This window comes from Hemitrygon akajei, chromosome 1, assembly GCF_048418815.1.
Source record: "Hemitrygon akajei chromosome 1, sHemAka1.3, whole genome shotgun sequence".
In the NCBI taxonomy this organism is placed as follows: domain Eukaryota; kingdom Metazoa; phylum Chordata; class Chondrichthyes; order Myliobatiformes; family Dasyatidae; genus Hemitrygon; species Hemitrygon akajei.
Window position 1 is genome coordinate 4,508,309 of NC_133124.1, and position 121,896 is coordinate 4,630,204.

Here is a 121,896-nt window from a genome sequence, read left to right on the forward strand (position 1 = left end):
GTTCACTGGCCATTGTAAATTGCCCTGTGATTAGGGTAGGGTTAAATCAGGGTTGTCAGGCATTGCTGGGGCTCAACAGGTTGAAAGGGCCGACTCTGTGATTATCTCATTAAGTAAATAATGAATAAAAAAGAGATGAAGTTTCAATTCTTCTTTACATTGGTGTGAAGATATTCTAGGGAAAGTTCGATGGATTGAGACATGGACCCATCAGAGTTGCATTTATTTTGCCTGTAGGAGATGAGTGTGATATGTGAAAAGAAAGCTGATGCATGGATTCTGGTTGATTATATAGGTGAGAAATTTCATTCTGAACACAAGAACTGGTGGATACGACCCAATCCATCATAGGTAAAGCCCTCCCAACCATTAAGCACATCTATACAATGTCACAGGAAAGTGGCATCTGTTATCAGGCACCCCCACAACCAAGATCATGCTTGCTTCTGACTGCTGCCATCAGGAAGAAGGTTCAGGAGTCTCAGAAGCCTCACCACCAGGTTCAAAAACACCTCAATCATCAGGCTCTTGAACCGGCGGGGATAATTTCACTCAGTTTCACTCGTCCTATCACTGAACTGTTCCCACAGCCTATAGACTCACTTTCAAGGACTCTTCATCTCATATTCTCAATATTTGTTACTTATTTATTTATTGCTATTATTTCCTTTTTGTCTTTCATATCTGTACAGGCTGATGAAGAGCATTAAGTGCATTTTCCAAGCATTGAATGGGCTCGCCCAACATGGTCTGTGATGTCAGCCTCTCCCTCCCAAATGACCTCCCCCAACTTCCCCTTACGTGCCACCAACTGAATTATGGGAGCGAACAAACTCTACAAATTGAACAGTATTTTTCATCCATTTCAACACGTGTATGACTGGGTGAGGGACCCTTTCTCTGAAACTTCTGCTCAGCTTGAGAACTTGAATTTGAGAGAAGAGGAAGAACTTTGTGAGCTGCAGCCTGATCGTGCACTCAAGATGAGATTTACTCACCTGCCCCTGGACAAGTTCTGGATTTCCGTGAAAGAAGAGTATCCTGTCATTCATAGGAAAGCAATGAACATTTTGCTGCAGTTTTCAACTTCTTACATGCGTGAGCAAGCTTTCTCTTGTTTAACAATCATCAATAACAAGTATAGAAATCAACTCATTTCAGTTGAAGGTGAAATCTATGTCTGAACTTTGACCCAGAATTGAGTATTTGTGCAGCAAAAAGCAAGCACAGGTTTCGCATGCGAGGCCTGTATTCGAGATTGATCATATCACTTAGTAAGAAAATGTTTTTCAAAGTCCTGTATAAAACTGTGTCTTAGGCTATATTTTTATTCCTACTGATTGGCTTATGGTTTTTAGTAACTTTACTATTCAACATTGTCAGTAAATGTTGTAAATGGCATTAATTAAAATCAATTTACAACCTTTATTTGAATTAAATCTACCAAGCCTACCTTTAGAAAAATTAAATCCTATTTTGGCTTAAGCCAGTTATTTAACAGAAATTTATTATGTTTTTCTTATGAGTTTTTAAAATTTATGAAAGGGAAAGAAAGATTAATTTCAAGAAAGGTAAGCTAAGTTTAACTACCTGTTTTCTTCAAGAGAAGTTGGCTAAAAATTCATTCTCTACTCAAAAGAGCATTAACAATTATTTTGGCTTATTATATCTATAACTTACTGATCATGCTAATGTACTGTGAGCTGTAGATATAATAGTTTTAGGCAGGGTTCCTTGTGACGTAAAAATTATTTCAAGGGTTCCTCCAGAGCAAAAAGGTTGAGAAAGGCTGCTTGAAAAGAACACGTTTTCTCAGATTTTGACATGAAGGAGCGTGAGGTAATGTTGCAGCTCTGTAAAACCCTGGTCAGATCACACTTGGAATATTGTGTTCAGTTCTAGTCACCTCATTATAGGAAGGATGTGGAAACTTTAGAGAGACTACAGAGGAGATTTACTAGGATGCTGCCTGGAGTCAAGAGCACGTCTTACGAGGACAGGTTGAACGAACTAGGGCTTTCTCTTTGGAACAGAGGAGAATGGGAAGTGCAAGATGAAAAGAGGCACAGATCAAATGGACAGTCAGAGACTTTTTCCCAGGGTGGACATGGCTAAAAGCAGGGAAGCAATATAGTAGCATAGTGGTTAGCACAATGCTTTACCTTTCAGGCGACATGGGTTCAATTCCTGACGCTGCCCATAAATAGTCTGTACATTCTCTCCAAGCCCATGTGGATTTACTCCGGGTGCTCTGGCTTCCTCGCACAGTCCAAAGATGTACCGATTGGTAGGTTAATTGGTCATTGTGAATTTCCCGTGATTAGGCTGGGTGGTGTGGCTCAAAGGGCCAGAAGGGAGTATTAGACCACAAGACCGTAATACAGCGTATTCCGCACTGTATCTCAATAAATAAAAAATAATTTTAAGGTGATTGGAGGGAAGTATAGGATATGTCAGAGGTAGGTTTTTAGGTCAGTAGAGCGTGGTGGGTACATGGAACATGCTGCCAGCGGTGGTGCCAGAGGCAGATACATTAGAGACATTTCGGAGTCTCTTAGATGCATGAAAGAAAAATGGAGGGCTATGTGGGAGCAAGGGTTAAAAGGTTATCGCAACCTACTGACTCACGTTCAAGGACTCTACAACTCACGTACTCAGTATGATTTATTTATTTGTATTTCCACAGTTTGTCTTCTTTTGCACATTGGTTAATTGTCATTTGTCAGTCTTTGTTTACATGCAGTTTTTTGTAAATCCTGTTATATTTCTTTATTTCCCTATAAATGCCTGCAAGAAAATTAATATGGTGAGATATACACACTTGGATAATAAATTTACTTTGATTTTTGACTGGTTCAATTACTCACTCAGAGCCCAACAGGGCCTGCCACACTCCGCAATGCTTGAGGAGATTATTATCCCAGGAACACTTTCACCTCTTTCACTTCCTAGAATATAACTTCTTTTTATCTAATAAGCAATTCTTCCCACTTGAGGCCCTCCGCTGGTCAAGGCTGACCATAGATGTTGCATTCCAGTTATACACAAACCAGGTCAGTATGATCTGGAGAATGAGCCGTTGCCCACACAGCAGGCTCCCCTCTCCATGCAGCTGACGAATCCAAAAGAACAGCAGAGACCGATACAGTTTGACACTAACAGTGTTGCAGGAGTTGCCAATCAGCATTAAACTCAATGCAGGACTGCTTCAGCTCCAGATTCTTCCTCAGGGTTTACTCCCGAAGCCTTCCCCTTGAGTGAGTATAGCCTCGAGGCAGCAGGGGTTTGAGATAAGAGTTCTCCTTCTCATAGACGAGCTGCAAACCGTGGCTGATGAGCCCCATCTGCTCAGAGCAACTGGTTTTAAGGCGCCAGTAACCTGCCTTTGCCCCTTCTGTCAGTAGGAATAGTTCTGCCGGGCTGAGTAGCTCAGCCACACGTGAAGGCCAGGAGCTGGACTTGGTTGGCAGAAGCTACTTGAGATGCACCCTATTGGGAGCACTTAATAGGTAGTGGGAGCTCATCCCCACTACACCCCTCCCCCACCTATGACAACCTTGAGGAACCAATATAAAACAAGAAAAATTCTTAGCATACCAATAACATACATGTTTTAATCAATTAATCATGTAAATTTGGACTTGGCTTTGATATAGGAACTTAGTCAATGAAGTAGCAAGTTTTGGGTCATCACCTAGATCTGACGAAGAGGAAGTTTCCATCATGTGAATCTTCACATGAGTAATCCAGTTGTGTACTCTTCATCTCCCTCAGTTTGCTGTATGGGCACAGGTTGGAGGTTCTGCTTGGGATTTTATTCATTTATTGATTGAGATACAGTGCAGAACAGGCCCTCCCTGCCCATTGAACCACACCACCCTGCAACCCACCTATTTAACCCAAACCTCGTCACCGGCCAGCGGTGTAGTGGCATCTGCATCAGACTACGAGATGAGTGGTCCCAGGTTCGAACCTGGCCAGCTCCATGCATGCTTTCCATCTGTGTTGGGTTGAGTGTCAAGCTAGCAATTCAGCCTCATATAAGACAGACAAGCACTGAAGAAACAGCAAGGTTGCCGCCTGATGCTCCACGAGGCTCAGAGATGATCAACACTGATCACAGGGCAATTTACAATGACCAATTAGCCTATTGAACTGTGGGTGGAAACGGGAGCACCCGGAGGAAACCCACACGTTTATGGGGAGAACGTACAATCTCCATACAGACAGTGGCAGGAAAACATAAGCACTGAACAGCCCCTTCTGACCCAAAGAACTGTACTGTCCAGCAGCCTTAACCCCAGTCTAATCACAGGACCAATTAACCTACTAAACAGTACGTCTTTGGACTGTGGGAGGAAACCAGAGCTCCCGGAGGAAACCCACGTGTTCATGGGGAAAACGCACAAACTCCGTATGGATGGTGTTGGACATGAGCTGCAAACTGTAACGCCCTACTGTAATAGCATCGCACAAGCTGCCACCTTACTACGGAGATAGCCCTTCATCGGTAGAAGGTGTTGAAATAAAATATTGTAAAGTAGATGCAGTTTCTAGTTTCCTGAATGAGGAAATGCCTTCATTCATCAGGAACCCACACTGACTTGATTCTTTTCTGTGACTTTTTTGACATTATGTCTCACTGCTGCCATCGGGTGCCACACCACCAGCGTCAGGAACAGTTATTGCCCCTCACCCATCAGGTCCCACACCACCAGGGTCAGGAACAGTTATTGCCCCTCACCCATCAGGTCCCACACCACCAGGGTCAGGAACAGTTATTGCCCCTCAACCATCAGGCTCCTGAACCAGTGTGGATAACCCCAACACTGAACTGATTCCACAATCTGCAGACTTTTACAGACTCAACAACTCATGTTCTCAATGTTATTTGTTTGCTTTTATTCACACAATTCATCTCCTTTTGCGGTTAACACAATCCTGAGATGATTACCTACATGTTGAAATACCACATGTTTTTCTTTGGAACAGGGAGAATTGCATTCAAGTTTTTAAAAAAGTGCAGAACCTGTTTCTTCAGAAGGGGAGAGAGATTGTCGAGTTACAAAAAAATCAGAAATGAACAAAATAGACGGGTTCACAAACAATGAGCACTGGGTGACAATAATAAATAAATAAATAAAAAGCAGAAATGGGGGCTACCTTGGAAAGATAGACACATTCAACCGCATAACAGATAAGTGGACTGAACAAAATGAGCAGTATTTTGAATGAAATGAAATAGCCAATGAAAAGCAAGTGCCTGTGTTACTGAGTGTGATTGGTTGAAGAGCATACAACTTGCTTAGAAGTTTGACCAACCCAGCTGGAAAGAGCTTTGCAGATATCATGAATGTCATGCAGGGACATTTAGAACTGAAACTATTGCTGATTGTAGAACGATTTAGAGTTCACCAGTGGAATTGAAAGCAACAGGAACTATTTCACTTCCCACAGCTGAATTGAAGAAATTGCCCGAGGATTGTTAGTTTAGTGATGGGCTTACTGAAGGATCATTTAGTTTGTGGAATCTTATGTAACTTGCTGTAACGTTTCATTGCTACTGTAACGGCCTCACTGTAAGGTTTCACGATTAATGCAATGGCCTCGCTGTGATGTTTCACTGCTGATGTAATGGTTTCTCTGTAGCAGCAATGTTTGGGTTCTGACTAGAGATAGTGGGGGCTCTGGAATGTGTGCCATTCAATGAGAGGTGTGTTGTTTCTTTCTTGTGGTTCTGAGAGAAGGTATTCGCGGTCTTTTGTTGGTGAGAGATGAAGAGAGGAGACATGAGGGGAGAGAGTTGGTACACCACCAGACGGTGTGGGCATGGACCGAGGGTCTGACGGTCAGCCATACTCGGAAGAGGTCGATAGGAAACGACTGAATGAATCCGTGAGCTCCAACATGCACGTTTGATTAAAATGGACCTTTTTCTTTTTATTTTCTTTACTAACCCCTTAGTAAATCAAGAATTATAAAGCTCAATCATTTCATGGCATATTGTGCACTGTTTGTTATTTCATGATCTTGATTTGTAACAGGAGACACATCAGTCAGCATCCACCCAAACAAGATTTCTCAAGCTTGGTTGGGCCAGGGGCTGTCTCCCGCTAGATTAAGCCTCTAGCCAAACCGAAAGTTACACTTACAAGAAAGCATTGCTAAATGGCTCCTAACGGAAGCACAACTCACATTTAAAAGAACAGTTGAAATTGCTGTTAGGCAGCCAAAAATAAATGATCTGTATAGCGAAGAGAAAAAGCTAAAAATTCAAGATGCAGTTTCAAAAAGAGCACTGGCAAATTAATTACGATGGAATTGGACACAGGCTCAGCTGCTCCTGTCATTCTCCAAATTAGTTTGAACGTTATTTCAAAGATACTGATCTGAAGCCTAAAAATATTTAAGATGCGCTCAGACTGATGGTTTGAGATGTGTCTATTTTAATGCAAGGAGTATCATGAACAAAGCGAATGAGCTTAAAACGTGGATCAGTACTTGGAAATATGATGTGGTGGTCATTACAGAGACTTGGATGGTGCAGGGGCAGGAATGGCTACTTCGAGTGCCAGGCTTTAGATGTTTCAGAAAGGACAGGGAGGGAGACAAAAGAGGTGGGGGTGTAGCACTGTTGATCAGAGATAGTGTCACGGCTGCAGAAAAGGAGGAAGTTATGGAAGGGTTGTCTACAGAGTCTCTGTGGGTGGAAATTAGGAACAGGAAGGGGTCAATGACTCTACTGGGTGTTTTTTTATAGACCACCCAATAGTAACAGGGACATCGAGGAGCAGATAGGGAGACAGATTCTGGAAAGGAATAACAATAACAGGGTTGTTGTGGTGGGAGAATTCAATTTCCCAAATATTGAGTGGCATCGCCCTAGAGTGAGGGGTTTAGATGGGGTGGAGTGTGTTAGGTGTGAGCCTGATTGAAGTTTTTGAGGATGTGACTAAGACAGACAGACATACTTTATTGATCCCAAGGGAAACTGGGCTTTCGTTACAGTCACACCAACCAAGAATAGTGTAGTAAAATAGCAATATAAAACCATAAATAATTAAATAAAAAGTTAATTATGCCAAGTGGAAATAAGTCCAGGACCAGCCTATTGGCTCAGGGTGTCTGACACTCCGAGGGAGGAGTTGTAAAGTTTGATGGCCACAGGCAGGAATGACTTCCTATGTCGCTCAGTGTTACATCTCGGTGAAATGAGTCTCTGGCTGAATGTACTCCTGTGCCTAACCAGTATATTATGGAGTGGATGGGAGTCATTGTCCAAGATGGCATGCAACTTGGACAGCATCCTCTTTTCAGACACCACCGTCAGAGAGTCCAGTTCCACTCCCACAACATCACTGGCCTTACGAATGAGTTTGTTGATTCTGTTGGTGTCTGCTATCCTCAGCCTGCTGCCCCAGCACACAACAGCAAACATGATAGCACTGGCCTATTGATAAACACATTGATGATGGTAGAGCAGTAGATGTAGTGTGTATGGATTTCAGCAAGGCATTTGATAAGGTATCCCATGCAAGGCTTATTGAGAAAGTAAGGAGGCATGGGATCCAAGGGGACATTGCTTTGTGGATCCAGAACTGACTTGCCCACAGAAGGGTGCTGTGTCTCACCGTGGCCGATGTGAGAAGAACCCTGTGCAGGGTCAACCCACGGAAGGCTGCTGGACCAGACAACATCCCTGGTAGAGTGCTCAGAGGATGTGCAGACCAGCTAGCAGATGTTCTCACTGACATCTTCAACATCTCCCTGAGCAGCGCCACTGTTCCAACGTGCTTCAAGGCCGCCACCATCATCCCCGTACCGAAGAAGTCTTCAGTGCCCTGCCTAAATGACTACCGTCCCGTTGCACTCACATCCATCATCATAAAGAGTTTCGAGAGGCTCATCATGAGGCATATCAAGACCCTGCTGCCCCCCTCACTGGACCCCCTGCAGTTTGCGTACCGTCCCAACCACTCAACAGATAACGCCATTGCCACCACCCTCCACCTGGCCCTAACCCACCTGGACAAACAAGACACATACGTTCGGATGCTGTTCATAGACTTCAGTTCAGCATTCAACATAATCATCCCTCAGAAACTGATTGGAAAGCTGAGCCTACTGGGCCTGAACACCTCCCTCTGCAACTGGATCCTAGACTTCCTGACTGGGAGACCTCAGTCAGTCCAGATCGGGAGCAGCATCTCCAACACCATCACACTGAGCACGGGGGTCCCCTAGGGTTGCGTGCTCAGTCCACTGCTGTTCACTCTGCTGACCCACGACTGTGCTGCAAACACACAGCTCGAACCATATCATCAAGTTCGCCAATGACACAACCATGGTGGGTCTCATCAGCAAGAACGACGAGTCAGCTTACAGAGAGGAGGTGCAGCGGCTAACAGACTGGTGCAGAGCCAACAACCTGTCTCTGAATGTGAACAAAACAAAAGAGATGGTTGTTGACTTCAGGAGGGAACGGAGCGACCACTCCCCGCTGAACATCAACGGCTCCTCGGTAGAGATTGTTAAGAGCACCAAATTTCTTGGTGTTCACCTGGCAGAGAATCTCACCTGGTCCCTCAACACCAGCTCCATAGCAAAGAAAGCCCAGCAGTGGCTCTACTTTCTGCGAAGGTTGAGGAAAGTCCATCTCCCACCCCCCATCCTCATCACATTCTACAGGGGTTGTACTGAGAGCATCCTGAGCAGCTGCATCACTGCCTGGTTCGGAAATTGCATCATCTCGGATCGCAGGACCCTGCAGCAGATAGTGAGGTCAGCTGAGAAGATCATCGGGGTCTCTCTTCCTGCCATCACGGACATTTACACTACACCCTGCATCCGCAAAGGAAACAGTATTATGAAGGACCCCATGCACCCCTCATACAAACTCTTCTCCCTCCTGCCGTCTGGGAAAAGGCTCCAAAGTATTCGGGCTCTCACGACCAGACTATGTAACAGTTTCTTCTCCCAAGCTATCAGACTCCTCAATACCCAGAGCCTGGACTGACACCTTACTGCCCTATTGTCTTGTTTATTATTTATTGTAATGCCTGCACAGTTTTGTGCATTTTATGCAATCCTGTGTAGGTTTGTAGACTAGTGTTTTTTTCTGTGTTGTTTTTTTACGTAGTTCAGTCTAGTTTTTGTACTGTGTTATGTAACACCATGGTCCTGAAAAACGTTGTCTCATTTTTACTGTGTACTGTACCAGCAGTTATGGTCGAAATGACAATAAAAGTGACTTGACTTGACTTGACCTGACTTGACGGGTCATACTCTGCGTGGCATGCCTCAGTGATTGGTTCTGGGTCTCCTACCCTTCATGATTTTTATAAATGTCCTGGATGAGGAAGTGGAGGGATGGGTTAGTAAGTTTGCTGATGACACAAAGGTTGGAGATGTTGTGAATAGTGTGGAGGGCTGTCAGAGGTTACAGCGGGACATTGATAGGATGCAAAACTGAGCTGAGAAGTGGCAGATGGAGTTCAACCCAGAGAAGTGTGAAGTGGTTAATTTTGGTAGGTCAAATATGATGGCAGAATATAGTATTAATGGTAAGACTCTTGGCAGTGTGGAGGATCAGAGGAACCTTGGGGTCTGAGTCCATAGGACACTCAAATCTATTGCGCAGGTTGACTCTGTGGTTAAGAAGGCATACGATTCATTGGCCTTCATCAACTGTGGGATTGAGTTTAAGAACTGAGAGGTAACATTACAGCTATATAGGACTCTGGTCAGACCCCACTTGGACAACTGTGCTCAGTTCTGGTCACCTCACTACAGGAAGGATGTGGAAACTATAGAAAGGATGCAGAGGAGATTTACAAGGATGTTGCCTGGATTGGGGAGCATGTCTTATGAGAATAGGTTGAGTGAACTCAGCCTTTTCTCCTTGGAGCGACGGAGGATGAGAGGTGACCTAATAGAGGTATACAATATGATGAGAGGCATTGATAGTGTGGATAGTCAGAGGCTTTTTCCAGGGCTGAAATGGCTGGTATGAGAGGGAACAGTGTTAAGGTGCTTGAAAGTAGGTAGAGGGGAATGTCAGGGATAAGTTTTTTACTCAGAGGGTGGTGAGCGCATGGAATGGGCTGCCAGTGACGTTGGTGGAGGCAGATACAATAGGGTCTTTTAAGAGACTCCTGGACAGATATATGGAGCTCATAAAAATAGAGGGCTATGGGTAACCCTAGGTAATTTCTAAAGTACATGTTCGGCACAGCTTTGTGGGCCGAGGTGTCTGTATTGTGCTGTAGGTTTTCTGTGGTTCTAAGATGGCACAAATGAAGCAAGAAATTTGACTAAATACTCTATTAATAACACTTTTGTGTGGAAAATTGTGGCAAACAATCACAAACAACGAAGAGACGAGCAAAGGCAAGGCTGATCTAAGGGTCGAGGCATGTGGGTGCGCGATGTGGTCGAGGCGCATTCGAGACGAAGTCAGAGTCGGAGACTATGTTGGATAGAACAGAGCTGAGAAGAGTTGGAGCAGGGTTGAAAAGGCAGGGTGGTGGGACTGGAGAAGGCCGGGAAGTGGGGCTGAGGAGGGGAAGAAAGGATCAGCCATGATTGAATGGCGGAGCAGACTCGGTGGGTCAGTGGCCTCATTCAGCTCCTGTGTCTTATGGCCTTATGAGGATTGAGCCAGTGCTGCTCCGGGATGTTTACTCTGCTCTCCTCCACGCTGATGCTGAGGCTGTGTCCGGCTCCAGTTTTAGCGTCTGTGATTTGCCCTGCTGCGTGCTGAACTAGACTGAGGCTCCAGCAGCTCCAGGCTCCGGGGTTCTGCACTCGGTTTGGCTCCGAGTGCTGATACTTGCTCGAGTTGGGTCTTTCTCTCTCTCTCTGCGCTTTGGGGGCTGGTCTTATTTAATTGGGCTCTTTTGGGTTTCTCGTTTTGTTGCTGCCTGTAAGCAGAAGAATCTCAACATTCTACAACTTATACATCCTTCGATAATCAATATACTTTGAATATTTGAACCTTGAAATATCCAACTAAGAACTTATAGCAGAGGAAAGCTAACTCCAGAGGGAATGACATTTAAACTGTGAAATACAACAACCAGCAAACCACATTGGGCTTGTATCTGATAAAAACAGGAGGGTCAGCATTGTGGGGAGTGAGTGGCTGAGACAGCTCGATTGGAGATCCTTCCACTATTTGCATGCCACATCCTCTGCAAGAGTCAGCTGAAAGCAAATTGCCACAAACAATATTCAAGGTTGACAATGGAAAACTCAAACATATTGAGGGTAAAAAATGTTAAATGAAAATGCCACACCCAAGAGTTACAAAGCCAATCCAGCTCCTTAAAGTACTCCCTACTTCAGTATTCACTATGGAAAAGGATCTTGGTGATTGTAGTGACGACTTGCAGCAGACTGAAAAGCTTGAGCATGTAGATATTAAGAAAGAGGATGTGCTAGAGCTTTTGGAAAGCATCAAGTTGGATAAGTCGCCGGGACCGGATGAGATGTACCCCAGGCTACTGTGTGAGGTGAGGGAGAAGTTTGCTGAGCCTCTGGCGATGATCTTTGCATCATCAATGGGGACGGGAGAGGTTCCAGAGGATTGGAGGGTTGCGGATGTTGTTCCCTTATTCAAGAAAGGGAGTAGAGATAGCCCAGGAAATTATAGACCAGTGAGTCTTACCTCAATGGTTGGTAAGTTGATGGAGAAGATCCTGAGAGGCAGGATTTATGAACATTTGGAGAGGCATAATATGATTAGGAATAGTCAGCATGGCTTTGTCAAGGGTAGGTCGTGCCTTACGAGCCTGATTGGATTTTTTAAGGATGTGACTAAACATATTGATGAAGGAAGAGCAATAGATGTAGTGTGTATGGATTTCAGCAAGGCATTTGATAAGGTACCCCATGCAAGGCTTATTGAGAAAGTAAGGAGGCATGGGATCCAAGGGCACATTGCTTTGTGGATCCAAAACTGGCTTGCCCACAGAAGGCAAAGAGTGGTTGTAGGTTACAACAGGACATTGATAGGATGCAGAACTGGGCTGAGAAGTGGCAGATGGAATTCAACCTAGATAAGTGTGAAGTGGTTCATTTTGGTAGGTCAAATATGATGGCAGAATATAGTATTAATGGTAAGACTCTTGGCAGTGTGGAGGATCAGAGGGATCTTGGGGTCCGAGTCCATAGGACGCTCAAAGCAGCTGTGCAGGTTGACTCTGTGGTTAAGAAGGCGTACGGTGTATTGGTCTTCATCAATCATGGGATTGAGTTTAGGAGCCGAGAGGTAATGTTGCAGCTATATAGGACCCTGGTCAGACCCCACGGAGTACTGTGCTCAGTTTTAGAATATTTTTTTTCAACAAAAAGAAACCTTGTCTCTCATTATTGACATGTATGACATGCAAATAAATCTGTCCGCCACAACTTGAAACTTCACTCAATCACAGTAACTCTTCAAATTAGCCTGACAATGAAGATGTTCATTCACATTTGCACTTGCAATTGTTCATTTTGATAAGTTGTTTCAAAGGTGTGTCATCAGATAGCATCAATGTGGGAGCTGGACAAGGCACATTCTTCAAAGGACAAAAGGAGTGATAAAAACATTCCTATATCATTAGATATTCATCAAATTTGTACAGTCCTCATTATTACAACAATGTTGGAAATGAGGAAAGACTCTTCATAGGGCAAATTTCTGACTTGCGTCCCAAATTGTTTAACAAACCTTTAGAATGAGACGTAATAATCAGGTACAACTGTAATTATTTTTTACACAAATGTACCTACTCTCTACCTCACTTCTCTGCACTCAAGAATCTGAAAATTCATTATACACTTTTATCTTACAGCCTAGATGTAAATGAATTAATTCAGTAATACAATTTTTTTTTTTGAATTACATTATCTAGTCATTGCTTTTCTTCGTATCAACATTTTTGGTTTGGCTTCCACTATTTATGCTCCAATATGATCACTTGCAACTCATCAAAATCTACAAAATATTCCATTCAATCCACTCTTATTCAGGGAGTAAATATATTTGCAAAATAGATGAGAAGCTGAATGACTGGATTCTGGTTCCCTTGTTTAAGAGTGATAATTTGATGCCATACATCTTCCACTGATTGGAAGTTCATACAATACACAGAAATGAGTAAGCACACATCTTGTATGCCCTTTCTCTAATAGAATTTACATTAATGTAAAGGTAAATCTAGTTGCCAATGTTCAGTGTACATTATCTATTACAACAAAAGAGTTCATTACATTCAGTGAATGAAAGGTTCTTCAGTATTGTACACAATTGCTTAGCTGCAGAATGAATTTACAATATATTTAAAGAAATAGTTAACTTCTATGAATAAAAACATTGTTACAATAAATTACCATGTAAAACCTTTGGTCGCCTCACTACAGGAAGGATGTGGAAACCATAGAAAGAGTGCAGAGGAGATTTACAAGGATGTTGCCTGGATTGGGGAGCATGCCTTATGAAAATAGGTTGAGTGAACTCGGCCTTTTCTCCTTGGAGCGATGAGAGGTGACCTGATAGAGGTGTACAGGATGTTTAGAGGCATTGATCATGTGGATCGTCAGAGGCTTTTTCCCAGGGCTGAAATGGTTTAAGATGTGGGGGAGTAGGTACAGAGGAGATGTCAGTGGTAAGTTCTTTACTCAGAGAGTGGTGAGTACATGGAATGGGCTGCCAGCAATGGTGGTGGAGATGGATACGATAGGGTCATTTAAGAGACTTTTAGATAGATACATGGAGCTTAGTAAAATAGAGGGCTATATGTAAGCCTAGTCATTTCTAAGGTAGGGACATTTTTGGCACAACCTTGTGGGCCAAAGGGCCTGTATTGTGCTGTAGGATGTCTATAGAACCATAGAACACTACAGCACAGTACAGGCCCTTCAACCCTCCATGTTGTGCCGACCCATATAATCCTTAAAAAGTACTAAACCCACACTACCCCATAACCCTCCATTTTCATTTCATCCATGTGCCTGTCCAAGAGACTCTTAAATACCCCTAATGTTTTAGCCTCCACCACCATCCCTGGCAAGTCATTCCAGGCACTCACAACCCTCTGTGTAAAAACCTTACCCCTGATGTTTCCCCTAAACTTCCCTCCCTTAATTTTGAACATATGCCCTCTGATGTTTGCTATTAGTGCCCTGGGAAACAGGTACTGACTATCCACCCTATCTATGCCTCTCATAATCTTGTAGATTATCTTCTAGGTTTTCTATGTTTCTATAAACCATCCGTAATAAAGTAGCAATGAGTTAGATGGCATGGAGGCTGAAGGAATTCTTTCCATGGTTGAGTGGAGCCCCTGGGCAATGCCAGTGGTGCCAGTTGCCAAGAAGAATGGCTCTGTCAGGATCTGTGGTGATTTTAAGGTCACCATCAACCCAGTACTTCTGGGTTGTCCGAACCTTAATTCCATTGCAAACCTTTCTGGAGGAAAATGCTTCAGTCAAGTGGACTTAGCAGAGGCTGACCACAGATGGAGATGGAAGAAGAACCCAAATTATTTCTCACCATAAACACAAAAGGTTTAAACACTATAATAGGCTTATTTTGTACCTGTACTCTGGCAGAAAACTATGGACCAGGCGCTGCAAGGCTGCCCAGGCACTCAGTGTTACCGGGATGACATCATCGTTACCGATGAGGATCTCCAAAATCTCCAGACACTGTTAAAAAGATTACAGTAGAAGATTATGGGCTTCGAACACAAGGCAACCAGTGTGAATCCCTTAAACAAACCATGACTCACTGTGGTCACACATTAGATACACAAGTGTGCAGAGAAGATTCAAGCAGTGGTGGATGCCCCAAGGCTAAAGGATGTATCTCAGCTGTGCTCCTTTTTCTCTCCTGGACAAGTAGTCTTGGTGAGGTTCTACAGTGGGTACTCGGAAAGAATAAGGACCGAAATGGAGACTGCATGTGATATCATCCAGACACAACACATCGATCAGTTGAGGAGAGTTAGCAACTGTTAGAGAAGAAAGATGACCAGAGCTGTCAGAACGAGTTCCTGCAGTCCCAGAGTCACTCCTACAACCACGATGGAGGAGGCCCCAGAACGCGAGACTGTTTCGCAGCCACAAGCCTCACCTGCAGGCAGAGCGATCCCCCCTTGTCAGGAAAGACGTCATCCCACAAGAGTAGGAAATCCTCCACAGCAATTAAATCTTTAGGCTTGAGTGGGAAATTCACATACACACACATGCACACACATACATATATATATATACACGCGTGCACACACACACGTACATATATATACATGCATGCACACACACACACGCACGCACACATACGCATATACATATGTATATATGTGCACACACACACACACACACACGCACAAATATATGAAAGACTTTCTGTACATCATTACACTATCATGACATATGGAAACATAGAAAACCTACAGCACAATACAGGCCCTTCGGCCCACAAAGCTGTGCCGAACATGTCCTTACCTTAGAAATACCTACGGTTACCCATAGCCCTCTCATTTTCTAAGTTCCATGTACCTGTCCAGGAGTCTCTTAAAAGATATGTGCATGCCTCACTAAAAAAATGAAATTAAAAAGGCTTCTGTACATCTTACCTGATGGTAACAGTGAGAAAAGGGCATGCCCTGGGTGCTGAAGGTCCTTAATAATGGATGCTGCCTTCCTCAGACACCACTCCTTGAAGATGTCCTGGGTACTTTGTAGGCTAGTACCCAAGATGGAGCTGACTAGATTTACAACCTTCTGCAGCTTCTTTCGGTCCTGTGCAGTAGCCCCTCCATACCAGACAGTGATGCAGCCCGTCAGAATGCTCTCCACAGTACAACTATAGAAGTTTATGAGTGTATTTGTTGACATGCCAAATCTCTTCAAACTCCTAATGAAGTATAGCCACTGTCTTGCCTTCTTTATAACTACATCAATATGTTGGGACCAGGTTAGATCTTCAGAGATCTTGACACCCAGGAACTTGAAGCTGCTCACTCTCTCCACTTCTGATCCCTCTATGAAGATTGGCATGTGTTCCTTCGTCTTACCCTTCCTGAAGTCCACAATCAGCTCTTTCGTCTTACTGACGTTGAGTGCCAGGTTGTTGCTGCGGCACCACTCCACAAGTTGGCATATCTCACTCCTGTATGCCCTCTCATCACCACCTGAGATTTTACCAACAATGGTTGTATCAGCAGCAAATTTATAGATGGTATTTGAGCTATGCCTAGCCACACAGTCATGGGTATAGAGAGAGTAGAGCAGTGGGCTAAGCACATACCCCTGTGGTGCACCAGTGTTGATCGTCAGCGAGGAGGAGATGTTATCAACAATCCACACAGACTGTGGTCTGCCGGTTAGGAAGTCGAGGATCCAATTACAGAGGGAGCTACAGAGGCTCAGGTTCTGCAACTTCTCAATCAGGATTGTGGGAATGATGGCATTAAATGCTGAGCTATAGTCGATGAACAGCATCCTGACGTGGGTATTTGTGTTGTCCAGGTGGTCTAAAGCTGTGTGGAGAGCCAGAGATTGCATCTGCCCTTGACCTATTGTGTTGATAGGCAAGTTACAGTGGGTTCGGATCCTTGCTGAGGCAGGAGTTCAGTCTAGTCATGACCAATCTCTCAAAGCATTCCATCACTGTTGATGTGAGTGCTACCAGGCGATAGTCATTAAGACAGCTCACATTATCCTTCTTAGGCACTGGTATAACTCTTGCCTTTTGGAGCAAGTGGGAACTTCCACCCGTTCCAGCACTGAGAGGTTGAAAATGTCCTTGAATACTCCCGCCAGTTGGTTGGCACAGGTTTTCAGAGCCTTACCAGGTACTCCATCGGGTCCATGAAATCCAGCCAGACAGAATATAACCTACCGTTTAATCAGTTCATCATACTGAACAAAGGTTTCTATAAAAATGACAAATAAAGAAATAGAAATAAAGATGCAAAAATGAACATTTATTCCATTTCCCAGTGTAGTCAATGTAGAATTTGAAAATGAAAACCCACAAAATATATTTTCGTAACTGGAAACTCACAGATTATATATTTCTTTGGAGATACTGAGCTGAATGGGACCTTCCAGCCCTTGAAACAACCCACCCAGCAACCCGCTGATTTAAACCCACTTAATCACTGAACCAATTAACCTACTAACCAGGACATCTTAGGACTGTGGGAGGAAACTGCAGCACCCAGAGGAAACACACAAACACACACTCTCTCTCACACACACACACACACACCCTCTCTCTCTCTCAAACACACACACACACACACACACACACACACACACACACACACACACACACACACACACACACACACACACACACACACACACACACACACACACACACACACACACACACACACACACACACACACACTTCATACAGAGGATGCCAGAATTGAACTTCAAACTCCAATGCTCTCTAAATCAAGCAATGAATTTTGAACTCCGGCAACTACATCAAACTTCTCTGATTTTATTGCAAGATGAGAATTCATTTGTTATGCAAAGAGCTGCCCACAGAAACCACACTAAGTAACACAACAGAAAACACTTCCCTAGACCAACAGCAGAAGCAGATTTGAATCATTTGTACACCTGTGTCCTGTAACATTAAAAATAACTGAATACAAAAATAACCATTTTAATAACGAGATAACGATCCAAATGTACAGTATCTTAGAGGAAGTTTCCTGTTTAAATTCAGTATGTGAAAATGAGTCTGTGAAATGATTATCAAACATCTTGTCCTCCTTGCCCTCCCCACCATCCCATTGTGACTACTTCTCCTTCTGTTGCAGTGCTGATCAAAGATGATTCTCACTGCTGTCTGTGAGGAGTTTGCACGTTCTCCCTGTGAGTGTGTGGGTTTCCTCCGGGCGCTCCGGTTCCCCCACAGTCGTAGCAGTCAGTGGATTAATTGATCACATGGGTGAGCTGGACTGAATCACTGTGGCCATGCTGAACTAAAACTCAGATTATTTATTTACCACACATACATCAAAAACTACAGTGAAATGTGTCGATTGTATTAACAACTAACACAACCTAGTGATGTGCAGGGGCAACCACACATTCCAGTGCCAAATATCATGCTGACAATTCACTGCAGAACAATACAAGTAACAACAGGAAAACAAACCCCTTTCTACCCACTCACTCACTCACTCCCTATACACCCACTCACTCACTCACGATACACCCTCTCACTCACTCCCTATGCACCCACTCACTCACTCACGATACACCCTCTCACTCACTCCCTATGCACCCACTCACTCACTCCCTGTATACCCACTCACTCTTTCACTCCCGATACACCCACCCACTCACACACTCACCCACTCACTCCCTACCCACTCACTCCCAATACACCCACCCACTCACACAGTAATATCCATGTAAATCTTCAGAAAGCCACAATGCTAAACACCACTAGAATAGTCTAAAAGTTGCTAGCAATTGAGAAATGAGTGTGCTTGGCTATGCCTGTACCTCAGGTTTTACCAGCTGAGAAAAATAGTGAATAAATAACAATAAATAACCAATAAGTATTGAGAACATGAGATGAAGAATCCTTGAAAGTGCGTCCAGAGGTTGTGGGAACAGTTCAGTGATGGGGCAAGTGAAGTTATCCCCTTTGGTTCAAGAGCCTGATGGTTGAGGATAATAACTGTTCCTGAACCTGGTGGTGTGGGACCTGAGGCTCCTGACGGCAGCAGTGAGAGGAGAGCACAGCCTGGGTGGTGGGGGTCCCTGATGGTTGAGGGGTAATAACTGTTCCTGAACCTGGTGGTGTGGGACCTGAGGCTCCTGACGGCAGCAGTGAGAGGAGATTACAGCCTGGGCGGTGGGGGTCCCTGATGATGGATGCTGCTTTCCTACGACAGCACTTCCTATCAATATACTCCTAGAGAAACTTAAAGAAATATTTAAAATAACAAGGGGCACGGACAAAGTGGATGGTAACAGTCTTTTTCCCAGGAGTGGGGGCGAGACTAAAATGAAGAGGTGTTGGTTTAGGGCGAGAGGGGAATGATTTTGGAGGATCCTGAGGGGCAACGTTTTCACACAGAGGCTGCCGAGTAAGTGGAAGTGGTTCAGGCAGGTGTAATAGCATCATTAATAATTACACGGAGGGGTGAGTCTGAGAGGGAAACAGGACAAACACAGGAAACTGGGACTAGCTGGGTGGTCAGCATGGGCCAGTTGGGCCGAAGGGCCTGTATGTGCTCAGTGACTCTGATAGGCACCAGTGAGATACACTGCGGACATAGAACTTTGGTGCCACAGTAGCAAGCAGTTAGCGCGGCACTATTACAGCTCGGGGCGGCTGAGCTCACAGTTCAATTCCAGCACCGACTGTAGGTCCTCCCAGTCAAATGCCTGGGTTTCCTCCCACGGTCCAAGAGGTACCAGTTAGTAGGTTAATTGGTCATTGTAAATTGCCCTGCACTTAGGCTGGTTTTAAATAGATGGGTCACTGGGCACTGTGGCTCGAAGGGCCAGAGAGGCCTGTTCCACGCTGTATCTCAATAAAGAAATAAATCCAATATTGCATAACTCATTGTCACGTACTACCCGAAAATGACCGCTCCATTTATAAACACTTTGTGACATCAGTCAGTGTCCCTTTTCAACGTCCGTATTTAACTGAGTACCACAATGGGACCACTGGAACAATGTTCATATGACTCAGCAAGGCAAACGGAGGCGAGGTATCCAAAGGACACGCAGAGAAAACCCAAACCAATGGCCGTGAAGGAGAAGAGGATGTGATGAAATTACATTCCTAATGAGCAAAGGAAAATGAAAAACTGTATTGCAACTTCAGAGAGTAAAAGAGAAAAATGAGTCAGTAGTGTAGTGCAAAGGAGGGGAGGGAAGGGAGAGTGATCACAGATTTTAGCTCATTCAACAATCAAAGTCAAAAACAATTTATTATCTAAGTATGTATACATTATATTAAGAGGTTGTTCAGAAAGGACGTGCTGGTGTTGGAGAGCGTCCAGAGGAAGCTGATTACAAAGATTTCAGAAATGAAAGGGTTATCACATCAGCAGCAGTTGATGGCTCTGGATGACCGATGAGCAGGAACTTCTTTAGCTAGAGGGTGGTGAATATGCAGAATTATTTGCCACAGATGGCCGTAGAAGCCATGTTATTGGGTATATTTAAAGCAAAGGTTGACGAGTATTCAGATGAGTCAGGGTATCAAAGATCTTAGCACAGAAACAGGCCGTTCAGCCTATCCAGTCCGAACCGAGTTAACAGACAGACAGACAGACTTTATTGATCCCAAGGGAAATTGAGTTTCATTACAGTTGCACCAACCAAGAACAGTGAAGAAATATAGCAATATAAAACCATAAATATTAATAAGTTAATCATGCCAAGTGGAAATAAGTCCAGGACCAGCCTATTGGCTCAGGGTGTCTGACACTCCGAGGGAGGAGTTGTAAAGTTTGATGGCCACAGGTAGGAATGACTTCCTATGACGCTCAGTGTTGCATCTCAGTGGAATGAGTCTCTGGCTGAATGTACTCCTGTGCCTAACCAGTACATTATGGAGTGGATGGGAGTCATTGTCCAAGATGGCATGCAACTTGGACAGCATCCTCTTTTCAAACACCACCATCAGAGAGTCCAGTTCCACCCCCACAACATCACTGGCCTTACGAATGAGTTTGTTGATTCTGTTGGTGTCTGCTACCCTCAGCCTGCTGCCCCAGCACACAACAGCAAACATGATAGCACTAGCCACCACAGACTCCTAGAATATCCTCAGCATCGTCCGGCAGATGTTAAAGGACCTCAGTCTCCTCGGAAATAGAGACGGCTCTGACCTTTCTTGTAGACAGCCTCAGTGTTCTTTGACCAGTCCAGTTTATTGTCAATTCGTATCCCCAGGTATTTGTAATCCTCCACCATGTCCACACTGACCCCTTGGATGGAAACAGGGGTCACCGGTGCCTTAGCCCTCCTCAGGTCCACCACCAGCTCCTTAGTCTTTTTCACATTAAGCTGCAGATGATTCTGCTCGCACCATGTGACAAAGTTTCCCACCGTAGCCCTGTACTCAGCCTCATCTCCCTTGCTGATGCATCCAACTATGGCAGAGTCATCAGAAAACTTCTGAAGATGGCAAGACTCTGTGCAGTGTAGATGGTGAAGAGAAAGGGAGACAGGAATTAAGAGGTGAGTCCTGATCATAAGACCATAAAAAACAGGAGCAGAATTAGGCCTTTTGGCCCATCGAGTCTGCTCTGCCAGTTCATCATGGCTGATCCAGTTTTCCTCTCAGCCCCAATCTCTTGCCCTCTCACCATATCCCTTCATGCCCTGACAATCAAGAATTTCTTAACCTCTGCTTTAAATATACATTAAGACTTGGCCTCCACAGCTGCCTTTCGCAAAGAATACCTCAGATTCACCACACTCTGGCTAAAGAAATTCCTCCTCATGTCCATTCTAAAAGGGCACCCCTCTATTCTCAGGCTCTGACTCTGGTCTTAGACTCCCCCATCATAGGAAACATCCTCTCCACACCCATTCTGTCAAGGCCTTTCACCATTCAACAGGTTTCAATGAGGTCAGCTCTCATTCTTCTGAATTCCAGTGAATACAGGCCCAGAGCCATCAAACGCTCTTCATATCACAAGCCATTCAATCCTCGATGAAGGGTCTCAGCCCAAAACATCAACTGTTTACTCTTTTCCATAGATGCTGCCTGACCTGCTGAGTTCCTCCAACATTTTGCATGTGCTGCTTGGATTTCCAGCATCTGCAGATCTTCTCATCGAAATGCTTATCTGCCTAGTCCCAGCGACCTGCTTGGCTGACTGGTGGGAGACAAAGAGCAGGAATAAATGGAGCCTTTTCTGTTGAACACCAGTCACTAGTGGTGTTGCATGGTGGCCTGTGTTGGGTCCTGCTTCTTCTTACGTTATATGTCAAAGACTTGGATGACAGAATTGATGGCTTTGTGGCCAAGTTTATAGACAATACAAAGGTAGGTGGAGAGGCAGATAGGTGTTCAGGTAGCAGGAAACCGCAGAGGAGTTCAACACCTCTTTTTCCCTTATTAGGGAGAGAGAGAGCCTGTGGTATGTCGAACACAAGATGAACGAGTAGTTTTTGGGGTACTGCAAGTCTGTGTCTTTATTGATGCTTTGCTGCACGCTTGAGTGCTCGGTGGGGGACACCGTTGCTTTCTTTTTACTGGTGGGAGGGGGGTTCATTGCTTTGCTGCTGCTTATGCACGGGAGAGAGGGGAGCTTGGGGGGGAAGTGTACGGTCATACACTTCGGCAGAAGAAATAAAGGTGTGGACTATTTTCTAAATGGGGAGAAAATTAGAAAATCTTAAGTGTAAAGGATTTGGGAGTCCTTGTGCAGGGTTCCCTAAAGCTTATCTGGAAGGCTGAGTCTGTGGTGAGGAAGGCAAATGCAATATTAGCATTAATTTTGAGAGGACTAAAATATAAAAGCAAAGATGTAATGCTGAGGTTTTAGAAAGAACAGGTGAGGCCTCAATTGAAGTATTCGAAGCAGTTTTGGGCCCCTTATCTAAGAAAAGATAGAAACATAGAAAACCTGCAGCACAATACAGGCCCTTCAGCCCACAAAGCTGTGCCGAACATATCCCTACCTTAGAACTACCTAGGCTTTACTCATAGTTGTCTATTTTTCTAAGCTCCATGTATCCATCCAGGAGTCTCTTAAAAGACCGTTTCATTTCGGCCTCCACCGCTGCCACTGGCAGCCCATTCCATGCCCTCACCACTCTCTTCATAAAAAAACTTAACCCGACATCTCCTCTGCACCTACCTCCAAGCACCTTAAACCTGTGTCCTCTCGTGCTAGCCATTTCAGCCCTGGGAAAAAGCCTCTGACTATCCACACAATCAATGCCTCTCATTATCTTATACACCTCTATCAAGTCATCTCTCATCCTCCGTCGCTCCAAGGAGAAAAGGCCGAGTTCACTCAACCTATTCTCATAAGGCATGCTCCCCAATCCAGGCAACATCCTTATAAATCTCCCCTGCACCCTTTCTATGGTTTCCAAGTCCTTCCTGTGGTGAGGTGACCAGAACTGAGCACAGTACTCCAAGTGGGGTCTGACCAGGGTCCTATATAGATGCAACATTACCTCTGGGCTCTTAAACTCAATCCCACAATTGATGAAGGCCAATGGCATATGCCTTCTTAACCACAGAGTCAACATGCGTAGCAGCTTTGAGTATCCTATGGACTTGGACCCCAAGATCCCTCTGATCCTCCACACTGCCAAGAGTCTTGCCATTAATGCTATATTCTGTCATCATATTTGACCTACCAAAATGAACTACCTCACACTTATCTGTGTTGAACTCCATCTGCCACTTCTCAGCCTAGTTTTGCATCCTATCAATGTCCCGCTGTAAACTCTGACAGCCCTCCACACTATGCACAACACCTCTAACCTTTGTGTCATCAGCAAATTTACTGACCCATCCCTCCACTTCCTCATTCAGGACATTTATAAAAGTCACTATGAGAACGGGTCCCAGAACAGATCCCTGAGGCACACCACTGGTCACCGGCCTCCACGCAGAATATGACCTGTTTATAGTCACTCTTTGCCTCCTGTGAGCAAGCCAGTTCTGGATCCTCAAAGCAATGTCCCCTTGGGTCCCATGCCTCCTTACTTTCTCAATAAGCCTTGCATGGGGTACCTTATCAAATGTCTTGCTAAAATCCATATACACTACATCTACGGCTTTACTTTCATCTATGTTTTCAGTCACATCCTCTAAAAATTCAATCAGCCTCGTAAGGCATGATCTGCCTTTGACAAAGCCATGCTGACTATTCTTAATCATATTTTGCCTCTCCAAATGTTCATAAATCCTGCCTCTCAGGATCTTCTCCATCAACTTACCAAACACTGAAGTAAGACTCACTGGTCTATAATTTCCTAGGCTATCCCTACTCCCTTTCTTCAATAACAACATTCGCAACCCTCCAATCCTCCGGAACCTCTCCCGTCCCCATTGATGATGCAAAGATCATCGCCAGAGGCTCAGCAATCTCCTCCCTCACCTCCCACAGTAGCCTGGGGTACATCTCATCCAGTCCCGGCAACTTATCCAACTTGATGCTTTCCAAAAGCTCCAGCACATCCTCTTTCTTAATATCTACATGCTCAAGCTTTTCAGTCCGCTGTAAGTCATCACTACAATCACCAAGATCCTTTTCCATAGTGAATACTGAAGTAAAGTATTCATTAAGTAGTTCTGCTATTTCCTCCGGTTCCATACACACTTCACCACTGTCACACTTGATAGGTCCTATTCTTTCACATCTTATTCTCTTGTTCTTCACATACTTGTAGAAGACCTTAGGGTTTTCCTTAATCCTGTCCGCCAAGGCCTTCTCATGGCCCCTTCTGGCTCTTCTGATTTCCTTCATAAACTCCTTCCTGTTAGCCTTATAATCTTCTAGATCTCTAACATTACCTAGTTCTCTGAACCTTTTGTAAGCTTTTCTTTTCTTCTTGACTAGATTTATTACAGCCTTTGTACACCACAGTTCCTGTACCCTACCATAACTTCCCTGTCTCATTGGAACGTACCTATGCAGAACTCCACACAAATATACCCTGAACATTTGCCACATTTTTTCTGTACGTTTCCCTGAGAACATCTGTTCCCAATTTAAGCTTCCAAGTTCCTGCCTGATAGCCTCATAATTCCCCTTACTCCAATTAAACGCTTTTCTAACTTGTCTGTTCCTATCCCTCTCCAATGCTCTGGTAAAGGAGATAGAATTGTGATCACTATCTCTAAAATGCTCTCCCACTGAGAGATCTGACAGCTGACCAGGTTCATTTTCCAATATCAAATAAAGTACAGCCTCTCCTCTTGTAGGCTTATCTACATATTGTTTCAAGAAACATTCCTGAACACACCTAACAAACTCCACCCCATCAAAACCCCTCGCTCTAGGGAGATGCCAATCGATATTTGGGAAATTAAAATCTCCCATCACGACAACTCTGTTATTATTACACCTTTCCAGGATCTGTTTCCTTATCTGCTCCTCGATATCCCTGTTACTATTGGGCGGCCTATAAAAACCACCCAGTAAAGTTATTGACCCCTTCCTGTTCCTAACCTCCACCCACAGAGACTCCGTAGACAATCCCTCCATGACTTCCTCCTTTTCTGCAGCCATGACACTATCTCTGATCAACAGTGCCGTGCCCCCACCTCTTTTGCCTCTCTCCCTGTCCTTTCTGAAACATCTAAAACCTGGCAATTGAAGTAACCATTCCTGTCCCTGAGCCATCTAAGTCTCTGTAATGGCCACAACATTATAGCTCCAAGTACTGATCCACACTCTAAGCTCATCCGCTTTGTTCACAACACTCCTTGCGTTAAAATAGACACATCTCAAACCTTTGGTCTGAGCGCGTCCCTTCTCTATCACCTGCCTATCCTCCCTCTCACACATTGTCTACAAACTTTCTCTATTTGTGAGCCAACTGCCTCTTCCTCCATCTTCAGTTTGGTTCCCACCCCCCAACAATTCTAGTTTAAACTCTCCCCAGTATCCTTAGCAAACCTCCCCGCCAGGATATTGGCCCCCCAGGGATTCAAATGCAACTTGTCCTTTTTTTTTACAGGTCACTCCTGCCCCAGAAGAGGTCCCAATGATCCAGAAATCTGAATTCCAGCCCCCTGCTCCAATCCCTCAGCCACGCATTTATCCTCCACCTCATCCCGTTCCTATTCTCACTGTCACGTGGCACAGGCAGCAATCCCGAGATTACTACCTTTGAGGTCCTGCTTCTTAACTTCCTTTCTAACTCTCTGTAGTCTGTTTTCAGGACCTCTTCCCCAAAGTACGTGGTTGTACTTTGATAACAAATTTACTTTGAACTACATTGAACCATAGAGTGAAATGCACCTTCTGCACCAACAACCAAAGCATCCGAAGATGTGCGGGGTGCAAACCGTTCGGCCAGTGTCCAGATAACATGCCCGCGATGTTTGGCAGAATAACACAGACCAAGGTACAATAAGACCGTAAGATACAGGAGCACAATTATGCCATCTGGCCCATTGAGTCCACTCCACCATTTCATCATGGCTGATCCTTCTCTCCCCTCCTCAGCCCCACTCCCCGGCCTTTTCCCCACAACCTTTGATGCCATGTCCAGTCCAGAACTGATCAAGCTCTGCCTTAAATACACCCATTAACCTGGTTTCCACAGCTGTCTGAGGTAATAAATCCCACAAATTCACCACCCTCTGGCTAAAGAAATTTCTCTGCATTTCTGTTTTAAATGGATGACCCTCTGTCTTGAGGCTGTGCACCCTTGTCCTGGACTCCCCCACCATGGGAAACATCCTTTCCACATCTACTCTGTCTAGGCCTTTCAATGTTCAAAAGGTTTCACTGAGATTCCTCCCATCCTTCTGAATTCCAGTGAGTACAGACCCAGAGCCATCAAACTTCAAACCACACTGAGCAGTTTTGGGCCTCTTATCTAAGAAAATATGTGCTAGCATTGGAGAACATCAAGAGAAGGTTCACGAGAGTGATTCCCAGAATGAGAGAGTGAGATGCGGTTGAAGGCTCTGGGTCTGTACTCACTGGAGTTTAGAAGAATGAAGGGGGTTTCATTGAAACCTGTCAAATATTGAAAGGCCTAGATAGAGTGGATGTGGAGAGGACGTTTCCTAGAGTGGCGAAATCTAAGACCAGAGGTCAAGCCTCAGACATCTATTTGGAACACAGATGAGGAGACATTTCTTTAGACCATAAGACCATGAGATATAGGGGCAGAATTAGGCCATTTGGCCCATTGAGTCTGCTCCACCATTCTATCATAGCTGATCACGGATCCCACTCAACCCCATACACCTGCCTTCTGACCATAACCTTTGACACCCTGACTAATCAAGAATTTATCAACCTCCACTTTAAATGACTTGGCCTAATCAGCCATCTGTGTCAAAGAATTTCACAAATTCTATGGAAGGTTCTTGATCGGTCAGGGCATCAAAGGTTACAGTGAGAAGGCAGGAGAATGGGGTTGAGAGGCATAATAAATCAGTCATGATGGAATGGCAGAGCAGACTCGATGGGCCGAATGGCCTAATTGTGCTCCAATGTTTTATGGTTTTATTTATTCTATTTATTTAGAGATACAGAGTGGAGTGTGCCCTTCCACTCTTTGAGCCACCCCCCCCGCCCCCACACCCCCAGCAAATGACCCTAACCTAATCACAAAACAATTTACGACAACTAGTTGAAATAGCCGGTACTTTTTTGAACAGTGGGAGGAAACCGGAGCACCTGGAGAAAACCCCATACATTCCAAGGGGAGGACGTACAGAGGCTCCTAACAGAGTGGCTCTGTGGTGGGATAATTCAAGGCAGTTTCCAGACTCGGTTATGTGGTCAGCACAACATTGCGGGCCGAAGGGCCTGTAATGTGCTGTAGATTTCTCTGTTCTAATGGCGCCAGATGTGAACTCTGAACTCCATAACACCCTGACCTTCAGTAGCATTACACTGACCACTACACTACCTGGCGCTCTTATCAGCAAAGAGCAAAACGATAAAAATAACAAGCATGAAATGTTTCATAAAATGAACTGTTAGAATGGTTGAAGGAAATATGGACAACGTTGTTTCAATGAAGAACCCAAGGTCAAGGGCTGAGATTCTCTCATTGCATTCTAGTTTTTCACTCCTGTTTTCACAACATCAGAATGTGGACACCAGAGAGGGTTTGTGTTTATATTTCATCTCCTTGGCCGCATTTCATGTACAAAAACTACAGCGAACCGTCAGGTCAGCAGGAAAGGTCATTTGCTGCAGCTTACCATTGCTGTAAGAGTTTTTTTAATTTAGGGATTCAGCACAGTTACAGGCTTTTCTGGCCCAATTACACCCCTGTGACCAATTAACCTACCAACCCGTACACCTTGGGGGTGGATTTGGGGGAGTGTCGGCGGTAGAAGTTGTGATTACTAAAGAGAAGGTGCTTGGGAAACTGAAAGGTCTGGAGGCCGATCATTCGCCTGGACCAGATGGACTGCACCCCAGGGCTCTGAAAGAGGTGGCTGAAGAGATAGTGGAGGCATTAGTAATGATCTGTCAAGAGTCAATGGATTCTGGCATGATTCTGGAAGACTGAAAAATTGGAAGTGTCACTCCACTCTTCAAGAAGTGCGGGCGGGGTGGGGGTAGGAGGCAGAAGAAAGGAAATGCTACACCGACAAACTCCAGCTTGCCCCCGTGGTGCTCCAACCCAGGACGTCCTCCACCTGGTCCAAACACACCCTCTCTCCAAGGTCCGAGAAGGCTTTACATGGTCAATCAAAGCGCCAGTGAAGGAGGATGGCTTGACGAAAACCAGTTAAAAGTGTGAAGAGAAAAACTCCTGCCACACAAAACAACAACAACTGGTTGGGAAGATGCTGGAGTCGATTATTAAGGATGAAGTTTTGGGGTAATTGGAGGCTCATGATAAAATAGGCCAAATTTAGCATGGTTTCCTTAAGAGAAAATCTTGCCTAACAAATCTGTTTGAATTCTTTGAAGAAATAACAAGCAGGATAGATAAAGGAGAATCGGTAGATGTTGTGTTTGGATTTTCGGAAGGCCTTTGACAAGGTGCCACACGTGAGGCTATTTAGCAAGCATCGAGCCCATGGTATTACAGGAAAGATACGAACTTGGATAGAAAATAGTCTGACTGGTAGGAGGCAAAGAGTGGGAATAAAGGGGGCCTTTTCTGTTTGGCTGCCAGTAACTAGTGGTGTTCCGCAGCAGTCAGTGTTGGGACCACTACTTTTCATGTTATACGTTAATGATTTGGATGTTGGAATTGATGGCTTTGTTGCAAAGTTTGCAGGCAATGCGAAGATAGATGAAGGGGAAGATAGTTCTGAGGAAGCAGGGAGTCTACAAAAGGAGAAGTGGCAGGTGGAATACAGTGCCTGGAAGTGTTTGGTCATGCACTACGTAGAAGTGATGTAAACCATTTTCTAAACGGAGAAAATTCAAAAATCAGAGGTGCATTGGTTTGTATGTTCTCCCTGTGACCCCATGGATTTCCTCTGGGTGTTCGAGTTTCCTCCCACATTTCAAAAGTTAACAAGATGAGGGCATGTTATGTTGGTACCGGAAGCATGACCACATTTGTGGGCTGCCCTCAGCACATCCTTTGACTGTGTTAGTTACTGATGCAAAAAATGCATTTCACTGTATGTGTTCCACATTGATGTACGTGTGCGAAATAAAACTAATGACTGAGAGAAGATTGTCAACTGCCACTCACTTGGACAATGTTTTCTGTGTGTTAGACTTGCTCCTTGTAAATTGGCATGGTTCTAGCTGTTGGATCCAACTGATTAATTCTTAGATTAGATGGTTAGTTGTTAGTTCCATTGTGGTTTAACAATTAATTACATGTATTATAACTAGTTCAAATTCTTTTAATAAGCCTCTAGTGGTTATATTGGTATAATTCAGGAAGCATCTCTTTGTACTGCAATGTTTGAATAAGTGCTTTCTCATTGGTTAACTCTTATCTACGGATTTGAATGGAATTTTTCTTTATTTATAAGTATAAAAACTGCAGCTGGGTGCCTTCTTCACTTTTTGTGTCTCCCTTCACTAAATAGCCCGTCCATTTTAAATTTCAAATGAGTCGGGCTGAAGGGTTTCGGCCAGAAACGTCAACTGTACACTTCTCCAAGATGCTGCCTGGCCTGCTGAGTTCCTCCATCACTTTGTGTGTGTTGCTTGCATTTCCAGCATCTGCAGATTTTCTCTTGTTTGCATTTTAAATTTATCTTTGTTTTATCAAAACTTAATAAAACAATCAGGAAGCAACAAGTTTTGCACCTCTTTCCTGACTTCTGAAAGAACCTTGGATCAGGATCCAACATAGTTTTGGAAATCCTTTGAAAACAGAAAGGATCAGGAAAAGCAATACAAAACAAAACTTTAGAACAAGAGTTTGGGAAACGGATTACTCAGTGAGTTTCATGCCAGCAAGGAAATTCATTACAGCCTTGTGTGCATTGGGATAGCAGTCCACCTGTCCATTATAGACAATGCCTTCAAATGAAATTAATAGGAAAGGTAATTAAACACATGTGCAATCCATGGGATGTTTACTCATAGAGTCATAAAGAAGTACAGCACAGAAACAGCGTTCAGCCCACCTAGTCCATGCCAAAACCATTTAAACTGCCTACTCCCAACCCCCTGCTCCCTGGCTATAGCCCTACATACCCCTACTATCCATATACCCATCCAACCTTCTCTTAAACATTGAAACCGAGCTTGCATGAACCACTTGTGCTGGCAGCTCATTCCACACTCTCACAGCCCTCTCAGTGTTCCCCTTAAACTTCTCATCTTTCACCCTTAACCAATGACCTCTCGTTGTAATCCCACTTAACCTCAGCAAAAAAAGCCTGCTTACATTTACCCTATCTGTACCCCTCGTAATTTTGTATACCTCTATCAAATTGCCCCACATTCTTTTACATTCTACAGAATACAGTCCTAACCTATTCAATCTTTCCATATGACTCAGGTGCTCCAGACCCGGCAACAGCCTTGTAAATTTTCTCTGCACTCTTTCAATCTTATTTACATCTTTCCTGTAGCTAGGTGACCTAAAATGCACGTGATCCTCCGAATTAGGCCTCACCAACATCTTATACAATTTCAACATAACATCCCATCTCCTGTACTCAATACTTTGATTTATGAAGGCCAATGTGCCAAAACCTTTCTTTACGACCCTATCTACTTACAATGCAGCTTCAATGAATTATGGACCTGTGTTCCCAGATCCCTTTGTTCTACTACACTCCTCACTGCCCGACTGTTCACAGTGAAAGACCCACTCTGGTTGGTCCTATCAAAGTGCAAAACCTCACACTTGTCTGCATTAAATTCCATCTGCCATTTATCAACCCATTTTTCCAGCTGATGCAGGTCTCTCTTCAAGCCATGATGGCCTGTTCATTACACCTCCAATCTTGGTGTCAACCACAAATGTGCTGATCCAGTTTTCCATGTTGTCATCCAGATCATTGATATAGATGACAAACAACAAAAACCCAGCACCAATCCCTACAGCACACCACCTGGCATGGTGTACTCTCACAGGGATGGACCCAGGAGTGCGGGAGTGGCAGGATCCCCAGGAAGAGACTGGAACATGTAACACCCACAGAGCAACTGAGTAGCACTACAAGTCAATTCATTCTCTCTGACACACTGACCCCACTAGGCACTGAATGAGAGTCCTCTCCAAATTTACAGAGAATGCGGGAAACATGTGCCAGCCACAATTGACTTGACAAGATTAAACAGGAACATAAGGGCTTATCAACTCTAGTTAAGACATTGATTAGTTAATATAGATGTGCAAAAACCTTAGGTACTGGACCTCAGGAGAGAGAATTTGTAGAATGTCTAAGGGATGGCTTTTTAGAACAGCTTGTTGTTGAGCCCACTAGGGGATCAGCTGTGCTGGATTGGGTGTTGTACAATGATCCAGAGGTGATAAGAGAGCTTAAGGTTAAGGAACCCTTAGGGAACAGTGATCACAATATGATCGAGTTCACTTTGAAATTTGAGAAGGAGAAACTAAATTCCAATGTGTCGGTATTTCAGTGGAATAAAGGAAATTACAATGGCATGAGAGGGGAACTGGCCAAGGTTGACTGGAAAGGGACACGAGCAGGAAGGACAGCAGAGCAGCCAAAGTAAAAACAAAAGAGAGGGCATACAAGAAAGCCAAAGCAAATGGGAAGATAGAGGATTGGCAAGCTTTTAAAAACTTTCAGAAGGAAACTAAGAAGGTTATTAGGAAGGAAAAGATGAATTATGAAAGGAAGCTGGTGACTAATATCAAAGAAGATACTAAAAGCTTTTTTAAGTATATAAAGGGTAAAAGAGAGTTGAGGGTAGATATAGGACCAATACAAAATGACACTGGAGATACTGTAATGAGAAACACAGAGATGGCAGAGGAACTGAATATGTATTTTGCATCAGTCTTCACAGTGGAAGACATCCACAGTATTCTGGACATTCAAGAGTATCAGGAAAGTGAAGTGTATGCAGTGAAAATTATGACAGAGAAGGTGCTCAGGAAGCTTAATGGTCTGAGGGTGGATAAATCTCCTGGACCTGATGGAATGCACCCTCGAGTTCTGAAGGAAGTAACTGGAGAGGTTGCGGAGGCATTAACGATGATCTTTCAAGAATCGATAGATTCTGGCATTGTACCGGATGACTGGAAAATTGCAAATGTTACTCCACTATTTAAGAAGGGTGGGAGGCAGCAGAAAGGAAACCTGGAAAGTTGATGGAATCGATAGTTAGGAATGAGATTATGGAGTAGCTAGAGGCACATGACAAGGTAGGCCAAAGCCAGCATGGTTTCCTGAAAGGAAAATCCTGCCTAGCTATCCTACTGCAATTATTTGAGGAAATTACAAGCAGGGTAGACAAAGGAGATGCAGTGGATGTGGTGTACTTGGATTTTCAGAAGGCCCTTGACAAGGTGCCACACAGGAGGCTGCTTAGCAAGATAAGAACCCATGGAATTACAGGGAAGTTACTAGCATGGGTGGAGCATTGGCTGATCAGCAGAAAACAGAGAGTGGGAATAAAGGGATCCTATTCTGGCTGGCTGCCGGTTACCAGTGGAGTTCCACAGGGGTCAGTGTTGGGACCGCTGCTTTTTACGATGTATGTCAATGATTTGGACTATGGGATTAATGGATTTGTGACTAAATTTGCCGATGATACAAAGATAGGTGGAGGAGCAGGTATTTTGAGGAAACAGAGAGCCTGCAGAGAGACCTAGATAGTTTAGGGGAATGGGCAAAGAAGTGGCAAATGAAATACAATGTTGGAAAGTGTATGGTCATGCACTTTGGTGGAAGAAATAAACTGGCAGACTATTATTTAGATGGGGAGAGAATTCAAAATGCAGAGATGCAAAGGGACTTGGGAATCCTTGTGCAAGATACCCAAGAGGTTAACCTCCAGGTTGATTCGGTTGTGAAGAAGGCGAATGCAATGTTGGCATTCATTTCTAGAGGTTTAGAATATAAGAGCAGGGATGTGATGTTAAGGCTCTATAAGGCACTCGTGAGACCACACTTGGAGTATTGTGTGCAGTTTTGGGTTCCTTATTTTTAGAAAGGATATACTGACATTAAGAGGGTTCAGAGAAGATTCATGAGAATGATTCCAGGAATGAAAGGGTTACCGTATGAGGAATGTCTGGCAGCTCTTGGGCTGTATTCCCTGGAGTTCAGGAGAATGGTGGCGGGGGGGGTGGGGGGGGGAATCTCATATAAACATTCCAAATGTTAAAAGGCCTGAACAGATTACAAAGAACATAGAATAATACAGCACATTACAGGCCCTTCGGCCCACAATGTTGTGCTAACCATCAAACCCTGCCTCCCATATAACCCCCCACCTTAAATTCCTCCATATACCTGTCTAATAGTCTCTAGATATCTTTAGATATGGCAAAGTTATTTCCTATGGTAGGGGAGTCTGGGACAAGAGGACACGATTTCAGGATTGAAGGATGTCCATTGAGAATGGAGACACGGAGAAATTACTTTAGTCAGAGGGTGGTAAATCTGTGGAATTTGCTGCCACGAGTGGCTGTGGAGGCCAAGTCATTGGGTGTATTTAAGGCAGAGATAGATAGGTTCTTGATTAGCCAGGGCATCAAAGGGTATGGGAGAAGGCAGAGGAGTGGCAATGACTGAAAGAATTGGATCAGCCCATGATTGAATGGCAAAGCAGACTCGATGGGCTGAATGGCCTACTTCTGCTGGTCTTATGGTTTATGGCAAACTACAGGGCTCATGACTCCACTAATCACAGGCCTCCAGTCAGCGAGGTGACCCTCTGCTACCGTCCTCTGGCTTCTCCCACAAAGCCAATGTCTAGTCCAATTTACTACCTCGTCCTGAATGCCGAGCGACTGAATGGGATCCTGCTCGAGAAGAAAGTGATTAGGGAAGGAGTGTGGGCTTCAAATAAAACAACATTTGAGGCAAAGTGATAGAGAAATCCATTTCATAATTGGTAATAATCAATCATTTAACTCTCTGTTATCAATTTCAAACCATTCGTCACCTGTGGTCTGAACTGTGTCTCCAGTTCGAGGCTGAAGGTTCAGATTCAGACCTGTACATTGGAATGTACAGTGAAATGCATCAAGTGCGTTCACAACCAACACAACCCTGGGATGTGCCGGGGGCAGCCCACAAGTGTCGCCACACATTCCAGCGTCAACATATCAAGCCCACAATGTTCAGCAGAAGAACACAGAGCACAATAGGAGCAAAGCAAACCCCTTTCCTCTCTCCACCCATGTGGACAGTCCTGGAAACAACAGGGAAGAACATAGAACGTAGAATAGTACAGCTTCTTGGCAGAATAAGAGGTGTGATTCTGTTCTTCTCATTGCTTGTGTTGTTCTGCTGAACATTGTGGGCATGCTACATTGGCACCAGAGTGTGTGGTGGACTTGTGGGCTGCTCCCAGCACATCCTCAGGTCGTGTTGGTTGTTAAAGCAAACAACACATTTCACTGTAAGTTCCGATGTACATGTGATAAATAAATAAATCTGATTGCAAAGCTGTTTTCCAAACAATGCCTCTATTTTCCTTCTCGTCCATTTCATTTTGGCTAATTTGATGCCCCAGTTGCGTAGTGGTTAGCACAATGCTATTACAGCTCAGGGCATGGGAGTTTGGAATTCTATGTAAGGACTCCCTGTATGTCCTCGCCTTGGAATGCATGGGCTTTCCCCAGATGCTCTGGTTTCCTCCCACATCCAAAGATGTACCAAGTAGGTTCATTGTCATGTGATTGGCATAGGTTTATCGGGGTTGTTGTGGCTTGCCGGCAGGTACGGCCTGAAGGACTGGAAAGGCCTATTCCACGCAAATTAAATAAAATTATAATTTTGTCGCAATGACAAGATGCTTCCAAATAACTGTAAATTATGGTTATAATTTTCTGGTAGGATTTTGGTCTTGTTTCCAAGTCTGATGTTTGAAATTTAGAAAGCTGATGAACTTACATGGCTATTTTGAATATTATCTCGGGTTACTTTATAAACTTCAACGTTCACTTCCAAAGCTAGATGACAAAATCATCTATTTTGTGACTGATGTCATTTCCTGCAGGTTTCATCTCCCATTCCAGGTACAAGAGCCTTTACGTTGCTTCTTGGCAGAATATTTAGGTCTGGAAGCCGGTTTTGAACTCTCTCTCTCGGTGCACATGGACACTCACCAGCAAGTGGCCACAAATGTCTCTCCCCCTGCCTTGAATGTGGATAAACAAGATGTTCTGTGTTTCTTCTGGAACATTCTAGCTTACTGTTACTGGCCATAGAGTCATCAAGACATAGAAGAGAAGAACATACAAACAGGTCCTTTGACCCATCGAGTCCATGCTGAACTGCCCAGTGCCATTGGCTTGCACCCAGAATATAGCCTTCCATACCCCTCCATCCATGTACCTATTCCAATTCTCTTAAACGTTGAAATCAAACCCGTTACCACCACTTTCGCGGACCTTGTTCTCACCACCCCGAGTGAAGAAGTTTCTTAAACATTTCACATTTCACCCTTAACCCATGACCTCTAGTTCTAGTCTCACTTTAATTAGACCTGCAGTTATAGCAAATAGAAATATGGACCAAATGATTAGTTTTATTTGCTACATGTATGTCCATCAAAACATACAGTGAAATGTGTCGCTTGTGTCAAATCAGTGAGGTTGTGCGGGGACAGCCCACATGTGTCTCCAAGCTTCCAGTGCCAACATAGCACACATATAAAATGAATTCACCTCTTCCCCTTGGAAGTTTTTATGTTTTATTGTTTTACAACATTGAAACACAATGGATTTAATTTGGCTTTTTTGACCAACAGAAAAAGACTCTTTCGTGTCAAAGTGAAAACAGATCTCTACAAAGTGATCTAAATTAATTACAAATATAAAACACAAAATAATTGATTGCATAAGTATTCACCCCCTTTAGTATGACACACCAAATCATCACTGGTTCAGCCAATCGGTTTTAGAAGCCACATTAATGGTTAAATGGAGATCTATTTTTTGAGACCTGTGTGCAGTCACGGTGTTTCAATTGATTGTAATGAAAATACACCTGGATCTGGAAGGTCCAACTGCTGGTGAGTCAGTATCCTGCAAAAACTACACCACAAAGACAAAAGAACACTCCAAGCAACTCCACAAAAAGGTTATTGAAAAGCACAAGTCAGGAGATGGATACAAGAACACTGAAGAAACAATCAAGTCAATCATCAAGAAATGGAAAGAATATGACACAGCTGTAAATCTGCCTAGAGCAGGCTGTCCTCAAAAACTGAGTGGCTGTACAAGAAGGAGACTAGTGAGGGAGGCCACCAAGAGACCTATGACAACTCTGGAGAAGTTACAAGCTTCAGTGGCTGAGCTGGGAGTCACTGTGCATACAACAACTGTTGTCTGGGTGCTTCACCAGTCACAGATTTATGGGAGAGTGGCAAAGAGAAAGCCAAGGTATTGGGAGACTCTGAATTCAGCTGGAAACATAGAAACATAGAAAATAGGTGAAGGAGTAGGCCATTTGGCCCTTCGAGCCTGCACCGCCATTCAGTATGATCATGGCTGATCATCCAACTCAGAACCCTGTACCTGCTTTCTCTCCATACCCCCGATCCCTTTAGCCACAAGGGCCATATCTAACTTCCTCTTAAATATAGCCAATGAACCGGCCTCAACTGTTTCCTGTGGCAGAGAATTCCACAGATCCACCACTCTCTGTGTGAAGAAGTTTTTCCTCATCTCGGTTCTAAAAGGCTTCCCCTTTATCCTTAAACTGTGACCCCTCGTTCTGGACTTCCCCAACATCGGAAACAATCTTCCTGCATTTAGCCTGTCTAATCCCTTTAGAATTTTATACGTTTCAATAAGATCCCCCCTCAATCTTCTAAATTCCAGTGAAGATAAGCCTAGTCGATCCAGTCTTTCTTCATATGAAAGTCCTGCCATCCCAGGAATCAATCTGGTGAACCTTCTCTGTATTCCCTCTATGGCAAGAATGTCTTTCCTCAGATTAGGGGACCAAAACTGCACACAATATTCTAGGTGCGGTCTCACCAAGGCCTTGTACAACTGCAGTAGAACCTCCCTGCTCCTGTACTCAAATCCTTTTGCTATGAATGCCAACATACCATTTGCCTTTTTCTCTGCCTGCTGTACCTGCATGCCCACCTTCAATGACTGGTGTACAATGACATCCAGGTCTCGTTGCATCTCCCCTTTTCCTAATCGGCCACCGTTCAGATAATAATCTGTTTTCCTGTTCTTGCAACCAAAGTGGATAACCTCATATTTATCCACATTAAATTGCATCTGCCATGAATTTGCCCACTCACCTAACCTATCCAAGTCACCCTGCATCCTCTTAGCATCCTCCTCATGGCTAACACCGCCACCCAGCTTCGTGTCATCCGCAAACTTGGAGATGCTGCGTTTAATTCCCTCGTCTAAATCATTAATATATATTGTAAACAACTGGGGTCCCAGCACTGAGCTTTGCGGTACCCCACTAGTCACTGCCTGCCATTCTGAAAAGGTCCCGTTTACTCCCACTCTTTGCTTCCTGTCTGCCAACCAATTCTCTATCCACATCAATACCATACCCCCAATACCGTGTGCTTTAGGTTTGCACACTAATCTCCTGTGTGGGACCTTGTCAAAAGCCTTTTGAAAATCTAAATATACCACATCCACTGGCTCTCCCCTATCTACTCTACTAGTTACATCTTCAAAAAATTCTATAAGATTCGTCAGACATGATTTTCCTTTCACAAATCCATGCTGACTTTGTCCGATGATTTCACCTCTTTCCAAATGTGCTGTTATCACATCTTTGATAACAGATGTTCTATGGTCTGATGAAACCAAAATTGAGCTTTTTGGCCATCAGACTAAACACTATGTTTGGTACAAGCCAAACACTGCACATCATCAAAAACTCACCATCCCTACTGTGAAGCACGGTGGTGGCTGCATCATGCTGTGGGGATGCTTCACTGTAGCACACCCTGGAAGGCTTGTGAAGGTAGAGGATAAAATGAATGCAGCAAAATACCCAGCAAATCTTGGACGAAAACCCAATGCAGTCTGCAAGAGAGCTGTGACTTGGGAGAAGATTTGTTTTCCAGCAAGACAATGACCCAAGCATAAAGCCAAATCTACACAGGAATGGCTTTAAAACAACAAAGTTAATGCCCTGGAGCAGCCAAGTCAGAGTCCAGACCTCAATCCAATAGAGACTTCGTGGCTGGACTGGAAACACTCACAATCCACATGCAGCCTGACAGAGATTGAGCAGTTTTGTAAAGAAGAATGGGGAAAAACTGCAGTGTCCAGATGTGCAAAGCTGACGGAGACCCATTCACACAGACTCAAGGCTGTAATTGTTGCCAAAGGTACATCTACTAAATACAGACTTGAAGGGGTGTATAATTATGCAATAAATCATTTTGTGTTTAATAATGGTGATAAATTTAAACCAATTTGTACAAATTTATTTTCACTTTGACATGGAAAAGTCTTTTCTGTTGATCAGTGTCAAAAAGCCAAATTAAATCCACTGTGATTCTATGTTATAAAACAATAAAAGATGAAAACTTCCAAGGGTGATGAATTCTTTTTATAGGCACCGAAAGTCTTTAGAATATGGGAGGAAACTGGAGCACCCAGTGAAACCCCTTTTGGACAGAATTGATCTCTGATCTTACAGCTGGCGCTGTAAAGCGTTGTGTTAACTCCTACACTAACGCTGCGTATTACTCAGCAGCGGCAGAGCATTTAAGAGAGAAGAAAAACAATATTTCAGTCCTCATGAAGGGTCTCAGACTTCAACGGTCTGTTTATTCCTCTCCATACTTGCTGAGTTGCTCCAGTATTTTGTGTGTTTTACTCTGGATTTCCAGTGTCTGCAGAATCTCCCTTGTGTCTTTGTTTCAGGCTGCGGAAATTATAGAGTTATGGGAGCAGGTCCTTCAGCCCAGCTTATCCATGCTGACCCACCTGAGCTTGTCTCACTTCCAGGAAGAAGGTCATAGGTTGGACTCTTACTTGGCTTGTTGACTTCCTTTGCCCATTCCTTGGGGTGGCACAGTAGCACAGAGTAGCACATGGCTTTACAGTGATCGTGGTGCGATTTCCACCACTGTCGATAAGGAGTTTGGACGTTCTCCCCGTGACTGTATGGGATTGTTCCGGTTTCCTCCCTCATTCCAAAGGTGTATGGGTTCGGGTTAGTGTGCACGTTGTGTTGGCACTGGATGTGCGGTTTCTCTTGGGGGTTGCCCCCAGCACAATCCTCGTTGATTTGACAAATGACACATTTCTCTGTATGTTTTGATACACGTGTGACAAATAGTCACCTTACATCTGTAGAACTTCTCAAGTTTATGGTACACTGCCCGACTGCAAAGTCTCTACCCTGAAGAAGTTTAAACCTTCCCTTCGACGGGAGTTCAATGAGACCCTTTCTCACCGCGCCCTCTCTGTGATCTCAGCTTCTCTCTGACCATGTGCTCACCCAGCAGACTTTCTCTGCAGCTCTTGACTTTTCCCACCCACCAGGCTTCACCTACTAGCTTGTCCTCCTTCCTCCTCCCTCACCTTTTTATTCTGCCGTCTTCCCCCTTCCTTTCTGGTCCTGATGAAGGGTCTCTGCTTGAAACATCAACTGTTTATTCCCTCCACAGATGCTGCCTGACCTGCTGAGTTCCTCCAGCATTTTGTGTGTGTTGCTTTGGATTTCCAGCATCTTCAGAATTTCTTATGTTTAATCTTTAATCATTATCTTTAATCTTTTTGGGAAGCTATGACTTTGTCTTTGCTGTGTTCATTAGTTCAATTGGCTTTATTTCACCAGTATAAGTTCGGCTTTGTGCTATTTGATAAATGAGCAAAAGGCAGGAACTCAGTCAGGTCACCAGAGATTCAACTGATGGCAATGCCCCAAGCAGAATCTTTCCACTTCCTATCGACAGGCCAGAAGTCACAAACATTGCCAGAGATTCCAGCTGTTTGGTAGGGCTCAGCTAGTCCAGCTGTTTGGTAGGGCTCTCAATGAGAGCGAACATGAGAATAAAGTCTCATTTCATGTCAGGTAATATCGCTTACAACATTAAAAGTGAATTTTATTATCTATCGGAGCACATACTGTACATGGTACCACGTACCTGAGATTTCCTGAGATTCATTGTCCTGTGGGCATACTCAGGAAATCTATAGAATCATAACTATAACAAGATCAATGAAAGATCAAGTAGAGAAGGGAGTTCAGGAATGAATTTTTTTATTTTAGAGATTAAGCACGGTAACACACCTTTCTGGCACAATGAGTCCCATGTGACCAATTACCCTTCTAACCCATGACCATAGACATAGAAGCAGAATTAGGCCATTGACTACAGTTTCAGATCCATCAAATGCTCCTCATATGACAAGCCTTTCAGTTCTGAAATCATTTGTGTGATTACTAACCCGTACTGACCCACATACCTTTGGAGTGTAGGAGGAAACCAGAGCACCCAGAGGAAACCCACACAGTCATGAAGGAACGTACAAACTCCTTGCAGACGGGACAGCAGCGAGAACTGACTCTGCGCTGTTGGCACTGTAATAGTGTTAGGCCAACCACGACGCTGTGTGCTGCTCTGTACTTGCTAACAGACAGCAAATACAAACAAGTCTGTGCATTTCAATCGGGGTAAGTATGAGGTGATGCACTTTGGGAAGTCAGACCAGCTAGGACTTGTGGGTAATGAAACAGATGGGCCTAGGAGGACAAGTGAAAGTAGCACACGGGTTGACAGGGTGGTGACGTTTGTGCGCAGTTTTTCATCGATTCTATCGTATTGCTTTGTTCTACTGTGAATGCCTGCAAGAAAAAGAGTCTCATGGTAGTATTGGGTGCTTTGATAATCAACTTACTTTGAACTTTGAAAGAGTTGTTTAGCAAGCTGGTCTTTATCAGTCAGGGCACTGAGTACCGAGGTTGGGTCGTTATGTTCCAGTGATACGGTGAGACTGCACAGTTTTGGGCATCCTGTGAAAGCAAGGACATGGTTAAACTGGAGAGCATGCAGATTTACCAGGATGTGCCAGGACTCAGTTATAGGGAGAGGTTGGTCAGGCTGGGTCCTTATTCCTCGGAACGTACAAGAATGAGGGGCAACCTTATAGAAATGTTGGATATTATGAAGGGTCGGATAATGTGGAGAGTAACGGTCTTTTCCCAGAGTAGGGGAGTATAAAACTAGAGGGCATAGATTTAGGGTGAGAGGGGAAAGGTTGCAACAGGACCTGATGGGTAACTTTTTCTCCCAGAGGTAGATGAGAATACTGAACAAGCTGCCAGAGGAAACGTTAAGGCAGGTACAACAGCATCATTGAAGAAGCACGGAGATAGGTACATGGAGAGGAGGGGCTTAGAAAGATATGGGGCAAATGCAGTTAATTGGGCCTATCTGGGTGGGCGCCATGGTCAGCAAGGACTGGACGGGCCAAAGAACCTGTATCGATGTTGTAAAGCTCGATCACTCTACTGTTTAAATATGAACTGCATTAGAACGTTACCTAAATTGAACTATACCCATCATTGAGAGCATCTTGCACAGAAAGGCACGGAGTTCCTCAGAACTGCTCTGCTGCAGTGACTTGGACATCAGCAAGTTAGACCGAAGGGGGATGGAGAGAATTTAAAAGGAGAGCGGAGCTGGTTTAGACAACCTTGCTGAAACGGCAGGGAGCCAGATGAGCATTGCATCTGTCTGGCTGAGCAATGATCACTGACACTCTCTCGGCTCTGTGTACACCTGCCAATTATACCCTGCATTCACCTAATTATATTCGTGTTGTGTATCACCGGAGAACTGTTTTGTGATTGTTTACATTGGAATACACTTGGGGAGAGACACCGCAGCTAATCTGGATGTTGTTTGCTATTGACTCTGGGAATAAATGAGTCTCATGGGGTTGATATTTTAAACCTGGATTAGCAATCCATAAGACCATAAGACACAGGAGCAGAATTAGGCCATGTCAGGAAGGGCAGGCAGATGAAAGGACAAAATTGCAGCCAGCAGGGTGAGTATCAGTGCATTAGGGATACAACATCAGAAAGGGTAACAAATACAATACTCAAACTGTTACATTTCAATGCACGGAGTATAAGAAATAAGGTGAATGATCTTATTGCACTATTACAGAGTGTCAGGTATGATGTTGTGGTCATCAGTGAATCGTGGCTGAAGGATAGTTGTAGTTGGGAGCTGAATGTCCAAGGTTACACATTGTATCGGAGGGATAGGAAGGTAGACAGAGGGGGTGGTGTGGCTCTGCTGGTAAAGAATGGCATTAAATTAGTAGAAAGATGTGACATAGGATCAGAAGGTGTTGATTCGAAGAAGGCAGCAGAAAGGAAATTATAGAGCAGTTAGCCTGACCTCAGTGGTTGGGAAGATGTTGGAGTCAATTGTTAAGGGTGAGGTTATGGGGTACTTGGTGACACAGGACAAGATAGGACAAAGTCAGCATGGTTTCCTTCAGGGAAAATCTTGCCTGATGAACCTGTTGGAATTCTTTGATGAAATCACGAATAGGATAGATAAAGTGGATGCAGAGGATGTTGTATATTTGGATTTTCAGAAGGTCTTTGACAAGGTATCGCATGTGAGGCTGCTTACCAAGTTAAGAGCCCATGGCATTATAGGAATGCTACTAGCATGGTAAGAGATGATTGGTAGGAGGCAGCTATTTGGAATAAAAGGATCCTTTTCTGGTTGGTTGACAGTGACTAGCGGGGTTCCGCAGGGGTCGGTGCACTGTTTCTTTCTATGCTGTATATCAATGATTTAGATGATGGAATAGATGGCTTTGTTGCCAAGTTTGCCGATGATATAAAGATTGGTGGAGGGACAGGTAGTGTGGAGGAAATAGGAAGGCTGCAGGACTTAGACAGATTAGGAGAATGGGCAAGAAAGTGGCAAATGAAATACGATGTTGGAAAATGCATGGTCATGCATTTTGGTAGTAGAAATAATTGTACTGACTATTTTCTAAACAGGGAGAAAATCCAAAAATCTGAAATACAAAGGGACTTGGGAGTCCTTGTGCAGAACACCCTAAAGGTTAACTTGCAGGTTGAGTCGGTGGTGAGGAAGGCAAATGCCATGTTAGTATTCATTTCAAGAGGTCTAGAATACAAGAGCAGGGATGTGATGCTGAGGCTTTATAAGGTGCTGGTGAGGTCTCACCTTGAGTATTGTGAACAGTTTTGGGTCCATTGTCTTAGAAAAGATGTGCTGGCATTGGAGAGAGTCCAGCGGAGGTTCACAAGGATGATTCCAGGAATTAAAAGGTTATCATACGAGGAATGTTTGATGGCTCTGGGTCTGTACTCACTGGAATTCAGAAGGATGAGGGGGGGAATCTCACTGAAACTTTTTGAATGTTGAAAGGCCTAGACAGAGTAGATGTGGAAAGGATGTTTCCTATGGTGGGAGAGTCTAGGACAAGAGGGCACAGTCTCAAGATAGAGGGATGGCCTTTCAAAACAGAGATGCAGAGAAATTTCTTTAGCCAAAGGATAGTGAATTTGTGGAATTTATTACCACGTGCAGCTGTGGAGGCCAGGTTATTGGGCATATTTAAGGCAGAGATTGATAGGTTCTTGATTGGACATGGCATCAAAGGTTACGGGGAGAAGGCCAGGGAGTGGGGTTGATGAGGAGATAGAAAAAAGGATCAGCCATGATTGGATGGGCCAGATGGCCTAATTCTGCTCCCATGTCTTACAGTCTTATGATCTTATGGCTGCTCCCCCTCCCACTCCAAAATGCTGTGGATGTGATCAGAGATGTCCCTGACCCTGGTACCTGGGAAGCAACATACCTTTCGGGTGTCCTGTTCACATCCACAAAATCTCCTGTTTGTTCCCCTGACTATTGAATCCCCTATCACTACCGCTCCCCTCTTCTCCCTCTTTCCCTTCTCATCACAAACCCATGCTCAGTGCCAGTGACCTGGACTCCGTGGCATCCCCCTGGGAGGTCAACCCCCACAGCAATACCAAAAGCGGTATACTTATTATTAGGGGAATGGCCACAGGGATGCTCTGTGCCAACTGTCTATTCAGATTTCCTTTTCTCCTGACGGTTACCCAGCTACTCGTCTCTTGCAACTTAGGAGCAATTACTTCCCTGTAACTCTGATCAATTATCTCCTCACTCTCCCATTCAAGCTGAAGGTTGTCCAGCTGCTGCTCCAGATCCCTGACATGATCTTCAAGGAGCTGCAGCCGGATGCACCTCTCGCAGATGTAGTTCCCCGGAAGACTCTGGGTTTCCCAGGATTCCAACATCCTGCAGGAATGAGCACACAAAAGCCATTTACTACACTAGGTACAGTAAGTGAAAAAAAGAAACTTAACAGAAACTTAGTCAGAGTAAACGCCTCTTCCAACTCCTCCTTTGAGTCGAAGCCTGACACTCCTTCTCTCCCAACAATGGCTGCCTTGATAATGGCCACTCTGCTTGTCCCTTCTGTACATTTAAGCAAGAGTCGCCGATCCATGAGAAACCTCATCATTGTGGCCGGCTCCCACTGCTGACTGGGTCACCGGAATTAACAAACCTTCCTGCTGGGATATTAGTCCCCCTCCAATTTAGGTGCAAACCATCTGTTCTGTACGGATCCCAGGTTCCTGGAAAAGAGTCCAGTGATCCAAAAATCTTAGGCCCTCCCTCCTATGCCATGTATTAAACTGTATAATCTTCCCAGTTCTGGCCTCACTAGTATGTGGCACGGGTAGCAATCCTGAGATCACAACCCTGGGGCTCCTGCCCTTTAACTTAGCACCCAACTCCCTGAACTCCCTATGCAGAACCTCATCACTCATCCACCCCATGTCATTGGTACCTATGTGGACCACAACTTCTGGCTGTGCACCCTCCCAGTCAAGAATGCTGAGGACTCGATCTGAGATATCCAGGACCCTGGCAGCTGGGGGAGGCAACACAAAACCTCCTGTCTGTTCTCCTAGCTGACGAATCCCCTATCATCACAGCATGACTCTTATTCCCCCTTCCCTTCTGAGACAGACTCAGTGCCAGAGACCTGACGACTGTGACTTTCCTCTGCTAGGTCATCCCCCCGACAGTATCCAAAGTGGTACATCTGTTGTTGGGGGGGGTGTGGACACAGGGTACTCTGCACTCATTCCTTAACCCCTTTCCCCTTCCTGACTGTCACCCAGATTCCTGTGCCCTCCACCTTGGGTGTAACTACCTCTCTGTATGTCCTATCTATCACCCTCTCAGCCTCCCAAATGATCTGGAGTTCATCCAGTTCCTGCTCCAACTCCTTAACGCAGTTTGTTAGAAGCTGCAACTGCATGCACTTCCCACAGTTGTAGTGGTCAGGGATACTGGAGGTCTCCCTGCCTTCCCACATCCCACAAGAGGAGCATGTCACACTGTCTGACATTTCTACTGTCAGAGCTGAGCAGATATACAGAAGAGAAGGAAAAACTTAAGCTTTTCTTTCCCTTGTTTTGTCTGAGTGAAGCCTTGAGAAGCTAAAGCAACAAGATCACAACTCTGTCCACTCAGATGACTGCCACTACATTTGCCCCTGCCTGTCTTTAATTTGCTCTTACTAATCCATCCCAAACACAGATCGGTCGCTGGTCAAAGCTTTATGAAGCTGTTTAACAAGTTAAGAGCGCGTAGTATTACAGGAAAGATACTAGCATTGATAGAGATTGACTGGCTGACAGAAGGGAAAGAGTGGTATTAAAGAGGGTCTTTTCTGCTTGGCCGCCGGTGACTAGTGGTGTTCCACGTGGTCTGTGTTGGCACCACTTCTTTTCATCTTATATGTCAATGATTTGGATGATGGAATTGATGGCTTTGTAGACAAGTTTGCAAAGGTGAGCAGAGGGGCAGGTACTTTAAGGAAGCAGAGAGGCTACAGAAGGACTTAGGCAGATTAGAAGAATGGGCAAAGAAGTGGCAGATGGAATACAGTGTCGGGAAGTCATGCACTTTGGTAAAAGAAATGAAAGCATGGAGAGAAAATTCAAAAGTCTGAGGCACAAAAGAACTTGCCAGTCCTCAGGCAGGATTACTTAAAGGCTGATTTGCAGGTTTAGTCAGTGGTGAGGAAGGCAAAAATGATGTTAGCTTTCATTTTGAGAGTACCAGCAAGGATGTAATGTTGAGGCTTTATAAATCACTGGTGAGGCCTCACTTGGAGTACTGTGAGCAGGTTTGGGCCCCTTGTCTTAGAAAGAGTGTGCTGACATTGGAGACGGTTCAAAATATGTTCATAAAAATAATTTTGGGATTGAAAGGCTCATCACATGATGGTTCTGAATTTCAGAATAATGAGGGATAACCTCACTGAAGTCTGATGGTGGAAGGCCTGGATACAGTGGATGTTTCCTATGGTGGGGGAGTGTAGGCTCAGGAAGTCTAGAACTGAGTGCCCTCTGGACTCGAACCCCAAGATCCCTCTGATCCTCCACACTGCCAAGAGTCTTACCATTAATGCTATATTCTGCCGTCATTTTGACCTACCAAAATGAACCAGTTCACACTTATCTGGGTTGAACTCCATCTGCCACTTCTCAGCCTAGTTTTGCATCCTATCAATGTCCCGCTGTAACCTCTGACAGCCCTCCACACTATCCACAACACCCCCAACCTTTGTATCATCAGCAAATGCACTAACCCATCCCTCCACTTCCTCATCCAGGTCATTTAATAAAATTCACAAAGAGTAAGGGTCCCAGAACAGATCCCTGAGGCACACCACTGGTCACTGGCCTCCATGCAGAATATGACCCATCTACAAACACTCTTTGCCTTCTGTGGGCAAGCCAGTTCTGGATCCACAAAGCAATGTGCCCTTGGATCCCATGCCTCCTTACTTTCTCAATAATCCTTGCATGGAGTACCTTATCAAATGCCTTGCTGAAATCCATATACACTACATCTACTGCTCTTCCTTCATCAACGTGTTTAGTCACATCCTCAAAAAATTCAATCAGGCTCGTAACGCACAACCTGCCTTTGACAAAGCGGGGGGAATAGAATACAACAGCAAGGAGATAATGCTGAGCCTCTATAAGACACTAATCAGGCTGCACTTGGAGTACTGTCAACAGTATTGGGCCCCATATCTGAGAAAGGATGTGTTGTCATTGGAGAGAGTTCAGAGGATGTTCATGAGGATGATTCCAGGAATGAAGGGGTTTACACGTGAGGAGCGTTTGGCAGCTTTGGACCTGTATTAGCTGGAAATTAAAATAATGCGAGGGGATCTCATTGAAACCTATCAAATGTTGAAAGGACTAGATAGGGTGGATGTGGAGAAGATGTTCCCTATGGTGGGGGTATCCAGAACTAGAGGGCACAGCCTCAAAATTCAAGGGAAACTCTTTAGAACAGAAGTAAGGAGGAATTTTTTTAGCCAGAGAGTAGTGAATCTGTGGAATGCTCTGCCACAGACTGTGGTGGAGGCCAAGTCTGTGTGTATATTTAAGGCAGAAGTTGATCATTCCTGATTGGTCAGGGTATCAAAGGATATGGCGAAAAGGCAGGTGTTTGGCATTGAGGGGGATCCACGATCAGCCATGATGGAATGGCAGAACAGACTCAATGGGCTGAATGGCCTAATTATGTTCCAATGTCTTATGGTCTCTCTTTGAAAGACTCTACAACTCATGTTGTCAATATTTATTCTTTATTTATTATTATTATTGTTACTTTTTTTTCTCTTTTTACTGTTTATTATCTTTTGCACAGTGCTTCTTTGTCCATTGTTGTTGTGTGCAGTTTTTCATTGGTTCTGAGTGCCCACAGGAAAATGAATGTCAGGGGTGTTTATGATGACATACATGTACTTTGATAATAAATTTATTTTGAACTTTGAGTTGTTCTACAATCCAGCTACAGATTCCTTCTCTTTTCCAAGGACTCTTCATCTCATGTTCTCGATATTTATTGCTTATTTATTATTATTATTATTTCAACAGTTTGTGCTTTCGTACACTGGTTGTACGCTCAAGTTGGTGCAGTCTTTCATTTATTCTATTATGGATTTATTGATTATGCCCACAAGAAAAAAATCTCAGGATTATATATGCTGACATACGTACTTTGATAATAAACTTACTTTGAACTTTTTGACTTTCAGTTTCAGGACGAGCAGTAGATAATGGTGGGAACACACAGCTGGTTGGGTGGCAGCCGGGTGAAAGAGAAGCAGGTGATGTTTCAGGTACAGAACCCTTTCTCAGAATTGTACTGTATAGCCTACATTATAATAAGGGACTACTTTATGCTGTAGTAACATATCGTTGCATGTGCTATTAGGTGCGTATTGATCTGTATGTGTGTGCCAAGTTCGGACTCTACCAGTAAAGATATATGAAACTTAGTTCTCGTCTCCAGCGTTTTTATTAGTTGTGTAAACAGGCCACATACACAACAAATTGGCAACGAGAATTATGAACCTACATCTTATTGGAACGCCGTGTTTTAGCAACACTTGGAGCAGAAGAGAGAGAAGGGAGATGAAGAGGAGTTACACACGCATCTAGACAGAGTGCGCTCGTGGTGCTAGCAAAAAGGACACGCGAGTCAAGTGGAACGTGCAGCGACTGCAAGGAGCTAGCTAAAAAGAAAACAGGGAAAACCGGGGCTGAATTAACATAACAAAGATGGCAATGATTGGAACCATTACAACATTTGATAGTAGCATTGAAAACTGGGTAACTTACATTGAAAGAACGGAGTTATATTGTGATGCTAACGGTGTTAATGATGAAAAGAAAGCCAGCGTCTTACTCAGTGTTATGGGAGCAAAAACATACGGGCTGCTACTGAGCTTGCTAACCCCTGAAAAGCCAGCTGACAAAACGTTTAAGCAAATAGTGGACACTCTCCAACAGTATTTAAACCCCAAACCATTGGTCACTGCTGAAAGATTTAAATTTCACAAACGGAATCAGAGCAAAGTGAAAGCATTACTGAATATTGTGTTGCGCTGCACAAATTATCAGAACTTTGTCAATTTGGAGCTGGTCTATCAGACGCATTGAGGACAGGTTAGTGTGTGGCATGCACTGTGAAACCACACAGATGAAGCTCCTGTGTGAAAAAGACCTTACATTAGAGAAGGCACTGAACATTACAATATCATTGGAAACAGCAGCACGGGGTGCTTCAGAGATACAACAAAAATCTCTGGAATATGCTACAAATAAAATGTCACTAACCAGAAATGAAGGAAAGAAACGTTATCATTGTGGGAACATGTCACAGGACCTTGGCGAGTGTTGGTTTAAAGATAAAGAATGCAGAAACTGTGGCAAACAGGGCCACATTGGCAGAGTATGAAAAGCTAGTAAACAGCTGAAAAAGGACAAAATACAGAGAAATAAGAAACCCCAGAAAGGAAAATACAACAATGTATTTGAAAGAAAGAAAAATGAAAGAAAGCAGTTCTGATGAAAACGACTCTGACGAAAGTGAATTGGCTTGTCGGCAACTTCACAACGTGAAAGAGGCAGATAATTGAAGAGTAATAAGGATCACTCCACTAGTGGCAGGCGTGAGACTGAAAATGGAGTTGGACACAGGCTCAGCTTTAACAGTGATCTCTGTACATGACTACAAATGACCATTTTCTCACATACCTCTGAAACGAACTAAACTACTGCTAAAGACTTACACAGGACAGAGAGTGCATCCCAAAGGTAAAATTAAAGTGACAGTGACCTACGGAGACAAAACACAGCAGCTGAACCTCTATGTACTGAATAATGGAGGATCACCGTTGTTGGGACATGAATGGCTCAGGAAAATCCAGTTGGATTGACACACCATCAAGGCACTAGTTGTGTCAGCAAAGGAGGGCAGCAAGGTTACATCTGAGAGACTGTCACAAATACTTGCTGACTCTGAGGAAGTGTTCATGAAAGGAACAGGAACACTTCGGGGCATGAAGGCAAAGATTGAGATTGAGGAAAATGCATGTCCAAAATTTCACAAAGCCAGGCCTATGCAATCTGTCCTACAGTAGAGGCAGAGCTGAAAAATCTGGAGCAGACTGGGGTCCTGTCAAAGGTGGATTGGAGTGATTGGGCCACGCCTATTGTTCCAGTGATGAAGAAAACCTCCAGCACAAAACCAGGAAAACCAAGCAAGGTGCACATATGTGGAGACTTTAAAGTGACTGTTAAACCAGTACGGTATCCTTTACCTCGTATTGAGGACATCTTTGCTTCTCTGTCAGGAGGGGAACATTTTACAAAAATCAATTCGGCTCGGGTTTATCTCCAAATGGAAATCAATGATGCATCCAAGAAATACCTGACAATAAATACACACAAAGGACTTTACCAGTAAAACAGGTTGGTCAGCTCCTGCATCAGTGTCAGCTCCTGCAATCTGGCAAAGGGCAATGGACCAGGTCCTGCTGGGGATTCCAGGGACTCAGTGTTACCTGGATGACATCATTGTCACCGGCAAAGATGACAACGAACACCTTTATTTATTAAACTTTTTTATTGTGTTTTCAAGTAATTACAGAATAAAAGTGTATGAAAAAATGTATATTACCCATCCCCCCTCCCCTTAGCCCCTCCCCCTAACATCCCTATAGAAAAAAAAAGAAGAAAGAAAGGAAGAAAGAAAAAAAAAGGAAAGAATGCCTGGATATTGGAAGATCCCCACATGCTCCATGGAGTTCGTAATAACTTTAGTATATATATTTATTTCTTTCCCCAAGTAACCAATTATTTCATCTTCAGAGCACCTATATATTTAATCCTATCTTTTGTAAATAAGGGCGCCAAATTTTCAAAAATGTTTCATATTTATCTCTTAAATTATAAGTAATTTTTTCAAGTGGAATACAGCCATAAATTTCTTTCTTCCAACGATCTATACTTAAATATGTATCCGATTTCCAAGTAACTGCAATAGCCTTTTTGGCTATTGCCAATGCAATTTTTATAAATTCTTTCTGATATTTATTCAATTTGGGTATCGGTTTTATCCCTTCAATATCACCTAGTAAAAGTAATATTGGATTATGTGGAAGTTGTATTCCAATAATTTGTTCCAATAAAACTCTTAAATTTGTCCAAAAAGGTTGAATTTTAGAACAAGACCAAGTAGAATGTAAAAAAGTACCAATTTCTTGGTTACATCGGAAACACTGATCAGATAAATTTGGGTTTAATTTATTTATTTTTTGTGGTGTAATATATAATTGATGTAAAAAATTGTATTGCATTAATCTTAATCGGACGTTTATTGTATTTGTCATACTCTCAAGACATAGTCTTGACCAATTTTTTTCTTCAATTTTAATATTCAAATCACTTTCCCATTTTTGTCTTGACTTATGGACTCCTTGTTTAATTGCCTGTTTTTGAATCAAATTATACATACAAGAGATAAATTTTTTAATCTTTCCTTTTTGAATTAAAGTTTCTATTTCATTAGATTTCGGCAATAACATTATTTGACCTAATTTTTCTCTTAAATAAGCCCTTAGTTGAAAGTAACAAAAAAGTGTTGTTTGATACTTTATATTTATTCTTTAATTAATCGAATGACATTAATATACCTCCTTCAAAACAATCTCCTATATATCTAATCCCTTTTTGAAACCAATTATATAAAAGTTGATTATCCATTGTAAAAGGAATAAGTCTATTTTGAATTAAAGATCTCTTTGCTAATAAGGATTTCTTTGTCTCATCGTCAACATTTATCTTATTCCATAAGTCAATCAAATATTTTAATATAGGAGATTCTTTCTTTTCCCGTATCCATTTAGATTCCCATTTATATATAAAATCTTCTGGTGTGTTTTCTCCTATTTTATCTAGTTCTATTTTAATCCATGCCGGTTTCTCTTTCTCAAAAAAAGATGCAATAAATCTAAGTTGATTTGCTTTATAATAATTCTTAAAATTTGGAAGTTGTAACCCTCCTAGATCAAATTTCCATGTCAATTTTTCCAACGATATTCTTGACATCTTACCTTTCCAAAGAAACTTCCTCACATATTTATTTAGCTCTTGAAAAAACTTCTGGGATAGTTGTATTGGTAGTGATTGAAATAAGTATTGTAGTCTAGGGAATATATTCATTTTTATGGTATTTACTCTACCAACGAACACCTTTCTAAACTTGAACAAGTGCTCACCAGGTTACGAGAATATGGGCTCAGAGCTAATCGACAGGAATGTGAGTTTTTCAAAAAGGAAATCTCATACTGTGGGCATGTGATCAACAAGGGTGGCTTACACATGTCTCAAGACAAGATAGAAGCTGTGGTTAAGGCACCACTACCTGAAAATGTGTCTCAACTGAGAGCATATCTTGGACTAGTGTACTATTACCACAAGTTCTTACCAAACCTATCCACAGACCTACACCCACTACATGCACTATTACAGACAGGAACACAACGGAAGTGGACTGAGAGCTGTGAGAAAGTGTTTCAAGAAACTAAAAGACTCATAACTTCAGAAGGGTTGCTTGCGAACTTTGACCCCTCCTTACCCATCCGACTGGCTTGTGTTGCCTCACCCCATGGGATAGGAGCTGTGTTATCGTACAAGTTTCCAGATGGCTCAGAAAGACCCAACAGCCTTTGCCTCAAGAACTCTAACTTCAGCTGAACGCAACTATGCACAGATTGATAAAGGCCCTAAGCCTCATGTGGGGAGTCAAGAAATTCAGGTCACTACCTGTATGGTCAAAAGTTTACTCTGTTGACGGACCATCAGCCTCTTGTGTCAATTTTCAACCCAAGGAAAGGCATTCCAGTGATGACAGCACAAAGGCTACAGTGATGGTCTCCTTTCTTAGGAGGTCACATGTATGTCATTGAACACAAGGGAACCAAGCAACACGGCAACGCAGATGGTTTGTCACGTTTACCACTGCCGACTTTGGAGATAACTACACAAATGGATTCAGCAGAGGTCTTTCACCTGAATGCTAAGTCAACACAGAGCTTCAGTGTGGGACAGTCAGTTCTTGCACGTGATTACCGGACTGGAAAGTTGCAGCCGGCTACAATTTCCACCATAGATGGGCCACTGATGTACAGTATACAGTGGAGGTGGGAGAGAATGTATGGAGACATCATGTGGACCAAATCCTGGATGCTCAGGTGAAAAACACAACAACACCTTGCCTGGACTCCCCTGACATAGAAGCAAACACTCCTGATGTGACCACATCAGCCTCATCTACAGATAAACCTATCATCAGTGCTGATGACCCACCTGATGTACCTGTGGAGACTCGTTCCCCAAAGCAAATGTTTCAGGACAGACATTACCCGGAGAGGCAGAGAAGTCCTCCCCAGAGACTTGAGCTCTAAATGGGTCTTAGACCAAAAATTAAAAAAAAGAAAAAGGCTTGTTATAATTTGATATTATTAAGTTACTTTGTTATAATTTGTAAACAAACGGTAGGCGTTTGTATGTTAAGGGTAAACATTTGTTTAGAATAGTGCCCCAGAAAAAAAGTTGATACACTATAAAAATAAAAGGGGAGGAGTGTACTGTATAGCCTACATTATAATAAGGGACTACTTTATGTTGTAGGGACACGTCATTGCATGTGCTATTGGGCGTGTATGGATCTGTATGTGTGTGCCAAGTTCGGACTCTACCGAACCATGAAACTTAGTTCCCGTCTCCAGCGCTTTTATTAATAACATAGTTGCGTAAACAGGCCACATACACAACAAGAAGGAAAGAAAATGAATCGAGTTTCAGCAGCAGAGTGGCCGGGATGAAGTTCAGCAGAGAACAGGGAATCTCCCTAAAGGGCCAATTACCTGAGATAGAGTGTAGTTATAAGTACATTGAACTTCACTGTGCAATGTGCTGGGAAAAGCATAATTGTGGAACATTCCCCAAAATACAAGAGACTCTGCAGATGCTGTAAATCTAGAGTAACACATACAAAATGCCGAAGGAACTCAGCAGGACAGGCGGCATGTATGAAAGTAAATAAACAGTCAATGTTTCAGGTCAAAACACCTTCATCACGACTGGAAAGGAAGGGGGCAGGGTCTCCCAGTGGCCACCATTTCAATTTGACTTCCCATTCCTATTTGGACACGTCCTCCTCTACTGCCATGATGAGACCAAACCCAGGCTGGAGCTGCAATACCTCATTTACAACATGCGACTGGATCAAATGAAAGTAGAAGTAACGATTATAACATGGCACACTGAACATACATGGAATGTGACCTCATGCACCAACATGGCACCCTTGAGGGCCAGTCTGCAGCTTTCTAAAAGGCAAACGCCAACAGCTATAAAAGTCCAAGATTGAAGGACAGATGTACCGTGGAGAACATTCTAACTGGTTGCATCACTGTCTGGCGTGGAGGGGGGAGCACTGCACAGGATCAGAAAAAGCTGCAGCAAGTTGTAAACTCAGCCAGCTCCATCATGGGCACTAAACTCCCAGAATTGAGGACATCTTCAAACGGCAATGGCTTAAAAAGGAAGCATCTGTCATTACGGACCCCCATCACCCAGGACATGCCCTCTTCTCATTGCTACCATCAAGGTGGTGGTACAGGAGCCTGAAGACACACACTCAATGCTTCAGGAACAGCTTCTACCCCTCTGCCACCAGACTTCTGAATGGACATGGAACCCATGAACACCACCTCACCACTTCATTCACTTTTTGCACTTAATTTTTTTATATAGTGTACATATTGTAATTTGGTTTTCATTATTATGTACTGCTGCTGCAAAATAACAAATTTCATGGTATTAAACCTGACTGGTTGTTTTAATAGGTATTTCTGCATCGAAGAACAGAGACAACCCATAAAGTTTTAGATAAACAGAGAATAACAAACAAGCTGGAAAGGGAGGTCAACACCGAAATGAGCTCACTTACATCGAAATTGTGATATTTGAATTAACGCACTTTAGTGATTATGTGAAGAAATCAAGCTCAAGGTTAGTTGGTTGAAAATAAAGGCATATTAAATTGAGGTGAAAACTACTGTACTGAATAAGGTGCAGGTACTCTGATTGTTAGATATACTGTGTTGGGGAAAGATAAATCAAAAGATTTGAGATTTGATCTATTTAATAAAACTGTTTGTTTGGCTGAATGGAATGACCTTGGTGTTGAATATTTTAAATAGATATGTTTTATGCAAAAATACTGTTCTGGTGCCATGGAAGTTATTAATTAATTTATTTATTGACATTCAGTGCAGAACAGGCCCTTCCAGTTCTTCAAGCCATGTCACCCTGATTTAACCCTTGCCTAATCACAGGACATTGCAATGACCAATTAACCTACTAACTGGTACATCTTTGGGCTGTGGCAGGAAACTGGAACACCCGGTGGAAACCCACGCGTTCAGGGGGAGAACATACAGGCAGCGGTGGGAAATGCAGCCGGGTCACCTGTACTGTATAACATTGTGCTAACCTAAGTGAGGTGCTGAACATTTTAAATACATGCTTCTGGTGCTATGGAAGCTATTAAGCTATGAATGGAATGCAGGAGTATAAAGTAATTGAAACATTCTTGGCTACTACTGGCTTTTCTTAGTATTAAATTTCCAACTCATTCCATTCAGAACACAGCGTTAGTTACACCAGTACAATGCTCTTCCTCTTAGAATCCCCGTAAGTGCAAAGAAATTGTATTTTTATTCTGGTTATGTGGGCTCCAAGCTCACTAAGTCTGGGCTGGAACTCAGACTTGGGCACAAGGTGGTGGATTGTTTGGGAAGTTCTCAAGACTGAAGATTTAAGATTGTTTAATATCATTACCAGTGCATTAAAGTAAAGGAGAATTAAGTAATTGTAACTCCAGATCCAATGCAGCACAAAAAAGGTAAAGAACACAATAATAAGACCATAAGACCATGAGATATAGGAGCAGAATTAGGCTATTTGGCCCATGGAGTCTGCTCCACCATTTCATCATGGCTGATCCATTTTCCCTCTCAGCCAGTCTCCTGCCTTCTCCCCCATATCCCTTCATGCCCTGACCAGTCAAGAATCCATCAAACTCTGACTTAAATATACCCAGTGACTTGGCCTCCAAAACCGCCTGTGGCCACGAATTCCACAGATTCACCACTCTCTGCCTAAAGAAATTCCTCATCACCACTCTAAATGAACGCCTCTCTATTCTGAGGCTGTGCCCTCCAGTCTTAGACTCCCTCACTATTGGAAACATCCTCTCCACATTCACCCAATTGCAATGTACTGCTGCTGCAATACAACAAATTTCACGACATACGTCAGTGATGTTAGACCTGATTCTGATTCGGATCCCTCTCCTGGCTTGAGGTACACAGGTAGACAGGGATCATCCCTGCCCAGTAGATCAAGTGCAATGAATGAGACTTTTTATTTCAGGTGGCTAAAAGTTATACGACTGCACTAGAGGTGGATTTTATGGTCAATGTTGCAGTTGGTCAGAAGCTACTTACAGAGCATGTCGTAGACTGAGCTAGGGCTTTTCCCTTTCAAATGATGGAGGATGAGAGGTGACTTGATACAGGCATACAAGATGATAAGAGGCATAGATTGAGTGGATAGCCAGAGACTTCTTCCCTGGTGGAAATGGCTAAAGTATAGGGAAGGATGTCGAAAACAAGTTTTTTTTTAAATAGAGTGGTGAAACACCTTGTTGGATGTGATGGTAGAAGCAGATGCATTAGAGAGATTTAGGCACATGGATGATGGAAGGCTCTATGAGAAACAACAGTTAGTCTGATCTTGGAGTGGGTTAAAGTGCCTTTAAGAATATTGTGTGCCATAAGGCCTGCACTGTGCCAAAATGTTTTTTTGCTCTGAAGATTTCTTCATGGGTGTGTCAAGGAAAACCGAAGGGGTTGTGCAGGTGTGATAGAATATAAAATTGTCATGTTGGCAGAGGGCCGTTATTTTACAGCTGTTCAGGGCAATATTCATTCTCTCAAATGCTGCAGTGAACAGGAGGAATTTTAGGGTGGTGGATCTGGGGAATCCATTGCCACAGAAGACCACAGAGCCAAGACATTGGGAACATTTAAAGCAGGGGATGATAGGTTCTTGATTAGTCAGGGATAACCTTTGCTTACTCACTTCCAGGGATTCTGCAGTTCACATTCCATGTGTTTTGGATACCTTTTTTTTAAACCATTTGTATGATTTGTCTTTTTTTTTTTTGCAAATTGAACATGTGGCGGTCTTGTGTGCATGTTTTTTTGATGAATTCTATTGTTTTTTTTTCTGTTTTCATGAAGGCCTTGAAGAAGAATCTCAAGGTTGTATATACTATTCACACTTTGATAATAAATTTGAACTTTGAGAAGGTAGGAGAATGGGATTGAGAGGGATAATAAATTAGCCATGGTGGAATGGAGAAGACGATGGGCTGAATAGCCTAATTCTGCTGCTGTTTTATGAAACAAGGCAATTTATACATCTCATCAGCATGCCACAGTTTAGTGAGTGAGGATCTGTAGGACACATGGTAAAATTGGAACTATTTCCCATTCATCCTATGGGAAATAGTTCCCATTCTACTCCATTGGGATCTGGGTGGAGACGAGTTGCTTTAACAGAGTTGAAAGCAATAAAAGCCACTCTTGACACAGGGCTGATTAAATTTATGCATTACACTGAGTTGCTGTTTAGTATCAATAGGAACAAGAAGCCCCAGTAATCAAACATCCTATCAACACTCACTTCACAATTTCAGGTTTTCTGCTAATAGGGACCAGAAGCATTGAGTATACTGTACCCTGTGTGCACAACCCACCCTGCAAACTGTCCTTTCCAAAAGCTCCCTTCTGCATGCTCGCAATCTTCAGTAAAACATGAAGTTGCCAGCAGATAAGCACATATTTACCTTATTCTTTCCCAGTTGCAAAAAAACTTTTAGTAATTTCTGCAATCCCATTTAAGGTTGGTACACATGAATAAGGCAACAAAATTCATTAATTTCAATTTAAACAATAAGACGAAGGAGCAACTTGGGCCATTCGGGTCATGGACACTGCTCCATCATGGCTGATTTATATCCCTCTCAATCCCATTCTCCTGCCTTCTCCCCATAACCTTTGACACCCTTACAATCACATCAGAACAGAGTAATGGAACTTCTTTTAAGTCCCTAAAGCACATCTTCGCTCAAAGCAGCAATGCTAATCACGAATTTTCAGGTCAGGCAGTGTTGAATGAAAATGATTATTGCACAGATATATGAATGTTTGTCAGAACGGGCACATTCACTCTCACTCATGGATACTGCCTAATCTTCCATTCCCAACAGTTTATTTGTCTATAAACACAAGGAATTCTGCAGATGCTGGAAATCCAAAGCAACACACACAAAATGCTGGAGGAACCCAGGAAGTATCTGTGAAAGTTAATAAACAGTCGACGTTTTGGGCCAAGACCCTTTATCAGGACTGGAAAGGAAGGGAAGAGGCACTAGAATAAAAAGGTGGGGGTAGGGGAAAGAGGATTGCAAGAAGGCGATAGATAAAGCCAGGTGGGTGGGAAAGGTAACAGGGTGGAGAGGAAAGAATCTGATAGGAGAGAAGTGGACCATAGGAGAAAGGGAAGGAAGAGGCGACCCAGAGAGAGGTAATAGGCAGGTGAGAAGAGGTAGAGGCCAGAGTGGGAAATAGAGGGAAGGGATGGGATTTTTTTTTACCATAAGGAGAAATCAATGTTATGCCATCAGCTTGGAGGCTACCCAGAAAGTATACAAAGTGTTACTTCTCCAACCTAAAAGTAGCTTCATCTTGGCACAAGAGGCGTCCATGGACCGACATGTAGGAGCAGGAATGTGAATTAAAATGTTTGGCCACCTGGAAGTTTCACTTTCAGTGGATGGAGTGGAGGTGCTTGATGAAATGATCTCCAATTTACAACAGATTGCACCAATTTAGAGGCTGCACTGGGAGCACCAGACACAATAGATGACCCCAGCCAATTTGCAGGTGAAGTGTTGGGGCCCTAAATGGAGGCGAGGGGGGAGGTAAATGGGCAGGTGTAGCACTTCGGCCACTTGCAGGGATAAATGCCTGGTAGGAGATTAGTGGGGAGGGATGAATGGACAAGGGAATTACAAAGTCCCTGCAGCAAGGGGAGAGAAGGGTGCAGGTGAAGATGATATTGGTGGTAGGATCCCTTTGGGGATGGCAGAAGTTGCAGAGCATAATGTGTTGAACGTGGAGGCTCATGGGGTGGTAGGTAAAGACAAGAGGAACACTATTCTTAAGGTGGCAGGAAGATGTAGAGAGTGAGGATGTTCAGGAAATTGAGGAGATGCAGGTGAGGGCATCAATAATGGAGGAAGGGAAACATGGTTCTTCAAAGAGAACATATCAGATGCCCTGGAACGAAAAGCCATGACCTGATGTGGCGGAGGTGAAGAAACTGAGGAAAGGGGAATAGCAATTTTACAGGAAATGGGGTGGGAAGAGGTTTAGTCAAGATAGCAGTGGGAATCAGTAGGTTTATAAAAGATGTCGGTTGGCAGTTTGTGTCCAGTAATGGGGGGGAGAGGGAGAGGGAGAGAGAGAGAGGGGGGAGAGAGGGAGGGAGGGAGAGAGAGAGAGAGAGAGAGAGAGAGAGAGAGACACACCAAGTGAATTTAAGGGCAGGGTCAAAGTTGGAGGCAAAGGTGGTGAGATTGACAAGCTCAACATGGGTGCATCAGACAGCAGAGGAACAGTTAGGGGCAGTAACAGGGAAGATTTGGAACATGGACAGTTCTTCTTAGCCAATGAAGAGGCAGGCATAGCTGGGGTCCATTCGGGTGCCCATGGTTACCCCAAGTCAGGAGAAAGTGGCAGGAGCTGAAGGAAAATTGTTGAAGGTGAAGACCTGTTCTGCCAAATGGAGGTGGTGGTGCTGGAGGGGTCATATTCAGGTTTAATATCACTGGTATATGTTATGAAATATGCTGTTTTGAATCAGCAGTATATTGTAATATATAACTATACAAATTTAATTTGTGCTAAAAGACCCAAAAAAAAGTGAGGTTGTGTTCATGGGTTCATTGTCCATTTAGAAATCTGATGGCAGAGGGGAAGAAGTTGAATGTGTCTTCAGGCTCCTGTACCACCTCCCTGATGGTAGCAATGAGAAGAGGGCATGTCTTGGGTGACGGGGGTCCTTACTGATGGATGCAGCCACGTTGAAGGCAATGATTGTTGAATTAGTGAATCAGAATCAGGTTTAATATCACTGACATCTGTGAAATTTGTTGTTTTGTGGCAGGAGTACATTGCAATACATAATAATAAAATCTATAAATACTATATAAAACTATTATCACAAAAAGTAAAAAGTGAGGTAGTGTTCATGGATTCATTGTCCATTATAAATCTGATAGTGAACTAGAAACACACCCATCAATTTCACAAAACACTCATTTCAGAGTTCATCCAAATTCTATTTAAATTATTAACATAAAATGACTGAGCAAAGCAAACCAATCTCAGAGATCTCACTGAAATCTGTTGAACATTAAAAGACCTAGACAGGGTGGATGTGGAGAGGAAGTTTCCTATAGTGAAGAAGTCTAGGATCAGAGGGCACAGACTCAGAATACAAGGACATCTCTTTAGAACAGAGATGAGGAGGAATGTCTTTATCCAGAGGGCAGTGAAACTGTGGAATTCATCATCACAAACAGCTGTTGAGGCCAAATCATTGGGTACATTTAATGTGCAGTATTAGGGGAGAAGACAGGAGAATGGTGTCGAGAGGGATTATAAAACAGCCATGATGGAATGGTGGAGCAGACTTGATGAGCTGAATGGCCTAATTCTGCTCCGATGTCCTGGAAAATCCATTAGGGTAATAATTTCAATTGCAAATGCTTTTGCATTGTTGAACATAGAAAGAAAATGCAGAATGTGTGTTTCAGGTTTGCAGCAAGAAATTAGCAAGTCTAATACACAAATATTATAATCAGTTTATTAGTTACATTTAAGAAGACAAATTTAAAGACAGATTTCCTAACCAACATGGGTACATTTGTTCCCCCCCCCCACCCCCCCAATGATTTGCAATGGAAATAATTTTCATTCTCAGAACTCAAGTGTGATGGAGCAGGTTACATATTGCCTTGCACTGCAGAATAAGTAAAAAAGGAATGATTCTAAGAAAGACAGTAAAAGTCCTGGGTTAACTGTACAACTGGAAACACTGCTACCTTAGAGTACCAAGACACTAGAAACAATTGAAAAGATATGAAGATGGGCAATTTTAGATGCAGTTTAATATGCATCCTACTTTAACAATTTGGTATTAGTGTCTGATATCCAATAAATTTTAGTTAAGCAATACAATATATTATGTAACAAAATATATATCTGTTACAAAATACTGAGCCCTTTCATATTGTTTAGACATCACCAAGAATAAACAGTAAAATCTCTAAACTTGGAACCTGGAAAATGAGGAACTGGAGGCATTCCACACCAACATATACAATCCAAAAAGGAATAGGTTCTTTGATCATTAAACCGTAATTAAGTTGTTCATACTGTATTTAAAAAGTTGAGAGATGTCATTGAAACCTTCCAACTCAGTGCAGTATAGTGCAAACCTCAGCTTCGACAGATGCAAGAAACAACTTCAAATCACAAAACATCACATTTATACTTATAAGATCTTTACTGAAGATACAAATTTGCTGTCAGCAAAAATAAAGTGCCAAACTTGGGGAGAAAAAGTATATTATACAAAAGGAGAGCTTGACAAAATAATTTTAAAGCAATTTCTAGATCAAATCTGTAAGCCAGAAGCCAAAAGAGACAACCGAAATCAAGTTCATTTTTTTATAAATCTTAAAATACTCAAATACCCTTTGAGCACTGATTTTTCCTGAGAAAGTTAGCTTAAGAAACCAAGATTTTCATACTTCAGTTTGAGGACATATTTCATTGCTGCAAAGTTTAATCAATAGATGACTGTAGCTGGAAGTAACAAGTTTTTATCAATAAGGAACGTTAAGAGTTGTACAAAAGATACAAAGAACTTTGTCTATAGATCCACAGAATTCACTTGCTGAGCCACCATAAACAACTAACAAAGTTGTTTCTCAGAATTGCAGAACTTTAGAAGTTCAGCTGACGTGCAGTTGTGCCACATTAAGACTTGAGCACCAAAAGGCAGCCACAAATGCAGAGGCACCAAGAACTACATTGCAACGTAGTTCACAAGCACCTGCTGAAATATCGGAACATGCTGAGTAAAGATTTTCAGTGCATGATTATTTCTGCATTTTACAGATGTAGAGAGAGTTAGTGTAATAGGATCAATCTCATTCAAGAACAAATTGTCTCATGTCCAGCCACGATATATATACCCATTTAAGCCCAATAAGGCACATTTGTATAGTTAAATACAGAGACAATTAAAAGAGGAGCCAATTGAATGGCAGATCATACAATGCTTGTGATGCAGTGTCAAAAGAGAATAGTTGGAATATTTTTAAAAATTCTTTGCATTATTATGGACTAGATACAAAGGGAAGGAAAACAGGGCAGTTGAACATTAAATCAATGTTATGCCACATTAGTTCAACACAAACACGAGGGGAATATGCCCAGCTTTGTAATGGCAAAGGAACTTAGAGGAATTTAATCCTAACCATAAAAAATTGCACTTGGCAGGTTTCATCTTTCAGCAAACAAGAATTCAGCACATGCCAGCACACAAGAATTGAGTATACTGTTCGTTTTCTTTTCCTCACAACAGCCAGCTACAAATATAATCAATTATCACCAAACCCATAAACCCCAACCCAAGGTCTAATCAGCAGGCGTAAACACAAGTGGTTTAGCAGTGGTCAGAAATGTGAATCACGAGGTTGGTTTGGTCAGAGATGAAAGGATGGATAAGGTCTGAACAGATTTGACATGATGTTTAGGTGCACTCTGGATATGACCATAAAGAAAGCCGCAGTATCACAGTGGATAGTGACCTCACTATATCTAGGTCACTGAACACAAACCAGAGTATTGTATGAATTACATTGGGAGATTAAATGGAACCCTGCTATCACTATCATTGTCTTTTGTAACAAATGTTTTCTCTCATTAAGTCAGCTACAATTAGTTAGTTTTTCTGGGGAAAGAAAAAGTGTAGATTTTCTACTGAACAAGCCATTTATCAAACTTGCATCATACGTTACACAAACATTATGAATATGACAGCACTATAAATTTCATTTTGGCTACTTTAAAAATTAATTTGTTTACAATAATCAAAAGTGAAAGAACAGATTTTTTTTTGTGTTACTGTTACATCAAGACAAATCACATTCTCTGAAGAAACTGTCAATTTCAGATTGACCAATTACTCAACCACGAACCATATCAAATTGCTCACATAAAATAAAGAAAACACAACACACCAGAAAAACTGTCGGCATCTCTTTACAGAGAAAGAAAATTAACATTCCACCCTGGTAATTTCCATCAGTTCTAATGAAAGTTATCAACTCAAAGCACAAATTTCTTCAGAGCTGCTGCCTGAGGTGCTAAAATTGCAAATTTTAACACTTTTTTAGATTTCCACCGTATGCAGCTCGCAGTCACGTACTTGACACTCTTAGCTTTTTTGCCTTGGGATTAATCTTACCAGTAGCAAGATCAGTCCATAACCTTACAAATCAATGTTTGAAGTGAAATCCTTAAAAGCCCTCAAATTTAATGAGGTTTAATCCAACAATGAGCATTTCAGTTAACTGTATGACACACACACCAGGATCACACTGATACTCAAATTTGTGATTATAAAAGTGACCATGACAAACCGTTTGTTCCTGAAAACAGAAGATGGTCAGTGAATTTCCCATTTTCCTATTTTGTTTTTCAGCTAGTCAGTACAGAGAGGCAACATCGTTCATTAATTCACTTTTGCTCAAACATAAATCAAAGTATCAGCTAAATGTGCCAAAGGAACAATGCAGGGAGATTGACGAAGTGAAAAAACTCTGCAAACTAAGAGCCAATGTTTAGTCAATTTTTAACCCTCCTCCCATTCTAAATAATAACAAGCCTTCAAGAAATTAATAAACTCAAGTGCACAGGAGCAACTGGCAAAATCAAGCGCACAGAAGCAATCTTGTTAATGTGAACTAGAACATTATAAATTGTTTCTTGAGTAAAAGTTTAATTTAAAATGTATCTACAACAAAAACATTCAATAAACATTGAAGATCAAATATTAAAACATTAATTTTCAAAAGTAATTGTATGAAAATTACTTAGTGACATTTAATGAAATGGTTTTGTAATTACTTGAAAAAAGCAGTCTGTAAATTCTCTCACCATTTCCAATTGAGCTCTTTAAAATGTGTTTTTTTTAAACTACGAGGAACAGGTGACTTTCTTTGAAGGGAGAAATAATTTTCAACAAACACCTCCCTTTTTTGGGTCTCAGTTTGAAGTGCACAATGTGAAGATAAGCTCTTCTTCCCCTTTTATTCATCACTTAGTCACTTATTTCCACTGCAGTACGATATAATGAATCACACTACAACTACTAAGCGCCAAGATCCTTGTGTGTGTAAAAACTGGACAATATTAAAACAAGAGTCAATGATACCTGGTTTAACAAATCTGCTGGACATCCTATTCCAATTGTATCAAATTTCAAACTCCTCTGAAATTGTTTCAGAGCAGTTTTAAAGTTTTTTTTAATTTATGAGCTATTTAATTTCAAACTTGCAGTATTCAAGGGCTTTTTATTGACAAAATATTTCATTTCAAACTTGAGGGAAAATACAACAGAATACAAACCACAAGGAATATGACATATTTATTCTCTACATACTGTAAGCAAATCAATTAACTAGAGAGATCATGGTTACAACCAGCCTACGAATTTTGATTTGCGGTCAGCAATGCATCCCTGCAGAAGAGCAAATATCATTAGTATATTGAAGTTTTTTAGGCACAAGTTTTCTTTTAAGGTTAGCAGGTATAGTTTATGGCTAAAGTCAGAAGTCATTGAGGGAAGCTAACAGACCTCAAAAACAGTTTTACTTAAATACCAAAGCCAATATTTCACTTTCAATCGCTGCTGTCATCATCGTCGTCTTCATCAGATATACTTCTAGGGGACTGAAGGGATCCGCGGTAAAACTCAGAACGATTTGGGAGAGTTGCAGTCAGTTGTCCAGAGGAAAGCATATCAAAACAGAAAGAGCACACACGCACTGGTTTGGAAGACTGGCTGGGCAGAAGGAATCTTTTTTCTGAACAAGGCCCACACACAACAAATCCACATTTGCGGCAGTGATGTCGACGGCTGACTGGGGTGAATTTGACTTTCTGACAACGCATGCATATATTTGCCTCGGAATCGGGAACCCAGACCGCGGCATGCTCACTATTGGGCACTTTTCCACTTTTTGACAGCAAATCTGTGACACACTTATTGATGTGATTCATCCACTCTGATTTCTCAGTAGCCGTAGCAGCATAGACAGCAAAGGATTTGGTTGGAGTTTTAATGAGCCAGCCATTACGCAGATCACCATCATCTTCAATGGAATCAATGGTAACGTTTTCCAAAGGAATAATATGCTGCTTGTTATATCTCTTCTTTTGGATGACAATATTACCATAGACAAGGATGTCGTTGAACAAGAAAAACTGCCTGGCTTTTGGCTTCTTCCGACAAAGCTTTGTAAGAACTCCCTCACCTATGAGTACCCGACCTGGTATGGTTAGGGGCTGTCCAGCTGCTCCGAAGCAGCTCTCCACCATGCCAATGCGCCGAGCATTTGCCTCACTGTTTGCCAAGCGGTCCACCATCTTGTTTTCTGCAAGGGAAAAATTAAAGGTTTTAGCAATCCTCTTGAAAAGGCAAAACAGCAGCTAAAAACACAGCACCCATCAAGGATATCACTGCAGTAGGGCAGGAGAAAACAAGTGACAAAGCAAGAAACTTCACCGGGATGAAACATTCAACTAACATTCACAGTAAATTTATCAAATTATAGACATGCCACCATACATAACCCTGAGATTCATTTCCTTGCGGGCATTTATAGAAGATACACAATAGAATCAATGGAAGACCGCACACAAAAGGACAGTCAATCTATGTGCAAAAGACCACAAATTATCCAAATTTTAAAAAATAATAATACGCTATAAATAGAGAACATAAGATGAAGAGTCCATTAGGTTGCGGGAACAGTTCAAGTTGAGTGAAGTTATCCTCTTTGGTTCAAGAGTCTAATGATTGAGGGGTAATAATTGTTCCTGAACCTGGTGGTGGTGAGTCCTGAGGCTCCTGTACATCCTTCCTGATGGCAGCAGTGAGGAGAGAGCTTGGGAGGTGGGGTCCCTGATGATGGATGCTTTTTCATGCGATAGCACTCCATATAGTGTGCTCAATGGCGGGAAAGGCTGGGCCGAATCCACTATTTTCTGTAGGCTTTTTTGTACAAGGTGTTTCGATACCAGACTGTGAGGCAACCAGTCAATATACTCTCCACCACACATCTAAGTTTATCAAAGTTTTAGATGTCATGCTGAATCTTCACAAACTTCTAAGGAAGGCGAGCCACTGCTGTGCTTTCTTCGTAATGGCACTATTGTGCCGGGCCCAGGACAGGTGTAACACTGAGGAATCTAAAGTTGCTGACCCTCTCCACCTCTGATCTCCTAATGAAGAATGGCTCATGGACTTCCGGTTTCATATTCCTGAAGTCAATAAACAGCTTCTTGGTATTGCTCACTGATGATGTTGTGACACCACTCAACCAGATTCGTCACCACCTTTGATTCAGTCTATGACAACGTAAACTTGAATATGGCATTGGAGCTATGCTTAGCCTCACGGTCATAGGTGTAAAGCGAGTGGAGCAGGGGGCTAAGAACACAGCCCTGTGGTGCATCTGTGCTAATGATGATTATGGAGATGTTGCCAATCTGAACTGACTGGGATCTACAAGTGAGGAAATAGAGGACCTAGTTGTGATTATGCCCACGTTGTAATTTGTGGTGCCAAATGCTTGCTGTAACTGCATATTGCATGGAGAGCTTTCAAATGAGTTGCGTCACTGTCTGATATGAAGGGGCCACTGCATTCAGAAAAACTGCAGAAAATTGTAAACTCGGCCAGCTCCATCATGGGCATTAGTCTCCCCAGCATCAAGGACACCTTCAAAAGGTGTCATCCATCATTAAAGACCCCCATCACCCAGGACATGCCCCCTTACTGCTGCAGAAAAGAGGTACAGGAGCCTGAAGACGCACACTCAACATTTCAGGAACAGCTTCTACCCCCTCCACCAGATTTCTTATTAAACACTTCCTTTTTTTAAAAAAAACTTATCGCACTGCAAGTTTACTCTTTTCCATGGATGCTGCTTGGCCTGCTGAGTTCCTCCAGCATTTTGTGTTGCTTTTATTTCTATGGTTTTTGCCCATTATTAAAAATTAATGTATGACTGAGGCTTAATTAACCTCATCTTAATGATTGAGCTAGTTTCAACTTCAAAACAATCCAGATTTGTCAAAAAATGGGGTGCCACTGTAGTAAAGCGCTGTTACAGATCACTGTTAAGCTTGGTGTTCAATTCTGGCAGCCGTCTGTAAGGAGTTTGTACGTTCTCTCTGTAAACTGCATGGGTTTCCTTTGGGTTCTCCGGTTTCCTACCACAGTCCAAAGGTGTACCAGTTAGTACCTAAATTGTCCTGTGATTAGGCTAGGTTGGTGGCTGGGTAGTGTGGCTCACTTGGGTTGCAAGGGTCTGTTCATGCATTGTATCAATCATGGCGGCCCTTTTATGAATTCACTCTGCCTCTGTCTGAACTTCTTTGCCAGGTACCCAGTTACTAATTGTTATTTACAGATTCGGGCAGGCTGACCTATAGTTTTTCATTTTCAGTTACAACTTCCTTACAATGGAGAGGATGCACTCGTTACTGCTCAACAAAAACAGCTCTAAACTCTGGAAGTTTCCCACAGAACTGGTTCCCATAAGCAGCAACATATTCATAGCTAGATAATTTTTGTTAGTAATATTGAGTGAGGGATTAGCATCGCCGAGAACACCAGGAATAACTCCCCAGCTCTTGGGAAACAAAAACAATCCAAGACAGACTGTTTTAGTTTAATGTCCCAAAGACAACCGATCTAATTACTGCAGTATCAATGTCAACCCAGATTAATAAATATTACAAAGGTACATCTGTTTCTGTCATGTAATGATGCTGATAAGCCTATTCGTGCTTTTATACCGAATAGACTAGATTATTACAGTGCACTTTTAACTGGACTTCCAAAGCAATCTATTGACAAACTAACTCATTCAGAACGCTGCTGTTAAACTTTTAACCAAAACCAGAACACATTACTCCCGTTCTAGCTACTCTGCATTGACTTCCTGCATCTTTTAGAATTGATTTTAAAAGTTCTCTTACTTGTTTTTAAAAAAGTCTCAATGCTCCAGGACTGGACTACATCCCAGAATCACTTCGCTTTATAATTCTGCTCGAGCTCTCAGGACTTCCGCCGGTCTCAAATTTAATCAATTTCTCTCAAAAGATAATTGGCAGCTCAGCTTTTTTGAACTACACTCCAGAAATGGGGAATTCAGTACCTAAAACTACAAGGGTGGCTGACTCAGCTGACACTTTAAACACCAGCTCAAAATCCATTTAACCTTGCTTTTAACTAACATCTTTTTTGCCTTTTATTTTCATGTTTGCACTTTATACATTGTACAGCACTTGGAATCACATCGGCTGTGTGAACAGATTAATATTACAGTATTAGATTTTGGTTTTCAAGACTCTGGAATGAGGACCAATGACAAAAGCATTTTAAAAACAATGGATAAAACCACTGTGGGAGTATGCTTATGGAGATCTGGAATCCGGGTTTGACCCAACAGAGTCGGCATACAATGTGCACACTCCCTCTGTAATGCAGAGGGGTCTCTGGTCTCCAACCACACCCTGAAGATGTACTGTGGGGAAATGACCACTGCAAACCACCCCATGCTGCAAGGAAGAAGCAAAGAAGGAGGAAGTTGAAGGGCGTGCATGAGATCATGACTTGCAGATACACAGGGTAGGCGTGGAATGAGGAATGCTGATGGGCTGAACTGTCTTCCATGTTGCAGTAATTATTAGAGAGTATTGCTTACTTAGGGATTCTATTTAATGACACTTGGAGGAATAGGATACAAGTTGTAACCACTACAAATGCAAATCAACAGTGCTGACATAAGCTTGAATATGTAATAAGGGGACGGCTTAGTGCTAGTTTGATCTTGGAATGTTCAACCAGAAACAATAGAACCAGAATCCTCTGCTAGAATTTAAGTGGACACACAGCTGGACTGACATGTCAGACCAGATGTTACCCCAAGCTACCACAGACTTTAAAATACATTTAGCCTCATTTAAGCTAATTCACAAATATTTCTTTCAGAAAATAAGTCTTCAAAGGTTAGACTCTATTGTAAAATGACAACAAATTACTTTGCTCCATTTTTTTGTCAGTATGCACGACTGGGTAAAACACCTCGTGGAATCTGAGTTGGTTCATTCCGATAAGTTCCCTATCGAGGAGAGTAAAAACCGGCGAGAGGATCACCGGGCTCTCACTCCACACTATTTGGGACATTTATTGGGAATATTGTAGATGAGGGGGCCCAACGCATTATTAAGGATCCCTACCACCCATCCTACAATCTCTCTGACCCACTACCATCAGGAACAAGGCACAGGAGCATTAGGACTAGGACTAGGACTGCCAGACTGGGTAACAGCTTCTTGCCTCAGGCTGTGAGACTAATGAACAGCCAGGTGACAATAAACTTGAACTTGATTCCACTTTAAATATACCCAATGACTTGACAGCTGTCTGTGGCAATTAATTCCGCAGATTCACCACACTCTGACTAAAGGAACTCCTCATCTGTTCTAGACAGACATTCCTCTATTCTGAGGCCGTGCCCTCTGGCCCTTAACTCTCCACTATAGGAAACATCCTCTCCACGTCCACTTATCTAGGCCTTTCAATATTTGATAAATTTCAATGAGATTCTTCCAATGAAGATTTAATTGAACATTAACCCATTAATTACTGTGGGTAGAGAATCAGCCCTTGGGAAGAGTTCATTTTATCTCCAGCACTCAGGACCCAAGCTAGCAGAACATGTTTAACACACACTGTTCTTAAGAAGACTGGAATCATTTGGCCTAAAAGATTTAGCAACAGGACTTCTACACAGGGCAGCAGCACTTTCAATTCAACACAACACACATAAGATACTGGAGAAACTCAGCAGGTCAGCTAATATCTAGAGAAAGGGATAAACAGTTAACATTTCAGACCAAGATCCTTTATCAGCTCTCAGCCTGAAACATTGACTGTTAATTAATTTCCATAGATGCTGCCTGACCTACCTAGCTCTTCCAGTGTTGGGTGTTGCTCTGAATTTCCAGCATCTGCAAAATCTCGTGTGTATGATTAGCACTTTCGATTGGCAGCTCAACTGATTATTTACTAGGAAAGCTGTCAGAATTTGGGGGTGGCATGGTAGCATAGGAATTAGTGTTATTTATTACAGCGCCAGCAACCCAGATTCAATTATTACCGCTGCCTGTAAGGAGTTTGTACGTTTTCCCTGTGACTGCATGGTTTTCCATCAGATGTCCCGGTTTCCTCCTGCGCTCTAAAGACATACGGGTTAGGTCATATGCCTGTAATTGGGCTGAAAATGAAATCAAAAGTGGCAGAGGAACTGCCACTGTAATGGTAGGTATTACAATTAGGTAAGCACTGTGGTCAGCATGACAATACAAGTGTTATTTTGCTACTGGAAACTAGTATCCTTCCTTGCATGAGGTTCTACAATGAAGAGGTGCCTCCGTACCATAATGGGCAGCTCGACGCTGTCAAAGCTCGGGGCATCGAAGTTTGAATTTCAATTCCAAAACCAAAACCGTCTTTAAGGGGTTTGTATGTTTCCTCTGGCTGTTCTGGTTCCCTCTCTCAATCCAAATGTATACTGGTTAGTAGGTTAATCAGTCACTGTAATTTGCCGTGCGACTAGGCTCGGATTGAATGGGCGGGTTGCTGCTCATTGGCCCGGAAGGCCTGTTCCACACTGTATCTCTAAATAAGCTCAATGCTGATTACAAATTGTTAACAATGCTTCCATATTCAAAAGTGAGCCAATACAAGTTCTTGGAATTCTGTGGTTTAACATTAGAAAAGACTATGTGCAATAGAACATAAAAATAGATTTAAAAAGGAATAATCACCAGATTTCAGAAGAAAAATATCTCATAATCCTTGAAACATCGGGTGTTGCAACATTTGTTACTTAATCTGATTTTCAGAACATAGAACAGTACTACACCATCTCCGTGCTGAACACACAATACATTAAGTCTCTTCAGCCTGTACGTGATCCCCCACCCCGCCCCCTTCCCTGGATATTCATGTGTCTGCTGAGCTACAGGTGCCACAATTAGAAATGCACCCAGTACTACACCAATGACCTGCCACTCGTAATCTGTAAGAACAAAACTTACCCCACATAGTGTTTGATGGCTCTGGGCCTATACACACAGTTCAGAAGAACGGGTGGGGGTATCAAGTATCGAAAGCCCTAGATGTGGATATGAAGGAGATGTTTCCTATAGTGGGTGAGTCAAGGGCCAGAGGGCACAGCCGCAGAGTAGAGAGGCATCCATTCAGAACAGGTGAGGAGGATCTCTGGCACTGAGTCTGGCTCTGCAGTGCAGAAGGGAGGGAGGAAGAAGAGGAGAGCAGTAGTGATAGGGGACTCCATAGTCAGGGGTACAGACAGGAGATTCTGTGGTCGTGATACAGACTCCCAGATGGTTTGATGCCTCCCAGGTGCCAGGGTCAGGGATGTCTCTGATCGCGTGCACAGCATTCTGAAGTGGGAGGGTGATCAGCCAGATGTCGTGGTATACATCGGTACCAATGACATAGGTAGAAAGAGTCAGGAGGTCCTGAAGAGTGATACAGAGAGCTTGGTAGGAAGTTGAAAAACAGGACTTCGAGGGTAGTAATCTCCGGATTGCTGCCTGTGCCACATGCCAGTGAGGGTAAGAATAGGAAGCTCTGGCAGATGAACACGTGGCTGAGAAACTGGTGTAGGGGGTAGGGTTTCAGATTTCTAGATCATTGGGACCTCTTCTGGGGCAGGTGGGACCTGTACACGAGAGACAGGTTACACCTGAACTACAAGGGGACCAATATACTTGCAGGGAGGTTTGCTAGTGTTATTGGGGAGGGTTTAAACTAGATTTGCAGGGGGATGGGAACCAGAGTGCCAGAGTAGATAGTGGAACAGGAGTAAAAATAAATGATGTTAATAGTTCATGCAAAGTCATAAATAGTAAGGTTGTCTGTGATGGTAATAATTTTCTGAGGTGCGTATATTTCAATGCAAGGAGTATTGTGGGAAAGGCAGATGAGCTGAGGGCCTGGATTGACACGTGGAATTATGACATCATGGCCATTACTGAAACTTGGCTACAGGAGGGGCAGGACTGGCAGCTCAATGTTCCAGGGTTCCGATGTTTCAGACGTGATAGAGGCAGAGGGATGAAGGGTGGGGGGGGGGGGGGGTGGCATTGCTAGTCAGGGAAAATATTACAGCAGTGCTTCGGCAGGACAGATTAGTGGGCTTGTCTACTGAGGCCATATGGGTGGAGCTGAGAAACAGGAAAGCTATGACCACATTAATAGGGTTGTATTATAGACCACCCAATAGTCAGTGAGAATTGGAGGAACAAATCTGCAGAGAGATAGCAGACAACTGCAGGAGACAGAAAGTTGTGATTGTAGGAGATTTTAATTTTCCACACATTGATTGGGGCTCCCAAACTGTTAAAGGTCTAGATGGGTTAGAGTTTGTAAAATGTGTTCAGGAAAGTTTTCTAAATCAATATATAGATGTACCAACTAGGGAGAATGCAATATTAGATCTCCTATTAGGAAATTAGTTAGGGCAAGTGAAGTGTGTGTAGGAGAACACTTTGGTTCCAGTGATCATAACGGCATTAGTTTCGACTTGATAGAACCATAGAACACTACAGCACAGAAACAGGCCTTTTGGCCCTTCTTGGCTGTGACAAACCATTTTTCTGCCTAGTCCCACTGACCTGCACCTGGACCATATCCCTCCAAACCCCTCTCATCCATATACCTGTCCAAGTTTTTCTTAAATGTTAAAAGTGAGCCCGCATTCACCACTTCATCTGGTAGCTCATTTCACACTCCCACCACTCTCTGCGTGAAGAAGCCCCCCTTAATGTTCCCTTTAAACTTTTCCTCCTTCACCCTTAACCCTTGACCTCTATTTTTTTTCTGCCCCTAGCCTTAGTGGAAAAAGCCTGCTTGCATTCACTCTATCTATACCCATCATAATTTTATACACCTCTATCAAATCACCCCTCATTCTCCTACGCTCCAGGGAATAAAGTCCTAACCTATTCAACCTTTCTCTGTAACTCAGTTTCTCAAGTCCCGGCAACATCCTTGTAAAGTTTCTCTGCACTCTTTCAACCTTATTAATATCCTTCCTGTAATTAGGTGACCAAAACTGCACACAATACTCCAAATTCTGTCTCACCAATGTCTTATACAACCTCACCATTACATTCCAACTCTTATACTCAATACTTTGATTTATAAAGGCCAATGTACCAAAAGCTTTCTTTACAATCCTATCTACTTGTGACGCCACTTTTAGGGAATTATGTATCTGTACTCCCAGATCCCTCTGTTCTACTGCACTCCTCAATGTCCTACCATTTACCTTGTATTTTCTACCTTGGTTTGACCTTCCAAAGTGCAATACCTCTTGCACTTGTCTGCATTAAACTCCATCTGCCATTTTTCAGCCCATTCCTCCAACTGGTCCAAATCCCTCTGCGAGCTTTGAAAACCTTCCTCACTGTCCACTACACCTCCAATCTTTGTATCATCAGCAAATTTGCTGATCCAATTTGCCACATTATCATCCAGATCATTGATATAGATGACAAATAACAATGGACCCAGCATTGATCCCTGTGGCACACCACTTGTCACAGGCTTCCACTCAGAGTAGCAATCCTCCACTACCATTCTCTGGCTTCTTCCACTGAGCCAATGTCTAATCCAATTTACTACCTTTCCATGTATACCTAGTGACTGAATCTTCCTAACTAACCTCCCATGTGGGACCTTTCTGAAGTCATGGATAAAGATAGATCTGGTCCTCGGGTTGAAGTTCTAAACTGGAAAAAGGCCAAATTTGAAGAAATGAGAAGGGATCTAAAAAGTGTAGATTGGGACAGGTTGTTCTCTGGCAAGGATGTGATTGGTAAGTGGGAGGCCTTCAAAGTAGAAATTTTGAGAGTGCAGAGTTTGTATGTTCCTGTCAGGGTTAAAGGCAAAATGAATAAGATTAAGGAACCTTGTTTCTCGAGGGATATTGGAACTCTGATAAAGAAGAGAGAGATGTATAACATGTATAGGCAACAGGGAGGAAATAAGATGCTTGAGGAGTATAAAAAGAGTAAGAAAATACTGAAGAAAGAAATCAGGAGGGCTAAAAGACATGAGGTTGCTTTGGCAGTCAGGGTGAAGGATAATCCTAAGAGCTTCTGCAGGTATGTTAAGAGCAAAAGGATAGTAAGGGATAAAATTGGTCCTCTTGAAGATCAGAGTGGTCGGCCATGTATGGAACCAAAAGAAATGGGAGTGATATTAAATGGGTTTTTTGCATCTGTATTTACTAAGGAAACTGGAATGGAGTCTATGGAAACAAGGCAAACAAGTAGGGAGGTCATGGAACTTATACAGACTAAAGAGGAGGAGGTGCTTGCTGTCTTAAGGCAAATCAGAGTAGATAAATCCCCAGGAACTGACAGGGTATTCCCTCAGACCTTGAAGGAGACTAGTGTCGAAATTGCAAGGGCCCTGGCAGAAATATTTAAAATGGCGATATCCACGGGTTAGGTGCCAGAGGATTGGAGGATAGCTCATGTAGTTCCGTTGTTTGAAAGAGGCTCAAAAAGTAAGCCAGGAAATTATAGGCCGGTAAGTTTGACATTGGTAATATGTAAATTATTGGAAGGAATACTAAGAGATAGGATCTACAAGTATTTGGATAGACAGGGACTTGTTAGAAAACGTTAGCATGGCTTTGTGTGTGGTAGGTCATGTTTAACCAATCTATTAGAGTTTTTCGAGGAAGTTACAAGGAAAGTGGATGAAGGGAAGGCAGTGGATGTTGTATACATGGACTTCAGTAAGGCCTTTGACAAGGTCCCGCATGGGAGGTTAGTTAGGAAGATTCAGTCGCTAGGTATATATGGAGAGGTAGTAAATTGGATTAGACATTGGCTCAATGGAAGAAACCAGAGAATGGTAGTGGAGGATCGCTACTCTGAGTGGAGGCCTGTGACTAGTGGTGTGCCACAGGGATCAGTGCTGGGTACATTGTTATTTCAGTTCAGTTCAGTTCATTGACATTTGGAAACCACAAATGCAATGCAGTTAAAAAATGAGACAATGTTCCTCCAGAATGATATCACAAAAGCACATGACAAAACAAACTACACCAGAAAATCCACATAACATTTGGCAATCCCCAATCCAGAGTCCGGAGAGGCTTCTGTGTATTAATATTGTGCTACCATTTTAGCGTGTTCCCCGGAAAGGAGCTCCAAATCCACCAGACAAAACAAGACTACCCAGATACACCAAGTCAGGAGACCAACTCTAACACCCAACAAACCAAAATCTAAAGCTACAAGACCTGCACAAAACCACATAGGTACAACATATAGTTACAACAGTGCAAACAATAGCATAATTGATTAAAAAAAAAGACCATGGGCACAGTAAAAATAGTCCACAGATGTTAAAAGACTGTAAGTTCAAAAGAAATCACCACACAGTTTCCACAAGTCCTCAGGATCCCAATAGACTCGTCATCCCATGCAGGCGGCAGAAGGGAATACCCCTGCTATGGACTTCCAAGGTGCCGCCGGACACAGCCTCGCAGACGCAGCACACAATGAAAGCTCCGTCGGACCCAGCCTCGCAGACTGCTCCCCAGCACCCCGACCGCAGCGGACTCCAAGTCCGTCGAAGCTCCGAGCCTCCGACCATCCCCTCCGGCACAGCTTCTCCGAGCACCATCCTCTGCCGAGCGCATTAAGATGCCCCTGCCAAAATGGCCACCAGCAACGTGACCCCGAGGACTGGGGACCTGTTCTTCTCCGCAGAGAGCCGGACCTCACAGCAGCAGCAACGAAAAAGGCCTTCCTGGAGATTTCCAGATGTTCCTCCGTGCTCCCACGTCCGTTTTTCATCAGATTAGGATTGTCATCTATATCAATGATCTGGATGATAATGTGGCAAATTGGATCAGCATATTTGCTGATGATACAAAGACTAGAGGTGCAGTGGACAGTGAGGAAGGTTTTCAAAGCTTGCAAAGGGATTTGGACCAGTTGGAGGAATGGGCTGAAAAATGGCAGATGGAGTTTAACGCGGACAAGTGTGAGGTATTGCACTTCGGAAGGTCAAACCAAGGTAGAACATACAAGGTAAATGGTAGGACACTGAGGAGTGCAGTAGAACGGATGGATCTGGGAGTACAGAGACATAAATCCCTAAAAGTGGCGTCACAAGTAGATAGGGTTGTAAAGAGAGCTTTTGGTACATTGGCCTTTATAAATCGAAGTATTGAGTATACGAGTTGGAATGTAATGGTGAGGTTGTGTAAGACATTGGTGAGGCCTAATTCGGAGTATTGTGTGCAGTTTTGATCACCTAATTACAGGAAGGATAATAATAAGGTTGAAAGAGTGCAGAGAAGGTTTACAAGGATGTTGCCGGGACTTTAGAAACTGAGTTACAGAGAAAGGTTGTATACGTTAGGACTTTATTCCTGGAGCGTAGGAGAATGAGGGGTGATTTGATGGAGGTGTATAAAATTATGATGGGTATAGATAGAATGAATGCAAGCAGGCTTTTTCCACTGAGGCTATAGGGGAGAAAAAAACCAAAGGACATGGGTTAAGGGTGAAGGCGGAGAAGTTTAAAGGGAACATTGGGGGGGGGGGGGGGCTTGTTCACACAGAGAGTGGTGGGAGTGTGGAAGGAACTGCCAGATGAAGTGGTAAATGTGGGCTCACTTTTAACATTTAAGAAAAACTTGGACAGGTATATGGATGAGAGGGGTTTGGAGGGATATGGTCCAGGTGCAGGTCAGTGGGACTAGGCAGAAAAATGGTTCGGCACAGCCAAGAAGGGCAGAAGGGCCTGTTTCTGTGCTTTAGTGTTCTATGGTTCTAAGGTTCTATGGTCAGGGAAAGTGAGGAGGCGATAGAGAAGAGCTATAGGCAAATAGTCACACCGAGGCCTCGGGAGACAGATAAGTGGGTAACAATCAGGAGATGGAAGGGCAGGAGTCAGATACTAAGGAGTACTCCTGCGTCTGTCCCACTTAACAATAAGAACTCCTGTTTGAGTACTGTTGGGGAGGGGAGCGACAGTGGTCATGCCTCTGGCACAGAGACTGGGTTGGGAAAGGAGGAAGGCAGTAGTAATAGGGGACTCTATAAGTTAGGGGGTGAGACCTTTCTTCAAGACTGGAAAGGGGAAAGATAAGGTGGGAGGGGGAAAATCCTCCATCAGGACTATTCTTCAATTCATCTGGAAATTTTGCTAACCCACCCATCTACATCATTTTGAGGCTGGCTCTGGCACCAATCCCTATAGAACACCACTGGTTACAGACCTCCAGCCAGAATAAGCCCCCTGAACCACTGCCCTTGGTCTTCCACGGGCAAGCCAACTTGGAATCTAAATTACCGAATCACTATGGATCTTATGTCTTGTAATTTTGAATTAGACCATCTTGAGGAACCTGGGCTCTAAAAGAACCCCAATAATTTAAGAGGGTAACTCAGGTGAGAGGATCTGGTATCAAAACAGCAGCAAACACAAAGTGGGGTTTCCTTATTCAGACTGGCAAAAGTAGGTAAACATTCCACAGGAACTAGAGGTTAACCACTGCTCACCATTCTGGCTCAGGAGCTTAAAGCTAACAGGAAACTACAGCACAGACAAAATATAATATGGTATTATCATTTGAAAATCAAAATCAGGCTTAAAAATCACCAGAGTATGTCATTAAATCTGTTGTTTTGTAGCAGCAGTGCATTGCAATTCAAGAAATGTAGATAAAAAATAAATTTTTCCCCTTCAGCCTGCCTTGTGATCTTCCTGCCAGATCACCGGCAGATGATAAGAATAGGCTCCCTCACATCTGCCCCTTAACATAGGTGCCCCTCAGGGCTGTGTCCTAAGTCTCCTCCTTTACTCTCTGTATACCCATGACTGTGTCATCACCCACAGCTCCAATCTGCTAATTAAATTTGCTGACAATACTACACTGATTGGCCTAGTATCAAATAATAATGAGGCAGCCTACAGAGAAGTCATCATCCTGACACAGTGGAGTCAAGAAAACAACCTCTCCTCAATGTCGCAAAAACAAAGGAGCTGGTTGTAGATTACAGAAGGAGTGGAAATCAGGAGGATTGACATCAATGGATCTGGGGTTGAGAGGCTAAACAGCTTGAAGTTCCTTGGCATACACATCACCGAGGATCTCACGTGGACAGGTGGGGACTACACGGTTCCGGAATATTAAGTGTGTAGTAGAGGAAGGTGGGACGGAACAAGTGATAAGGAGGACTTGTGTACAGAGGGATGGTCTGACGGAACATGGAGCTAAATGTGTTGAAAGAATAAGTAAATGTAGGAAGGTCAACAAAATTCTAGGGGCGTATAGCCCGATGGGAGTTCGGGGAGCTGGGTTAAGCACAATAGGCAGCGATTCAAACAGAGAGAGGAGAAATGGGTTAAAAATTCTATATCTGAATGCACAAAGTGTCAGGAATAAGGCGGATGAGCTTAAAGCCCAGGTGCGAATGGGTAACTATGATGTTGTTGGGATAACGGAGACATGGCTGCAGGGAGATCAGACCTGGGAAATGAATGTACAAGGGTATACGTGCTATCGTAGGGACAGAAATGTGGGCAGAGGGGGTGGGGTGGCCCTGATGGTGAGGAATGAGATTCAGTCCTTTGCAAGGGGGGACATAGGGTCAGGAGAAGTAGAGTCTGTGTGGATAGAACTGAGGAACAGTAAGGGCAAAAGGACCCAAATGGGTGTTGTCGACAGGCCACCAAACAGTAGCATGGATATTGAGTGCAAGTTGAATAGGGAGTTAACATTGGCATTTGGCAAAGGTAATGTCGCAGTAGTTATGGGGGATTTCAACATGCAGGTGAACTGGGAGAATCAGGTTGGTGCTGGACCACAGGATAGGGAGTTTGTAGAGTGCCTACGGGATGCATTCTTGGAACAACTTGTATGAGAGCCGACCAGGGACAAGACTATTCTGGATTTAGTGTTATGTAATGAACAGGATTTGATAAGCGATCTCGTAGTAAAGGAGCCATTAGGAGGTAGTGATCACAATATGATAAGCTTTTATCTGCAATTTGAGAAGGATAAGGGCAGCTCGGAGGTGTCAGTGTTGCAGAAGAACAGGGGAAACTATGGAGCCATGAGGGAGGAGCTGGCCAAAGTTGACTGGACGGATAGCCTAGCAGAAAAGGCAGTGGAACAGCAATGGCAGGTATTCTTAGGAATAATGCACAAGGTGCAAAACCAGTTCATCCCCCCCGAGAAGGAAGGATTCAAAGGGGGGAAAGGGGCCTCAGTGGTTGACAAAGGAAGTCAGAGACTGCATAGCATTAAAAAAAAGGAAATATGACAGAGCTAAGGTGAGTGGAAGGACAGATGATTGGGAAGTTTTTAAGGAACAACAGAACTTAACTAAAAAGACAATACGGGGAGAAAAAATGAGGTACGAACGCAAGCTAGCCAGGAATATAAAGGAAGATAGCAAAAGCTTTTTTAGGTATGTGAAGAGAAAGAAGATAGTTAAGAACAATGTTGGGCCCTTGAAGAATGAATTGGGTGAAATTGTTAAGGGAAACAGAGAAATGGCAGAAGAATTTAATGAGTACTTTAGATCTGTTTTCACTAAGGAAGACACAAGCAATCTCCCAGATGTATGGATGGGCCAAGGACATAGGGTAACAGAGGAAATGAAACAGATTGACATTCGGAAGGAAACGGTGATGAGAAGACTGATGGGACTGAAGGCTGACAAATCCCCAGGTCCAGATGGTCTGCACCCTAGGGTACTAAAGGAGGTGGCCCTGGAAATTGCGGATGCATTGGTAATCATTTTCCAATGTTCCTTAGATTCAGGATCAGTTCCTGAGGATTGGAGAATGGCTAATGTTATCCCACTTTTTAAGAAAGGAGGGAGGGAGAAAACAGAGAACTATCGACCTGTCAGCCTGACATCGGTGGTGGGAAAGATGCTAGAGTCCATTATTAAGGATGAAATAGTGGCATATCTAGATAGCAGTGATAGGATTGGGCAGAGCCAGCATGGATTTACCAAGGGTAAATCATGCTTGACTAATCTGTTGGAGTTTTTCGAGGATGTAACCAGGAAGTTAGACGGGGGAGATCCAGTGGATGTAGTGTACCTCGATTTTCAGAAGGCATTTGATAAGGTCCCACACAGAAGATTGGTGGGTAAAATCAAAGCTCAGGGCATCGGGGGGAAGGCATTGGCATGGATAGAAAACTGATTGGCAGATAGAAAGCAAAGGGTAGCGGTGAATGGGGGTTTCTCGGAATGGCAGGTGGTGACTAGTGGGGTGCCACAGGGCTCGGTTTTGGGACCACAGCTGCTTACCATTTACGTTAACGATTTGGATGAAGGCACAGAAAATAACATCAGCAAATTTGCTGATGATACTAAGCTGGGTGTCAGTGTGACATGTGATGAGGATGTTAGGAGGATTCAGGGTGACTTGGATAGGCTGGGTGAGTGGGCAGATACTTGGCAGATGGCGCTTAATGTGAATAAGTGTGAGGCTATCCACTTTGGGAGTAAGAACAGGAAGGCAGATTATTATCTGAACGGCATAGAGTTGGGTAAGGGAGTAATACAAAGAGATCTCGGAGTCCTTGTTCATCAGTCACTGAAGGTGAATGAGCAAGTGCAGCAGGCAGTGAAGAAGGCTAATGGAATGTTGGCCTTTATTACAAAGGGAATTGAGTACAAGAGCAAGGAAATCCTCTTGCATTTGTACAGAGCCCTGGTGAGACCACACCTGGAGTATTGTGTACAGTTTTGGTCTCCAGGGTTAAGGAAGGACATCCTGGCTGTAGAGGAAGTGCAGCGTAGATTCACGAGGTTAATTCCTGGGATGTCTGGACTGTCTTACGCAGAGAGGTTAGAGAGACTGGGCTTGTACACTGGAATTAAGGAGATTGAGAGGGGATCTGATTACAACATATAAGATTATTAAGGGATTGGACAAGATAGAGGCAGGAAATATGTTCCAGATGCTGGGAGAGTCCAGTACCAGAGGGCATGGTTTGAGAATAAGGGGTAGGTCATTTAGGACAGAGTTAAGGAAAAACTTCTTCCCCCAGAGAGTTGTGGGGGTCTGGAATGCACTGCCTCGGAAGGTAGTGGAGGCCAATTCTCTGGATGCTTTCAAGAAGGAGCTAGATAGGTATCTTATGAATAGGGGAATCAAGGGATATGGGGACAAGGCAGGAACCGGGTATTGATAGGAATTGATCAGCCATGATCTCAAAATGGTGGTGCAGGCTCGAAGGGCCGAATGGTCTACTTCTGCACCTATTGTCTATTGTCTACTGTCTGTACGTACCAGCTGTGTAGTGAAAAAGGCACAACAGTGCCTCTTTCACCTTAGATGGGTGAAGTTTGGCATGAGTCCCCAAATCCTGAGAACCTTCTACAGGGGCACAATTGAGAGCATCCTGACTGGCTGCATCACTACCTGGTATGGAAATTGTACTTCACTCAATCTGGGACTCTGCAGAGAGTGGTGCGGACAGCCCAGTGCATCTGTAGTTGTGAACTTCCCACTATTCAGGACGTTTTCAAAGACAGGTGTGTAAAAAGGGCATGAAGGATCATTAGGGACCTGAGTCACCCCAACCACAAACTGTTCCAGCTGCTACCATCTGGGAAACTACCACAGCATGAAAGCCAGGACCAACAGGCTCCAAGACAGCTTCTTCCACCAGGCCATCAGACTGATTAATTCATACTGACACAACTGTATTTCTATATTATATTGACTGTCCTGTTGTACATATCATTTACTATAAATTGCACATTGCACATTTAGACAGAGACGTAACGTAAAGACTTTTACTGCTCATGTATATGAAGGATGCAAATAATAAAGTCAATTCAATTCATGCAAAAAAACAAAAACAATACTGAGATAGTATTCGCCCATCCGCCCACCACCCCACTCGGGATAGGGTTCCCCTTGTCCTCACCTACCACCCCACCAGCCTCCAGGTCCAACGCATAATTCTCCGTAACTTCCTCCACTTCCAATGGGATCCCACTACCAAGCACATCTTTCCCTCCCTGCCTCTTTCTGCAGGGATCGCTCCCTACTCAACTCCCTTGTTCACTCGTCCCCCCCCATCCCTTTCCCTTCCCACCGATCTCCCTCTTGGCACTTATCCTTGTAAGCGGAACAAGTGCTACACCTGCCCTTACACTTCCTCCCTTACCACCATTCAGGGCCCCAGACAGTCCTTCCAGGTGAGGCGACACTTTACCTGTGAGTCTCCTGGTGTGGTATACTGCGTCCGGTGCTCCCGGTGTGGTCTTTTATATATTGGTGAGACCCAATGCAGACTGGGAGACCGTTTCGCTGAACACTTACTCTCGGTCCGCCAGAGAAAGCAGGATCTCCAAGTGGCAACACATTTTAATTCCACATCCCATTCCCATTCTGATATGTCTATCCATGGCCTCCCCTACTAACAAGATGAAGCCACACTCAGGTTGGAGGAACAACACCTTATATACCGGCTGGGTAGCCTCCAACCTGATGGCATGAACACTGACTTCTCTAACTTCCGTTAATGCCCCTCCTCCCCTTCTTACCCCATCCCTGACATATTTAGTTGTTTGTTTTTTTCTCTCTCTCTCTGCCCATCACTCTGCCTGTTCTCTATCTCCCTCTGGTGCTCCCCCATCTCCCCCTTTCTTTCTCCCGAGGCCTCCCGTCCCATGATCCTTTCCCTTCTCCAGCTCTGTATCACTTTCGCCAATCACCTTTCCAGCTCTTAGCTTCATCCCACCCCCTCCAGTCTTTTCCTATCATTTCGCATTTCCCCATCCCCCCCACTACTTTCAAATCTCTTACTATCTTTCCCTTCAGTTAGTCCTGACGATGGGTCTCGGCCCAAAACGTCGACAGTGCTTCTCCTTATAGATGCTGCCTGGCCTGCTGTGTTCCACCAGCATTTTGTGTGTGTTGTTTGAATTTCCAGCATCTGCAGATTTCCTGGTGTTTGCACTGAGACAGTGTTTATGAGTTCAGTGTCTATTCAGAAATCTGATGGCAGAGGGAAAGAAGTTGTTTCTGTAACATTGACCACGTGCCTTCAAGCTCCTGTACCTCCTCCTTGATGGTAGCAATCAGAAGAGTGCATGTCCTGGGTGATGGGGTCCTTAATGATGGTTGCTGCTTTTTTGTAGCATTGCCTTTTGAAACCTCAAACAGGCAGCATCTATCATTTATCATTTAACATAATAATTGTAAAGTAGCCAAGTGTGAAGTGCTGAATCTTGGTACCGTAGATTCCGGACTACAGAGCGCACCTGATTTTAAGCCGCTGGCACTAATTTTAGAAATAAAATCATTTTTTTAAATGTAAAGGCCGCACCGGATTTTAGGCCGCACCGGATTTTCGGCCGCAGGTGTCCCACGTTGTAATATGAGATATTTACACAGAAAGATATTACACGTGAGGATTTTTTTAACTTTTAATTAAATCCATATGGTAACAAAAACAAATACATATTGCAAATGCTTTTTTTCGAACCGTGCCCGTACGCGGCTACTTTTAAATATACGTTGCGTATACTTCTTTACTGAACAACATTCCAATATCTCCTAACGACTGGTAAAAAATATATATACTGCAGCCTACCAGGAAAAGTTATTGATACCTTTAACTTAAAAGCAGAGTTCGCTCGGATCCAAAGCCGCTCGCGTAATGCCGCTCCCCCCCTCCTTTCCGTTTCATCGCAAACGGCATTTAAAAGCAGATTTCGCTCAGATCCAAAGCCGCTCCGCCGCTCCCCCCCTCCTTTCCGTTTCATCGCAAACGGCATTTTCCCACAAGACGCCGCGAAACCGGGTGTGTCGTCATAGCATCCCGCGATGTAGTACAGAAAACAAATATAGTTTAAACTAAGAGGGTAGGTAGCACAATGCTTCGAGTGTTTTCCATGTTGATGAGGGTGAGTACAAATGACTGATTTACAATAATTTAATTGTGAAAGTGCGCTTGATTTATCGTACAATTTCATTGGACCTCTGTGAACTACTCATCAATTTTATTGGTCTACTGTTACGAGGCAAAATGTTTACGAGGCGGCATGAAAAAAACCTTGCATTAGCCGCATCGGATTATTGGCCGCAAAGTTCAAAGCTGTTCAAAATGTGGGAAAAAAGTAGCGGCTTAAAATCCGGAATCTACGGTACTTACTCCTGGTGACAGGGAAGAAGGGAAACCAGAGCTCAAATTTGGCAACAACATTAAAATAAGCAATCCCTGGCTTTTATGCTCTGTTTCTGAGATCAGTCCACAAGACATAGAACCACAGAACACTACAGCACAGAAAGCAGGCCATTTGGCCCTTCCAGTCTGTGCTGAAACTTTATTCCGCTAGCCCCATTGATCTGCACCCAGTTCATAACCCTCCAGACCTCTTCCATCCATGTATCTATCCAATTTATTCTTAAAACTTATTTACCACGTCAGATGGCAGCTTGTTCCACACTCCTACCACTCTCTAAGTGAAGAAGTTCCCCCTAAACCTTTCCCCTTTCACCCTAAAGACATGTCCTCTCATATTTATCTCTAGAGCAGAGTTGATGGGCTAATTCTGCTATCATTTGATCCTGGTTGACTTCGTACCCCTCTCAACCCCATTCTCCTTTCTTCTCCCCATAACCTTCAACACCCTGATTAATCATGAACCTACCAACCTCTGCCTTAAATACACCAAATGACTTGTCCTCCACAGCCATCTGTAACAATGAATTCCGTAGATTCAACACCCCCTGGCTACAGAAATCTTTCCTCATCTCTGTCCATTAAACTGTCCCCCTCTGGTCCTAGACTATCCCACCATAGGAAACATCCAAAAACTGATTTCCCCCACCCCCCCCCATTGAGTCAGAAACAAACAATTTCAATGACTAACAGTAACATGTAGAGGACTGTGCAGAAGTCTTAGGCACCCTATCTATATGTATGCCTGCTGAAGGGTCTCAGCCCAAAACATTGACTGTACTCTTTTCCACAGATGCTGCCTGGCCTGCTGAGTTCCTCCAGCATTTTGTGCGAGTTGCTTGGATTTCCAGCATCTGCAGATTTTCTGAATTATATGCCTAAGACTTCCCATGCAGTTACAATGGTAGAGAATCACAATCCACAGTTCCAATGGTCTTAAAGAGTTTTGTCTTGTCAGTTTCTAAAATAAATCTCTGAAGTACACTGTGAAGCAGCAGCTACATTTTAAAAACAGCAGTGCATTGAGACACATTCAGGCCAGTACATTTTGGAATAATTAAGCAGCTACCCCAAGTAAACAAAGTTTCATGAGAAGAGTGAAAAAGGTATCAAAAGACAAACTACTGTTTAACTGAGTTACAAATTATGTATTTAAATTAAACAGAAACCAAATTAGAATCCACCATCCAGGACATGCTCTCTTCTCATTGCTGCCATCAGGAAGGTACAGGAGCCTCAGGACTCAAACCACCAGGTTCAGGAACAGTTATTACCCCTCAACCAACAGACTCCTGAGTTAAACTCACCCCATCATTGAAATGTTCTCACAATCACTCAAGGATTCGTCATCTTGTGTACTTTAATAATGTTTACTTTTGAACTTTGACATGGGTAGGTTGGTTGATGAGGAAAGTACAAATGGGAAAGGCATGTATCTATTAAGATTTTAGGTTGATTTACTAAATTTACTTTGAACATTGAGGAGTGGGAGGGAGGGGGGCAAGGAGGGGAAGCAAGCAGTTTTTAACCTCCACACAATGGTACAAAAAGAAAATTGACCCCCCCCCCCAATATTGTGCTGACCTTTTGATCTACTCTAACATCAACCTAACCCTTCCTGCTCACATTGTCATCCCTGTTTCTATCATTCATGTGCCTTAAATGGCCCTAATTCATTTGCCTCTACCAGCACCCCTGGCAGGGTGTTCTATGCACTCACTACTCTGATATGACTCAACTATACTTTCAACAAATCACTAAAATTATGCCCCCTGGTATTAGCCATCTCCACTCAGGAAACTGCTAACACCATTGATCAATGCTCATCATGTAAAACTCTCATCCTCCTTCACTCTAGTGAGAAAAGTCTTACCTCAAGACATACTCTCTAATCCAGGCAGTATCCTGGTAAATCTCTTCTGCATCATCTCTACAGCTTATATATCCTTCCTATAATGAGGAGACCATAACTGAGCACAATACTCCAAGTGTGGAATAACCAGGTTTACCAGAACCTTTTCAAATGCTTTACTAAACTCCATTTCCACCACATCCACTGCTCTGGCTTCAATGTTCTTTGTCACATCCACAAATAACTCAATAGCCACAGGAATGTGAGATTCACTACAACACGGCTGATACAGACAAGGTAGAAAGCTGTGAGTTTAAGAACATAAAAATGGGAAAGAGACAGTTTTGACAAATTACCTAAAATGGTTTCATTTTAATCAGTTGAAAGTTAACCAAGTTGTCACCTGGTTGAAATGTGCACTTCCTAAGCACCAACACACCCAAACCACAAGCACTTAAAATAGATCAGTGAAACTACTTCAAAGTACAGGAAAAAAAAACAGCCTATCATGATCCAGCAACCAAAAACAACTCTACTTGAGTGGTTAAAGAAATCCAATTGCTTTTTATACAATTAGCTGATTATTGACTTCAGGAGGAGGAAACTGGAGGTACATGAGCCAGTACTCGTTGGATCAGAGGTGGAGAAAGTCAGCAACTTGAAATTTCTTAGCATTATCATTTCAGAGGATCTGTCCTGGGCCCAGCACACAAGTGCAATTACGAAGAAAGTGTGGCAGCACCTCCACTTAAGAGTTTGCAAAGATTCAGCTCATTATCTAAAACTTTAACAAACATCTGTAGATGTGTGGTGGAGAGTATACTGATATGCATCATACTGGTATGGAAATATCGATGCCCTATGATCTCAGGATTGTATATGGTGACATATCTACTTTGAACTGTGCTGGATAAGTTACAGACAGTCCCTTCAAGATGACAGGAGGTATTGCTGGAGAAGTCTCACCCATGCACGTGATAGCCTCTGCACCATCAGGGGCTGCAAAGTGGTCACAATAGTACTGGATTGGAAAGAGAAGAGATGAGTCAGGTTGGGTAACGAGGTAGTAGTAGTTTATGGAAACAGTATGCCTCATCTTTAAAGAGAATAGTAAATTATTGAGGCAGCGTTCATTGCCCAGAGCCAGAACTGAATTTATGCTTCTTTAAAAGGAACTTAAGAGGGTAAAAAAGAAGGCCCCAATTGTCATGATTCATGAAGAGGTATGAACAAGTTTTGTACATGTATAGAATCTAGGGTTTAAATTAGCAGACAGATCAAAGTTAAAATCTCTAAGTAACCAAGCCATGAGTGAAGTTAGAGATTCAAGATTGCTTAATGTCATTTCCAGCACAAAAATGTAAAGGAGAATGAAATAATTGTCACTCCAGATCTGATGCAACACAAAAAAACACCCAAGATAAAGATGGAATAATTAAAAAAGCAATAAATAAATATAAATAGACAAGATAATTTCTATACAAAGATTGATTGTATAATCATATGAGGAGTGTTTGATGGATCTGGGCCTGTACTCACCGGAGTTCTGAAGAATGAGGAGATCTTATTGAAACCTATCGAATGTTGAAAGGCCTAGCTAGAGTGGATGTAGAGAGAATGTTTCCTATAGTAGGAGAGTCGAAGACCAGAGGACACAGCCTCAGAATAGAGGGACGTCCATTTAGAACAGAGATAAGGAGGTATTTCTTTAGCCAGAGGGTAGTGAACATGTGGAATTCGTTGCCACAGGCAGCTGTAGAAGCCAGGTTAGTGGGTCTATTTAAGGCAGAGGTTGATAAGTCATTGACTGGTTAGGGCATGAGAGATACAGGGAGAAGACAGGAGATTAGAACTGAGAGGGAAATAGATTAGCCATGATGAAATGGCAGAGGCAATTTAATGGGCCAAATGCCCTAATTCTGCTGTTATCTTATGATCTTATGTACATAAAGTGACACTAGGCTGTACATAAGGTGATATATGGGAAATAATAAAGTAGTGGTGGAGCTGGTGTGTGGAGGTGTTGATCAGCCTTACTGCTTGGGGAAAGTAACTGTTTTGAGTCTGGTGGTCCTGGGGTGGATGCTATGTAACCTCTTCTCTGATGGGAATGGGACAAACAGTCCATGAGCAGGGTGGGTGCTGGTATAGTGTCTTATAGAGTTGGAAGTGTGGCACACAGAGATGAAGGAGAAATACATTTCAATTCATGAGGCACTGGTGTGTAGAATGGGGAATCAAGAAGCACCCCGCTGGAACTAGCTTCACTTGCATTACAGTCCTGCAGAGATGGGATAATCTAGAACGGTTATGAAGTATCACCATAACAGGTTACCTCATCAAGTCCAAATTAAGAATTGTGAACCTTTGCAATTCCCGAGCCTGGAGATCTTTGAATCATAACATGCTGAATCTAGCCATCCACCTGCACTGACCTGGGCTGAAAGACAGAGATTACCATCTATACTTAAAGCACAAGAGCTACGTGGCATTGGTTTCAGATGCCAAACGACTAATTGCCCTCACCAACCCCAACCATGCTTGGACAGCTTTTGCAGATGACAAGCTGGGGGCTTGCAGAAAGGTCCACAGAAAGTCTGAGACATGCTAGCTTGGGAGATGCTAAACACTAGCAATTCCTTTTAGCTTGAAAAGCTCTATTAACTCCAATGTATGTGTTGGAGGTTGATCTTGATTTCACACTTCAAGGGAATCAAAGCATATGGTGATCAAACAGGAGTAAAGACAAAGCACAACATTATGAGTCATAGGCTACATCCACACTAGACTGCATAATTTTGAAAACACCGGTTTCGCGTAAAAACAATAGGCATCCACACTATGCGTTTTTAAAAATATCTCTGTCCACATTGAAACGGATATTTCGGTGAATCTCCTCTTACTGCGCATGCGCAGGACACATCTACCGGAAACAAGCTACATGTTTGCTGTCGAATCTCGCTGTGAAAGAAGGTGCGTGTTTGTTCAGTTCCAGACTAGAAAAACTTAAAAGACGGGCAGCTGTTGGCTCTCGCGCATGAGAACTTAAAAGTAAAAGAAAACAAATACTAAAGCGTACGGAGGCAACCGACAGGGAGTTCACAGACAGTATAACCCAGCTGATGACAAACATTGAAAAACTGACTAACTCTGTTGCATTAATAAAGCACCTTGTTAAATGTGTAAAACATGTCTGCATCAGTATTATCTTGTATTTTCATACAATGTTACTCTAGGCAGTTACACATCTATTGTCAGAGAAATACCTGCATAAATAGGTAAACCACCTTCATACAAACAAGGTCAGAAAACAGGACAAAGTGAGTATACTTATTTATTCAGTAAGTTATGGGTCAAAGCATTTGGTGAGTACATTAACTCCTCTGGCTTCAGTCTCATTGCCGTCTGTTCTGAAATTGTTAGGTTGTGTTCAAGAAAACAATGAAATGGCGTGCTGACTTCTGACAGCGTTTATAGATTTCTCCGGTTACCCCGTCCACACTGATCTGCCCAAGTGGCATTTTCAACATTACACACCCTGGAAAGCATTTTTAAACAGCTCGGGTTTCGGGGGACGAAAACACTGTTTTAGTGTGGACGGAGGGTAAAAACGAAGAGAAAAGGCTTTGGTTAGGGATTGTAGTGTGGACGTAGCCATAGTTACACTGAAGAGCAGAGCAAGTATAAGGGCCCGAATTATTCACACATTTTTGTTCTGAAAGTAAAAATGGAATTTAAAACTGCACAATTATCAAACCATTAGTTTCAAAACATGCACACTCCCTCACATTTACTCTCATCAGTAAACAGAACAAAGATTTTAGACCATAGGACATAGGAGTAGAATTAGGCCATCTGACCCATCGAGTCTGCTCTGCCATTCAATTATGGCTGATCCTTTTTTACCATCTCCTCCCCAACCCCAGTTCATAGCCTTCTCTCTGTAAGCTTTGATGCCATGTCCAATCAAGAACCTATCAATCTCTGCCTTAAATACACCCAATAACCTGGCCTCCACAGCTGCATGTGGCAACAATTCCACAAATTCACCACCCTTTGGCTAAAGAAATTTCTTTGCATCTCTGTTTTGAAAGGGTGCCCCCTATCCTGAGGCTGTGCCCTCTCATCCTAGACTCTCCCACCAGGGAAACATCCTTTCCACACCTACTCTGTCTAGACCTTTCAACATTCGAAAGGTTTCAATGTGATTCCTCCCTCGTCCTTCTGAATTCCAGTGAGTGCAAACCCAGAGCTATCAAACTTTCCCCATATGATAACCCTTTCATTCCTGAAATCCTCTCAACCCCCTCCAATGCCAACACATCTTTCTAAAATGAGGGGCTCAAAACTGTTCACAATACTCAAGTCTCATCAGTGCCTTATAAAGCCTCAGCATCACATCCTTGTTCTTGTTTTCGAGACCTCTTGAAATGAATGCTAACATGGCATTTGCCTTCCTCACCACCGACTCAACCTGGAAGTTAACCTTCAGGGTGTTCTGCATAAGGGCTCCCAGGTCCCTCTACATCTCAGATTCCTGGATTCTACCCCCATTTACAGAATAGTCCGTACAATTATTTCTACTACCAAAGTGCATGACCATGCATTTCCCAACATTGTATTTCATTTCACTTTCTTGCCCATTCTCCTAATCTGTCTAAGTTCTTCTGCATCCTACCCATTTCCTCAGCACCACCTGCCACCAATCTTCATATTATCTGCAAACTTGGCAACAAAGCCATCTATTTCATCATCTAAATATGATGACAGAATATAGTAACCGATGACAGAATTTAGGAGTTGAGAGGTAATGTTGCAGCTATATAGGACCCTGGTCAGACCCCACTTGGAGTACTGTGCTCAGTTCTGGTCGCCTCACTACAGGAAGGATGTGGAAACTATAGAAAGGGTGCAGAGGAGATTTACAAGGATGTTTCCTGGATTGGGGAGCATGCCTTATGAGAATGGGTTGAGTGAACTCGGCCTTTTCTCCTTGGAGCTACAGAGGATGAGAGGTGACCTGATAGAAGTGTATAAGATTATGAGAGGCATTGATCATGTGGATAGTCAGAGGCTTTGTCCCAGGGCTGAAATGGTTGCCACAAGTGGACACAGGTCTAAGGTGCTGCAGAGTAGATAAGAGGAGATGCCAGGGGTAAGTTTTTTACTCAGAGAGTGGTGAGTGCGTGGAATGGGCTGCTGGCAACGGTGGTGGAGGCGGATACGATAGGGTCTTTTAAGAGACTTTTGGATAGGTACATGGAGCTTAGAAAATCAGAGGGCTATGTGTAAGCCTAGTAATTTCTAAGGTAGGGACATGTTTGGCACAACTTTGTGGGCTGAAGGGCCCATATTGTGCTGTAGGTTTTCTATGTTTCTATATCATTTATATACAGCATAAAAAGAAGTGGTCCCAACACTGACCCCTGCAGAAAACCAGTACTCACTGATAGCCAACCAGAAAAGGATCCTTTTATTCCCACTCGCTGCTTTCTACCAATCAGCCAATGCTCTAACCATATTAGTAACTAATTAGTTTCTGTAATACCATGGGCTCTTAACTTGGTAAGCAGTCTCATGTGTGGCACCTTCTCAAAGGCCTTCTGAAAGTCCAAATATACAACATCCACTGCATCCCCTTTATCTATCCTACTTGTAATCTCCTCAATGAATTCCAACAGGTTCGTCAGGCAGGATTTTTCCTGAAGGAAACCATGCTGACTTTGTACTATCTTGTCCTGTGCCACTAAGTACTCCATCACCTCATCCTTAACAATTGACTAACATCTACCCAACCACTGAGGTCAGGCTAACTGGGCTACAATTTCCTTTCTGCTGCCTTCCTTCTTTCTTAAAGAGTGGAATAATGTTTGCAATTTTCCAGTCCTCTGGCACCATGCCAGAGCCCAATGATCTTTGAAAGATTATTTCTAATGCCACCACAATTTCTAACGCTACCTCTTTCAGAAGCCTAGGGTGCAGTTCCTCTGGTCCGGTTGACTTATGTACCGTTAGGTCTTTCAGCTTTTTGAGCACCTTCTCTCTTGTAACAGTAATTGCACCTTCACACACTACAACATTAGGTATACTGCTAGTATCTTCCACAGTGAAGACTGATCATTTTAAAGATTTTTATTTTTCACATGTACATTAAAACATGGGGTGGAGGAGGTATCCAGGGAAGGGTAGTACGTCTGGTGAAGGGGCTTGTCATGTCCATTCTGGGACAGCTCACTCAGCTTTGGTCCCCATCAGACACTCATCTCTCATCTATGACTCTAAGTAGCTGTTTGCACACAACAGTGACCAAACGCCAGTAGGTACATCACTTTGACAGGTGGCTAAACCAGGTGAGGGTAGTTAGTGGGTCTCATAACCCAGTAAGATAGGGCATGTCTGAACTAGCATTTGAAGTCAGCTCCAGAGGACTGGTTGGATGAGATCTACAGCAAGATCCACTGGCCAGTAAGGTGGTTCTGCAATACTTCATGAAGAGCAAAGGGTATGACAAAGTACAGAAGTCATGGTCATCCACTCCAACCAAGGAAGATCCCAATTTGGAATGACTACTTGCACCACTGGACCTCGACTTCCAAGGTCAAGAAAGTGGAAGTACCCCAGTGCAACAGTTTTTCCACTTTAAAAACTCTTCCACACAAGTTCCCAGTCATCGGACATTACAGACAACCACCACCATATCAAAACATACAGTGAAAAAACATACACCTCCAGAATGTAGGAGCAAACAGAAGCACTCAGAGGAGTCCCACATGGTCAAAGGGAGAACATACAAACTCCTTACAGACAGCAATGGGAATTGAAGCCTGATCACTGGTGCTGTAAAGCAGTAGGCTCACTGCTACGCTATCATGCACTAGACATGGAAAACTGAACTCAAATCAACACTATGTTAGTTATGACATGTAATAAATCAGAATCATAATGAAAACCTTCATGGAAAAGTGGGCAGATCACTCAGCACATCAGGTACACTGGCTGAAGGAACAGCCACAATTGCAAAGTTAATTTTCAATGGTTGACAGACTATAATTAATGCCATCATTTCAGCTAGAATAAATAAGAGTCAAGTTTGAGTTTTCCCTGGACTTAGCAGAGACAAGAATTCTATGTCAGTCAGTGAAGCAGCAGTAAGTGACTTGTCATTTACTGACACAAATGAAATGTGGTATTGCTACCATCTATCTACTATGGATTACAGGAGGAAACCAGATGTCCATGAGCCATTAGGTGATCAGAGGTGGAGTCTAACTTTAAATTCCTTGGTGTTGTCAGAGGATCTGTCTTGGGACCAGCAAATAAGTGCCATTACAAAGAAGGCATGGCAGTGCCTTTACTTTCTTAGACATTTACACAGATTCAGCATGACATCCAAAACGCTGCACAACTTTCAAACTGGTTGCATTTGAGGCTGGTATGGAAACACCAATGCCCAAGAATGGATAAAGTCTACAGAGTGGTGGATAAATCCCGGTCCATCACAGGAAATGCCCCATCTACAACAAATGCCGCCACAAGAAAACAACATCCATCATCAAGGATCCAGGCCATGCTCTCTTTTCACTGCTGCCGTCAGGAAAGAGGTACAAGAGCCTTAAGTCCCATGCCACCAGCTTCAGAGAGGTATTACCCTTCAACTATCTTGAATCAGTGTGGATAACTTCATTCCTCAATACTGAACTGATTCCACAACCTATAGACTCAGTATCAGGTTATGAGACTACTGAACTCCCTGTAATCACCCAGGTCTCATCATGTATGAAGCATTAATAGTGTTATATTTGCAAGAAATTCTGTAGATGCTAGAAATCCAACACAAAAACGCTGGAGGAACAGGCAGCATCTATGGATCCGAATAGACAGTCGACACTTTGGGCCGAGACTCTTCTCAGTGGAGACAAACAGTTATTTATTCATTGTAGCTGTATTATACTTGTTACTTTTTAAACACACCTTACGTTCAATGTCAATCTTCTGGAAGATATTTTATGAATTTGTGGTAATATTTCTTTGTGTTGTGTGAGTTATATGTACTGTGTTATGCCCCTTGGTCCAGAGGAACATTCTTTCATTTGCAGTGTACACATGTTCAGTTAAGTGACAATAAATTAAACTTGAAAATGAATGAAGGTAATATATGGTGACTTATATGTACTTTGATAAAAAAATTTACTCTGAACTTTGATTTATTGCCCATTACTAATGTAGGCTCTGGATCATCTAGAGGAAATAGTCCAAGGTCAACCAGAAAAGCACATATGCTGTCAAACTGTGGCCAAATAAGGAAAGTCTACATACATCCAAAAGATTGGCAAATGCGAGAATTTCAAAGCATCCAATTGGCTTCATGGTCAGTGTCAGGTAAGTACTTTGTTGATTGTATTGAACAGGGCAGAATGAAACGTGTGCCTTCAAATTAAAAGAAGATTTAACACAGGAAATTAATCAACAAACTGCCATACATTTGCTGTTCATCTTCACTCTTGTGCTTCAAGTATGCACATCATGGCAACAGCAATAAGTGTTTAATTTCAACATTGTTGAGATTTTGTCGAAATACTCTGCAGTCTCAGCAAATAAGGAACATTTGATGGCTGAGCCTATACTCACTGGAGTTTAAGGGAAAAAAATCCTCTCCACATCTACTCCATCTAAGCCTTTCAATAGTCTTGATTCACACTTAACAGCATGGCGAGCAGTTTTGGGCGCCTTATCTAAAAAAAAATGTGCTGATGTTGGATAAAGCCCAGAGGAGGTTCATGAGAATGATTCTGGAAATGAAAAGGTTAACTCATTGAAAACTATCACATATTGAAAGGTTGACTGAACATGGAGAAAATATTTTCTATGCTGGGGGAGCCTAGGACCGGAGGACCAAAGCCTCAGAACAGAGAGGCGTCAATTTAGAACACAGATGAGGAGGAATTTCTTTAGCCAGTGGGTGGTGAATCTGGAATTCATTGCAACAGATTAACTGTGGTTCTTAATTAGTAAGGGCATTAAACATTATAGGGAGAAGGCAGAATAACGGGGTTCAGAGGGATAATATATCAGACATAATGGAATGGTGGAGGATACTCCATGGGCTTACAGGCCTCATTCTGCTCCTACAGTACATGCCTAAGATTTCAGTATTGTAATTATATATATTGCACTGTATTGCATGATATGTGAGCGATGATAAACCAGATTCTGATATGGGACTCTATTGTGGACTGAGAGTGGAAAGAGGGCAGGGAGAGGGCAATCACGGTTGAGAAAAAGGGAAGGCAGAGGGAAAGAGCAGGAAGAACCAGAGAAATGATCTGTAATGATCAATAAATCAATTGTTTGGAATCAAATGATCTTGTCTGGTGTCTCAGGACTGGGTATCTACACCCATGTCACCCCCTAGCCATCCCCAGCACTACTCCTCTGCCACCTGTCCCACACCCAACCTGCAGGACTCCAGCCTCACCATTCCCAACATTCTTTGCTCGCACCACATTTACAAACTTCCTCTCTGCTCCCCACTGACAAATACAATACTGTGCAAGTGTTAGGCACCTTAACTATGTATATGTGCTACGACTTTTGCACAGTACTACACGTCATAATATTTTCACAAGTGAGATGAAGCCATGACCATAACTTTAAACAGTGGACAAAAATATTATAGTCAAAGAAAAGTAAAACACAGAAACAGGCCCTTCAGACCATCTAGTCCATGGCAAGCCATTTCAACTGGAGGTTCCTCACAGTAAGTCAGTTTGAATTCGAGGCAGTGCAGTCTTCTGCCTGGACCACCTGAATAGCACTGAGTTCCAATTTAAAGATCAGAGGTGAAATAGTGAGTAATCCCCAGTGCTGACCACAGCAATGTTTTTCCACTGCTCTGTGCAGAATGAGGCCTTTAAGGAAGGCCTTGTTAATAACTAGTTCAGGTAATGGGCCAAAATTTTAAGATAGAAAATGACAAATTTAGTATTAACGCGAGTAAATACTTCCTACACGGTTGTATTGGGTATATATTAGTGGATAAGAAAACCTTGGAAGTAATTTAACAATCACCTGCTGGGGAAATGCAACCCGTTCTTACAAGGAAGGTTCTCCTCCATGATCCTGACCACAGTTTACATACTGCCAAAAGCCGTCATAAGACCATGAGATATCAGAGCAGATTTAGACCATTTGTTCTAGCGAGTCTGCTCCATCATGTCATCATGGCTGATCTCTCAGCCCCAATATCCTGCCTTTTCCCTGTATCCTTTCACGCCCTGACTAATCAAGGAATGGACTTTATCAATCTCTGCCTTAGATATACCCAATGACGTTAATCAGACACATATGATATTTAATGCTACCATCACCAAACAAGAAACGGTCCACCCTGATGCATTTCAAATTTTAGTCGGCGACTTCAGTCAGGCTTGTTTGAAGATCTTTGCCCAATTATCATCAGCATACAAGTCAAGTCCAGTCACTTTTATTATCATTTCGACCATAACTGCTGGTACAGTACACAGTAAAAACGAAACAATGTTTTTCATGACCATGGTGCTACATGAACTATGTAAAAACAACACAGAGAAAAAAAAAACTTTATTAGACTACAGACCTACCCAGGACTGCATAAAGTACACAGAACAGTGTAGGTATTACAATAAATAATAAACAAGACAATAGGCACAGTACAGGGCAATAAGTTGGTGTCAGTCCAGGCTCTGGGTATTGAGTCTGATAGCTTGGGGGAAGAAACTGTCACATAGTCTGGTCGTAAGAGCCCCAATGCTTCGGAGCCTTTCCCCAGATGGCAGGAGGGAGAAGAGTTTGTATGAGGGGTGCGTGGGGTCCTTCATAATGCTGTTTGCTTTACGGATGCAGCGTGTAGTGTAAATGTCCGTAATGGCGGGAAGAGAGACCCTGATGATCTTCTCAGCTGACCTCACTATCTGCAGCAGGGTCTTGCGATCCGAGATGGTGCAATTTCCAAACCAGGCAGTGATGCAGCTGCTCAGGATGCTCTCAATAAATTGAAGCATCTGTGGTTCCATCACACATGACCACTGCTCTGCTATGATTTGGAATGCCTACTGTTCCATCTGTAGATGGCATTTTGGGAAATCTGATCACTTGGCTGTCTGCTTTCTATCTGTGTACAGGCAGAGGCTAAAGAGCAAGGCTCTAGTGCTCCAGTGATATGGACAACAATGAGGTGGTCATGGGAGGCAGATGAGCTATGTGGACTGGGCCATGTTCATGGACTCATCAGAGCAACTGAATGAATAAACCGTGATTGTCATGGACTTTATAAAACATTCGCAAATGATTGTGTCCCCAGAAAATCAGTATTCCCCAATCAGAAGCCCTGGATGGACCATAAGAACCGCCGTCTGCTGAGGCCCAATTAATGGCATTCAGATCTGTCGACCAAGTAAAATACAAGAGGTCCAGGAATGATCTCCAGAAATCCAACTCTCATATGAAGTGGTAATTCTGGATCAAACTTGAATCACTGAAGGATGCTCGACAGCTGTGATAGGGCTTGAATACTATCACCTCCTTCAAAGCGAAACCAAGTGACATGGGTGACAACAAGGCTTCACTCCCAGATGAGCTCAATGCCTTCTGTGTTCACTTTGACCATAAAAACATGGAGGTTCAATCACAAACTTCCACAGCCCCCGCTGGCCCTGTGATTTCAGTCTCTGAAGCTGATGTGAGAGCATCCTTCAGGAGGGTGAAGCCACGGAGAGAGTCTGACCCAGATGGGGTACCAGGTCAAGTACAAAAGACCTGTGCTGATCAACTGGCTGCAGTGTTTACCGATATCAATAACCTTTCGCTTTGGCAGTCCGAGGTGCCCACATCCTTCAAGCAGCTTCAATCATACTAGTGCACTTACATCCACTATGCTGGAAGAGTTTTGAGAGGCTGGTGATGAAACATATCAATTCCTATGAGAAATGACTTGGATCTAAGAGCTTGATTAATGACACAGGATTTCTCTGGAGCTCCTGGCATTTTCTAACCTGTTTATTTTGTTTCCCACCACGAAGCACATCTTTTTGGTGGCCATCCATTTTAATTCCACTTCCCATTCCCATTCTGACACGTCAGTCCATGGCCTCCTCTACTGCCGCAATGAAGCCATACTCAGGATAGAGGAGAAACACCTTATACTCCATCTGGGTAGTCTCCAACCCAATGACATGAACATTGATTTCTCAAACTATTACCTCCCTCTGGTGCTCCTTCCCCTTCTCTTTCTTCCATGGCCTCTGCCCTCTCCTCTCAGATCCCACTTTCTCCAGCCCTTTATCTCTTTCAGCAATCGATTTCCCAGCTCTTTACTCCACAACCACCTCCCCCAGTTTCATGTATCACTTACTACCTTGTATTTCTTCCTCTCATCCCTCCTCCTTCTTACTCTGACTTCTCATCTTTTTTTCCCTCCAGTTCCGATGAAGTGTCTCGGCCCAATACGTCGACTCTATTCTTTCCATAGATGTTGCCTGGCCTGCTGATTCTTCCAGCATTTTGTGTGTGTTGTTTGAGTTTTCAGCATCTGCAGATTTTCTCATTTATTTTGTTTTGATAGGGATTCTTAACCAAGAGATCAAAGATTCAAAGCACATTTATTCTCAAACTATATACAGCCCTGTGACTCTTCTTCTCACACAGTCACAAAACAAGAAACACCATGTAACCCATTCAAAGACAACAAAACCCCATTGTTCCAAAAAAAATCACACAAATGGCAGAGAAAACACCATATAAGACATCAACCCACCAAGTCATCAAAAGAGTACAGGAATAGCTCAGTTCGGTTCAATCTAACACTGTGCCATGCATTAACTTCAGGCCATTGAGCCGGTCTGCCCCAATCAAAACAGCAGGGAAAAAAAAAGCAACCAGAAACACTTCATAACGTGAATGACAGAATCCAATCCATAAACAGCATCAATTAAACCTTGCCTCAGGACTCCAGAGAGACAGAAGAGACAGCAGGGACACAGAGACACAGAGACAACAGAGACAGCAGAGACACAGAGACTCAGAGACACAGAGACACAGAGACACGAGAGACACGAGAGACACGGAGACACAGAGACACAGAGACACGGAGACACGGAGACACAGAGACAGGAGAGACAGGAGAGACAGGAGAGACAGGAGAGACAGGAGAGACAGGGAGACACAGGGAGAGACAGGGAGAGACAGGGAGACACAGGGAGAGACAGGGAGAGACAGGGAGAGACAGGGAGAGACAGGGAGAGACAGGGAGAGACAGGGAGAGACAGGGAGAGACAGGGAGAGACAGGGAGAGACAGGGAGAGACAGGGAGAGACAGGGAGAGACAGGGAGAGACACGGAGACAGGAGAGACACGGAGACAGGAGAGACACGGAGACAGGAGAGACACGGAGACAGGAGAGACACGGAGACAGGAGAGACACGGAGACAGGAGAGACACGGAGACAGGAGAGACACGGAGACAGGAGAGACACGGAGACAGGAGAGACACGGAGACAGGAGAGACACGGAGACAGGAGAGACAGAAGAGACAGGAGAGACACAGAGACAGGAGAGACACAGAGACAGGAGAGACACAGAGACAGGAGAGACACAGAGACAGGAGAGACACAGAGACAGGAGAGACACAGAGACAGGAGAGACACAGAGACAGGAGAGACACAGAGACAGGAGAGACACAGAGACAGGAGAGACACAGAGACAGGAGAGACACAGAGACAGGAGAGACACAGAGACAGGAGAGACACAGAGTCAGGAGAGACACAGAGTCAGGAGAGACACAGAGACAGGAGAGACACAGAGACAGGAGAGACACAGAGAGAGAGACAGAGACAGAGAAGCTCGCTAAATCGGCCCAAAAGCATGCCACCAAAATGTAGATCACAGGCTCCAACAGTAGCAGAACTACATTTGAAAGAAAATTTGTGGTATCTTTGGACATGGATTCTCAGCTACTCTTATTCTGTGCAGAGCTCAATGATAAATTGATAGAATTCTATTTATAGCAGTGTGGTGGTTTTCAGTGGGGAATAAACAAAAGCACAGTGTGTGGGGAAGCTTTAAATTCTTTATTACTCTTAAATATCCAACAATAGAGCAATGCATTCTCTTACAATATACTGTTTGCTAGATAGCAAAACTGTGCTCTATCTCATTCAAGGATGCACCTGTCTTTATTGTGTGAAAAAAGATTCAAGATTATTTAATGTCATTTCCGGTACACAAGTGTAGAGGAGAACAAAACTGTTACTCCAGATCATCAATAACATTAATAAGATAAGGAACACAATAATAAAAAGAATCTTTAAATATAAAATATAATAAAAAGTCAGTTTTAGTTTTAATGTTGGACATGAGCTTGTGTTTAGAGCAATCTGTCTAGCCACTATAGTACCAAATCATTAATATTAGTATTTTAAAACCACACTTTCTATAGAAAGAATGACGCTGTTCACTTTTTAAATGTTTTCAGCTAATTTGAGCTTTGAGACCAGGGACAGAAGGCCTTGAGGTGGCCTTTCCTGGAGCTGTCGGCCTGTGTGTGTGAGAGAGACTCTGAGTTGGTGGGAATATGGGAAACAGGCTTATTTTGCTGTTGTCTTGGTTTACACTATAAGACACAGGAACAGAATTAGGCTATTTAGTCCATTCAATCTGCTCTGCCATCCTATCATGGTTGATTTACTATCCTTCTCAACCCCAATCAACCGCTGCTTTAAATATACCCAATGACCTGTCTTGTTTTTGTTGTTGCCATGTTCTGTGTCATTCTGCTGAACGTGGTGGGCGTGCTATGCTGGCAGCGAAATGTGTGATGATACTTGCTGACTGTCCCCAGCACAGCCTTGGGTCTGTTGGTTAGCACAAGAGACACATTTCACTGTATGCTTTGATATACATGTGATAAATCTGAATTTAAGTAACATGCAGAAAACAAAAGTACTTTCAATCAGTCCATTACTGCATCGATGGTAGGGGTAGAGGACGGCTTTTCTACATGAAAACTAAAATGCTTTTTTTTAATGATGCCGCATGTAATGTTCACATCAAGTTATAACTTGTATTGAGTGTATTTTTGCAACCGCAGTTAATGCTGTTGGCCCTGGCTCAATTCTAGCATTCCTTAGTGTAGTAGGGAGGGGTTCAAATTCCTTTTGGAAAATAGAACACAATGTTCATGCAGATGCTTCTCAGCTGAGGAAATATTAGTGTTCTGTTAGAAATGTTGTGTTTCCAATACAGCATTATCTCAAGGCTTGGCCTGTCTTCTCATGACAATGTTTTGAATTACAAGGGTATTAGTTAACTCTCCCAATATTTATCACTGAATCATTCCTGACCGGAAAATCTGCTATATGCAATTCGGCTGTTAATTGTTCGATTACTGCATTTAAAATGGGTATCTGTAAAATGCTTTACCATGAGGAATATGCAAAAAGGACAAATAATTTGTCCTTATTAAATCAAAGTGTTGAGTACAAGATACACACGTAATGCTGGAGGAACTAATGAAGGGTCTCAGCCTGAAGCATAGATTGTTTACTCTTTTCCATAGATGCTGCTGCTTAGCCTGCCAAGTTCCTCCAGTGCAGGTTGCTCTGGATTTCCAGCGTCTGCAGATTTTCTTGTGATCGAGTATAGGAGATGGGATTTTACATTGAAGTTCTATAAAGTGTGGGTGAAAGATGAAATGTTTAAGGGGGACACAAGGGGAAACTCCTTCACTCAGAGGGTCACGAATGTGGAATAAGCTGCCAGCACAAGTGGTCCACGCAAACTCAATTTCAATGCTTAAGAGAAGTTTGGACAGGTACATGGATGGTAGGGGTATAGAGCAGTATGTTCTGGGTGCAGGTTGATAGGAGTAGACAGCTTCTACAGTGATTACTTCAGTATAAAAAATCACTATTCATAAAACAGTAAATTAAACTAAGATATCTTTCTCCTCATTCACTGTATTATCAATTCAATACAACACATTTCTTCATTAAACAACATACTGACAAAACATGAGACCATTTCATCAAACTCCTTAAGTTAGCCATTGTCTGTTTAATGTCACACTCCAGCTACCCAGGTGCACACCACCCATTTTATTCTCTTGTACAATCCAGGTTTCAAATTGGGCTAAAATCATTTCTAATCCTGATAACATTATGATCACTCTTCCAAAAAATGCCCCTCAAGCAAATTATCAATTAAATCTCTGTTATTACATTACCTGTCCATTTTATCCCTGTTGCTGCTGCATTGGTTTTGTACACAGTATGTAGGCTTCCATGGAATTCCTACACAAAAGTCCAAATCTTCAGCAGTTCCCTGACTTGATACTCTTTCAGGGAAATGAGAGAAAGGGAAAGGACCAGGATCAAGCAGTCAGTTATTAGGATCAGTTTAATAGCTACCAACTCTCTTATATTCTCCCTCCACACTATCACTCCTCACATGGCTTGCCTTCTCAATCTCTCCGTTAAAGCTCCTCACAATTACCCTTGCTAGAACATCCTAAATTATAAAAATGCTTTAAATGACTGTTTCTCCAGTCAACTAAGTATTTTTGTTGTTGGTTCTAAATCTGATTATCTGGCTCAGAGATAACTGTAATCGCAAAGGAACCTTGGGTCACCCAGCATAGTAGCTTACACCACCCACTTCCTAACTGTGCAAAGGTCCTTGAAGTACCATTGCTTTCTTTCCATCAGATAACTTCACACCCATAACACCTAAGTCCCAACAACCTTAGGTTAATTACATGTACTAGTTCTTTGCAAGGCTAAATTCTCAATGTCTCTCTGAGAATGACAACAGGAAATGAGAATCAGATAATTAAAACCTGGCACCATCACCATGAGCTAAGTCTTTCTGTGGTGAAATTTTTGATCTCATACCCACTAGAGAAATGACACAGGAATTTGTTTCATAACTTGCACTAAGCTGTACTACATGAGGGCTCCGGTGGTCAGGATCTACCATGGACATTGTGTTCCAGCTGTCTACATGATACGCAAGCCAGGTCAGTATAATATGGAGAGCAAGCTGCTGCCCATGCAGCAGAACAGCAGAGAGACCAATACAGTTTAGCACCAGCGGTGTCGCAGGAGTTGCCAGTCAGCACTGAACTCAATGGAGGGCTGCCTAAGGTACTCCAGCTAGGGATTTTTCCTCAGGGTTTACTCCTGAACCCTTCCCATGAGAGGGTACAGCCACAAGGCAATGGAGATTTGAGATCAGAGTTTTCCTTCTCCTAGATGAGCTGCCAACCACAGATGACGAGGAACACCTGCCAGAAGTGACTGGTTTTAGGGCATTAGTAGCCCACCTTTGCCCCTTCTCCCGTCAGTAGAAACAGTTCTACCAGGCTTAGACGCTATGCCACATGTAAAGGCCAGGAGATGGACTTGGTTGTCAGAGGTTATTTGAGAGCATCAGGAGCATTTAAAAGGTAGTGAAAGCTTATCCCCAATTAAGACAACCTTAAGGAATCTCTGTGCTATATACAAGTTCTACATAAAGTAGAAATTAGAATATAGAACATTACAGCACAGTACAGGTCCTTCAGCCCATAATGTTGTGCTGTCCTTTTAACGTACTCCAAGATCAATCTAACTCTCCCCTCCTGGGAATGGGACCTGCTCTCAGGGCCTCGCGACCAGCCGCTATTTGGTATCCCAAGGATGTGACCTGTGCCTTCAGGGTTCTGGGATTTCACGGCTCTGGGGACGTGCCGATTCTGGACCGGTGCCCCTGACTGAAGCATTGTGGGAGAACACAGAACAGGTTAGCTGCTGTGGGATGTGTGCCCAGAGAGCTGCGCCTTTTTGGTGCCCACTCTCTAGGCACAGAGCTCGGAAAAAACGAAGCAACAGATTTTTAATGTCATAAATCAGCGAGTTATTTGTCACATCTCTCCTCTCGCTGTGAAACAAGGACACCTCTTTTTCCCTTATTAGGGAGAGAGAGAGCCAGGTGAACAAGTAGTTTGTGGGGTAATGTAAGTCTGTGTCTTTATTGATACTTTGCTGCACACTTGAGTGCTCGATGGAGGGTGCTGATGTTTTTTTGCTGGTGGGGATGGGTGGGGGAGACATTGCCTTGCTGCTGATTGTGCGTGGGAGAGGGGAGCTAGGGGGGCTTTGGGGTTCTAACATTTAACTGTCATTCATTCTGTGGGGTACTCCTGTTTTCGTGGATGTCTGCAAAGAAAAAGAATGTCAGGATATTGTCTAAATTTCTCTGACATTAAATGTACCTATTGAAATATACTGAAACTTTCATCCGATCATGCTCCACTGCATTGATCAAATTACTGTAACATTTCCATACAAAATCTGTCCCTCTTTTCCTACCACCCTGTATAATGCCAGACTTAATTGTGTCAACTGATCACCAAAAGTTTGAGCTTTTCAAACATTGTTATACTTGATTCAGTGACGTCCGAATACAAGCTTATGTTTGTTACCTATGAACTAATTATACTAGGAGGTTCACCTTGGCAATCTATAACTGAACTGTTTCAGCAAAACACAACACTATCAAATTGCAGTTTGAAAAGCACATGTGCATCACGGTTCTTACCATGGACAATAGCAAAAATAGGAATGTTTCATCAAAAACTAACCAGAGTAATCGAACAATTAGGAATTTTTCCTCTCTATAGTTACCATTATTTGCTTCATATTACATAGAAACACAGAAAACCTACAGCACAATACAGGCCCTTTGGCCCACAAAGCTGTGCCGAACATGTTCTTACCTTAGAAATGACCTAGGGTTACCCATAGCCCTCTATTTTTCTAAGCTCCATATACCTATCCAGGAGTCTCTTAAAAAACCTATTGTATCCGCCTCCACCACTGTCACTGGCAGCCCATTCCACACACTCACCATTCTGTGTGAAAAACTTACCCCTGACATCTCCTCCATACCTACTTCCAAGCACCTTAAAACTATGTCCTCTTGTGCTAGCCATTTCAGCCCTGGGAAAAGCCTCTGACTATCCACACAATCCACACCTCTCATCATCTTATACACCTCTCATCCTTCGTCGCTGCAAGGAGAAAAGACCACGTTCACTCAACCTATTCTCATAAGGCATGCTCCCCAATCAAGGCAACATACTTGTAAACCTCCTCTGCATCCTTTCTATGGCTTCCACATGCTTCTTGTAGTGAGGCAACCAGAATTGAGCACAGTACGCCAAGTGGGGTCTGACCAGGGTCCTATATAGCTGCAACATTACCTCTCATCTCCTAAGTGCAATCCCATAATTGATGAGGACACCATTATGCCTTCTTAACCACAAAGTCAACCTGCGCAGCAGCTTTGAGTATCCTATGGACTCAGACCCCAAGATCCCTGATTCTCCACACTGCTAACCATTAACACTATATTCTGCCATCATATTTGACCTACCAAAATGAACCACTTATCAGGGTTGAATTCCATCTGCCACTTCTTAACCCAGTTTTTCATCCTATCAATGTCACGCTGTAACCACTGACAGACCTCCGCACTATCCACAATACCCCCAACCTTTGTGTCATCAGCAAATTTCCTAACCCATCCCTCCACTTCCTCATCCAGATCATTTATAAAAACCACAAAGAGTAAGGGTCCCAGAACAGATCCCTGAGGCACACCACTAGTGACTGATCTCCAAGCAGAATATGACCCATCTACAACCACTCTTTGCCTTCTGTGGGCAAGCCAGTTCTGGATCTACAAAGCAATGTCCCCTTGGATCCCATGCCTCCTTACTTTCTCAATAAGCATTGCATGGGGTACCTTATCAAATGCCTTGCTGAAATCCATATACACTACATCTAAAGCTCTACCTTCATCAATGTGTTTAGTCACATCCTCAAAAAATTCAATCAGGCTCGTAAGGCACAACCTGCCTTTGACAAAGCCATGCTGACTATTCCTAATCATATTATGCCTCTCCAAATGTTCATAAATCCTGCCTCTCAGGATCTTGTCCATCAACTTACCAACTACTGAAATAAAACTTAATGGTCTATAATTTCCTGGGCTATATCTACTCCCTTTCTTGAATAAGGGAAAAACATCCACAACCCTCCAATCCTCTGGAAACTTTCCCGTCCCCGTTGATGAAGCAAAGATCATTGCCTGAGGCTCAGCAATCTCCTCCCTCGCCTCCCACAGTAGCCTGGGGTACATCTCATCCGGTCCCGGTGACTTATCCAACTTGATGCTTTCCAAAAGCTCCAGCACATCCTCTTTCTTAATATCTTCATGCTCAAGCTTTTCAGCCCGCTGCAAGTCATCCCTACAATCACCAAGATCCTTTTCCGTAGTGAATACTGAAGCAAAGTACTTCTGCTATCTCCTCCAGTTCCACACACACTTTTCCACTGTCACACTTGATTGGTCCTGTTCTCTCACATCTTATCCTCTTGCTTTTCACATACTTGTAGAATGCCTTGGGGTTTTCCTTAATCCTGTTTGCCAAGACCTTCTCATGGCCCCTTCTGGCTCTCCTATTTTCATTCTTAAGCTCCTTCCTGCTAGCCTTATATTCTTCTAGATCTCTATCATTACTTAGTTTTTTTAACCTTTCGTAAGCTTTTCTTTTCTTCTTCACTAGAGTTACAACAGCCTTTGCATACCAAGGTTCCTGTACCCTACCATCCTTTCCGTCTTATTGGAACGTATCTATGCAGAACTCCACGCAAATATCCTCTGAATATTTGCCACAGTTCCTCCGTACATTTCCCTGAGAACATCTGTTCCCAATTTATGCTTCCAAGTTCCTGCCTGATAGCATCCTACTTCCCCTTACTCCAATTAAGCACTTTCCTAACTTGTCTGTTCCTATCCCACTCCAATGCTATGGTAAGTGAGATGGAAATGTGCTCACTATCTTCAAAATGCTCTCTCACTGAGAGATCTGTCAACTGACCAGGTTAATTTCCCAATACCAGATCAAGTACAGCCTCTCCTCCTGTAGGCTTATCTACATATTGTGTCAAGAAACCTTCCTGAACACACCTAACAAACTCCACCCCATCTAAACCCCTCGCTCTAGGGAGATGCCAATTGATATTCTGGAAATTAATATCTCCCACCACAACCACCCTGTTATTATTACTCCTTTCCAGAATCTGTCTCCCGATCTGCTCCTCGATGTCCCTTTTACTATTGGGTAGTCTAAAAAAAAAACACCCAGTAGATTTTATTGATCCCTTCTTGTTCCTAATTTCCACCCCCAGAGACACCACAGACAATCCCTCCACGACTTCCTCCTTTTCATGACACTATCTCTGATCAACAGTGCCACACCCCACCTCTTCTGCCTCCCTCCCTGTCCTTTTTGAAACATCCAAAGCCTGGCACTCGAAGTAACCATTCCTGCCCCTGAGCCATCCAAGTCTCTGTAATGGCCACAACATCATATCTCCAAGTACTGATCCACGCTCTAACCTCATCCACTTTGTTCATGATGCTTCATGCATGAAAATAGACACATCTCAAACCATCAGTCTGAGCGCGTCCCTTTTCTATCACCTGCCTAACCTCCCTTCGCACTTGTCTCCAAGCTTTTTCTATCTATGAGCCAACCACTTCTTCCTCCATCTCTTCAGTTCAGTTCCCACTCCCCAGTGATTCTAGTTTAAACTTTCCCCAATAGTCTTAGCATACATCCCCACCAGGATATTGGTCCCCATCAGATTCAAGTGCAACCCATCCTTTTCGTACAGGTCACACCTGCCCCAAAAGAGGTCCCAATGATCCAGAAATCTGAATCCCTGCCCCTTGCTCCAATCCCTCAGCCATGCATTTAACCTCCACCTCACTCTGTTCCTATACTCACTGTCACATGACACAGGCAGTAATCCCGAGATTACAGCCTTTACAAATTACATTACAATTTAAAAGACTCTGCTGAAATATTTAGCTACAAAATGTTTCTATCCATTGAAACTGAAACCAATCTGCTCAATCTTTGCTTATTTAAATCTACCATCATTTGCATTGCTACACCTTCCCAAGGGTGACCAGCAGGCTAGTGGAGGGAAAGAATACCTTACACCTCTTTTGGTAGAGGCATATCTCCATCCCACCACCCATTTTTGCTACTATAGTACTATAAATGGGTGCAGCATGGATTTGATTGTCCAAATGGCCTGTCGCCAGCTGCATCTTTCAATGATTCTACTTAACAGTCAGTTAAATAAAAATGTTCTCTTGACTAATATTGCTTATTGCATACAAGTCTTGCCCTGTATTTGGATAGACATCAAATTGCGCCAAAATGCTTTCCAAAAAGCGCTTCTACAAATCACATGACAAAACATTGTTTCATAAGTGGTTATTAACTGGAGCTGCTCAGAAAGGTCAAGTGGCACAGTAGCGTTCAGCATAATCACTGATAAAAGTTCAATTCCTGTTGCCATCTGTAAGAAATTTGTATATTCTTCTCTGTGACCATGTGTATCTTCTCCAGGTGCTCTGGTTTCCACCCACTTCCCAAAGACATACAGTTCAGGTTAGCAATGTTGTGGGCAAGCTATGTTGGCATTGGAAACACAGCGGCACTTGTGGGCTGCCTCCCAGCACAATCCTCAGGGATTTAATCTGACACAAACACATTTCACCATACATAAATAAAACTAATCTTTCAGCTTCTGATGAGCACTTAAATTGTTAAGTTATCAGTAACATCAGTCTTTAGAGTTCAGATGATGGGAGGTCCTTTGGAAACAATGCTAGATAGGTGAGAACTCTTGAACTATTTCTCTTGTCTGAAAATTCCAGAATTACAGACAACAGCATCACAAGATTTCCTTGTTAGACCTACACGCCCCATGCTTTTCCAACAAAAAGCCCCCACTGAATGCATTAAACTATACTCATTATTAGGATAGAGTCTAATCTTTACTTTTCACTGCATGACCAGCTTCCTTCAACATGAGAATATATCCATAAGATATAGGGACAGAATTATGCCATTTGGCCCATTGAGTCTGCTCCACCATTTTATCATGGCTGATCCAATTTTCCTTTCAACCCCAATCTCCTGCCTTCTCCCCGTATCCCTTCATGCCCTGACCAGTCAAGAATCTATCAACACCTGCCTCAATATACATTAAGACTTGGCCTCTTCTACCAAAGTGCAGGACCATACACTTCCCGACAGCTGCATGTGGCAAAGAACTCCACAGACTCACCACTCTCTAGCTAAAGAAATTCCTTCTCATCGCTCCTCCATTTCAAAAGGACGTCTCTCTATCCTGAGGCTGAGCCCTCAGGTCTTAGACTTCCCTACCAGAGCAAGAATCCTCTCCACACCCACTCTTTCACCATTTGATAGGTTTCAATGAGGTCACTCCTCATTCTTCTGAATCCCAGTGAATACAGGCCCACAGCCATCAAACATGATGAGAGGCAATGATCGTGTGGATAGTCAGAGGCTTTTCCCCAGGGCTGAAATGGCTATCACGTGAGGGCACAGTTTTAAGGTACTAGGATGTAGGTACAGAGGAGATGTTAGGGGTAAGTTTTTTGTGTGTTTTTTGTTTACACAGAGAGTGGTGTGTACGTGGAATGGGCTGCCGGTGGCAGTGGTGGAGGCTGATATGATAGGGTCTTTTAAAAGACTCCTGGATAGGTACATGGAGCTTAGAAAAAGGTTATGGGTAACCCGAGGTAATTTCTAAAGTACATGTTCGACACAGCATTGTGAGCCGAAGGGCCTGTATTGTGCTGTAGGTTTTCTATATTTCTAAACACTCTTCATAAGGCAAGCTATTCAATCCTGAAATCATTTTTGTGAACCTCCTTTGAACTCTCTCCAGTATCAACACATCCCTTCTAAGATAAGGGACCCAAAACTGCTCACAATACTCCAAGTGAGACCTCACTAGTGCTTTATGAAGTTTCAACTTACATCCTTGCTTTTATATTCTGGTACTCTTGAAATGAATGTGACATTACATTTGCCTTCCTCACCACAGACTCAACCTGCAAATTAACCTTCAGGGAATCTATTGCATCCGGTGCTCCTGGAGTGGCCTCCTCTACATTGGCGAGACCCGACGCAGATTGGGGGACCGCTTCATCGAGCACCTACGCTCCATCCGCCACAACAGACAGGATCTCCCGGTTGCCACTCACTTCAACTCTCCTTCACATTCCCATTCAGATATGTCTATACATGGCCTCCTCTACTACCATGATGAGGCAAAACTTTGGTTGAAGGAACAACATCTCATCTACCGTCTGGGTAGTCTCCAGCCCCTTGGTATGAACATCGAATTCTCCAACTTCCTGTAATTCCCTCCCTCTCCCTTCCCCCATCCCACCTTCACTCTGTCTCCTCTTCCAGCTGCCTATCACCTCTCATGATTCTGCCTTCTTCTACTACCCATAGTGCTTTCCCCTTAGATTCCTTCTTCACCTCTCCTGCCTATCCCCTCCCCCACCCCTTGATCTTTCCTCTGATTGGTTTCCACCCTCCCCCCACCTTCTTTATAGGGCCCCTGCCCCCTCCTTCTTTAGTCCTGACGAAGGGTCTCGGCCCGAAACGTTGACTGCTCCTTTCAACGGATGCTGCCCGACCTGCTGAGTTCATCCAGCCTTTTTGTACATCTTGATTTGACCACAACATCTGCAGTGCACTTTGTGTTTACTGAACCTTCAGGGAATCCTGCACAAGGACTCCCAAGTGCCTCTGCATTTCCGTTTTGTGTATTTTATCTCCATTTAGAAAATAGTCAACCCTTTCATTTCTTCTACCAAAGTGCATGACCATACATTTTTCAGCACTGTATTCCATCTGCCCTTTCTTTGCCCATTCTTCTAAGTCCTTCTGTAGCCTCTCTCCTTCCTCAAAACTAACTGCACCTCCTCCCATCTTCATATCATCTGCAAACTTTGCAAAGCCATCAATTCCATCATCCAAATCACTGACACGCAATGTAAAAGGAATCAGTCCCAGCAGAGACCCCAGTGGAACACCACTAATCACTGACAAGCAGCCAGAAAAGGCTCCCTTTATTCCCACTATTAGCCTCCTGCCAATCAGCCACTGTTTATCCATGTTAGGATCTTTCCTGTAATATCATGGGTTCATAGCTAGTTAAGCAACCTAATGGATGGCCCCTTGTCAAAGGCCTTCTGAAAATTCAAGTACGCAACATCAACTGATTCTCCTTTGTCTATCCTGCTTGTTAATTCTTCAAAGAGTTCCAACAGATTTGTCAGTCAAGATTTTCCCTTGAAGAAACCACGCTGGCTATGGCCTATTTTAACATAAGTACCCCAAGACCTCATCCTTAATAATCAACTCCAACATCTTCCCAACCACTGAGGTCAGACTAATTGGCCTATAGTTTCCTTTCTTCTGCCTTTCTCCCTTCTTGAAGAGTGGAGTGACATTTACAATTTTCTAGACTTCTGGAACCATCTGGCCCAGGTGACTTATCTACCTTTCAGTTTCCCAAGAATTTTCTCTTCAGTAATGGTAAATTCACAATCCCTGACACCTGGAACTTCCACAAAACTGCTAGTATCTTCCACAGTGAAGACTGATGCACAATATTACTCAGTTTGTCCACCACTTTGTTGTCCCCCATTACTACCCCTCCAGCATAGTTTTTTAGCAGTTCGATATCCAATCTCACCTCTCTTTTACACTTTATGTATCTGAAGAAACTTTTAGTATCTTCTTTAATATTATTGGCTAGCTTACTCTCATATTCCATCTTTACCTTCTTAATGATTTTTTTTAGTTGTCTTCTGTTGGTTTTTAAAAGCTTCCTAATCTTCCACTCCACTATTTTTTGCTCTATTATTTGCCCTCTTTTTGGCTTTTGTTATCATATTGTTTTGACTTCAGAATCAGTAATTACTGGTGTATGTGGTGAAATTTGTTGTCTTGCAGCAGCAGTACATTGTGACACATAAAAAATTTAAAAATATAAACCGCAAAAAGAAATATTAAAAATTAAATTCAGTAAGTAGTGAAAAAAAAAGTGATAGTGTTAATGGATTTATTGTCCTTTCAGAAATCTGATGGCGGAGGGGAAGAAACTGTTTATGAAACATTGAGTGTGTCTTCAAGCTCGTGTACTACCTCCTCAAAATTCTAAGGACAGATAACCTTGAAATAATTTCAAACAGAACACAGATAGTCTTCAAACAGATTTCTCTTCCAAGATACAATATGATGTGCATTCCCAAAGTACAAAGAACCACCTTATTCCACAGATAAAGTGCAATATTTACTACAAAGACTGTTTTTCTTCTCTTGCAGACCTTTTCACTTTAAATTCAGCAGTAAACTTTACCTTTGATTACATTACTAAGTTTAAAGCATTTCCCATTTTCTTATGAAATAAGGAGCCATTTGGCATCTAGATTATCCCAACTATCAGAGCACTCCTATCAATTCTATTCAACTCTGTAAACAATGAGGTAATGTTCAGCTCTGTAAAACCCTGGACAGACCACAGTTGGGATATTACATTCAGCTCTGGTCGCCTCATGACAGGAAGGATGTTGAAACTTTAGAGAAGGTGCAAAGAAGATTTACAGGATACTGCTTGGATTAGAGATCATATCTCAGAGAGGACAGGTTGAGCGAGCTAGGGCTTTAATCTTTGGGACGAAGGAGCATGAGAGGTGACTTGATAGAGATGTACATGCTAATCCAATGATACAAGGCACAGATAGAGTGGACAGCCAGAGACTTCCTCCTCCTGAGGGGAAAATGAAAATTGCAAGGAAATTTGATGGGGGGGGGGGGGGGGGGAAAGAGGAGAAGAGTGATATCAGAGATAAGAGATGGTGGGTGTGTTGGACGCCCTGCCAGGGGTGGTGGTAGAGGCAGATACATTTAAGAGACGGCACATAGTGAGCCGAAGGGTCTGAACTGTGCATTAGCGTTCTATGTTCACCTCTATCATATTACCATCAAATCCTTCCCCTAGACACAGCACACCCAACCCTCTAGACACCACATTCTCTGCCACCCACATACCTCAGGGGTAATTCACAGTAGCTGTCCAGCCATCCAGCAACCAGAAAGTGAGGGGAAACCAAAGCACTCAGGGAAAATACCCAAACTTGAGATGGAAACCACACAAGATTGCAATTTTTGTTTTAAATTGCTAATTTAAGGTCCCACTCCAGAACTCATTTGGTACTTGCAGTACCTCCAAACGTTAAATCTGGTTGCCTGATAGAAGCAATTTCTTGGCAACCTTACAACCTACTCAAAGATCAATCTAATCCTTCCCTCCTACATAACCCCCGTTTCTCTATCATCCATGTGCCTCTAATGTACCTGCCTCTACCATCACCCTGGCAAGGTGTTCACCACTCAGTTAATAAAAATCTTAATTATACTTTTCCCCAATGATTGCCCTGTGACACTGAAATAAATCTGCAAGGGATGAAAAACAAACATTTTCAACCTTTAACGATTAACATTACAACAGCTGGGTAGAAGCTTTGAGGCTTCAGCATTTTCTGCCTGATGGAAGAGGGGCAAAGAGAGAATGCCCAGTGTGGGTGGGATCTTTGATTATGCTGGGTGCTTTACTAAGTCAGTGAGAACCATGGAGGGGAAACTGGTTTCTCTGATGTACTGAGTCGTGTCCACAACTCTGCAGTTTTGTGCTGTCACAGAGTAACTGCCATATCAAACAGCATCTATGGAAAAAAGTAAACAGTCGACATTTCAAGCCGAGACCCTTCATCAGGACTGGAGAAAAAGAAGATGAGCAGTCAGGAGTCTTTTTTTCACTAGTCCTGATGGAGGGTCTCTGCCCGAAACGTCGACTGTACTTTTCTCCCCCATAGGTGCTGCCTGGACTGCTGGGTTCCTCCAGCATTGTGCGTTGCTTGGATTTTCAGCACATGCAGATTTTCTCTTGCTTGTGATGCATCCGGACTGAATGTTTTCTATGGTGCACTGATAAAGAATTGACAGGGACATACCAATTTCCTCTAGCCTCCTGTCAAAGTAGAGGTGTTGGTTAGCTTTCTTGGCCATGGTTGGACCAGGACAGGCTATTGATGATTTTCACACCAAAGAACTTGAAGCTCTTAACCCCACTGATATAGACAGGAGAATGTGCACTGCTGCCTTTCTGAAGTCAATGAGAAGCTCTCTTGTTTTGCTGACATTGGGGAAATGGTTATGATGACAACATGTTACTGAGCTCTATGCAGTAATCTGACTCATGGTTATTTAAATGTAGCCCACTACAATGAAGTTAGAGCAGAATGACTGTACAAGGAGTAGAGGAAGGGCTGTGGAAACACCATCATTTATAATCTATTTAGAGATACAGCAGGGAGCCACACTGCCTAGCCTAATCATGGGACAATTTACAATGACCAATAACCTACCAACTGTAGGTCTTTGGAATGAGGAAGGAAAACAGAGCATTCAGTTCACAGGGAGAACATGTAAACACCTGACAGTCAGCACTGGCACTGAACTCCAACACCCCAAGCTGTAATAATGTCGTGCTAACCCCTAAGCTACCGTACTGTAATTCAAAACTGAGATGAACGGATTTCTGTTCAGGAAGATCAGTTGTGATCCTACAGAACGGTGGAACAGCTAGTAGGTTAAATAACATGTTCCTATTTTTAAAAAGAGCTTAATTCCAACGCAGTTCAGATGAAATGGTTTTGTAATACAGTTTTAAAATAAAATTATTAGTGTCCTCATCAATAAATGAGTCTGAATAAGAAATAACCAAAAATAAAGCACTTACAGGGTTTAACATACGAGGAGCGTTTGGCAACTTTGGGCCTGTACTCACTGGAATTTAGAAGAATGCAGGGAATTTCATTGAAATCTACTGAATAGATAGATAGATAGATAGATAGATACTTTATTCATCCCCATGGGGAAATTCAACATTTTTTCCAATGTCCCATACACTTGTTGTAGCAAAAACTCATTACATACAATACTTAACTCAGTAATAATATGATATGCATCTAAATCACTAACTCAAAAAGCATTAATAATAGCTTTAAAAAAAAGTTCTTAAGTCCTGGCAGTTGAATTGTAAAGCCTAATGGCATTGGGGAGTATAGACCTCTTCATCCTGTCTGAGGAGCATTGCATCGACAGTAACCTGTCGCTGAAACTGCTTCTCTGTCTCTGGATGGTGCTATGTAGAGGATGTTCAGGGTTTTCCATAATTGACCGTAGCCTACTCAGCGCCCTTCGCTCAGCTACCGATGATAAACTCTCCAGTACTTTGCCCACGACAGAGCCCGCCTTCCTTATCAGCTTATTAAGACGTGAGGCGTCCTTCTTCTTAATGCTTCCTCCCCAACACGCCACCACAAAGAAGAGGGCGCTCTCAACAACTGACCTATAGAACATCATCAGCATCTCACTGCAGACATTGAATGACGCCAACCTTCTAAGGAAGTACAGTCGACTCTGTGCCTTCCTGCACAAGGCATCTGTGTTGGCAGTCCAGTCTAGCTTCTCGTCCAACTGTACTCCCAGATACTTGTAGGTCTTAACCTGCTCCACACATTCTCCATTAATGATCACTGGCTCCATATGAGGCCTAGATCTCCTAAAGTCCACCACCATCTCCTTGGTCTTGGTGACATTGAGACGCAGGTAGTTTGAGTTGCACCATATCACAAAGTCCTGTATCAGTTTCCTATACTCCTCCTCCTGTCCATTCCTGACACACCCCACTATGGCCGTGTCATCAGCGAACTTCTGCACATGGCAGGACTCCGAGTTATATTGGAAGTCAGATGTGTACAGGGTGAACAGGACCGGAGAGAGTATGGTTCCCTGTGGCGCTCCTGTGCTGCTGACCACTGTCAGACCTACAGTCTCCCAACCGCACATACTGAGGTCTATCTGTCAAGTAGTCCACTATCCAATCCACCATGTGAGAGTCTACTCCCATCTCCGTTAGTTTGTGCTTTAAGATCTTGGGCTGGATGGTGTTAAAGGCACTAGAGAAGTCAAGGAATGTAATCCTCACAGCACAACTGACCCCATCTATTGAAAGAAATAGATAAGACGGATGTGGAGAGGATGTTTCCTCTGGTGGTGGTATCCAGAACTACAGGGCACAACCTCTAATTGAGGAGTGACCTTTTAGAATAGAAGGAAGGAAGAATTTTTTTAGTCAAAGAGTGGTGAATCTGCCACAGACTGTGGTTGAGGCCAAGTCCGTGGGTATATTCAAAGTGGAAGTTGATAGATTCCTGACTGGTTGGGGCATCAAGGGATATGGTGAGAGGGCAGGTGAATGGGGCAGAATGGGATCCGGGATCAGCCAAGACGAAATGGAGGAGTGGATTTAATGGGCAGAATGGCGTAATTCTGCTCCTATGTCTTATAGTTGTATCATCAGAGCAATCATAAACAAACCACAGGCATTTGAATAGGAAGTGATAATCAAAATACTTAAACATGTCCAATATTCAAACTATAACTAACTTTCAAGTTCAAGTTTTTTGTCATACAACTGTACACGTGTATACCACCAAATGAAACGTTAGTCTGGACTAGAGTGCACAAGAGTACATATAACTCACATACAAAGTTATATTGCCACAAATAAATACATAAAATATACTGCATAAGATTGATATCTAGCATAGGATGCATTTACGATCAAATTAAAAATCAAATAAACAGTATAACGCTGTACATGTGATGAGACCTGGGTGGTAGCAGGGAGTTCAGAAGTCTCACAGCGTGGGGGAAGAAGCTGTTTCCCATCCTAATGCTACGTACTTCCTGGCTGACGGTCGGGGATCAAAGAGATTGTGGGACAGATGGGAGGATCATCAACAATTCTAAGGGCAGATTATACCTGTCATGATACAAAGGTTCCATTTCAACTGACTGTTCAAAAGTCTCAAATTCCTAACATCACCTTTGCATAAATGTGATACAAATGTGGAATTCATTGCCACGGGCAGCAGTGGAAGCCAGATCACGGAGTATATCTAAAGCAGAGGTTGATAGGCTCATAGCTAGTCAAGACATCAAAAGTCACAGAGAGACAGCAGAAAAATGGGGTTGAGAGGGGTAACAAGTCAGTCATGAATCATGGCTGAATAGCCTGAATCTGCCCCTATATTCTGAATCGCTCCTCAATTTGTTTGTGATACCCAGAAATCAGATTCAAAACCCTCATGCAACAGCTGATTCAGAGGAAGGAGTGCTGCCACAATAACGTACCTTGTCTAAGTGAAATATGTCTTTGTAAATTTTATTTCAACTGTTTGCCTGATAGAAGTGTCAGCTGATTTGACAATATTAGATACAAGCACTAAATACAAACAATTCCAGTGTACGACAACCTGTATAACGAACTGCAGCTCACAATACCAGTCTGGTGAGAAAGCACACACCCAGAAATAAAGTGAAGTTCAAGTTCACTCAACCAGACCTAAAATATTAAAACTTAGGAGTGGCGTACAGACATCGTGGTGAAACTTCAGTCACGAGAGAAAAAGTTTATGCTCAAGACTTGTAATTACCACCTTCTGGCTATATTGTAAAATTCCAATGTGAAAACCATTAGTACAGTGATAGGAGAGGGGTGGGCAGTAACCAGGGACACGGGTACAGTGACAGGAGAGGGGTGGGCAGTGCCCGGGGACACGGGTACAGTGACAGGAGAGGGGTGGGCAGTGCCCGGAGACACGGGTACAGTGACAGGAGAGGGGTGGGCAGTGCCCGGGGACACGGGTACAGTGACAGGAGAGGGGTGGGCAGTGTCGGGGACATGGGTACAGTGACAGGAGAGGGGTGGGCAGTGTCGGGGACACGGGTACAGTGACAGGAGAGGGATGGGCAGTGTCGGGGACACGGGTACAGTGACAGGAGAGGGGTGGGCAGTGCCCGGGGACACGGGTACAGTGACAGGAGAGGGGTGGGCAGTGTCGGGGACATGGGTACAGTGACAGGAGAGGGGTGGGCAGTGTCGGGGACATGGGTACAGTGACAGGAGAGGGGTGGGCAGTGTCGGGGACATGGGTACAGTGACAGGAGAGGGGTGGGCAGTGTCGGGGACATGGGTACAGTGACAGGAGAGGGGTGGGCAGTGTCGGGGACATGGGTACAGTGACAGGAGAGGGGTGGGCAGTGTCGGGGACATGGGTACAGTGACAGGAGAGGGGTGGGCAGTGCCCGGGGACATGGGTACAGTGACAGGAGAGGGGTGGGCAGTGTCGGGGACATGGGTACAGTGACAGGAGAGGGGTGGGCAGTGTCGGGGACATGGGTACAGTGACAGGAGAGGGGTGGGCAGTGTCGGGGACATGGGTACAGTGACAGGAGAGGGGTGGGCAGTGCCCGGGGACATGGGTACAGTGACAGGAGAGGGGTGGGCAGTGTCGGGGACACGAGTGAGTTAATGAACCAGGACAGCGGGAGCAGTAACAGTCGGAAGGAGTGGAAGAGACCGGGGATGGTGTGGGGAAGGTCCGGGACCGCCCAGCTCCAGACGCGCTGTTGTTATTCGTTCAATCGAACCAGAAGCGACACGAGTTCCAACGTTAACGATCCCGCCCCGGCCATTCCCTTCACCACACAAACGGTGAAACTCCCTGTACCGGAGCCGCCGCCGCCGCCAACTTCCCGACACCTCAAACACTTGAGTCACATACGGCCCTCTCGCTCGTAAACTCACCATTGACTTCGTCAAGCCGTCGCTCGCTGTCTGCCTTACTGGCTCCACCCGGAGATTCGCCCTCGAATCCCGGTCCCGGTTCCTTCTCCTCCCCCGGCGGCTCGCAATATGGCGTCGAGAAGATCGGTATCGGGGTGGCGAGCGCCCGTGCGTCGCCCGCGACGTGGGCACGCAATTCCCAACCGCCCGACGTAAACGGGAGGGAATCCTCCCAAGTCACGTGAGGGAATCCTCCCGCGTCACGTGAGGAAAACGTCATTCCCGCATACCCCCCCCCCCCCCTCCCCTTCTTCACGTATCGACCCAAATCCACGCAGGTGCAGTTCCTTTGACATGTGCAGCCCCGCACACCATTCGGCCCGACTGCTCTATGCTGTTCCATTTCTGCTTTGCCTCCATCACGAACACTACGTGTTAGCCCTTAGCATTGTCAATAATCCCTCCCATCTGACCAACAGTTGAAATTCCATGCGGAATATCTTGGAGGACCAAGAACCAGCAATCTCCTTGACTGTTTCCGTCAGGCAGGAGGAATCTAGCATTGGGACAAGGACTTTATCTCCCAGGTCATAAGAGTTCTGAACTCTGCCACTACTCGTGACGTATGAAAAACCAGTAGTGTTATACTGTTTACTTTCTGACTCGAAAACTCTGATCTCAAACCTCCGCTGCCTTGCTGCTATACACACATATGGGAAAGGCTTCTGGAGTTCAATGCTGACTGGCAACTCCTGTGACGCTAAACTGTATCGGTTCCTTTGGGTTCATCAGATGCGTGGAGAGGTGGAGCTTGCTACATGGGCAACAGCTTGTTCTCCGTATCGTACTACCCAGGCTTGCAGTATCTAGACAGCTAGGACGCAACATCCACGGTCAACTCTGACCGACAAGTATTATTTGTGGTAATATTACTTTATGTGTTATGTGCGTGCGTTATATGTACTGTGTTGTGCATCTTGGTCCCGAGAAACGTTTGTTCCTTTGGCAGTATGACAATAAGCAGAACTTGAACTTGCCCTTAATCTAAACCTTTCCAATCTATGTACCTGTCCAACTGTCTTTAGAAGTTATTGTACCTGCCTCAACCACTTCCTCGGCAGCTCATTCCACATTGATAATGCGCTCTCTGTTAAAAAGAAAAGTTGCCTTCAAGTTCCTCTGAAACCTCTGCCTGTCATAAGGGGGGGGGCGTTGAGACTGGACTCAAATGCAGGTCGCAGGCACTGAAGTACTAGGAACAGGATGGGACAAAACTAAAGGATGGGACAGGTCACAGACAGGGCTGGGGAAACAGGAACGGGACGAGAGACTGGGAACGAGGAGCCTGGGGTGGACTCCGAGCTCGAAACTGGACACAGACCCAGAGCCTGGGCCTTGACTCGGGCACGGACCCCCAAACCAGGCGAAGATGTGAAATTGGCCTGGGTTCTAGGAGTTGGAGACCTGGAGTTCTTGGGTAGCTCGAGAGTCCACGGTTCTGGGAGCTCAAGGCTCGGGAGTCCGCGGTTCTGGGAGCTCGAGGCTAGAGTCTGGGGTAGCTCGAGGCTTAAGGCTTGGGGCTTGCAGTTCTTGGAGGCTTGGGTTCATGGAGCTCGCCTCCAGGGTGGGCCACAGGACTCCTGGGCAGGACGCGGGACACAACCCGACGGAGGCGAGGAAACAGGAAGGGACAGAACCAACCACAGGGTAACGGCAACTGGCCTGGCTTACCCGACAGAGGCGAGGGACAGGAAGGGGGCTCGGTCTGGAGTGGCTCCAAGACTCGAGGCGACCAGTAAACCTCAGCGGGCTACAGAACAGCCAAATCCATAACTCACTGAATGTACTAGCCTTCCACCAGTGGGTTACTCCCAGTGGAGACTGACAGGGCCAGGCCAACAACAACCCCAACCCCAAACTACACTCAATCCCAGAGCCACTTATATTCCCAGCCAACAAGATGAGCATCAGGTGCAAATGCTTGAGCCCAACTGAAACAAGGGACAGTCAGAGGACCCGGAGTCCAGAGTCCGCGGGCCGGAATGTGAACTGGAACGCGGAGTTCGGACTGGACCATGACACTGCCTCCTTCCCTCCAAAGCCTCTAACCTGATAACGCACCAAACTGGCACTTGGTGCTTCTATTTTTTACCAGGATGATCAGATGGGGCTGTCCTGATAGACCGATTCTTTCTGCCTGATCTTTCTCCACAGAATCTGCCTCCTCATACTTCAACTCCCCTTGTCCATTCCCTTCCCACCTACATCTGGAAGACCTGGCATGCCTCCACTATTTTCTCATCTTCCAATTTGCCAGTATGGTGGCCGAGTGGGCT

General features: G+C 43.4%; 1 protein-coding gene across 1 annotated transcript; it reads right to left on the reverse strand.

The window, feature by feature from the left end:
• Positions 1–61,896: 61,896 nt before the first annotated feature.
• Positions 61,897–119,775, reverse strand: plekhf2 (pleckstrin homology domain containing, family F (with FYVE domain) member 2). The gene is made up of 2 exons (XM_073073014.1): positions 119,582–119,775; positions 61,897–66,092 (listed from the first exon to the last, which is right to left on the reverse strand). Exon 2 carries the CDS (start codon positions 66,082–66,084, stop codon positions 65,338–65,340), a length of 747 nt encoding a protein of 248 aa, XP_072929115.1. The 5' UTR covers positions 66,085–66,092; positions 119,582–119,775; the 3' UTR covers positions 61,897–65,337.
• Positions 119,776–121,896: the final 2,121 nt, after the last annotated feature.

Coding starts and splice junctions, on each gene's coding strand:
- plekhf2 (XM_073073014.1), bottom strand. CDS start 66,084: ATGGTGGACCGCTTGGCAAACAGTGAGGCAAATGCTCGGCGCATTGGC.